Raw genomic sequence first — 123,943 nt, 5'->3', positions numbered from 1 at the left:
AAGAAGAATGGCAGTATTACAGATTAGGCATCTCCCTAGCGTAGTATCGCGATACTGCATGTTAAAGCAGTTATATACCCAGACCCAGACCCAGTCTGTTGCAGAGATCCCCGTCATCCAGGACGTTGCGACTACTGAATGCTGTCTACATCACTACCGATATATTTATATGTTCGTAGAGTGAATTCACAGTAGCGATATTGTGTAAACTATGTGTTTAATATTATAAACGTATTTTATTATATTTTTATTTAATGTTTCTCAATATCGTATTGGCATAGGCTGTAAGGATAATGTATGTATTTCTGTAATAAATAAGCATTTGTTGTTTTGTTAGCGGGGCAAGACCAATTAAAGCTGATTGTTTGTCGACACGTGAACATGCCACATACAATTGACCATAAAAATAATAAAATACTGCAATAATATGGTACAAAAATGTGTAACGTGGTATACAATAGCAAGTTCGCAAATTCTGCCACACACAATGGCGCGCAATTGTCTTTAAAGGAGTTTTACATTTGACATTATTAGTCATATGAATTGGTCAATTCTTATATTATTTGTATCGTACATATTATATCAAACGTTATTAAATCTATATCAACTACAGTGTCTCACGCAAATAATCATTTATTGAATGAGAAAAACAGACATTTTCTAGATATAGACCACAAACACTTAAGGATTGTCCATGTGACTTATTAATCGTCAAGGCGAATGCAAGACGGATCGGAAATTGAATTCGCTTGAACTCAAAGGGTAAATAAATCGGTTGAGATCATCGAAATCCTCGGAATGAGATCTTCCTCACCTTTGAATTTTTCTTTGAGTATCGACGCGTGTAACAGCCGGTCGATAGTGGTAGGTTTGTTTTATATACGTAGTTTTATCAACTGATGGCACCAAATGCGTATTTAATTAATTAATTGTTATAAGATCACACATCTGATATTTTGTTACTTATTATGCTATTCGGAGCGGAGAAAAATCCATCAAAAATGTGGTAACTAACACGACTTTTGTTTTATATATTTAGATATCCATTAGCAAATTAAGTTAGTTGTAAGTTACTTATTAGTCTTAAGTTAGGCTAGATCGTAATTTATATAAAAAATAGATTATCTTTATCACCACACTCCATTTTAATTTCGCAAAATTTTGTACGATTTATTGGCGCCAAAATGAGAAAACCCTAAACAATTATAAAAAAATGACAGATTCCAAATTCAAATGTAATGTTTTGTTACTTTTCAATTGTAACAGTATTTATGGCCAGACTAAGTATATTCTCGTCTCAACATAATTAAGATTACATTTAAGTTTAGAAATCCCGAGTTACATATAGTTTTAATTAACAAAACAATACATTTCAATTAACATGCTGACTCATCTGTGAATCCGCAATTTCTGATTACATAGTCGTTTCCGACGTAAATTATTTCCAAGTATATATATATATATATATATATATATAGCACGATCATTAGATTTTATTATACAGCCTTAAATTTTAGAAGGTGTGTTTAGTGTGCAAGATAAAAATATTATGGTGGTACAATCTGAACTTGCAATATTCTGCCACAATGGCGAGTAAATTCATCTAACATAATTAAAAGGTAGAATTTTACATAGCACAGCAATATTGACTTCAGCGGCTTCAGCGTGCAACTCTCATCCCTGACGTGGTTTCATCCCCGGTTGTGCACTAATGGACACATGTGCGCATTTAACATTAGCTTAAACGGTGAAAGAAAACATCGGGAGGAAACCGGCTCACCTTAGAGAATTAATATTAATCATAATATTTAACTTTTTTTTAATCCAGTGGGAAGATCTTTCAATGTTTTTGGTAAATTGTTATAAACTTTGATTGCCATACAAGAAGTTTCTTATGTAATTATTAGTAGGGAACTACTAGTTAATGATTCTCTAGACAAGTTGTCGCGCTTCAGATCCAACGATATATTCTCTACCCTGGCCTTCGAATACTCTTAGAGAACCCATGACAGAGGACTGAGAGCAAGCATAAAACTTACAATACGGCAACTATTTATGTGAAAAGTCTTTCTTTTCTACACTAGGAATCAAGTGTGGACCTGGATCCACACTCTTATTTCTGTCATAGGTTCGAGCTCTCGCTGCGCAACCAATGCACGTTTTAATTCATTAACACTTTTAATAGTCGCTCGTGAGGTGCGGCTAAAACATTATGAGTTACTTAAGTCGCCGGCGTAAAATTTACATTATAATCATATACATACATACTTATGGCGGAGAGTTTATTACCAGTTCTTCTCTACCGTTCTACGCCCTTGATTTGACAACAGGCAGTAAATGTAAAATTAGAAGCATTTAATGTATATTTATTTTTGTACGTCCATAAGTGTACTATGTGTTACCTTTATGAATAAATGGTTTTATAATTTGACTATGTATGTATGAGGATAATACTTAATATAGAAAAAATAAATACTTATTTAGAAGACTTTCATTACTCTCCCGCGACACCCTTCAGTCAGACACAGCAGGCTGATCACCTATTACCCAGAAAAAAAGTTTTTTTAGTGTTGAAACTCTAGACAAGTTAGTGCCCGAGGCATTCCTAGCAAGTTATCTTTTCCCATGGCTGGTGCGGTAATCGGTAAAATCCCCAAAATCTCTAGAAGCCATTGGCCAGATTCTTAGGTCTCATATATATAGTTATCTAGTGCAGCTTGCTAATACATAGGTACAGTACATACAAAGTGTTTTAAACGTAATGGCATTTATTTTTCTATTTAAAGGATATCAATGCCAATAAGCATATAGTAAAAGTACAAGGAAAATGTTGTTTTGAAATTGTATTTTTACGTTATTGTTTTAATTTTAATTTTGAAATTCGTTTAAGTTCGTTGAGCTCTTGTCCTTCATTACGGCAATTTGATTACCTACGAAACATTGTATATTATACAGACACTCCTGAAATTAATAAATATAAATTTTAAGACACATTTCTTAGGCCACTGGCTGGCCAGTGGTTTAATACCCAAAACTAACAAAGTAGGACACTTAAGCGTGTTAATTTTTGTATTCGCTCCACAGAGTATGAAATACATAAAGAAATCAGGCCCCCGACATATTTGGTTGTAGCATAGTGTATTTTAGTTATACTTTAAAACTTCGTTTATAGTCCGGTCAATTTAGACATAAAAATAGTGGTCAGTTAACAATAAGTCCCGGAAAGCTGAATTTTGGTGGAGAGCTGGGGTTTACCATAACAAATAAAGTTTTAAAAATCCCCATCGATCCTATGTGTGCTATAAAAGTTATTCGGGGTCAAAGGTCAAAGTTTGAGGTTTTTGGTTTTTTTCTCGAAAACTGTAAGTTTTATCAAAAGACGTTTCAAGCCAAACGACGTTTCAGCGGTTTTATTACCGTACCGTACCGTACTTGTAGGTTTCCACTATCATGAAATTTTTTGGATAATTTAAGGAAACCCGTCAAGTTCTAGATGTTACCTTATTAATATTGATATTGGGTTAACGATTGTTTTGATCTTTACATATTTTAATCAGATTCATACTCTTGAAACTCTACTTCAACAGTCATGTCTTCTTCGATTTCTTCTATTTCCTCTTGCAGGATGTTCATAAATTGTTCAAATGTGGCTGAGTCATTGGTCTCGTCATTAAAATCTTCCTCTATTGTACTCAACTGGACATTTCAGCAAGACTGACTTTGGCAATTGATACACGCTCAAGACCACGGCAACCCGACACAGCCACATTTGGCACTACAACCTTTTTTGAAAGTGCAAAAATTTCCAACCCCAGTCTTCCAGGTTCAGTTAGCCATGTTAGGTTTCAGTTAACCTAGCCATCTTTGAACTTGATACAAGTGTTGAATAGCAGATGTTGGAAGACATGACAGTTGTACTTGTAAGGTTTCGGTATTTATCAATGCAAGTAATTTTTTTGGTGCTCCATAAACCGCATGAAGAAAGCGAATTCCTTCCGTAAGTATTGTTTGAATTTGTGTTTGTAATTGGAATTGTTGTACAGATGACAGATGGTCTAGAACAGTAACAGAATGGACGGGTCCGAAAGGAAACAGGAAGAAAGGAAGACCAATGGAGCGATGGGCCGACGGGATCGAGAGGGTAGCTGGCAGATATTGGATGACGATGGCAAAAAATAAAGTAGGGTGGAAAAAGTTGGAGGAGGCCTTCTCCCGGACAGGGGCCGCATCTTAGTAAAACTATATTTTTTCTTTTTATTTCAATCAAATGTATGTCAAAGATGTGGAATAAAGGCTTATTATTATTATTTGGAATTAATGTTTGTACTTTAGCGCAGTCACTCAAATCTTTTTTTTTCTTCGAATAATTTAAATAATGACGTTTTACCACTTCTGTATTGCTGCATAATATAGTTTTGGCATTTGGGATAAGCAGATAAACTATGTGAAGAATATATTTCTGTATGCTGTTAAGCCCATCCAGGTTTTAGAAAATAAATAATTGTATCGATTAGTCCTTGCAGTAAATAGTACTAACAAATCAACATCTTCACCAACTACAATTGTTGTGTTTGTTGCATTAAGAAACACATTTTACACATTAAGAAAAACACTTTTTGAACGGATTAATGCTATGTATTATTATCAAAAACTTATAATTATTTACATAATTCTAATTTTTTTCCGACGTTTTGCGTGCTTTTCCACCACGCACGCTGAAAAGCACGCGAAACGTCGGAAAAAAATTAAAATTTAGAATTATGTAAAGATTTATTGTTAATGTTAGTGAATTTTTTTTGTTGATTCGCTGGAACTGTCATAAATTTCATCAAAGATAATCTCGGAACCCGAAGATGTTCTTGTACTTCGACGACGTTGTTCTACAGCTTCAATATTCTTTGTTGAGTCACTATAGCCGTCAATTACAACCGTCACTGTGAGCCTGTATGTCTGCGTAGGTACTGAACATTTTTTTCAAAAATATTTTTCTCGATCCCACACGTGATGTAGTAGGTATCCTCCATCAATTATGTAGCATTTGTACGAGTGACTTCTTCGTGAACTTTTACGATACTACTCGCAGCTAAAAGAGACCTTTTTAGGTCTGGACCTCATATTTCTTGTCAAACTTATAGGCAAGTAGCCAGCCTTCCCAAGATAGACTTTTGGGCAAGGCATGCCCTTGTTTCCTGATGCCGATATTTTTTTTTACTGGAGTGAATGTTAAATGTGCACAGCGACAGTCGAACGCTGAAGCCACTCGGCCACTGCTGTTATATATAATAACACTACTTACTGTATCTATTGAAGAGACGAAAGCCTCGTCTTCCTATTTAGGTATGAGAAATAAAAAAAAAAACTGTATATTTCTTAAACATTTATTTAAAAATCCATACTACATCCATCCCAAAACCAAGTGCATTTAATATTCATACAAAAGTGTAATTATTCACAAAAATTCGTTGAAAGTACATAAATGCCAAGGGAATTAATAATTGTGACACCGATAAGTGGTTTTTATATATTTATTTGTTTGACACATTCATTTAGAAAAAATTTTAATGTGAACTTAATTATCCTACAATTTTCTAATTTGAAATACATTGGACCAAATTTGTTCGTATATTAATCCTTAAAAAAATATTTAATCTTACATTAAACCGTTCTGGGTTAGACACGTGATTGGTATGAAGGTGTCAGCTGTCAGCTGTCAGGTGTCATCCGTCAAACAGTGACATTTGATAATAACTTCCTTACTTCAGCTGTTAATGACATCAAAATTATCAACTTTGGCCGTGTACTCGCCATTTGTGATATCATTATAATAGTAGAAATCACATAAATACCAATTCATGATAATTAAATACGTTTAAATTTACTTTGCGCTGTCAAAGATGTTCTCAATCTGACAGGAGTGACGTTGACAGGTCAGAGAGCGTGAGACACCAATCAGCTGTATTCACCCACACGATACATTCAAAACCGTATAAACATACAAACATACATGTCTAATGTACTTGAATACAACATAAACCCTTAAATTACCCACATTAAGAAATATTTTGGCGGAAAACGGTAAGAATTGAAATTTGTAAGGCATTTTAGCACACAAGGTCAACGCAAAAAGCATTAGAACCTAAAAACCCGTATTAGTGCATGAAAATGATAAGATTCTCTTGTGTGTGCTAAGCTTAGTGGACACTCAAAGTCTGCTACAATGGATTAATCTGTATTTATTCATACAAGAGCGTTGCGTAGCGTGTCGTGGCGAATAAAATAATGCAGTCAACTATTAATACAAACTTATATATATTTTATGTTTATGACTTGTCCCAGTCCCAAGAAAATAATTAAAAATGCACCAAGTATTTCCTAGTAATTGTGAAGTATCATTAATTAGGACACATGACAGTTTTATAACGTCAAAATGACGTTTCCAAAGTGACAATAATAGCAGACTCGAGCACAGTTTATTATGGTAGAACAGGTATAAACAAAATTAAATATACTGATGAATGATGTAGTCTTCGTTTACCTGTAAAATAAAAATAAATATTTTCTATAATCTCAAACGTACTATAAACTATTTTATATTAATTAGCTACTAAACGTTTTGTCCTCATTTCATAGATAAGTTTTATAAAAATACGGAAAAAATATTTAAACTTATGAAAACTCGCAACTTTCACATATTCTAACAAGCGTCAACAAAAGCTCTACATTTGACAAATGACATCTGTCAAACGAGGTTTTGCTGAGCAGGATTTCCACCCGTATCACTTTATCGTCCGTCCACCACGTGGAATCCAGCTGCCCACCGATGTATTTCTGAACCAATTAGACTTAGGGTACTTCAAGAGCGTACATATTCTGAAAAGGCCGGCAACGTACTTTCGAACCTTCTGGTAATGTAAGTAATGGGCGACAGTTGTATTACCTAACATTCCTCCTACTTTATATATAAAAAAAAACGCTGAGCGGTCTTATCAGTGTCAAACTTGAATAACGTTTGACACTCATTAGACATAGTATTGTCTTTGGTTAACATAGCTTTTACACACTGAAAGAAAACAATTTTTAACCGGATTAAAGCTAAGTATATAAATATATTGTTTTATAATAATACAAATAGCTTTAATCCGGTTAAAAAATTGTTTTCACTCTTAGACAGCTCAGCTTATGTCAAATACTTGTAGACTTTATTTATGTATACGACTTCTTCAATAATATTTCTAAATTACAGTCAATTTACATAAACCCGTAATTCCCGAACCTATCCTAAATTCCCTAGAATTCAGTACGATTCCCTAATATGTTCAGCAGTTTCTGAGATCATCGGGTTCATGCAGACTTGATGTCTTCTAGAGTTGAAAAATAGATTACCATACCTCACTCCTGAACTTCAACCCTAGGCGCCATCATACACACAACTCTGATAGCGGAGTGCAATCCAGACTTCAGTGGTGAAGGTAGACTTTCCTTGTTGGCCACCCTCTCGGCCACTGAACGTAACTCTCTGAATGTGTTACGGGTGTAAGGGTTTCGACGGGAGGCATACCTCCATAACACGAAGTAATAGTACATGAAGGGTGTTAGCAGACCGCTGTAACCGCTGTAAACCAAGAAAAGGATCTGCTGCTTAAAGGATTTAAATAAGTAAAAGTTTTTATTAAATTAGAAAAAAATATATAATAGGCTATTAGTAAAGAAAATCCTGGATGATTGTTCTAACTTTTAACAGCTGAAAATGCTCGATACACCATTAGCTCACAAGAATAATATTATGTATGTGTGAATAGGTGTAATTAGTATGTAAGGTAATGTTTTATAACAAATCAGATTGTATTGTCTTTGGTTAACATAGCTTTTACACATTGAAAGAAAACAATTTTTTAACCGGATTAAAACTATTTGTATTATTATAAACTTATATATACAGCGTGCATGGTCACCGTGACCATGCACACTGTAAAGCACGCGAAACGTCGGAAACATTTAAATAATAAAATAACTTTAATTCGGTAAAAAAAATTGTTTTCTTTCAATAAATCAGATTGTAATATTGCTCTGTTCCTTCGCTTCCTCTCCAAGTGAAGAGTCCTTCGAGCCCTTAATTTTTGTGGTGATGCCCGATGGCTTTGAGATAATCCCACCACCTTGAACCTCAGATCCTACTAGAGCTCCGTCTGTTACCTTAGGCCTCTTGGAGCAGACATCCTGTACTTATTAACCGTAGGGTTGTTAAGTTCTTAGATCTCACCTTCCCATATATTTAATTATCTAGTACAGCTTGCATACACTACATATACTATATACAGAAACTCTTGACATTTAATACACCTAAATATAACCAAACATTTTACTAGTAAGCTGTACAAGATTAAGATAAGAGTATAAAATTTGATTTCAAGATTCAAAACGTAATTCAAGATCCCGCCAAAACACTAAACAAGATGGCGTCGCACCAGTCATAGACGGCATAGGGAAACGTCAAGTTTTTATTGAGTTAATTATCATTTTGACAGTTACGTCATCGTCGATTTGATTAATCTGTGGCCTGTGGTAATATGATAATGTTATTATACTCCATAACGCTAGCCATTAATACAATAAAGCCTTTTATTTTGTTCATACAATCAAATAACCCAAAAGGAGCATCTTAAGAAAGCTATTGTAATCGGATTTGGATTTGAAGTTACAGAGTACCGACGCAGGTAAAACTACCCATTGACGCTATGTTTACATTTATAAATCTGTGCGTGTCTTTAATTAAACGACTGGACCGATTTTGATGAATTATTTGTGTGTCGGATTTAATTTGATTTTATAGTTCAGCACCGTCACCCTGCAACACCCGGATCGAACCCAACTTCAGTATTTACTTTTTGCAGCAGCAAATTTCAGAGTACATAGTACAAACTCTATTGTAATCGGAATAGGATTGGATTTACAGAGTACCGACACAGGTTAAGACACCACAACATACATTTATAAATCTTCGGTGCGTGTTTCTGATTAAACGACTGGACCGATTTTGATGATTTTTTTTTTGGTTGCATTGTATAAAAAAAATACTTACAAAAGTGCCATGATGGCCACCAGTGGGAATAGAGAGATTTCCGCCAAAGCAGCCGCACGTAAAATGTTACGCGATTGTAATTCCACTAAAGAAATGAGCAGCCGAGCCACCCACATGGAATTTTGGCCCAAAGTCTGAAATTAAAATATCATCTTAAGCAAATAAAAAAATATAGTTTTACGACCAAATACCCATTTACTTTAAAATTACACGGTAAGCTTGCTGTATAAAAAAATACGAATCAATGGCGCTACAACCTTTTTAGGTCTGGGCCTCAGATTTCTGTATCTGTTTCATGATCATTTGTCATTTTATAATATGTGATAAATCATAGTAGGTGATTAACTTCCTGTGCCTGACGCACGCCTTTTTGGGTCTAAGGCTCTCCTAACGATGTTTTCCTTCACCGTTCGAGCGAATGTTAAATGCGCTTAGACAGTACATTGGTGCACAGCCGGGAATCGAACCTATGACTTCAGGTATGAGAGTAGCACGCTGAAGCCGCAATAAACATACTTACATCCAATATAGTGAGTGAATACGAGGCGGCGTGCAGCATAGCGAACAAGAAAATTGGCGTCAAAATTACTGTATTATATTAAGAAATGTTTATTAATAAAAATAAATAAAATATATTTTTATATAATAGGGCGAGATTACTCTGACTTTGAAGAGTTATAATAATATCAACATTTAACCGAACTTAAATGAATATATAAGTTTTTGTACTCGTACATACTATGTGCTATGTCATAGAGAAACGCGAGGAAACCGGCTCAAGGCCCGCAAGCCTCAGTGGCACAGCGATGACGTCATACCCTGACGCGACATCGAAGTATTTTCCACTTTATACGACTCGACCTCATAAAGGTCATCAGAAATCTGGTCGAGGCTTCTTCCTTCTCGCTGGAGGAACAGCTATTACATTACAGTTCCAGCGAATACTAAATATATTCGTGATTTTAAGTTAATGTGACAAAATAAAGAAAACAATTCAAGATTTGCATCAAGGTTAACCGGTTTTAATAATTGTAGAATCGCTGTAGCAATAATAATAATTGATGGTCAGATATTGGATGGCGGAGCAATTTCGCTACTTGCGATGTAAGTAAAAATTTGTTTTTCTTTCGCTTCAAAACATTATATTTGTATTAAATATACGTGGTTACATAAAGAAACCTCTTTGAATATCAATCGTAGTCTGTGACTATGTTTTACCAGTAGCAATTGCGCTGTGCCAATCTGAATTCGAAATTCAAAAAACCAAAGGACTTTGCGACGAAAAATCTTTAAACGCCACTACAATGTATAGAACGTATAACAAATAAGATTTTTTTAAAATAAATTCATAAAGTGGCTTATAAAGAAACATTAAAACCTCTTTGAATATCAATCGTAGTCTGTAACTATGTTTTACCAATAGCAATGGCGCTGTGCCAATCTGAATTCGAAATTCAAAAAACCAAAGGACCTTCCGAAGAAAAATTTCTAAACGCCACTACAATGTATAGAACGTATAACAAATAAGATTTTTTTTTAATAAATTCTTAAAGTGGCTTATAAAGAAACATTAAAACCTCTTTGAATATTAATCGTAGTCTGTAACTATGTTTTACCAATAGCAATTGCGCTGTGCCAATCTGAATTCGAAATTCAAAAAACTAAAGCACTTTGCGAAGAAAAATCTAAACGCCACTACAATGTATAGAACATATAACAAATAAGATTTTTTTTTAATAAATTCATAAAGTGGCTTATAAAGAAACATTAAAACCTCTTTGAATATTAATCGTAGTCTGTGACTATGTTTTACCAATAGCAATGGCGCTGTGCCAATCTGAATACGAAATTCAGAAAACCAAAGGACCTTCCGAAGAAAAATCTCTAAACGCCACTATAATGTATAGAACATATAACAAATAAGATTTTTTTTTAATAAATTCATAAAGTGGCTTATAAAGAAACATTAAAACCTCTTTGAATATTAATCGTAGTCTGTGACTATGTTTTACCAATAGCAATGGCGCTGTGCCAATCTGAATACGAAATTCAGAAAACTTCTCTTTCACGGAAAAAATCTAGGCGTAACAATACAATGTTTATAGCGTAAATTAGATTTTCTCCATTTACCGATACGTAATATGATTACGAAACCGTAAATTGCTAATAATTGACAATAGTTTTATAACATTTTTGAACTCCTGTAACTATATTTCTTTTTTAATGAATGTACCAGACACTCGACTTTCAAGCCTAATGCCAATTTCCTCTTTTTCCTTTACAAGTCAAGTCAAAAATCATTTATTCATATAGGTATTGCCAGCTCTCAAATCATTGCAAATAACACCATTCAAGCAACTAGTTCATTAGGCTCAAATCTATTCTTTAATATCTTATAGACCGGCAACGCATTTGCGAGCCCTCTGGCCTTCAGTGTCTATGAGTATCACTAAATATCAAATGAGCCCTCTGACCGTCTAGCCCCTAAAAAAAGATTTATATCTTTGCAGGGAAGAAACTCAGACTTGTGCAAGCCTGATTTCCAGTACTTAAAAATTCTGCTGCGAAGCTGGACCAGCTCCAAATAAAAAGGATACATAAGTTCGGCGCAACGTTCATGAATATCAGCGAATAGAAGAGATAATGAGCGCTGTCTTCCAAGAAGAACCTGTTGAGGAACTCCTGCGAGAATCTTATCTCCGAAGGTGGAATCCGCTGGTGCAGTCTCAACGCTGACGTTGCTGCATTGGCTAATAACGCCTTGTAGAACGCTGATGTTGAGCTGTCAAAATGTTAAAACTTTATGTTAGAGCAGTGTTGGCCCTCTGGCTGTGCATTGTGCTTTTAACACACTCTAGTAATGTCAAAACATCGAGAGGAATATCATGTCTTAGAACAAAAACATCATGCCTTTTGTGCCTGGCATACGTCGACGGACACAGAAGACCTACCTATTTGACTATGAGAAAGAACAAATGATCACGAAACAGATACATCTGAGGCCCAGATCTAAAAAGGTTGTATCTGTGGTTTTTTGTTAGTCAGTGCGGAGACAGAACAAAATTGTATACTTATATTGAAATATCGAGATTATTGTCGACTGTACTGTAACATTGATGTCAATATAAACAGGTGATTTAGCACTGCAGAGACCTCAAATCTAATGAGATGTTTCTCTTTTCTCTTTGATAGACTCTATTACTGTTCGACAACTAGATCATCCTATGCATGGAGGGAGCTGAATAATAATTTCTAAGATATCTTTGTTTATTATAAAGAGCTGTATCACTCATTTGCATCTAAGCACTTTCTCGACAATGTAGCACATCCTATCCATCCTAAAACTCCTATATAAATATTTCCTATTTCCAATATTCACAGCCTTAACAAATACCAATCTAGCTATCTGCTAAAATATGATAACTAAAACACACTACCATTCATAACCTGGCAGATAGAGTGATTGCGAACAGTGTACATAATTTTACTGGAAAGCCAGAATATCCTACAACATCCTACAAGTATATTAAGATGGTTTCATTTTTGTACCTGTGTAAATTTAAATATTATTCGACCTTGAAGCCGCTTATGTTTAATTCAACTTTTTATTTATCAACCTAAGGTAACACAACCGAGATATAATATTATTGTTTTTTACCTTGTAATATGTTATGAATATATTAATTATCTTACATACTTAGATATATTAACAGCTTAAACAAAAATATACAATAAATGCATCCTTGTAACAACAAGTTTAGGAACACCTAAACTCGCTTCAGCTATTAATTTTAAGCAACTGATAACACCGAATGCCTCCTTGTATATTAAAAAATGTAACCTATTGCTTGTGAAAAAAAATGGCAATTTGCAATTACAAAACAACACTTGTCTGTTACTAAATATAAATAATAATATTCTATATAAAATGTAAACAACACAAGTTGTTCAGTTGTAAAAAAAATTGACATGTATTTTTAATATATACTTCAAAATACAGTAATTCTCAGATTATTGATAATATTCATTTAAAGGACACAGAAGGTATTGTGCACATATTTATATCTGTTCTAAAAGCGTTAGCTGTTAACAAACTACTCTAGGGGCTGTATTATGTGTATCAAAGCTACTTACTTTGTAAATATAGGAATGACATATCCAAATGTGAACAAAATTGTCAAAATACGCGTTCCCCATAGTGCCACATATATTTTATTTTCTATAACATGAGCTTTCAAAGCAGGTATTCCCTTTGGTGGGCCTGTGTCACCGGCTTGGGGGTTTGGGTCCGCCATTCTGTAAAGGAAAAAATTTAATAATAAATACAAATATGCAATAAAGCACATTAAGTTTCATGAACTATATCGGTTCCAACAATACTGGTTCCTGAAGTAAACAAACACTAATAATATCATCTGTTTTTTTTTTCAGCAAATATTTGATACTCAACAATTATCTAAATCAGATATCAGACACAGAAGATCAAAATAAAGTTATCAATAAAAATGTGCCATGTACTTATTTTAGTGTTATAAGTTTGTTTAATTATCAACTTTATTTTGGATGTTTATACCAAAAGGATCAAATAGTAAGTTTGTTGTTGGAAGGGTTGGCTAAATAATTCCAAATGTATTATCAAGAAATAACACTTAACAAAAAACACTAGTTAATTTTGAGGTACACTTTGTAATTCTAAAGGTAATGCTTACATTCAATTACACATAGTAATGTAAAGGTGTACTTAGAGAGTGCTTTATAGGTCTAAATTATAAAACCAAATTAAAGGTCATTCTCTAATAATCAAACTATAGTATTTGCTTAAGAGTAATAAAAAATTCAAGCAAAATAAATAATGCAGAGATGGAGTGAAAGTACAAACAACAACTGAAGTTACTTTCACTTAATTTTTATTTTAAAAATAGATATTTTCAAGAAACAAACGACAGATATTTGTCAAAAGTAATGTCGGGCTACTAATTATGTGGCAATCAGCATGTCTTCAACCCAAAATGTGTGGTGTTCCCCAGGCAAAGATGGCTGACAATTTGTTCCACCTCTAATTATTATTACTGCATAAATTCATATATGCAATTATGATATATATATATTTATAACATAATTTAGTTAATGTATGATTTTGCCTATATATACATACATATGTGTTTAAGTTCAGTACAAGAAATACACAAGGTTGAACAAGTTATAATAATGTTTAAAAGAAGTCATTGCCAAGGTCTTTCACTAATCACTAATGCTCGAATTTAGAATAGGAACAGTGTATTTATTAAAGACAAACACAGAAAAATATTATTTAACCTATATATACTAACTAGCAGCAGCTTAACATATCTTAACTTTTTTTTTAAATGTGGAAATAGATGTTGAATGTTTTTATAATGGAATATTTTAAGGATGAAAAATTCTAATTATTCATAGTCATCAGTAGTAAAACGTTAAAAAATCATCTTTATAACATTAACTGCATAGGCACAGATGTTCAGTGAAATTTAAGAACATTTGATCCAACAAGTAGGCCAAAGAAAGTTGTTTTCACTTTTCATTATACTCATGGTAAATTGATTTCATTATTTTGTATCCAGATATAACCAACAATTGCGATGATAGTCACGCAATTAGATGTATGTTTAAATAGTATTAAATAATATTTAAAAATACCTATATAAGATTTTAAAAAATAATTTGTCGCATAAATAAAATATTAATAATTATAAACTTGGGACAAATGAAGGTGTAATAAAAGATTATGTTATCAGTAAATTCCAGGTAAATATGATATGTCAGACTTCTGTAAATAATCTTTAAGGTTACTTATCATGTTTCAATTGGTATTAAATAGAAAATCTTTAAAAAATTAAAGCGGTCACATACGACATGTCCTTCCTTCCATAAATTTAATCAGAATAAAAGTCAAAGTAATCAACGATAAAGTAGGCCGCGACAAAAAAATCAGTGTAGATACAGACGTGACTATAGAACTTAATTACATAAAGTATAAATTATAATTTAATAGCCTCACGATGTAGAAAAACTCGTTTGGGGAAATTGCTTTTATATTTAAGAAAATGTATATTATGTTCCATGATAGGTTTTGGTTATAGAAAGTAATATTATATCAACTTACATTGTCGTAAAATAACTTATCTACTGGATACTACAGGGGCGATATAATTAAATTTTAGCACCCACAAGTCACAACGCAAACCTCGAAAGCACAATAAACGCACGATTAAGAATTACGAAAATGATGAATGTACTCTATTCACTATGAATACGTGACCATGATTTGCTAAAATGACATAAATTGATGTTTGACAATCTACACTCTGCCACTGAAACAGACTAAAACGACTTCATTCTCATAGACTTTAAGACTAAGTCTGCTGTAAAAACGATTCAACACAGAATACTCAGCACAGCTAACAATGATTATACACTGTACAAGGTCAAGTCAAGTGTCAGTTATCAGACAAGAAAATAAAATTCAAAATATAAACATTTAATTTTCCTCAAATTTAATATAACCATGTTTCGAAAGCATAAATTACTAACGTCCAAGGGTCTAAATTTAATTACACAATACTATAAAAAATATAGCGTAGTGGCATCATTACTAGAAAATCCAAATATTGGTAATGTAGCTGAAGTTAAGGTTAGCATTTGATAATGAATGAAATTTTAATTATATTATTACTGTACATTGTATAAATATTTATTTTTGTTATTCAGGGATGGGTAAAGAGCTTAAGAGTCCAGAAAGATCTCGTATTCGCAGATGTAAGCGATGGATCAACAGCTAACAAATTACAGATTTTGATTCCTAAAAACCTCAAAACCAATGATTTAACGTATGGTAGTGCGGTTCATATTACAGGAAAGCTTGAGAAAAGCCCTCGGGGTCAGCTTGAATTGCGAGCTGATTATGTAAAAGTTTATGGAACATGTGTAGTTCTCGACGGGTATCCATTCAATCCCCGAACAGCTCATCCGCCAGAATATATTCGCAATTACTTACATTTACGCTGTCGTACCAATTACATATCAGCTATGCTCAGAATCCGTCACTCTGTTACAAAACTCATTCATGATTTTTTTGACTCAAGGAATTATTTAAATGTAAACACACCTATAATAACTTCCAATGATTGTGAAGGGGCGGGAGAAACATTTAAAGTTTTACCTGATAGTCAGGAAACCATCAAAGCAATGTTTCAAGAAGGAAAAACTAATGATGATGTGTATTTTGGAAGGAAATCATTCTTAACAGTGTCTGCTCAGTTGCATTTAGAGGCTATTTGTAGAGGAATGGGTAATGTTTATACTTTAGGTCCAACTTTCAGAGCTGAAAACTCAAGATCACGTCTTCACTTATCAGAGTTTTATATGTTAGAAGCAGAACTTGCTTTTTGTGATGATATAGAACAATTACAGTTCATTTTAGAACATTTAATGAAATATATATTTAGTGAAATAAGGAATACAAATGAAGCTGATTTATATTTAATAGATAAGGACAATGTTGCCCCTACTTGGTTAAAAGATAGATTTATTACGCTAACTTATGATGAAGCAAGAAATATCTTAAATAAAAAGGGTTTAAGTACAAATGAAGATGGAATTAACAAAGAACAAGAACTAGTATTAGTGGAGCACTGTGGTAGAGTTCCAGTGTTTGTAGTACAATGGCCTAAACACCTAAAATCATTTTATATGAAGGAAAGTGATTTGGATAATAGTAAGGTAAGTTTGAAAGCAAAAAAAGTTGTAATTTTTTTATCTGTTTTTGTTGTTCACCACTCTCAATACAAATGCCACATAGCCTTTCACTTGAAGCCTTCTTACAGCTTGTCTATTGTTATTATGGCCACATTTAATTAAGTCTTCGATATTTCTTGATTCGTTTGAGTACACAATCTCAGAGGTTAACACCAAATGGTCCTTAGTAACTTGATTGTCGCACCATTTGGGGAAATTTCCAGAACCCATGAATGATTATTATAGATGTTAAGATTCCAGTGTACTTAAGATGAAATTCATCTGTCCACAATATAGATTTAAAAAGGCTGAAGCTCATCTGATGTTAAGTGATACCACCTCCCATGGACACTCAATGCCAGAAGGCTAGCGAGTGGAGATGACTAACTGAACATTGTTATTTCTTGTGGTGACTGGCGGATTGCATTCCACTCATTCCACGGCCTCCTGCCAAAATTATAAAGACAAGTTCACAGTGGCCAGTTTTCGAATTATGATTTAGGTACTCTTGTAACAGAATGATAGATAGCTAAATGCAATTAACGTTAACGTTAAGTGTTAAAGTTCAGTGTTTTTTTACCCATTCGGGTTCCTCTGAAAAATAAATAGAATATAAGATACAGGTATCATTTATTCCACGTCATCAAATTTGTATAGTAAACACCTCTACTCATTGGGCAAGAGGACAGGGTGTAGGCCGAGAGAAAAAGCCGGCGTAAAAAACTCTTGGTACTCTTTCCAAATATCAAATTATATAAAATGAGTATGACAAACATAGATAGGAGAAACTAAAAAGGAGCTTTACGGTCCGCTCTTTATTTGTATTAAATTACAAAACTGAACAGAAACCTCCTGTTTCCGGAAGTGGCATCTGTACACAGGCATGACGTGTGAGCCAGCTATCTCAACCATATTTGGGGAATTAAACGACCCGTCACAACGCCACCACCCCAGCCTAAGAGGGACATTCTGTATATGTACTCAGTAAAAAAAGGGGGGGAACGGACCGCAGAGGGTGTCACCCACCCGGTCTCTCAACTTTAAGAACAATGTACAATCAAAAAAAAAACAATCGCTAGCATAAAAATCTCTTTTTCACCAGCACTAGCTCAGCTCTGTAGAATTCGGGGATTCCCGCAAAGCCTGACGCTGTCGTGGGGGATTCCCCGTCCCATACTCGCGATCTTTGACGTCTCAGTCGCATTTGTGTTGTTTGGTTGGCGTGAATTCTTACGGTTACTGATTTTTTAAAGTTGTAGAATGGGATTTTACAGAATCTCTTCCGAATCTTATGATTGCACTGAAATTGCTCATGACGGTTTGCGTGTCCTTAGCTTCATGTGAGAAGAGTTTCAGTAAATTAAAATTCATAAAAAAACTGTTTGCGGGCAACAATGACCTAATCGCAGCTTAGCAATCTTGGTGTATTAGATTAGGCCATCGAACACGAGGCAATATAAAATATAATATGATGAAGTTATTGATGAGTTTGCAGCTGTCAAAGCTAGAAAGAAGAAATATTAATTGTATAATAATTCCTTTTCTGTCTTAGTTATTATTGTGGTTTGTTATTTCTTCAATATTATAAATAATAATAGATCCATGTCCTTTATCATTTAAAATTTGTGCCACCTGAGGTAACTACGCCACTGTATGTACTAGCAGCAAACAATCTATGACTGCATACATCAGAAGTTTTTCTTTTCTTCTTTGAGTGCCTCTCCATTACTGGAGGTTGGCCGTCTCATAAAACTTTGCGAAAGCCGTTTACCCTGGATTTTAACCATTATATCAAGTGTTTAGATGCAATTAATACAACAGTTGAATACTTTAAATTATACATATCATATTTTTACAGGTGGATGCACTGGATCTCATAGGACCAATTACAGGTGAAATAGCCGGTGGAAGTCTCAGAGAAGATAATTATGAAAAACTACAGTCTAAATTACCCTCAGAAGCTTTAAATTGGTATTTGGAGCTTCGGAAGTTTGGAAATGTTCCAACTGGAGGATTTGGATTAGGACTTGAGAGATTATTGCAAGTTGTATGCGGCATACCTAATATTAAAGACACTTTACCGTTTCCACGGTGGCCACATAATTGTAGTATGTAATGTTGAGAAATAAATTATATTTAAATTGTTTTGTTTTTTTTTATTTCGACAAAGTAATCTTTTTTAATCTGTATATAGTATAAAATTCAATCTGTACCTTTCTTGCTTCCGAGCGAACATTATTTTATATCTTTCTTGTTTTTAAATTCACATGAATTCGTTTGAACATGAAGCATTAATATTTAGCACTATTTCAATGTTTTGTCGTTTTCGACCTCCTTGAACATTTTAGTCTAAAAAGAAGATGAATATGTTTTAGATTAAATTGTAATTCTACCAAATTATTACAAAATTAATGCGACAGTTCAAATATAATTAAAGAGTGGTAATAATATCAGTAATGTCGTATATTACCGTAATACATTATTATATTCTAGACATTCGTAATGTCGTCTGTAATTATGTTTAAACAGTAATCGGTTTTAGAGAAAACATTGTTAGGTACATATCTCGAACCTATTTTTATTATATTTATATGTTTTAAATTCTTTTTTAAGTACTGTATGATGTAGTAAGCTTTAATAAATAAACAGTGAAACAATCGTAAAACGCTTTTCCTCTTCAGACTAATTAGGCATACTATTGTAATATAGACTTAGTTATTTATAACTCTAGATTGACCAATAGGCGAAAAAATAGCTTTCGTTTGATATATATACTTACTATCCTAGTAATAATTACATTACCTTTTTACTTTTCCTGAAAAAAAAAAAACAAATATTCTATATCTTTTTTAGGTGCTGAATGTATAGATGAAATAAAATAAAAATCAATATTTTACGACAATTTATTTACAACCAAAACATATAAAACAATACACATAAGTAATTCATTATCATTAACACTAGAGAAAACTAAACTTGTGCTGACCCAAAACCAAAATAATTACAATAAAATTCTTATTATAATATCACATTTTGATTTAATTATCCTAATGTAATGGCAGTGGATTTTGCCAGATTAAGCCTATGTGAAACGTATAATATAAATACTGGGTTCTAAATTAAAAATGATCTTAAATCATTTGACGATTTCTCAATAACACGTTTAATAATTAATAGTAGTACAGTGGATTTCATTCATTAGCAACCATTAGCTATAACAACGTTAATATGAATTTAAAGCATACTAAAGTATGTAAATTTTGTACTAAAGTACAAAATTCATGTGGCTATAGCAACTTTGGGTGTAATTCAATGAATCATTTGTAGCGAATCCTACAAATCCCATGAAGATTTTGTGACCGGAGTCGGCACTAAGGTTAATTTCTTATCTTTTGTTTAAATTCACACAGATGGTCAGTAAATGTGGAGACCTTTACCTTTTGTTTATAGATAGCAACTAAGTAGGTAAGCGTATATGTGTCAAAGTTAACAAGACATTCCAAGTTATTTTTTAAATACCAGTGAATACTTTCAAATGTGTGCAAATGTTTTCAATAATATATTAAATATTAATATAACCTACAGATGTAAGTGTCTTTATATCAACGATTGCCTGTAACGACTTCCGAGATTTCCACTGTACCTTACACATGAAAATTCCAAAAGAATATATTTTTTTGTTTTTATGAAACAAAGGTCAAGAAAGAATAGACAAAGATTTTTCTATAGAATATTGCCGAATATTCAAAGACTAAAAATATTAGAGTAAAAGTATTTTGAATTTAGAGCCCAAAGTGAGCTTCAATAGTTTTGAGCCATTTAGGCATAAAGGGGATTATATTTATCAATTGTAACAATAGATAGCGCAAAATACAATAAAGTACTAAAACTTATGTACAATGTAATACTTTTACAGTATTGGTAACTTATGAATATATGTTTATTCAATTCGCTTGGTAGTACTAGGTTCTATTAGGAAACAAGGTCTTCATATGAAAAATTGTCATTAAAACCGACATAAAAATGTGTCACACGAAACCAGACTTCATTTGGCAACAATTCATGTTAAAAAGTGGCTCGCACATCTAATTTTCATGTCTGATAGAACCTAAATTTTCTGAAAACAGAAACAACTCTGTCCGTCCAGTATGTTGCTAATTTTTAACTATATAAAACTTACATGTCTCAAACAAACACTAATGTGCCTCACTTTGTGATGCATCCCTTTACACAACACAGACACATTATAAATCACTAGTCACTTCACTTCACATAATCACAGACACATTTCTGTGTCTGCACATGCCACACACATCACATGATTGAGCAAAGTCCTGACAATTCGTTCCCACGCTGTAATGGAGGTTGTCTGCTAAACTGGACATTCTCCAACTCTGGCTTTAGCTTGTACTCGAGTTCGGGTTCTTCTCCCGGTGGTAAAGGTTCATCATCAGCGCTTATGTCTTCTAGCATTTTATCTTCTTGTGGGCTGATGAATGATGTTACCACCTGTAATATTATTAAAAAATATATATTGACTAATATAAATAAAACCAGTCACCTATTGACAGACAAAATGGTAGATCTGTCTTATTTTTTATTTATATTTATTAAAAGAAGGTAACTTTCATGATGGTGATGAAAAAGATGTTTGTCTAAATAGATGACAGAGACAATTACTATATTTTAAGGGTTAAAAGCTTATGAGATATTGAAAGTAGTGTTTCAATATCTTAGTTAGTTATATTTTATCAGAGGGTCTTTAGACTGTAGTAACATAAACACACCTTATTAATATTAATCCTAATTCCTCCTATAGGCAGCGCAGGCGCAGCGGTAGCGTCGTCCAATTGCACATTGCCATCGATCGAGGACGTAACGGTTGTGTGAGTGGTTTCTATGGTAACGGGAGGCGTCTCTAGATCCGCTGTTATAATTGGTTCATCATCTAGAAAAAATGAAATATAGTTCACCAGTTAAAAAAATGTGATTAATAGTTCATAAATATTTTAAATTAACTGTTTGTTCCACATAATATAAGAATTTAACGCTTTTAAGGATAATAATAATTATTTGTATTTGTTAGAAAGCTGAATAAAACCCAAACTAACTCAACTTTTATCCTTATAAAAAATACACAATGACTGTCACACACAAATACTTACACACATTGAATAAAACTTAATTTAACCAAAGTTATGTTATCTCTTAGCAAATGGAGATAAAAGCAAATTAAAAATTACCTGGATCAACAGGTTCCTGCTTAATCTTGATATTAGCAAAGTCAATGGCAGCCAACTCGTCCCTTTTCGTCCGTTCCACCTGGGTCTCCTCATCAGTGTCCGCATCATCCTCGACCACCACCTGCTCTACAGGTTCCACTTTTAGGAGAACGTCATCTTCATCGCCATCGTCTACTTCTTGGATCTGGGGAATAATTTGTTATTTAAATAAACATATAATATAAAATTATAGACCTCTCAATTTTTTTTTGGAATCAGTAAAAAATCACTAGAACCTCTGTTTAGCAAATATCTATGATATATCATCTAATAATAATCATGGTACATATTTACATCGTATACTTCTCCGTTCGATTTTTTTAAGTCGGTTAAAAAATATTGCATACATATATCGTATATATTTTTTTATAACAGCACGCAAGCGTGTAGGGGCCCAAGCTGATGTTAAGTGATACCGCGGCCCATGGACACTCAATGCCAGAGGACTCACGAGTGCGTTGTCGGCTTTTTAAAAAAGTCAATGCCCCTTTGGGTACACACCTCAACTGGCTCCGGTTCCTTAGCAGTTTCAACTACCTCAACCACAGACTCATTGTCTGATCCATCCCCATCTTCTTCACCAATCTCTATAGCATCCATCTCCTTGGTTTCCTCTGGTAGCTCCAATATAGATTCATCTTTGAGCTCTTCTTTTGTTAGCGAAGCCTGGAATTTTTATGTTATTTTTAAAAAATAATTTCATTTAGCCTACTAACACATCAAGAGAAAGATCCAGATTTAAAATCTGATGTTAAGTGATACCGCCACTCTTACACTGCCAGAAGGCTCGCAAGTGCGCTGCTGACTTTTAAAAAATTAGTACGCTCTTTTCTTGAAGAACCGGTTGAAGTCAAATCGGTTTGAAAATACTTCAGATTAATATACATAATTTTGCACATGTGTAGCCTAAGTCCACTGTACTCATATAACCAATTTTTAAAATATCACATACATACTGGTCAAATTGAGAACCCCTTTGTTTGGAGTTGGTTAAAAACAACTGCCATCAAAATAAAATGTCCTTACAAATACGAGTCGAGTTAGTACAAAGCTCAAAAGGCAATTAATTAATGAAAACTTATCCAACTCCCTGCTACCTGTTAACATCAACCAGTTTGTCACAATATTTTTAACAATTCTTTGGCTTTTGTCAGTAAAATATGGCGGAACCGGAACATGGGTCAAAGTCAAAAATCATTTATTCATATAGGTAACACAATGTACACTTATGAACGTCAAAAAAAGAAATGTACATTAAATGCTTCTAATTTTACATTTACTGCCAGTTCCCAAAGGGCGTAGACCGGAAGAGAAGAACTGGCAATAAACTCTCCGCCACTCTTTTTAATCGCCAAGTTTTTTTTTAATATTACACAACTTTTGTCAGGAGCTGGAACCATTACACCATGTTCCACATGACATGAGCAGGAGGCATGGTGAAATAGGAGCAGGCACTTACATTCTCGTGGGAACAACACGCAAATACAGTCGAAATAACTAACATCACCGCATACACGAATTCAAGTACGACCAGTCACCACAAGTAGCACCCGTTCACGAGTATCATGCATGGTCAGCCATCGGCCACCTCGTCACATTTTAGAGAGACAACCCGACGCATGGACGCCGCCACGAGCTGGTTAACACTATGTTAATAATATATTTTTAAAGTACCTTATAATCCTCAAAGCACATGGGATGATAATTCTTTTCATCATGCCGGACGGAATTTCTCAGATGCCACTCCTCTTTGTCTTCGTTGTAGAACTGGTCGAACTTATCCCCGCAGAGGGAACAACTGTGTTCAGCTGGAAGGCCGGCAGCCACACTCGGAGTCTCCTCGACAACCTCCATAGGGACCTCACCCTCTTCGGCCCCACCGGTTTCAAACCAGCTCTTTTCTGAAAAGTCAAAATATATTTATTGTTGGCCTAGTAGCTTCAGCGTGCAACTCTCATCCCTGAGATTGTAGGTTCGATGAATGTCTATTTAACATTCGCTCAAACAATGGAGGAAAACATGGTGAGAAAACCAGCTTGCCTTAGACCCAAACAGTCGATGGTGTGTAGGAACACAGGAGGCTGATAACCTACTTGCCCATTAGATGAGTGAAAAACAATGTGAGTGTCCATGGGCAGCGGTATCGCTTCACATCAGGTGAGCCTCTTGCCCGTTTGCCTGCTATTACATAAAAATAAATAAATAATTGACAAATGATCATGAAACTTATACAGACACTAAACTCACCGATAATTTATTATTATTATTATAATAGGAACTATGAACAAAAAATAAGCAGCAATTTTATACTATATATCAAGCTATACTATATATAAGCTTTCAAATATAATTGTCAATGAAGAATACGGTTTATTGTGCCACAAAGTATAGTTATTTTGCCAACCACAGTATGTTTAAAGGCACTTTGTTAAGCATTTTGAATTAGTGTGAGTGTATGTTGGTCTTAAGTGCTAGTGCGAATGTCTTCCATTTATAATACACTGTGAGTAGTGTTATTGGATACCTTCTTAGTACATTTTTTTTACTTAAATTTAAGCTAGACCGTAATGTTCCATGTCTTTACTAAGACATAGTACATAACATACATAGTATAAAAAAAATCCTGTAAATAGATTTCATGATAGTCACTATTGGATTTATGACTAGGTTTTAATATGATTTTCAAAGTATTTGTTCTAAAATAATAATTTTCCGGTTGCCAGATTGTACGATTTTGACTGGACTATCGTTCTATTTAATTTTCCAATTTAAGTTTCCACTGAGACCAAGTCTAGTAAAAACAAAAAATGAATAACTTCCATTTAGTTTCTGTAATTTTAATTATTTTGTTTCATATTTGTATGATCTCTTTGTGAATATCATGTTTGGCATACTTGTCACATACATATTGGATATTGTGGTTCATTTATCCATATATCAGTGGGCAAAGTGTTGTCAAGCTTTTATCAATAACAAAAAAAGATAGCTAGTGAATGCTGATAATGAAAGATATAGTTTACATACAATTTTTTTAGCTTATGTTTATAGGACAAGTGGCCTTGTTGGTTTAAAATGAGTGCATACAACCGCTAAATCATAACCATAATAAATTTTCTAAATCCCTGTAATTACAGTAGATTCTAAAATACTGTAGACTAAGATCATTACCTCTCTCCTCCAAATCTTCGATCTCCTCATACTGAACCCAATCAGACAGATCATAATGCCAATGCCGACTGTGAGCCCTTCTTGCCGAGTCTCTTTCTCTTCTATTCTGTCTGAAATGCCAGTCGAGATGCTGGGAGTATCGGACAGTGTGCTCTGGAGGAAATCTTGCACCACATCCACTGCACTGCATACCTCCGTATAGCTTGGCAACTATTCCTGGTTGTTTACTGAAATATGAATAAAATCTATTAAAATCACTTGTAAATAAATATCAACAATTTCATTCAGTACAATTGACTGTTTTGGATTTTTGAAGTGAAACTTCTTTATCGACGTTGGAAAACAATTTACCGTCACGTTTTTCGGTTACGCGTCACTATATTCCGTTACGTGCCATCTTTTTCTTGTCCCTACCACGGTTGATTCGAAGCCAATAAGAACAAAAATACATAATAACGATAAAAATTATAATAATAATTCTATTACAATAAATAAAATTCTGTAATAATATTACTAGTAATAAGGCAAAATGAAATATTTGTATTATTTGTATTCATGTCTATGATAATAAAAGCCTTCGGTTAAACTTTATCTAATTTAACTTTATTTAACCATTTTCTGTAAAGTTTTATATAGTAGATACTATTTCTAAAGATAAGGTCATCAAGAAGTTTCACTTCTTACGTGAGTACACTAGTAAACACACATTTTTTTTAATGTAAGAGGAGGCAAATGGCACTTAACATCAGTGATACATTAACTTTCCCATTTCCACAAGGCTCTCAAGTGCGTTGCCGGCCTTTTAAGAACCGCTACACTATTAAAAAAAATCTAATTTATAAATTTCGTAACCATACTTTTTTAAGAAAAAAAAACCCCCTTTACACTCTAATCTAACATTCTGTTTAATATTGCAATATAACTTACATCCTGAAACTCTGCGGTTTCAGAAGATCCACTCGGTGTATCACACTTTTGTCTTCCCTTTTGGGCTTATCATCTGCTTTCTTTTCCGGTTTCTGCTCATTGATAACCGATACAATACCGGTCGCCACCAACTTGGCGAACAGATCGTTAACATTAAGGTTCCCGAGGAGTGGTACTGGGTTTGGTTTCTCTTCTGGTTCTAGACCTGGTATTTTCTCTGGTTTCATAAATAGAGGTTCGGCTGAGCTGTATTCTGAGCTAGCGGCGGGTGCCATGCTAGTTGGCATGAGACTGGCTAGCATGTCCAGACCTGGAAATTCATATTTATTATTATTGACTATTTTTACTGTATTACCTAATTCTTTAGCTTAATTGTCCTAATCAATCTCTTATGTTTTTTGTTTGAATATTTGTGGTCTAGGAGCGTTCTAGTATTACGCGACGAATTAGGGGAGGGGGGGGGGCTTCCTCTTGTAAAGTTACGATGCGGGGCGGGGATTGAATTACGCGTTATTGTTAATATTTCCACTTTCCAGTACTTTACACCACATAATGGTAAGTTTTAGGTATAAAGTGTCACTGGGTGGTCACGAAACGTTACGGCGCGTTTCATGGGGGGGGGGGGGGGATCAAGAATCTCCAAAATTTCGAGAAGTAATAATTGAACGTACTTAAAGTAGTAATGTATTATACTAATTATTGTAAAAAACACGAGAATGTCTACTCTACGGAAATTATTTTGCGGCGTTAACTCGCTCTGAAGCGTTCCAATTAAGGCTTGAAGTGCGAGCGAGAGCGCGTAACGAGCGACAAAGAGGATTGACAATTGTATGCGTACAAATAAATGTAACTTGATCAATTATATTGCATTTACCTCCTCTATATCCATACAAAATATATATCAAACAATAAAAATTTCGTTTGAAAAATGCAAACAGCATTATCTAATGACGTTGTTACGTTCAACTCTCGTCAGTAAGACTTTACAGACAACCGATTTTTAAAGTTAAACACAAAATAACAATAATGTCAAAAATCCTTTACTACTACTATGATAGGATACTAATAATAATAACGTTATACTATGTTTTAAACCCGGGCAAGCCATATTATCATAGATCTATAACAGTTTAAATAAGCCTTACCTTTGTTTTCATTATCGGGACTGGGTGTCTTCTGAGGCCTCTCAACAGGCACCTCCTCCATTGGTGTAACATTATTCTCAATTGGTGCGGGTGTCGCCAGATATCCTTCCATATTCGCAATTTTCACCTGCCCAGGCTTTATGAATTTGGGCAACGCTGAGAACCTCACAAAATACTTTTCACCATTAATCAGTATCGGCTTCGGAAGATCACCGAATTCCACTTTGAACGGCTGTTCGTTAATGAGCACCGTACGTAGGGAATCAACGAAACGAATAGTAAAGAGCTTCCCGTTCACTTGGAACTTCTGAACCTTCGCATCCAAATACACCGGGCACACAGTCGTCGCGTTCACGATTAAATTTATCTTCCCCGCAACCAGGTCGACCCTCTTCTCCTTCCCTATATCCACTTGCGGGAGTGGCCCCTCCAGATGCACCAAGTGAGGCTTGCCGTCGATTATAACTCCCAACGGTTGCCCTCCAAAGAAGCACTCGTACCACCTGCCATTTATATACATCTCCCTTGTTGGCGCTCCAAATCGAATGTCGAACACCTGATCATCAATTTCCACCTGCTTATAACCTTCGTTGAAGGATAGCACCACGGAATCCTTATTGTCAAACGTGACCCTTCTAGACCCGGGTAGAAACTTAATTTCGCGAGGGTCGTCCCAGTCCAGCATAATTACAGCTACGTCATCATAGAATCTGATTTCACGCGGGATACCATCTATTTGGATGGTTTTCACCGGATCTTGGTCGATATATTCTATGACCTTAAAGTCGGTAGGGGGAACCTCGTACCCAGGCAAGCCTAGAGGAGGCGGTGAAGAGGTTCGCGTGTATGTCTGCAACGGGCACTCCCCTTGACACATCCCGAGTTTTGGAGTGGGTAAAGGCATTGGCATGCGCGGGTCAAAACGTGGTCCTCTCTTATCGAACTTTCCTCTAAAGTATGGTGGAACGGGGCCTCTAAAACGCCTGGGACCGAAATCTTCCATTCTAGGCCGGGCACCTCTCCAAGGGAATGGCATGTTAGGGTACATTGGCATCATTGGGGGTGCTGGTAACAATGCTGGCCTGTCATTTTCCTCTTCATGGATTCTCATATCGGAATCTTGGTGCATATTATCCGTAATATCGACAAAGGATGTGATCCTTTCATCGATGTCTCCGTATCGGTTTCTCTCAGATGGTGATGATTTCGGAGATGGCACCTTGTCTTCTTGAATATTAGCCGCATGGAGTTTTCTCTTGGATATCTCGAAAGATTCGCGTTGCTTCGCCTCTTTCAGTTTGAACTTTTCGTTCAGTTGGAGCACTTGATACATAAGAGTGTTGTACTGATTTTTGTCTAACTTTCCGTCGTTAAATTGCTCTTTGGCTTGACTCATGATGATGGAGATGGTCTTTTTATGATCCTCGGCGTCAAATTCCTCACCACTTTCTGGCCGCGGTTCGGGATCCTCAACACTAATGGTGCGACGTCTTTCTTTCTCAACACCTAAAAGAACATCATTATTATATTGCTGAAGCATCTATAATCAGGTTCCAATAGTGATTTGAGTAACTGAACCAAGACCGGGGTCCAGGTTTAGTCAGTACAAAAGGTTAATTATCATTTTACATACATCAGACATGATCATGACTAGGATAAAAAAGGGTGTTTATTCATTATGTGTAAGATTGGTTCGCCTCCTATTAGAAATACTATTACTATGTGTTGCTGCCTCTCATCTCCTATATTATCTATTCATTGTTTCTTTAACTATTCAATAAAAATTAATACATACTTGGTGATTTGCTGAACAACAACGGCCTTCCTAAGCGATCCTTGCTTCTCGTCGCTTCAGCCAATTTAGCTCTGACGAGATCTAACTTCGACGGCGTCTTTTTAGTAGCTTCCTTCTCTTTAACTTCATTCCAATCCTTCTTTGGAGAACCCAACGGTGATATATCTTTCATATCAACATCTTCGTCATCTTTATTGTCGCTTAGTTCCTTTACAGCGACCGCTGTTGGACCATTGCTTTCTTCAACTTGTGGTAGTTGCCGTAGGTCCACATCTTCGTTTCCAAAGAGCCTGAAGTAATAATATTGAGTTTATCGCATATAGTAGTACTATGTTAAATTCATATAACACTCCAGTAAACTATACGAAATCAATGGGAATATGAAGTGAAATTATTTGTCCATGAAGACTACACATTTATTTCACTGGTATTAGGGAGCGTTCAAACACTACGTAACTAATTTTGTGGGTTTCCTCGTGTAAAATGTTACGATGCGGGGCGGGAATTGAATTGCGCGTTATTGTTAATATTATTTTCCACTTTCCAGTACTTTACACCACATGATGGTAAGTTTGAGGTATGGTCACGAAACGTTTTACTATTGGATACAGAAATGTATCATGGAGGGGGGGGGGGTCAAGAATCCCAAAAAAATGCGTGACGTTATACTTGAACGCTCCCTAAAATGGAGATGTCTTCTCCTAATGCAGTACCATCACAATGTAGCGATTGTGAGTCGCCGGCTTCAATCTAAAATCAGCAGGATGTATATATAAAATATTATATTTGTAATGGCCTAAAGGGTAATGGCAAAGCGGTTCATTTAAAAAATCAAGCGCTAACGTCCCTTAGTCGTATTGGACTGGCAGCAGCTTTCACAAACGCGATGCGCGGCTAAAAATGCTCTAGAAGCTTTAGTACAACGCCAGGACTCGAGGTAATACGGTATAAAGTCAGTCAGCCTCGACGTCTAGTGGAATTCAGATTAAGTTCATTCAATCCCATAAAGAATACATGGAATAAAAAGTCCGTTATATACCATTGATGGTAAATTACTTAAGACAAGGAATGGTTAAATGAAGACGTAATAAAAAACAATACACGACAAATCACGAATAAAATACTCAAACTAAGGCAAATTAAAAAAACCATGTATCTACCAATACAAGATACTTACACATCAAACCTATCTAATTTATTCTTCTTAACTTTGCCTTCTAAAGCCTCTGTTGAAGGTCGTTTTTGAGTAATAGCTGCTGCTTCTATTACCGGATGCAAGACACGGAGGTCTACATCTTTACTTTCGGTAATGACCTCGGGTACATCTGAAAACATCACTATATTTAATGCAGAATTTTTAAAAGAACGCACCATTTTTTACCTCCATACCAGATCTGATCCTCCAACTGTACCTGTCTGGCAAGAAATCCTTTACAAACTACGTAAGCTAACAATGAAGTTTATTGTAATGCGAAAGTATACGTTAATACAATACAAATTTGTTTAGAAAAATTAGAGTTTTTATATTATTGTCCAGTGAACTGACATGTATAAGTATAAAAATATGAAAATTTAACTGTATCCATTATTACCAATCCACACGTCGAATACACGATGTCAAATCGAACTTTTTATGATTAAGAGGGTAGATGCAAAATTTTTGTCCAACACCGTCATCCTTGTGAAGTTATTAATATTACCTTCGTTTCGAGTTTTCGTTGATTTAACGCCAAAACTTTCTATTAGTTGACACCCTTATGATATACAATTTTATCTTAATTTTAACTAGTCAATAAGCTGGACATTGTTAAACCAACAGTAGAATAATTTTCAACATTATTTCCATAAATTGTATACATTCTACCTTTTAAGTTGCTACGTATAATTTGCAGCCCTCGAGCTCCTTCTCAGCATCTATTTATTTGAAGTTCGCGAAGATTTATGAAGATAAAACCCAATTGTCGACTGGGCATATTTGTACACAATTTTATTGGCTCAATTGTCAAACAATTTGACAAATCTATCGAAGTCAGCTCACTGGGTGGGTTAGTTATTACATAAATTAATTTGAGCCATTCATCGTGATTGGGCTTAAAAATAAGGGGTACGCCTAAACATATGAATACTCAGAGAGTTGAAAAATGTTTTATTTACACACAGACTTACAACCTAATATCACAGCTGGGACTAGATTTAGATCTAGATAACTCTAACCTCGCATTCTAAAGGAAATCTTACTTGTTGCTTCTAGAACTTCTGGAATCTCCGGGACTCTTTCTTGGCGCTCAGGACTCTCCGACTTCTCTTTGTTCCTTCTCATGTATCGCTCTTTGTGATAATTCTTCAATTCTTTGAAGGCTATAACCTCCTCGGAAGGCTTCTCTTCGTCAACTTTGAGTTTCAACTTCTTCTCTTTTCCCTTCACTCTCTTCTCTGGGGAACTGGAACTGTCTTTGGCGTCTTCTTTTCTCTTCTTCCTCTCCCGTGAGTTATCCTTTTTACGTTTAGAATCGTTTCTGCTGAGTTTGGGTATGGGGGGTAGTTTGCTGATTTTCTTTGGATCTGGGAGATGCCTCAGTGTTTGGTCGATGTCGACTTTGTTTTCGTGTCTGTCTGTTTTAGGCCGACCGTAATTTTCGCCTTTATCGTCCTGTCTGTCTGCTTTTGGCCGTCTCGCAAGGCGGGGGTCTCGTCTGCGATTTTCACGTGCTTCCGGGACGTCTATCGTGATGACGTTTTTCCGTTTTGTGACGCGTTCGAGGGGTTTAATGTCGAAGTGGTTGGCCGCGATGGCTGGTGGGGCGGGATTGGCGGGTGCGAGGCGTCGCGCTAACCTCGGGTCTCTTCGCGCAGCAGCGAGAGCACCGCTTACAGGTGCTATACGATTAGCGTTGGATTTCATCACCGGCTGTAAAGAAATTCTGGCTAGAGTATTGTCTTTGTAGATTTCGATATAATCAAGCTTTGGATTAGACCTAAATTTATTAAACTTTGTACTGTGAGGTCGAACGTTCGAACACGGCTGTCGAGGTAATTCTTTTTATGCTCAAAACAGAACTGTTAACTAGATTTATACCTATTAAAAAAGAATTAATTACCAATTAAAATTATTTTAACTAAAATTAACAACGTAAATATGAATAACCTCATAAATTAAATGTACGCCAACACTAGCTTGTGTGGTGAAAGAAAACATCGCTAGGAAACCGGTTTTCCTTACACCCAAAAACTCGACGTGTGTCAGGCACAGGAGTCCGATCACCTACTTGCCAATAACATTGACAAGTGATCAAGACACAGACTACTGCTTTTTTTCCTAGTCAATAACTGCTGGTGACTAATTGTTAACCTTTTTTATACGTCAGAAAACGTATAAAATTTTATTGAATAAAATTGCATAATTGCTTTAGTTCTGTAAGACACGTTTCTGTTTCATTGACAGACAAGGTAACTGTTTAATAATAATAATAATTGATTTGCAAGAATATGGTACAAAAATGTTTTGGTAGTACAATCGAAAGTTCGTTACACACATAATGGCGTGCAAATTTGTCTTAAAAGGAATTTTACATAGAAGTTACACACATGAGTAATATCAAATAGTAAATTCTTATATTATTTTTAGTGATAAAATATCACGTTATTAAAATATACTATTACGTTATCAAATTAATTATAAATTATATCTAGAAGATCTTTCCTTTAAGCATAAACAGTTACTTTAATGAATATTATTTTACGTTAGATTTGCGATAGCATCGAAACCAATGAGTTATTGATTCTACAAATGTTAAATCTGATAGACTGAAAAATATAACAAGCATTCTGATCCTATTATGTAAAATTCCTATTATATATCCTATTTCTATATTTTAAAGTAAAAAAATTCCATTTCTTTAATTATGTAGATTTTTTTTGGTAATATTGAAATAAACTTTATTTAACTAGATAATTCGTTATAATAAAACTTTCAATGTATTAAATACGTTTTTTCTATTGTTAGTGTCAATTTCTACAAACGAAATATTTCTCTTAAACCATTTTTTTCATAGCGATGGGGGTCCCACCCTGGACTGTCTTTATCAATGCTCTGTTTGAAATACATATAATATACACAATTATGATTTGGTTTTGATTTTAGTCCTTATAACCAAAAAATCAGTAACTCAATTCTCAATTTTTTTTTACGTTCCTGAGAAAAATGTATTGGGAAGTAAGCGGGATCAGAATTTAAATGGAAAGACGAGACAATTGTAATGAGTCAACGGCATAACTACTCCCATACGCAAGGCATCATGATGGATCCTGTCAACCAATCACATTAGAATGTTTAGTCTTAAACTAACTGAGCACACCGACCTAACTCACAAAATAAAATTTGAAAATTACTTTTATGTATATATTAATTATTATATACTATAATAGTTCATACTTTAAAAGGCAAATATGATGACAATAAAAACCTAGTATGGTGATTAACATACATATATATAATACAACATAATAAAGACTACTTATTTAGAACTTAGTAGTAGGTAGTGAGATAATATTTTTTTTAAAGCGTTGAGTATATAACCTACCTAAACAGCAGCAACAAATAAGTTATTATTTAGTCGAATCTATAATTAGATTTTTTTCTTACATTTCGTGTTTTTTTATTTTGCAAATTTTTTATTCACCGTAATTGTCTAACAATTTAAAATATCCCAGAAATTGTATTGTCTGTGATGGTTTACTTTAATAAATAAAAAAATTGTCTTTGGTTATTAAATCTCTAACTGTCAGATTCTAATCTGTACCTAGTCTGTGCAACTGACTGACCTGAACTGACAAAATATTAAAATCTATAAATGAAAAGTATGATACCTTGTGGAGTTATGTCATTATCTAATGATAACATAATAGGCTTAGTAATGAACCTTCAAGATTATTAAGTTAATTAACTTAAAATTTATTTTTGTTACTCGAGAAATTTTAAAGTATTTTAAAAACATATGTATGTAATTAATTGTAATCAAAAATCATAATGTAATTAAACTACTAAGCAGAATTAATGATAATGAGTTGCTTGAATTATGTTTATTACTTTCAAGGTAATTATAAAATTAAATATGTTTAATCATATTAAGTAATTACTTATTAATGAGTTCAATAATTAACCTAATCTATATAACTGACATCTAATTCTTTTTTGTTAATTAATGTTTTAATATGTGTATTATCACCTCAGAATCCAATCAAAAACCAAAATTTATAAATATCTTACCGGTCCCAAGCGCTGTTTAATGGAGACAGGTGGTGCCATTTCTGGCATAACAGCTTGTACTGGAGCGACCACAGGATTCACCAATGCTACTGGCATGGCACTGATCGCAGACGGTGTCTAGAAAAAATTATAAGAAAAATCTTTTACCTCCATAATCCTCAAGTATAATGTATATGAAGTCAATACTGAATGCTTTTGGAAGATTGAATTAATAATATCAAAACTTTTTGTAACATCATATAAACAATTCAATATTAGCACTATATCTTTTTATGCTATATTTCTATAGGTTAAACTCGGCTGTAACTTATAAGTTTGTTGCTAAATTTGAATAAAAACAACTGAATGTTGTACAAAAACATATTGAGCCAGACTGGATAGAAATTAATTTCTGCTTTTACTTAATTATAGTTATAGTAACTAATAAATGTGTTCGATTACTAGTGTACACACGTAAGTGAAACTTCTTTATTACCTTATTTTTCAAAAAATTATCTACTATATAAAACTTTACAGAAATTGGTTAAATAAAGTTAAATTAGATAAAGTTTAACCAAAGGCTTTTAATATCATAGACATGAATACAAATAATACAAAAATTTCATTTTACCTTATTACTATGAATATTATTTCAGATTTATTGTTATAGAATTATTACTATAATTTTTTTTTCCAAAGCCAATAAAGAAGTTTCACTTCAAAAAAATCCGCAGTTCATGGAATTACTGGGTTCTACCAAACAAACTACAGCTTTATGTGTTCACACAATACCCAATAAAAATTAAAAGAAATTAGCTCACCTTTTTAGCAGTTTTTTCGGCCATTTCCAATTGTCGTCTTGTTTGTTCTAATTCCATCTCCACTTTCTTTCTCTGAAGCATCAGCAGCTCTTGCTCCTTCTTTGCGAGTATATTGCGCATGCGCTCTTCTTCTTCTGTTAGAGTAGATGAACTTGCCACAGGACTAGGCTGTAAATTAAATAATATTAAAATAACATAATTTGCAAGTTCACGCTACTTAAATGGTATTAACTAAGCATTGATTATAAAAACAGAAATAGTAAAGGACTTATTTCATGAATGTATGATATTACGATAATTGCTAAATCATTAAAACACTAAGACGTTTATATCAAAAGAATAAATGCAAAACTACTTGTACTACTATAAAAATGGTATGCCATACATTCTATATAATATATATAGTTGATTACTTATGAACAGCAAAGGATATCACAAAATATGGAATCAGTGGATCAAGTGTAGTTACTGAAACAAGGTTATTTTAAAACTTCTAAGGATTTGACAATTCAAAATATCTGAATTTATCTGTAATAATTCATTTATATCATATTTTCAATTCATATTTTATTGTAAATGTACCATAAATTTTTATACTAATTTCTTCATATTAAATAATAAATACTGCAGTTTTCATTAAGATTCAATATGGTAGTTCCTTGATATATCTTTAAAATAACCTCATAATAGGATGTAATCAACTAAAAAAACACCTTTTTCAGAAAATTTGGATTTACATGGATGTTTGACTGGTGAGGCTGCGCCTGGATGGGCCAAGCAGGATCAATGAGGTTCACTTTCACATCCAGTTGGTATAACTTTGTAGACGGAAACACATCGTGCCAAGTCTCCCGAAGCTTGAACATCTGCGACCTGACTTTCTCATCTACCTACAATTTAAGAGTATTGTAAGTAAGATGAATCATAAACACAAAAATAAATTCCATGTTGTTTGATAATTACCTGTTTAAAGGTTTTTGTGAACATATTGACGATTATCTGCGAGAACTTCTGTGTGTAAGCCGCCCCAACATTCTTGATAATAGAATCAACTAAATACAGTAATGGCAGCTTGATGTCGGAGTGCACCTGTATAGAGGAAAAATACTGTCTAGTCCCTAAAAACCTGACCAAGTTTTCACTTGATCAGACTCAGTATCCCGTGGTGCAGGTAAGAATAAGACAAGTTTGTTTACAAAACCCATTTAATAACTCATGAAAATAAATTAGAAGCCAGTTTTAAAAACTCTTTATTGTATAACATCTTACAACTGAAAATGGAGTATAACAACCCATTATTATATTTATGATGTTATTGTAGGTATCCCCGATAGTATAATATCTGAGTTGTCGACTAAATTTATGAAAAAGTAAAATGATAAGGATAGCACAAATTACTTAGTACATTTGTATCAAATAAACTGTTGATGCATATTTTTGTTGGTATAGCTGATTTAAACTAATTTTGCTAAGGAATTTCACAATATTAGAACAAATTTTAACATCCGTTTTATGAAAAAAAATATTAGTGACAAGCCAATATTATGAATTTAATTATTAAGACATGCAGATGTTTCAGAACTAATTGGCTTATCTAATCATTAATACAATTGTGTTAAAATAACAACTCACGGGGATACCGATTTGCGACATTACAGGCTGGTACATTGAATGTCGTTTCACAAAATACAGCCAATATGCGTCATACTCAACCACTTTCACGGAATTACGTGATACAGTGGCTTTCGTGGCCCGCCGTACGCGTTATTAAAAATACAAATTCACCTTCTCCAAGTGCTTCTCCACCGTGTCAACGATAACCCCTGCATGCTCGACATTCTCTTCTGCGAGTATTGTGAGCATATTTATCAAAGGCTTGCTGTTCACCGTCAAATCCGCCAAACTCGACGCATATTCCTCCGCGATTTCCTTTTCTTTCGACATGTTGTAAAAGCTCCAAATTCACCATACCACTATCCACAGTAGAACATCACTGTAAATAATGTTACGTTTTATAACGTGGCTTGTCGTTTGAAGCGTACGAAAATGGCGATGAGATAAAACACGCATAAAACTTACCAATTAAAACGTGAGGTTTGTAGAATATAGATGATCACAATGAATAGCCCAATGGCACGTACAAGATAAACACTAACTCAGGTTCATAATAATCACTTTGAAATCTTTTTCCAAAAAACAGCACGGCGGTCAACGAGTGAACTATGAATGATCTTTTAAGCAAAATGGTTGCTTAGTAGACTCTAGAGTCAAGACTGTAGACATAAGACGCAAGCGGAAATTCCTTGTTGACTCTATGACCTGTCATTAGTCTATGGTTTAGATTGTTGACGGTGTGGCGTAAAATGTACATACTATATTCTGTAGTACTTTCTATAAGATTTTAATGTATGTGGCAACAAAGTGCTGGCTCGCTCGAGCCCTCTGGCAATGTGAGTGTCCATGGGCGGCGGTATCACCCAACATCAGATGAGCCTCCTGCGCGTTTGCCTCCTATTGCATAAAAAAATAAGATTTTTATTTAAACAGTTACCATATCATTAATTGCTATTTTTGAATGTAATTTAAAAATAACAAGTCAAATTGATAATCTTACATTTTTTATTAACAATCGTCATAAAACAATACAAATTAAATTGACAATTAAACATTTATATAAATACAAATTTAAGCATAGGAACATGTAAACTACCAAATTTAATAAAAGAAGAGAACCTGAATTGACCTGATGGGGATCACTCAACATTGTCTGGTACAAATATAAAACTTCTGACGACATGGTTTTCTATAATTCAGGGAACGAATAACATAAGGAACTGTTTGGCGTTAGAATTCTTATAACAAACGAAGTTTCAAAGATGGTGACAAATTTTATAAGCAAACTACGACGATAAAAATGAGCACCCAACATTGTAGTGTTAACATAATTCACATTTTTTCACAATATAACCGTAAATCTAATTATATCCAGAGATAGACACAATTGGAAACCATACAAATAAGCAATATTGTAAAATTTGCAAATATGAACGCCAAAGTTGGCTCAAAATTAGTCGATGGTATAGAGAACCACAATACTTAAATACCGAACCTTAATACAATTCTGACAAGAAAAATATATAATGATCATCAATACCACAATGTTTTCAGTTACCAAAACGCCGTCTATATAGATGGACATCTCCAATGTACACACCTATTACGATCACTCAAAATTAATTATGTAATGCGAATAAAAAGATTTAGAGAAAATATCAAGTTGTATCGCGCAAAGACCTGTCCGGGGACAAATATTGGGTCTGACCACCATATAGTGGTTATTCGCCTGCATTGAAAATCCAAAAGCAGTAAAGCAAGGGGTCAGAAATTAAAATTAAATCTAAAATGGTTTAACGATTGGAATACCGAACTGAAAGTGTCGAATGCTTTGAATGAATAGTTAAATAAACTATATGCTTCATCTTCAAGTCTTACAATATGGATGAACCTCTCATAAAAAAACATATTTGAATTAAGTTCATTAGACCACCGACAACAACAAAGAAGCAGGAATAAATTAGGGATTTAAATTTACAGTTTTTCTGAGATTTTTTAAGAATACAGATCCTCACCGCTATAAGGGTTCGATAATTTTATCCAGGTGAAAAATAAGAAATTCAAGAAAAATCACCCCTACTGCACTGCAAAAACATTATACCAATAAATAATTCGTCTGTGCATTTAACTGTCAGTGTCAGCTTTCTCTATATTTTATTGTATGTCATAATATTAAGAATTATCAATAAAATATGATAAATTTATGTGATTGATGTTTAAAATCAAATAATTTTAAAGACTATCATCCTTTTCTTATTCTTAAAAAGAAGAATTTTAAAATAAAAGTAGTTTAATTCGTATAGAGTGCTTATTGCCGCGATGTCGAACGTAAACACAGGCGAGCTATTAGACTTTCAAGATTACTCGCCTGAACACAATCGCACCGCTAGAATCGACGTGGAAGCTGTACACACGAATCAGTATAATAACTCCAACACCAGCTACGATTATGTGGAACCCAAACCCGTAGTGGAAGATGATCCGCCACCAAAGAGTGGTAAGATTCTCGAGAGGTTCCACCTCCAGTTTTACTTTAAAAAATAATATGTATAATAGTTTTAACGTTACTTTACTTATCTAAGTATACAAAAAAATGGAGCAATTCTACATGTAAATATAATATTAGTATAATTCATGTTATTTTAATAAATTTTTTAATTTAGGAAACCATAACTTCTGGACCATAGAATACTACCAGAAATATTTTGATGTACATACAGATGAAGTAGTGGAGAGAATTATATCATCAGTATTGCCTCAAAAAGTGTCTCGTAACTACTTTGATGAGAGAATCAAAGGTAAACCTGACCTTTATGGACCTATTTGGGTTTCTGTGACATTGGTAAGTAATAAACTATTTTTTATCCAAAAAACTGATGTCTAGTTGTAAAATTTTGATTTTATGGGTAGTGAATATATGTTTGTATAGCTTTATCTATAAACAATATACTTAACAATCCTATACAAGTTCTTAATTAAGAGTCACTTTGTAAATAATGGTCTTCATTTAGTATTTAAGTTATATAATGTTGATAAATTTCAAATATATATAAGCTTTGCTTATGCCATTTCATATTTGAGTATTGATTTGAACAATATTATTTATCAATCTTTCCATCATATGTAGTATGGCTGTTACTTATCAAGTAATTTATAAATTACAGATATTTACAATAGCAGTCAGTGGAAACATTGCCAGTTATCTCCAAAATGCAAACAAGGCAATACATTGGAAGTATGATTTTCACCTTATGTCTTATGCGGCTACTGCTATCTCTTGTTATGTGTGGTTGGTCCCTCTGGCTTTGTGGGCAGCCCTAAAGTGGACTATAACTCCTGATGAAGACCAAATTGAGACACAAGTATGTACTTGTTATCTAATTCTTAGTAGAATTTTGAAAAATAATCTTGTTAACTAGTTTATATACATTCTTAGAAGAATTTTGAAGTTAATAAGTTAAAGTAGTAATAATAGCAAATTATTTGCATAAAGTTCCTTAACACCATAAATTACCCAAGGAACTCCTTTTTTTATAAAAAAAGTTGAGCATATTTGTTGGTCTTCAAACACAATTATTGTTTTTCTGGGATGCAGGCAATGCAACCTAATACACACTGTATGACCATAAAAGTCTAGAAGTTTTACTAATTACATATACTTACATTTAGACATTAATTTTTATACACCTCTATCAAACTGTATATTTATTTTGCAAAATTTTGACTACGTATATAGATCTTTAGAGAAGTCATGATTGGCTATCCTTGCTTTTGAAATTAGCAAAATAAGTTTAGGACCAAATAATTTCTGGCATGTTCTCAGAACGCTGACCAATCATCATGTCTAGTGTATATTCTTGACATCTTGATGTGCATAATACAAAACTTCTTAAGACATTATTTGGTTTTTCCAGGCATCAGCATCACCGACTATGATGTCACTTTTTTGCCTGTATGGTTATTCCTTGTCAATATACATTCCTGTGGCAATTTTATGGACAATTCAAGTATCCTGGCTCCAGTGGCTCCTGGTTCTACTGGGCGCTTTTGTATCTGGAGCTGTTTTGATTTTCTGGCTTCTACCAGCATTGAAGAAATCAAAATATTTTTTTATTTTAGTAGGATGCATTTTAGCATTGCATTTTTTGCTAGCTGCCGGTTTTATGTTGTATTTCTTCCATGTACCGGAAACTGAGCCAGAGGCAGTTATTGCGACTACTATTAAACCATAGATTATGTATTTTTAATTATAATATGTATATGTAAGATTTTTTATTTATTAATTATATAAATTCAGTAGTAGACTTGCATTCCCATACTTTAAACGTTAAATTAGTTACATTTTTTTTTTAAATTTTATAAGGAAAAATATTATATTATATTATGGATCTATTTATTCAACAATAAAAGATGTAAAAGGGCGATCTTAAAGCTGAGAGTTGCATGCATTATAACTTCTTCGTGTAATTTTCGAATTGTAGGCGATGTGACTGACAGCTCGAACGCATGTCAAATCGACATTGACATTGACGTTTACGAAACGATATCTCTCTTATTATGGGGGCTTAGTCAAGAATCAAAATGCCTTAACAGTAGTGTATGTAGAAATGCGAAAGCAAAATTTGTCTATACGAACCAGTATTTTTTTGCTACGTATAAGGAAGGTAATCTTTAAACTATATATTTGATTTTAAGTATATTAAGCTCCCTTATAACACGGTATTCTTATAACGCATTTAAATATTACGCGATTTCAGCCCCTTATATAAGACGGGTTATTAAAGGGACTGAAATCGGAAAATAACATATGACGCGGTCATTGAACACGGGGACACACAAGAGCGTTATACAACGCGGACCTAATCTACAGTGTTACAAGATATAGTGATTAATGTATTGTGATATGCTTTAAGTGTATATTAATTTAATGAAAAAAAATTCACTCAACGATCATTACAGTTTACCAATGTATTGTTCCACTGTATGTATAAATTTGCATTAAAAATTGATAACAAAAAAGTTTTTGATGTCATACCTAATAAAAAGCTTTTTTTATATAGAACAGGTGGCAAACGGGCAGGAGGCTCATCTGATGTTAAGTGACACCGCCGCCCATGGACGCTGACATAGCCAGAAGGCTCCCAAGTGCGTTGCCGATCTTTCCAGAATTGGTACGCTCTTTTCTTGGAAGGACCGTAAGTCGAATTGGTTCGGAAATACTTCAGTGGACAGCTGGATCCACATAGCGGTGGTGCGTGGCAAAAAATGCCTTAGAAAATGCTCAGTTGTGGAACCACGGACGTCGAGGTGATACGGATGGTATTTTGTATTCTGCCTCGACGTCCGAAGATGAAACTCAGCTGCAGGTATTAATCCGAACAACTCCTCTGAACACTCTCAATGGTAAATGCGGTAGAAGATGCAGAGACCCCACATCTCTACGCAACGCCAAAGGATCGAGCCGCTCGGAGAGGGATTGGTCATCGACGATTCGAACCGCTCTTCGTTGAATACGGTCTAGTGGAAGGAGCTGGTACTGGGGAGCTCCCGCCCAGAGGTGAGAACAGTATTCCATGTGGGGCCGTATTTGCGCTTTATAGAGTTGCAAGCGGTGGCCCGGAGTGAAGTACCGTCTCGCCTTGCTGAGCACAGCAAGCTTTTTGGAGGCTAATTAAGCCTTTCCCTCGAAATGACCGCGAAACTGAACGTCGTTCGATATGTCAACGCCAAGTATTCCGATGCTGGCTGTGGCTTCAAGAGTGTTTTCGAAAAGAGGAGTAGCGACAAAGGGTGTTTTTTTTCGCGGAATAAATAATATTTGGGGGTATTTCAAAATAAATTATATTTAAGAATATTTACAACACAATGTATGCTTAATACGGTCATTGCCTAACCATTAGGAAATAAGCATTTATTAATCTATATAACAATCGGTGGTTTTGAATCAATACTAACTAGAAGTATTTTTGTTTGTAACAAATAAGATACTACACCAATTTCATATTGTTCCATTAGAGCAGTATATCCCTAACATATATATTATTTATAAAAACAAATTCCCAGTTAGCGAAGCCAGAATTTGGTATTAATCAGGCATTATAGGTATGAATGGGTGATAAGTACTTGTGATTAATCTGTTATGGAGAAAGTCTGAAAACTATTTATCCAGGGCTGTTTGGTGAATGCTGGGGTCTCATCTTCGGGTGATGCTTGGAATGTTGTAGATATCTCTGATAGCATAGAACCTGGAATGGATAAACCGATTAAGATAAGATTGAAAGAAAACACTATTTTACCAGATAGATGCTATGTGTTATTATAAAATTATTTAAATTATGTAAAATAATTATAAGTTTATAATAATACATAGCTTCAATCCAGTAAAAAAGTGTTCTTTTTCAATGTGTAAAAGCTATGTTAACAAAAGACAATACTATGTTTAAAGATGTTTAATCTTAATGGGAATCATTTTTTGTAGAATATAAACAATTCTACGAAAGAATAAAAATTCTGAAGGTGTCTCAGAATGATTTTAGTTTTTGTATTGACAAATCGCCTGGACGTCAAGCATGAACGAGCATGAACGTCGATCGCGTTCGAGAGTCTGTTATGGACTCCCCACAAGATTGTACAAGAAATGAACCCTGATGATCCTGATAAACAAGTCAAATTCTGCAGGACAGTATAAAACCTTTTCAGGAGTTTCGTAAAATCTGGTTCTCTGACGAATCTAATTTTAACATCAATGGTCATGTTGACAAAATTGCAGATGGGCTTTCGAGAATCCGTTAGAACTGTCGAAGCCCTTGCACTAACCCAAAAGTTATTTGGGCTGCCATATCAAGACAAGGAATTATCGGTCCATATTGTTTTGAGGATGACCGAGGTCGAACTCAGACCGTTCATTGTGACCAATATGACCATATGATTCAGACTTTTTGCTGCAGAAATGCAAAACCAGAAGAGCTACAACCGCAACACCTGTTCCCAGCGAGATAGAACCACTTCTCATTAGCTGGTCTTAACGTTTCCCTGGAAGAGTGACTAGTCGGCGAGGAGACACCAATTGGCCGCGTAGCAGCTCTGATTTAATGTCTGCTGATTTCGTTCTATGGGGCTACCTAAAAAGCAAAGTTTGCAATCCAATTGCCACCCAACCTGAATGTTTTGATGCAAAGAATCACTGAAGAAATCAACTCTTTTCCAAGAGCAATGCTCCAGCGAGTTATTGAAAATTTTAGCTCCAGGTAAATGTTACCAGGGAAATGAGTATGAACAAATGAATGGTGCGCATTTGCAAACGGTTGTTATTCATAATTAAACTTCTCTTTATATTAACATAAAATAAAATGAGATTTAACATCTAAAAACGAAAAACAGTCTGAGACACCCATTACTTCTAGAGATTTAGTAGAGTTGTTTGTTTCTTTATAGAATTGGCAGTTGCACTTCTTTAGTAGAATATTTATTTATTTTCACTTCGTTACCAACGGACTATCGCTAACAAGGTATTACTTCCAGGCGACCCTAGTATCGAGGGATAAAAAAGAAACACAAACCAACTCGTACTTTAACAAGGGCAAAAAGTTAACCGAAAAAGATTTCTTAGAAAAAGATTGTAACACCAGAAATTACACTAAAAAAAATATGTGTATTTATGTACAGATACCCGCAAACTTCTTGAGCATTAAACAAGGGAGTGGGGGAAAGTTTGCGCATCGTACACAGCGCGGGACACAAACGTCAACTGATTCACCAATCACGCGATCGATACGTCATTCTAATGCCAGTGATACGTAAAAATCGCTTCTGTAGGCAAGGCTATTTGTTCAGGATGTTTGCCGGTATCTATACACGCGTTAGGATTTATACTTTTTTGGCGTAACAAGATAAAAATCTTTCGACTTATTCTACGTTTGTAGACGACACTAACAATAGAAAAAAGGTTTTTAATACATTAACAGTTTTATTATAACGCGTTATCTAATTAAATAAAGTTTATTTCAATATTACCAAAAAAAATTCTACATAATTAAAGAAATTTACATTTTTTACTTTAAAATGTTGACTTCTGGCTTCAGGCTTTAGTATCGGTTAATGTATATCTGTAGCTATTTGAAATGGAATTAACATTTGTAGAATTAATAGCTCATTCGTTTCGATGCTTTCGTAAATGTAACGTAAAATAATATTCATTAAATGTAACTATTTATGCTTGAAGGAAAGATCTTCTAGATATAATTTGATAACGTAATAGTATATTTTAATAATGTGATATTTTATCACTAAAAATAATATTAGAATTTACTATTTGATATTACTCATGTGTGTAACGAACTTTCGATTGTACCACCATATCATTTTATGCCATTTTCTTGCAAATAAATTATTATTATTATTAATTAAGAGGCAAAAGAGGATGATCAAAAAGATTTTTAAACAAATTAAAAAAAAATATTTAAATGACGTAACCGGTACTAGTCGTTATAGATATAGTTATAAAAATCCTACTTTTACAAAGTCCCGGGTTAGAGTCCTGAAATTTATGACATTGGTCATTGATTTAGAAGTTCAACACACAGATTTCTACACAATCAGCCTACCAACACAGAATTTCTTTTTCGGAACTCAAACTTACCAAAAATCTCGCTGTGTTCATATTGTTTGATAATCTCACATAACTGTATTAAATGTCCTTCGTGATAATCCAGCTGGGATACGAACTCCACGTCCCTCGTCACGCAGTGATAAATCAATTCCAGACCACTGCGACACGTTGCCAGAACAGCCTGTGTTAATGTGCTGGCTAGAACAGTTTCGATCGACATCAAAAGGCGGTAACGATATTGAAATTACATATCTGGATGCATAATATGAAACTTACCTACATCCTTGATGGCGCGTGCGCATATCCACAGAGCATACACGATTACTTGCAATAGGACAAGTCTGCACTCGCATCTGAAATGCATTTGTCAAATCTGTGAATGACTGCACAGATTAAAAACTTTTCTGTAAATGTCATAAAAATAAAAAAAAACATCTTTCGTTTTCTGACATTTATGGTTTCGTAAATATAAAAAAAAGCTTTTCCTTACTAGTACTTTCAGCAAATTATTATTGGCACACAAATCGTTTTTAATTTGTGAAGCCAGTAATTGTAATTAGATTTAAAAAAAAAAACATTTTTCACATGAAAGGCTTAGAAACATTTTGTTTTCTGGCATTTATGGTTTCGTGGATATTTGTTTAAAAAATATATAATTCGGAGCTTTTCTTTAGTGGCCGTTCAAGTATTACGTAAGCATTATGGGGGGGAGGGGCATATAGCCAGATACACAACTGTATTTTATCTAAAAGGTGGACTTTAAAGACAACTACATGGAAAGGACCGAGGGGAAGAAGAGGGCTCCTCAAAAAAAGGTGGATCGAAGAAATAGAAGCGGTATCAGGAAGCAGCAGAGCCAGTTGGCGATCGATAGTACTAAAGGTAGCTAAGATATAGGATATATTATATTGTCTTTTGTTAACATAGCTATTACACATTATGAAAACTCTTTTTATACGGATTGAAGCTATGTATTATTATTATAAACTTATAATTATTTTACATAAATTTAATTTTGTCCGACGTTTCGCGTGCTTTACAGCGTGAGCGGTCACGGTGACAAAAGGTTTTGAATGTCAAAAGTATCACAGCTGCGGAGAAAGTTGTGTTATCTGTATTTATTTCCCCGGAGTTGATATCAACTAAAATTTAAAATTATGTAAATCATTATAAGTTTATAATAATAATACATAGCTTCAATCCGTTTAAAAAGTGTTTTCTTAAAGGATATATAGGTTAACAAGATAAATAAAATAATGTATAAAATCTAAGCTTTTTGTTATGATTCGAAATTAAACAGGCTTTATTATTATATATTATTTAGGGTGAGGGGGGGTCGTTGATTTTCTTATTTGGTGATTACGTCATCAGTAATTATTTACTTTTTTACACATTAGTCGTATACGTTTATGTACTATAATTTTTGAGAGCTTTGCATACTTTTAATATCATCTGATAAAGAAAGCCTTGCATTTTACATCTGACATTTATGGTTAAATCAATATTTTTTTAAAGGAACAAGGAACAGTCCTTACCTAGTATTATCTGTAATCGTCAAACTCGTATGTAACAGTTGCAAGTTCCGTGCGACTGCCAAAGCTTGAGACACCAATCGATCTGTCTCCATACATTTGAGTGCAGTCTCAACCTGCTTTAGTAGAACTTGGAGAAGGCACGAGTCTAAAGAGATTGTTTTTATCAAACTAAGCTAACAAATCTTAAATAATATATTATAGAGGAAATATTAGATTTTTTCTTACTTAAAAAAACCCTACGTTATCCCTGATGAACATAGGCTCTATAGAACATTTTCAAGAAAGTTTACCAATAAAAATCCGATTGAAAATAGAGCAGTCAATAAAAAAGTCCAGGATACCAGAAGTTAAAGTTTTTTTGTACTTAACAGAGAAAGGTTTAGACTGTCATCAGCGAATTAATGCTGGTGGAACATCAGTTCACAGCTTTTTGGTACAAAAAGAAAGCAATGCAACATCGCCCTCGTCATAGGGGCAACGATCTTAACAATTTTATCAAAACCATATTTTGTTTTTATTATAAAGGTAAAAAAAAATCTGTGTGCAAACGGTCAGGAAGCTCACCTGTTGCTAAGTGATACCGCTGCCCATAGACACGTTCAATGCCAGAGGGAGTTTGCCGGCCTTTTAAGAATTGGTTTTGATTCTTGAAGACCCTAAGTCGAATTGGTTCGGAAATACTTCAGTAGGCAACTGGTTCCACATGGTGTACACGGCAAAAATGCCTTAAAGACGCTCAGTTGAATGACGGACGTCGAGCTGATACGTATGGGTGGAATTTCATATTCTGCCTCTTCATCCGATGGCGAACCTCAGCTGCAAGTTATTCGGACAACTTCTCTAAACACTCTCCATCAATCGGAAAGGGATTAGTCGTCGACGAGACAATTCAAACCACTCTTCGTTAAATACGGTCAAGTGGAAGGAGCTGGTACTGGGGAGCTCCCGCCCAGAGGTGAGAACAGTACTCCCCACCTACTCCGAATTTGCGCTTTATACAGCTGCAAGCGGTGGCCCGGAGTGAAGTACCGTCTTGCCTTGCTGCGTACTCCAAGCTCTTTGGAAGCTAATTTAGCAGTTCCCTACAAATGACCGGGAAACTGTACGTCGTTCGATATCTCAATTTCGATACTGGCTGTGCCTTTAAGAAGAGTGCCTTCCAAAAGAGGAGTTGCGACAAAGAGTGTTTTTTCGTATATCGAGACCTAACTCGTTTATAGAAATAGATATATAGACATCTTAGACTAGACATTGAACTTTTTATAGCACATATTAAAATATAATTATGTATAATGTAAACTGAACTCGTGGAAGTAAGTTATTGTATTTAATTATGATAATTACTTTATATTCGTTTACTGTAAAGAGTAGGCCATTAAAATATCATGTAATTCTTCTCGTTATACGATGTATTTCTGAACCAATTCGACTTTCGGTCCTTAAAGAAAAAAGCGTACCAATTCTTAAAGGCCGGCAACGCACTTGCTAGCCCTTGGAATGTGGCCCGTTTGTTACATTAAAAAAAAAACGCCACTGACGTTTATGTGTACAAAAATATTTAAGTCATATTTAGATTTTATTGAATAATACACAAATTTATTCGATTGTTATGACATAACGTATATATATATATATGTACATAGTCGACATTTGTCAATCTGACAGGCAACCTCCTGTGCCTGATGCAGACTGTCGGCTTTTTGGGTCTAAGGCAAGTCGGTATCTGCAAGATGTTATCCTTCACCGTTCGAGCGAATGTTCTAACATTCAGCGAACACAATGAAAGTCCAGTGGTGCACGGGCGGGGCTCGAACCTACGACCTCGGGAATGAGAGCCGCATCCTGAATCCACTAGGCAATCACATACTCGTCATATATGCTATAAAAAAATACCGTCCTAGTAAAAATCAATCTCTTGTAATATTTCGTGGAATTTATCTTTGTAGTGTATCATAGCGACATTGAGGAGATAAAATATATAAGATTTCGGATTAAATAGTTTAAAATATAATATTCACAATTTTTTTTAATAACGCCTAGTTAAAATATATTCAATACAACATACAAAAACATAGTACTCACCTTTCCTATACAAAAGTACACCTTGATCGAAATCTACCCTCAAATTTCCCGAACTACCGTCACATAATAAATTTTTTCCGTTTTCTTTCGAATTTGTTTCTTCCCTGCAAAGTTTTACCAATAGCGGTAAAGCCGAACAAGATACCATCGGTCGTGGTCTAGATATTATAATGTTACGTATAATAACTCTAATTTGAGATATGTATATTGGTAAAAGAGTTAGTAACAAATGCATGAGGGATATGAAGAACCCACTGTATAGTAATCCCGAAGACTGAAAATCAAACATAAAAATAACGTTAGTAGTTAACTCACACACTCACCCCGTACTCGATCAAAACACAGCCGAATTAGGTATTAATTAAATAAATGTATATAATATTTTGTATAGAATGTTTCCTTTAGGAAATATTTGAATCTTTTTCTATATATTATGTATTCCATCTACAAAAAAGTATAAAAGTCTTTTTATTATATATAATTTATATTAGTGGTGGAGCTCGACGTTTCTTACATGACATAGGTGGTATGTTATGCATGATCGGATACAGGCCACCTTGTGTCTCAGGGACATCATCCTTATATTCAGGAGGAAATGGAGTTGAAAGAGGACAAAAAAAGGTCTTCTTGCTATAATATGTGGTTACGGAAGGACATGCTAGATATATTACGGGGTTTTGCCATAGGGCTCCATTGGCAGGAGCTTGGTGTGACTTTGGATTGTCTAGAAGTCACGCGCTTCTGTGTGCGTTACGTGTATGTGTCTTGGTTAAAGTGTGCTTATTGTTTACGCTTTCGCGTTACATTAAGCTTTAGTTAAATTGACTCTTAGTATTGTTAACGTGATGTCGGTAGTATTGGAATTACTTCAGTTGGGCACTTTTGTTGACACTTTTCTTCACTGATTCAATATTCACTTTAAAATTTTAGTAATTACGCCGCGTGTTTTTTTTTTCTTGAGGAATCTCGCTGTTGGCCTTAAGGGCCTTTACAGCTCAGCTCGGGCTGTTTTGGCGAGCGTAGCTCGGCCAGAATGGCTTGTTTTCCCGCGGGTAGCGCAAGGGCGTCTCCTGTGAGACTCGAACCTCGGCTTGGGCCGTCGCGGGGTGGTCAATCGCCTGAAGGGCAGGACGGAAGCTCACTGTAGTGAGCGAAGTGCGAAGTAAAGGTCCTCGCCTTCCCCGGTGAAGGCGGTTTTTTACCCTAATCTGTGATTGGCTATTTTTATTATTTTTGGCCGCACGGGCGGCTTTTAATTTATCGTTTGCTACGGTAATTGGATCATCCGGATCCGTTAGTATGTGTCGGGGCCACCTACGAGCCCTTTTTGTCGGGAAGAGGTGATAGTTGATGCTTTTACGCACCAGCGGATTGGGATGGTGTTTAGCCTTGTCAAAGTAGCGTGTGGACGCCAGCTTCTTCCATTGGGCTATGGTAGGGAGCTCCAGGTCGTGGTGGAGATCGACGTTTCTCACATAGAAGGGCGCACCGGTCGCGATTCTCATGAATCGCGACTGAAGCACCTGTAGTCGGTGTATATAGGAGGGGGCACAATGCGCAAAGACTACGCTAGCGTGTGTCATGCACGGTCGGATGCAAAGCCGGGTGCGCAAGTGCAGCTTGTTTTTATATCTTTTTCCCTACTTCGACACGATCCCCTCCGGGCTGACGTCAGTTCCGTTAAAGCACAGAGTAAGTAAACTGAACAACTGTGACACTTGCGCTCTTACCCTAATAGCAAGATTATATTTCTTTAACTAAAATTAGCCAGGTTTATATGATTAAAAAGCTAACAGTATGTACCTACGTACATTTTTCTTATATATAAAGTCATAATTGTAGGTTAAATATTCATCAAACATCTAAATAAACACCAATTAACGGTCTATTGTTAAATAAAAAACAATGTGTTCGTCTGGAGGTGACTGGGCAACAAAGGAGGCCTAATTATTTTCCAATAAAATACATTCTTTTCCAGTCGAGTCATTAGTTGTGAAACCAACAAGATTCTATTAGAATTTAATGTATCATATTTTATATTTATTTGAAAGAAAAGTTGTATACTAGACGGAATTTAAAAAATTTGCTTCGGAACGTGTGTACGCGTGTCTTGCGCAACCTAAATATTATTGCATGTGAGACGAATATATATAATTACACACAAGAATTAGATAGAGACAAGGAGAAGAAAACTTATTTATAAAAGTTTAATTTTTATATTAATAAGTTTTCTATTGTATTAGAAAACTTTAAACATAATTATTTAGCTAAATATCTTGACTATAGTACTATTTTGTTTGTTAAACACAAACTCTGTGGTGAAATGAGACACATTTTTTAAATCATATTATTATAAAATAAATCAATGGCACTACAACCTTTTTAGGTCTGGGCCTCAGATTTCTGTATCTGTTTCATGATCGTTTGTTAATCGAAAAGGCAAGTAGGTGATCAGCCTTCTGTTCCTGATGCACGCGTCGTCTTTTTGGGTCAAAGGCTCTCCTAACGAAGTTTTCCTTCATCGTTGGAGCTAATGTTAAATGCATTAGACCGGGGATCGAACCTACGACCTTAGGGATGAGAGTCGCACGCTGAAGCCACTAGGCCAACGCTGCTCATTTATTTTAATTCTCATTAAAATAAATTTAATTTCTTCAATCACTCATCAATTGAATACATATAGTCTGACAATATTAGAAGTTTTTAGCATTAAGACCGCGGTATCATACTTGTTATAATATTTGTATTGTAAATTAAACAATTATTTACTAGGTGACCCGGCAAACGCCGTTTTGCCATCTAAATATATATAGGGAACACATAAAAAAGGAAAAAAATTGTCTAAAAAATAAATTTGAGGTGGCCATCCCTTATCACTTAGGAGTTTGAAAGATATATAGCAGCCGACTTACTGAATATGCATTAAAAAATTCATAAGCGTCGGTCGAGCCGTTTCGGAGGAGTAGTTCCGTACTACCGACCGGGGTTAGTTCACTATAGGGGTAGGTTGACAAACTATCAAAGACTTGTCCGACGCAATAGCTTTAAGGCAGCCAGAGAGGCACGAGAGTCCGTCACCTTCCCTTGTTCAATCACCGTCGCATGCGCAAGTCGTTTGCGAGAAGGATCGTATTATTGAAAAACTATCTATTTATTTATAGCTATTGATTGACAAAACATTTCTTTCCGTTATGTATTATTGTATCTGATTTCGTTGCAGTTTTGAGGTTATGTAACGTAGACGAAAATTAAAAGATGTTTAGGGGCTAGTAGACTAATGTATAACGGGGCTAAAAAGGGCTAAAAGTTGTTAATTAATAACAAATAATAATTATATCTAACATTAGATATATTTTTTTAAACAAAAGTTTATAAAAAGTTTTATCGATTTCGCCTTATGTATAAAATAATTGTTTACTCTTATAATTTGAATTTTATTGTGTTTAATTGATGTGACGGAAGATTATAAATTAAGATAGAAGCCCTTAAGCTGAAACTTGGTCAACCAACCCCAGTCTCCTCTATGGGTACGTTGTGACACGATAATTCTATATATATATATATAGATTAGGTATTTCGTACTTAGAAGTTTTTATAGCACTTACCGTGGTATCCAGAAGAGTGGATATTTTACAAAATATATCCATAAATTCATTTAATTGATTGTCTTTCGATAAATTTTGTAATATCGAAAGTATTGCAAGGAGTCGTCTCGCTAAAACGGCTTGTTCCTCCTTATATAGGACCCTGAAATGCCAAATATCTCAATATTTTTGTAGTTGTGTGCACCACACGCTGTAATCCCAATTGCCAAGCGATCTCCCGACTGGACACCCCAAGGAAACGTGCCAAAACAGACCTGGCAACGACGCATTGCACAGGCATGACCTGGAGAAGTCAAAGAAGAGAGTTTCCAGTGGCGCTACAACCAACCCTCACATCTGTTTCATGATCATTTGTCAATTGGCAACTGACCAGCCTTCTGCCACACGCCATCGACTTTTTAGATCTAAGGCAAGCCGGTTTCCTCACGATGGTTTCCTTCACTGTTCCAGGGAATGTTAAATGCGCACGTAGAAAGTCCACTGTTTCAAAGCCGGGGATCGAAGCCACGACCTCAAAGATGAGAGAACACTGAAGCCAGTAGGACAACACTGCTCACAATTGTTGTGAACGTTTATTTAATGTATTATTATGGGTTTGATTCTCTATCTCTCTTCAAATCATTGCTTCTTTTTTTATTTCTATAAAGTGTACTATGGTGAATGTTCTGAAGCATTGTTTGGGTTGATACCTCCTGCTTTTTTCAACACCGTACGAGCCGTATCAATGCAAAATCATCATCAACATCACCATGGTGGCTGGAAGTCTTCCACAGTCCATTTAACAAGGCTTACTAGCGAACTGTGGAATAGACTCCCAGTCTTCTCTGAGATATTATTCTATCAACAATACAAACAATGTTCTCCTCCCTCAAAGGCCGGCAACGGATCCGCTAAAAATGATAAAACCCGCTGCGATAACTACCCTTTTTGGGCGCCCCTAGGCTAGTTTGCCCCCCATTATTTAAATAAATAAAACATTACCTGCCACTAATAAGATCCTCAAAGTCAACAGGAACAAATTCGTTCGTTGATTCAATGTACTTTTCGTCCATCTCTCTTTGATAGACCGTCGTTAACCGCTGAGCTATAGTGCTCACATCGCTATACACTTCGTTTAACACGCCCATCAATATTTTGAGGAACTAAAAAAATATATGATGTTTTGTTTTCAAGGCTCTCAAATACACATGTTAAAATGATGCCAATATTATGAGATATACACGTGTGAAAAAGACATGATAACTTAAGGCGCCAGACCAGATCCATGCAACGTCCTGACAATCGAGTAGATCGCAATGTCGCAGCACAACCCACGAGGGGACACTTTCTCATGAAGACGCATGGGTCCGCCAAGCATCCGCGAATATAATGTAAATACACAATTATGTAAGAATTTAAGATTTTTTATATAATTGTTATACGAATTCCTTACTTAAGTCATAAGATTTATAATATTTCAAAAATACCGAAAAAAGTTTCAAAAATAATTGGAGGCGCCGGGTATCGATCCCGGTACCTCTCGCATGCTAAGCGAGCGCTCTACCATCTGAGCTACGCCCCCCGATACAAGCTTAAATCAAAAGTGAATACGGAAGCAATCTTTACCCAAGATATTGCGTAAGACAATACGTGACACTTGCGGCCTTTCACTCGCGTTCGTATCAAAACCTATGTCATAGTGTAATGCCTTCTACCAGCGCCTAGTCGCAGCATCACACGGCTGGACTTATTTCGTATATTGAAAAAGTATGGTGGATAATGTCCCATCCTAAAGGCGGAAGAATTTTCGAAATGGGTCCAACAATTGTAACGTTACAAACATACAAATCTTTGCTCTTACGGGCCACTTCAGTCATTTCCCTTGACATAGGCTGTATATGCAAAAAGAACTAAATAAGTCCATTGTAAGTGGCCATATGGTTTGGTCTGTCTAATTTGAGACAATTTTGGGTCTCAACATCCCCAATGCGAGACAAACTGGGGCTAGAGAGGTGTCGAGGCAGCAAGTCGACGTAGCTGTTAGGGAATACTTCGAAGATGATGAAGAAGATAGCCTTCAAATTATCACCTTCCCAAAAGCACTGCTGCATAAAGCTTTCAAAAGTTGATCAGATTTTAAAGGCAGTGAATGAGAGAGATTTTTCTAAAACATATGTTAAACGTAGACGAAATATATTTACGAACGTGACATGATAACTTACGGATCAACATCACTAAGCAGTTTTCTAATAGTATTATTAATAAATACATTATTAGCTAATATGACATAGCTAATTGTGTTGTCGAAATTATACTCATTTAGCTGCGATGCGTGGATTACAATCCAGCCTATACAATAATTATGGCTGATAAGGAATATTATGTTGACTTAATTTCCTACAATACTAATGAATTAAACTAAGGTAAAATTCTTCAGTGCAGTTCTACAGAACACTATGTAACGTTTTAACACTATGTGTGTCGTGTATCCGAGATACCTCACTTTCACTTATCACTAAACTAGTTTTATTAACACAAAAGGTTTAGTACTCTTTTGGCGTCTTATTCCTGTTGTATCATGATGAATTGCCTCAGCATTCACATGGCTTTGTAGCCTGTTTAAGTGATCTAAGGCAAGCCGTTTCGCCGTATTTAGGACTGTATCCACATTAAGATCCTTGTGGATACTTTCATTTTTAATGTAGCATGGTGACAATGTCCATAAGAACCTTGTTCTGAAACCGTTGTATTCTTTCGAAATAGCTTTTCGCTGTACAACCCCAAAGCTGAAGCCAACGTGAAGCCAACAAGAAGTTATATGTTATATATTGACAGGGAAGATTGCCTTCCTATTAGCCAGTACATTTGTTTGCATCATATATCTAATTCATCTAGTTTCAATCAATTAACATAAGCTCAAGAATACCTAAACCTTACAGAACAATCTCACTTCCAATTAGTGAAAACTTACAATCCCGTTAATTTGAGTTTCCAATTGATACATCTTAATTAACACAAATAAAAAAAACACATTACTTTGCGTGTAAGAAAGTTTTTATTTCACCCAATAGTTGCGAACATAATTTTAAAAAAGCAAAAATAATTGGAGGCGCCGGGTATCGATCCCGGTACCTCTCACATGCTAAGCGAGCGCTCTACCATCTGAGCTACGCCCCCTGATACGTTTTACAGAGAAACTGTCCTTTGCTTTACCGAACGTAAAGCTAGAACATGTACCGCCCGCGGCAAGTAAATGTCCACGAAGTTTCAATCGACAACCTTGCAGTATCTCCCAAGGTAACTCAGTCGTTCATTATATAATCTTTAGTCTATAAAGCCTAATAATTAGATTGTGTTAATGTATTTTAGATTTTAGTCTATTTTTAAATAAATATTAAATTCTGAAGGCAGTGTTGGCCTATTGACTAGTGACTGTCATACCTGAGGTCGTAGGTTCGATGCCCGGCTGTGCACCAATGATTCTGTCTATGTGCGCATTTAACATTCGCTCGAACGGTGAAGGAAAATATCGCGAGGAAACCGGCTTGCCTTAGTTAGACCCAAACAGTCGACGTATGTCAGGCACAGTAGGCAGATCACCTACTTGCTTATTAGATTAATGCTTATGAAATAGATACATAAATTTGAGGCCCAGACCTAAAAAATGTTGTAGCGCCACTGATTTATTTATTTATTTACACTTCGTTACACTACAATATATAAATAAAAAACATGAACATAATTAAATCAAAAGGAGGGCAACTGGCGGCCTTATCGCTTACGAGCGATCTCTTCCAGGCAACCACTGTGAGTAAAGAAAAAATGTATTACATTACATAAGATAGGCAAGTAGTGCAAAAATACACGTTATACGCAATTATTAAAACAAAACTAAACAGGGACAAAAAAAACAAACTAATCTAAAAAGATGATACATTAAAAATAGAAAGTAAAAAGACACATAAATCACGATAATTTAAGATAAGTCTCACGTCAGTTAGTAAGAAAGCTATGATGTGGACAGGTAATGTTTGTACAGAAGAAATTTAAAGGAAGATAGAGAAGGAGCTAAGCGAATAGGAACGGGAAGTGAATTCCATAACTGCAGAGACCTTAAAGGAATCGTCAAGAAAGGAGGAGTTATGAGATGGGATTTCAAGGGTATAGTTGTCGGAAGAGCGTAAGCTGTAGTTATGGGCTCCCCAAAAATTGAAATCATTTTTGAGACAGGAAAGAGTTTTACAGTTACAGGAGTTGAACAGGATGGAATATAGGAGATGGAGAACATGGGCAACACTTCGCTCACGAAATATTTTTTTTTATTGGTCCACCATTTATTTGAGGCCAAATTTTAATTAAAAATATAATAAGACAATTATACACCTAGCTGCCCCCGTGAACTTCGTTTTGCCTTAATCTGATTTATTATCACACCTTTTTAATACATACTGTACAGCTTGCTAGCTGACAGCTGTGAAATGTGTGTTTAATCTTTATGTGTATTGTATGTCAGGAGTGTCTGTATTGTATATGTAATGTATGTATGAGCAAGCTGCACTATATAATGAAATATATGAGAGGGTGAGATGTAAGAAACTAACAACTCTACGGATCACTAAGCCCTACAGATGTACCCTAACACATAAATAGTGAATATATAAATAAGTACGGAATGTCTGCACCAAGAGACCTAAGGTAACAGACGGAGCCCTACGGGTAGGATCAAAGGTTCGAGGTGGTGGGATCATCTCAAAGCTATCAGGCAGGCTCACCACGATAATTATGAGCTTGAATTAGTCTTCGCCACTTTGAGAGGAAGCGAGAATATGACATAGCAATATTCAAATCTGATTTATTGTTCAAAGACAATATCTTAAATATTACTTAATACACACATACATAATATTATTTTAGTGAGCTGATGGTGTATTGCGCACCTTCAGCCATTACCATTTTGGACCACGTGAGTCGTGTCAGCATTTGGTCAATGTTCAGATGAAATCTGAACACATACCAACATATGTAACATTTTACCCCAGATACTGTTCTTTTCCGGAATAAAAACCTTTGTCAGAATAAATTTAAAAAAAAAATACGACTTGGACCATTCGAGTTTTCACATTAGCAACATATTTTCCTTGCTCAACGATATATCGCAATACAGGGAAATGCTGGAAAAGGTCACACAGACCAGGGTCGATAATTTTTGAAACCAAAAAAAATAATAAAATGAAAACCATTGGAAAAAGATGGAGAATGTTATAAAAATGAAAGGAAAAATTATTTACCCGCGATCTGATGTTGGTAAGGGGTAGGGGTTATTAAGGGTAAAAAATTGAAATGGAAAAGTTGTAGATAATTAATAGATCTAAAGGTATTTCATAGAGAAACCGGGGAATGGGATGACGGATCTGGGCCTTACTGCATACCTGATACTTGGTAGTAGATTTTCTGAGATTTACTATAATAATATATTTTTTTTTACCATCGGAAAGTAGAGATTCAACGAGCGGAAAGCACAAAAGCTTTTTATTATTTTTAAAGGCCTAACCTGGTAACAGGGAACTTTTTAAATTTCTTTTTATGCTATTTTTGTTATATATATGCATGTAAAGGTGATTTTATATAATTTTCATTCTCTGAGTATGTTTTTAAATCGCAATTTCCTCTTATAATGAACAAATAGGTCTCTATAGGTCCATATAATTTTTATCAAGACATTGTATAGTATTTTTTTCGCCAACAACCAATACTTTTTCATTTATTTAAACAAACAAAAGTTCCTTCACTCGAAAGCCTCACAAACTAATAGTACGATAGTTGACAAATTTATAAACGTGTCTTGAACTAAAATCATATTACCATAAAACTGGTTGCGACGTCAATGTGCCAACGAACGTTTCAGCCCACCGATTATTTACAAAAATACTTTGAAAAATAATTGGAGGCGCCGGGTATCGATCCCGGTACCTCTCACATGCTAAGCGAGCGCTCTACCATCTGAGCTACGCCCCCATACGAATTGTTTTTGAATTTATCACTACAGTTTAACTAATTGGATTAACTTGTAACTTTCACATTGAATTAACGATGTCAAAATTGTTGGATTTTGTCAAGTCAACCTTGTAACTGTGTAATATTTAAGAGTCCTTTGACGAACTAGTACAACACTTGCACGTTGAATAAATAGATAAAAAACAAAACATTTCGTCCACATGGAAAGGGAGCGTTCAGGTATTACGTAACGAATTTGGGGGGGGGGGGGATGTCCTCTTGTAAAGTTCCGACGCGGGGCGGGGATTGAATCACGCGTTATTGTTAATATTATTTTCCACTTTCCAATACTTTACACCACATAATAGTAAGTTTTAGGTATGAAGAGTACCTGGCTGTGGTCACGAAACGTTTTACTATTGGATACCGAAAACGTTACATGGGGGGGGGGGGGGGGGGTCAAGCATCTCCAAAAATTGCGTGACGTAATACTTGACCGCTCCCAAAGTGTAGGCACAGCTTGCCAGGCAGTGGATTGTGAAAAGTGTGTTTAAATTTATATGTATTAAAAGTCAGGAGTTTCTTTATATAGTATATGTAGTGTTTGCAAGCTGTACTAGATAATTAAATATATGGGAAGGTGATATCTAAGAACCTAACAACGGTACGGATAGTGTTAATAAGTCGCACAGGAACAAAAGTTGTCCTTTCGTGGTCGAATTTTATTTGCCGCGGGCGGTACATGTTTTAACTTTACGTTCGGTAAAGCAAAGGATAGTTTCACTGCGTTACGTATCAGGGGGCGTAGCTCAGATGGTAGAGCGCTCGCTTAGCATGTGAGAGGTACCGGGATCGATACCCGGCGCCTCCAATTATTTTTGCTTTTTTAAAATTATGTTCGCAACTATTGGGTGAAATAAAAACTTTCTTACACGCAAAGTAATGTGTTTTTTTTATTTGTGTTAATTAAGATGTATCAATTGGAAACTCAAATTAACGGGATTGTAAGTTTTCACTAATTGGAAGTGAGATTGTTCTGTAAGGTTTAGGTATTCTTGAGCTTATGTTAATTGATTGAAACTAGATGAATTAGATATATGATGCAAACAAATGTACTGGCTAATAGGAAGGCAATCTTCCCTGTCAATATATAACATATAACTTCTTGTTGGCTTCACGTTGGCTTCAGCTTTGGGGTTGTACAGCGAAAAGCTATTTCGAAAGAATACAACGGTTTCAGAACAAGGTTCTTATGGACATTGTCACCATGCTACATTAAAAATGAAAGTATCCACAAGGATCTTAATGTGGATACAGTCCTAAATACGGCGAAACGGCTTGCCTTGGCTCACTGAAACAGGCTACAAAGCCATGTGAATGCTGAGGCAATTCATCATGATACAACAGGAATAAGACGCCAAAAGAGTACTAAACCTTTTGTGTTAATAAACCTAGTTTAGTGATAAGTGAAAGTGAGGTATCTCGGATACACGACACACATAGTGTTAAAACGTTACATAGTGTTCTGTAGAACTGCACTGAAGAATTTTACCTTAGTTTAATTCATTAGTATTGTAGGAAATTAAGTCAACATAATATTACTTATCAGCCATAATTATTGTATAGGCTGGATTGTAATCCACGTAAAGTTGCATCGCAGCTAAATGAGTATAATTTCGACAACACAATTAGCTATGTCATATTAGCATTGAAATTAAATATCATTCAATAATGAATTTATTAATAATATTATTAGAAAACTGCTTAGTGATGTTGATCCGTAAGTTATCATGTCACGTTCGTAAATATATTTCGTCTACGTTTAACATATGTTTTAGAAAAATCTCTCTCATTCACTGCCTTTAAAATCTGATCAACTTTTGAAAGCTTTATGCAGCAGTGCTTTTGGGAAGGTGATAATTTGAAGGCTATCTTCTTCATCATCTTCGAAGTATTCCCTAACAGCTACGTCGACTTGCTGCCTCGACACCTCTCTAGCCCCAGTTTGTCTCGCATTGGGGATGTTGAGACCCAAAATTGTCTCAAATTAGACAGACCAAACCATATGGCCACTTACGATGGACTTATTTAGTTCTTTTTGCATATACAGCCTATGTCAAGGGAAATGACGGAAGTGGCTCGTAAGAGCAAAGATTTGTATGTTTGTAACGTTACAATTGTTGGACCCATTTCGAAAATTCTTCCGCCTTTAGGATGGGACATTATCCACCATACTTTTTCAATATACGAAATAAGTCCAGCCGTGTGATGCTGCGACTAGGCGCTGGTAGAAGGCATTACACTATGACATAGGTTTTGATACGAACGCGAGTGAAAGGCCGCAAGTGTCACGTATTGTCTTACGCAATATCTTGGGTAAAGATTGCTTCCGTATTCACTTTTGATTTAAGCTTGTATCGGGGGGCGTAGCTCAGATGGTAGAGCGCTCGCTTAGCATGTGAGAGGTACCGGGATCGATACCCGGCGCCTCCAAACTTTTTTAGATTTAGGATATTTTTCATTTTTTAATAAAAAAAAATCACTTAGAACCAACATAAAAACTGTTTTATTCCGTGGACTCAAAACTTATAAAAAAAAATAGATAAATAATACTCACATTATTATATCTCTCTATCCCGTTCCCGCTGGCTATACAAGTGAGATCTTCATACACATTTGTAATATTAAATCTTTTTTTCCGCCTACCCGCATTCGGTGTGGAGGGTAGTCGATGAAAAGTACTAAAAACCCGACACTTGTTAACTGATGCGTCCACTTTTCTTAATTTTTCATTATATTCCAGTATGGAATGTTGGTCCGTAGTACATTCCATTATTAAAGGAAGAAATTGTTTTAGATTTGATACTTCTGAAAATAACAAAAAAATCAATCCACCTTGAAAAACCTTAAACAGAGAGAAAAAAAATTATAGCTATGTGGTAACAATATGGACTCAAAGAGCTCAAATTTACATACTCAAGAAAATATCAAACACCCCATAGTTTTCCAAAACATCAGATGTCCATGAATTTCTTAATATGCCTATGGTAAAAGAGGAAATAACCGCTCATGATGAACTAGAAACTAAGACTTCAAAAGCACCCCAACCATCTAACTAGGACAGCAGGACAGCTAACTATACCAGAAACTACTCAACGATTAAAAGAGCAGACTGAGTTTAAATAATAATAGGCAGGCTCCACTGGGAGTAGCGCATGACACGTCAAGGAGCACTCAACGTATCTACTTATAGTCTCAAAGACTGATTGTAAGATTCATAAAAAAAAAAGTGGTAACAGTAAACAAATTCCACTTAGAATACTTCAAGAGATCAGTGTACCACCAAAGGACGTCAACGCACTCGCTCACTGTGTGAGTGAGAGGAAAAATGTGTAATTCGACAGTATCCATCCTTTGTGACTCACAACCAAAGTGGAGAAAATATTTTATTAGAATTTTCTGTTCGACCACAAATTTAACCCGAAATCTAGAAATATTTATTTATAAATCAGTGACATATGACAAACTAAGGAATCAAATTTAATATAATAAAGTTTTTTATTAATTCCATTTGCCTCGATGAACTTGTTGGCAGAGGGCGCTATGCCATGGTTCATGTCTTTCCTTTATAATAAAATATTAATTATAAGGAAAATATTTAGTTATTTTCCAATGCGATTTCTATATATAGTAGAAAAGAAATTACTTACCATTTCTTGTCATTTTATTGAACCTCAAAAATTGTGATTTATCTGTCTGCGCACTGCTCGTACTCTTTGTCCTTTTCACTTGTAGTGGTTCTCTTTCTATGTAACTGTTATGTTTATGACTGAAATAAACATACACAATAATAATATTAAAAGTCGAAACTAAACAAATTTATTATAATATATATTTTTTTATTATTAATATATATAAATTACCTGTAACATCTTGACAACTTTTTTATTTTGTAAAATCAAAATAACGTAAATATGAAAGAAACTATGCCTAAATTAAAATTTCTAATGAGATAATTCAAGATTATAATTAATAAACTATAATGATAAAATTTCAATAGTAAAATTTTGAACACAATTTCAATTCAAAATCAAAATAAGTTAATTTTATTATGTTCATAAGTGTACTTACACTTATGAATGTCAATAGAAAATATGTTAAATTGATTTTCAGTTTGCAAGTCAAGGGTGTAGAGAAGGCAAGAAGACTTGAAACATGCATGTTTTGAGTCATACTAATTGTTTGAACTAGAGCAAAGCAATCCCAGGGATTAGAATCATTTAGGTAATCGTCAAATTTGTCTTGAAGTATTAATTTTATTTTGCCTTCCACACCCCCTCAAACAATTACTTCCTCATCATGGCAGACATAATCCAAAGTTATTCACACTGTGCAATACCAGTTATTAAACTAAAGTAATTTTTAACCCTATCATAAAATTTTAATAAATATAATTACTGTTCCAATAAAAACATGAGTCTCTTAACCTATCTTAATAATTGTTGTACTTCAGTGTAAGAAAACACAGTTAAAACATCTATGCAATGAAATATTTACCTATATGATGTATCATTTGGTCCAACAGTAACTTGTGTCAGCTTAATTTTAGATGATTCCAACATCTTACACTTCTCTTTTATGCTAATTATTTCCAAATTCTGAAAAGCAATATTGATATAATTAATTAGAGTCAAAAGTAATAGCTTGAATGAGCAAAGGTACATATAAATTGAAATACCTTAAAATCAAGCTGTGTTCTTAAATCATGTATCTGCTTGTTGGCAGTTCCTAGTTTTTCCATCCATTCCATTTGAGCCTTTTCCTGAGTCTTAATCTTCTCAAGTCGAGCATTATCCACAGATATTTGACATGTTTTTAGCTGTGTTCGGAGTATTGATGCCTCACCTGTAATATAATTTCTTAGCAGTCATAAATAATAATTATTCATGGGTGCTTAAATCTTAAATCACTAGGCCAACATTGTTCACATGTATAGTAAAAAATAAGATGGTATTTTCTATTATATTATATATTTTCAATACATATTACAGCACATTTTCTTCTCATGTATAAGAGTAAAGTTTGAAATGTACTATTTTTTATGTACTGATATGTATATTATTAACACTAAGTTAATATGATATAAGCAAAAATGTAAAGAAGTTATTATTGGTTCTTGCAGATACTAAGGTTTGAATCCTAAGAAAGCAAGTTTATTGTCAAATATAAGAAATTTCACCTACTTGTTTATTAAAATAATGTTTAGTAAAATTAACACAATAATCTTTTCTAAACATAATAAAAATTATGTACCTTCTTTAGTTACACATTTTTCTAATAACTTCCCATTTTCAGATTTTAATTTAGCATTTTCTTCTTGTAATTGCAAAAGTTGTTTATAAAATTGGCCTGAGTCCTGGCCTTTAAATATCTTATCATTTATAATAAAGTCATCACTAACATTAACATGCTCTTTGTTAATTTTAGTTGTCAGTCCTGGCAATGGGGAGGATATTCGTTCACATTTATTCCTTAAATTAGTTGATATTGTACTGTATGGGCTTGTTGTTGGCTTTTTAAAGGAGAATGGAGCTTTAGAAGTACTTGGTTCGGGGTACTCAAATTGTGTGCTAGATGAACCAGGCTGCATACACAAAGTATAATCAGGTAAGGTACTATCATTCTGATCATTGTAGGCCTCCTCACATGCTTGGCTTGCCAAGAGAAGGAGATCATCATCATTATCGTCACCCCAAGCGTCGGACTGGATTGTCGCTGAAATTATATATTAAAAAAGTAACTTATTACAAGAAATGTTACTCTAAAAACAGAATTTTAAAAGTAGTAAATAAAGATAATAATTTCTAGAAGTAGCTTGTAAACAACGTGAAAATATTACCCTTATTCGAAGTCAAATTTTGACTGAGTGGAAAATTATGGTCAGACACAGTTATATCTAGTTTAGCTTTTTTTCTTTCACCATAATTCTGAGGGAAAAAACGTTTGGACATTGTTTAATGTTTTAATTTCACTAAAGTTTGAAATAAATTAATATTTTAATTTACTTTGCCGCTGTTCTGATTTGACATTGACATTTGTCACACACAACTGGAGTTAAGAGATTAATTAATAAATATGTTAGCTATCTGTGCATGCGCAACGATTAAAGACGACGACACTATTGTATAAATAAATACACTTTCTTCATTAAAATAAATAGACAATATTATAAAAAACTGTATAACGCCGTTATCAAACATTATGGGCCCTAGTCTCGAAAGTATGTTTCAGCATCGTAATCTAGGTCCCATTTAGAAACTATAGTTTTTCTTAATATTATAGCAATATTAAGTCAAAACTCTGACTTTGTGTACCTATAGTTTCAATGTTCTGAACTCTATCCCATCTCCATCTTTTAAGTAAATATGTAATTTCATCGCACTTTTTTAAAATAGTTTCTGTCTATCAAGCTATACCCTAGTTACATAATAATACAGAATGTTAAAATACTTTTTTTTGCAAAAAAAACATTTTGGAATTTATAAGTAATTTTGGAAAAGCTGTAATTTGCAATAACATTTTCTCATTAAATTTTTTACTACTAGTAACACTTTCATACCATAAACAAAAAAAAAATGACGCCAAGTGAATTGTTTTTCTTTTACAAGTCTCTATAAATTTTAGGTTGTCTCTGAATTAGTTCGTCGTGGAATCGTGTCGAAGCTGGACGTGTACAATGACTGAAGGATATAAACTTGGTGATTTAGTTTGGTATGTAGATAAAACCTACCTTTATATGTCGATAAATTTTTCCAACAATACACATTTAATATCTAAGATACTAAATTTTTTGTTTCAGGGCTAAGATGAAGGGTTTCAGCCCTTGGCCAGGCCGGGTGAGTCCTCTAGTTACGCTATTTTAAACGTATTTTTTCAAATTCAGCAGCTCTTCAAAAGTATATTGTTGTTAAAAATTGTTGTTCTTAATACTACGTTTTCAAATTGGAATGTAATCAATTTGATAATATGAGCGGGAATTTGTGTATAATAGCTGACGCCGCTGTCAGGTATTACGGTCATTGCCCAGAAAAAGGCCGTACAAATAATGCTTTACGCGTGTGTTGGGACCATAATCTAAACCATAATTGAATATATAATTATTTTGGTATTTATAAAATTTTATAAAGTAAATTCTATTTCTTTCACTCTCATCGTAAGTGTGTCAGAAAGAGAGAGTAACATGAAGAAAATATAACAATATATATTTTTTAATTTTCAGGTATCAATACCAACTCCTGAATTGAAGCATCCGAAAAAAGGAATGTCTGTTCAGTGCATTTATTTCTTTGGAACCAATAATTAGTAAGTATCTCAGATAATTACTTTACTTATACAAACATGAGCTTTTTTATTACTGTTTGTGTTTAGGAAGTTATGTTTTGAATTAAAAATCAGCAGATCGAAAAGGAGTTGAATGTAAACCGACCATACTAGGACTCATAAAGGTGTAAATGAATGATTTATGAATTAAAAGTAAGTTTTGTCTCATTTAAAACATAATTAGTTGTTTTAATGTCAATCATAAGCAAATGTAATCTTACCTTCTTACTTCAGGTTATGTAAATAAATTAGGGAAATGTGATGGATATGGATGAATGATGGTGATTGGAGAATGTCCACACTCAAAAGCACTTGTTTAAATATTTTTCTATTAGAATTTACTATTGATATCCTTTGACAAAATATAACAACAAAATTTTAGTATTATCTAAACAAAAGGAAGATACATCTCCGTGCTTATAAGAAAAATAAATGTCCTAATAGTTATAACTTATATTGGCTATATATTTATTATTAATAACTTTGCAGTGCATGGATAGAAGAGCATAATATTAAGCCTTACCAAGAACATAAGGAGCAATTGATGAAGTCAAGCAAGTCGGCTGCATTCAAAGAGGCCTGCAATCAGATCGAAGACTACATAGTTCATCCTGAGGTGAGATTAATAAAAATAAAATGTTTATTGTGGTATATAAGATGCTTATTTAAGTATCGCTTATTTACCAACATTAAATTTCTATTGGTAGATCATCGGCAAACCATATATTTTTTTCGAACTTTAACGATTTAACATGACAAAGTTATCATTTTTATATTTTATATCTTTGAAACTAAATATAGTTGTATTCATGTGTTATGAACATACACCCTGGAATCGAACTACCTAAAATATATATATCTTTATGATATTAGGCTATTATAAGGATTATAATACTCGGTGTTATTGTTATACACAGAATGTTTCTTTCATATATCAAATACTTTTATACCACACCTTGAATTCTCTAATGTATCGAAAATTTAAGACGATAAGTTAAAAAAATGTATGATGTTGTGTTATATTTATTGACAAAAGTAGGCTAAAATAGACAAACTCATTAACATTAAAAATATATGATTCTAAGAAATATTTACCTTCTGTAACCAACTCCTATTGCAAGTCTTCAAAATGACTTTATTGATAAAGGTAAACAAATACACCTATGAACGTCAGAAAAGAAGTTAAATTTATTCTAAATTTACATTTACTACCAGTTCGCAAGTCAAGGGCGTAGAGCGGGTAAGAAGAACTGGCAAGAAAGTTTTCGAAACATACATATTGTTTGAAATGGAGGCAATCATTCCCACTGATTAGGATTATTTCAATATTCGTCAAATGTATAAAAAACTTTATTGATTAATTTACATTTAACTAGAGTTTTGAGTTTATTTAGTGATAATTCTGTAATTACGATTTTTACTTACAACAATGCTTCTAGAATGTATTGACCAGATAGTGTCATAATATTTAATTCCTGGAACTTATTCCGTACCGACTCCCTTGGGGACAACAAATACCCCGAACAGCCCGCTTCTGCAGCACAAATATGGATTGAACCTATGCAGCCGTAGCCGTTGGCTGTGAAAGCAGCACAATTTTAGTTGTGATCTTATCAGTAAACTGTCGGAATTTCTTTACTGCATATGCTGCAGAGCTCAGCCTATTCGAAAGAGTCCATGTGTGGGCCCTACTGGTTTACTATCTATTGTTATGCCTATAAAAACAGTATTGTCAACAAAGTTTAGTTCAATATCCTCAACTTTCAGGTCACCAATATCTCGATTTACGCTAGTAGTTGTAAATCTAATAAATTTTGCTTTATTCTCATTAAGCAGTAAATTATTTATATTAAACCAGTTATCTATACAAACAATTGTTTACATCGTCCAATAATGCGTTTTTCCTATTCACTTTATATATATCAGAAATAAGAAAGGCCCGAGAATCGAGCCTTGAGAGACGCCATTGACAACTGCGAACCCGGAGAGGGGACTCCATTGACATGCACTCTTTGGATCTTTCCCTTTAAATATGAATTCATCAGGCTGGAGGTTTTGCCATCTACACCATAGCGTTGAAGCTTTCCAACCAGTATATCATGATGAACACAGTCGAATGCCTTTGACAGGTCACAAATGACGCCGACTCATTCACATGGTTCCAGGCGTTAAATATGTCCGAAATCAACTTCACACAGGCATCGATTGTGGAGCGACCTTCAGTAAAACCATACCAACCATTTATTAAATGTAAAGAAAGTTGGTATAGCATTATCTTATCAAAAACTTTGCTCAACGCGGGGAGCACTGAAATAGGTTTGTCACGCTTCAGACTCACTATCTGCCTTGAACTATAGTGTAATCTTACTTAATTCCATTTGGTCGGGAAAGACTCGACAATCGATAGATCTGTTAAAAATTACAGGCAATTCAGAACTTATTACATAAATAACGAAATTTATAAATGACTCTTGACATACCTCCTATTTGTTTTTTTGTAAATTAATAAGCTTTGATAATTTATTTATATGCGGGGTATGAAGATACTAGAGTTTATTTTTGGTTGTTCGTGTCAAAGGAATTCTTCTTAAGATTTTTTTTGTATATTTAAGTTCTAAAACTATGCATACAAGTAAAATATTACGCATTTTTTATTCATATAAGAATATATAGGTTACATAAAAAAAAATAGCTATGCTCTTCGGTTCTACCCGCATTTATTCGGTGGTAACACGAAGTTCTAAAGACTTCTCGTTAAGTAGTAAAAATAATATTTTTTTGTTAGACGTATCTACCTATTGTCAATTGTTTTGGCAGCGTACACTATATACCCAAAATATTCTATAGGCCTATGTTCATCAGGGATAACCTAGAATTCTAATGATGGAAGATATTTGAACTTGGTCGAGTAGCTAAAAGCAAACAATATAATATTTCGTTTTTATAAATATATAAAAAAGAAGAATTAAATTGGGTATAATGGAGATTTTGAGCAGTGTTGGCCTAGTGGCTTCAGCGGCTGCGGCTGTCATTCCTAAGGTCGTAGGTTCGATCCCCGGCTGTGCACCAATGTATTTTCTTTCTATGTGCGCATTTAACATTAGCTCGTACGGTGAAGGAAAACATTGCGAGGAAACCGGCTTGCCTTAGACCCCAAAAAGTCGAGCGTCAGGCACAGAAGGCTGATCACCTACTTGCCTATTAGACAAATAATCTAGAAATCTGAGGCCCAGACCTAAAAAGGTTGGGCGCCATTGATTTATTTTTATAATGGGGATTAAGATCCTCATAGATCCTCTTAAACGGCCGGCAACGCCCAGTGTATGCATGTAAACTACACGAAAAATGGATGAATGTCTAAAAGGGCCATTTTTTTTACGTAAATGTATAGCTGCAAGAGTGCTGTCATCAGCCATCATTTACGGCTAGATTTGCAATACTCGGAAGTATTTTTAGTATGGCCGGGATATATTGTCAATTTTTTTTTGTATGAATGTTTAGTTCCGCAGCCGTATGGCCGGAACGATCGCTTTGCAATAGAAAATACAATACTTCATCCATATTATTGTGATCGGTTTACGACCAAAGTGCGTCCCTTTTTAATGCTACGTGAAGTTTGTCACAATTCGTTACAGTAGAGCGATGTTTGTTTATTTGTTTCTGTTATAACTACTAGCCGAGCTATGTATGTAAAGACTAATAGTGAGCCATATACTGTTGCAGCAATATAGCCGAGTTATGTATTTTATAGTCATTTGTCAAAAATGTTTTTAGTATTTTCGGGATATAGTTGGCAATGATGTATATACATTTTATTAAAAGTGTAGACCGTGTAGAGGACTGAATAAAATCCTCCAGGCACCTCTAGTAAAGAAAATGAAAAACATAAGGGAAATGCTGTGCATAACTAAATGAAAAATTTAAATTACAGTTTATCTCTATGTATATAAAATTCTCCTGTCACAATGTTCGTTCCCATACTCCGAAACGGCTCGACCGATGCCTATGAGTTTTTGTAGTGAAACTTCTTTATCGGCGTTGGAAAAAAAAGTTTACCGTCACATTTTTCCGTAACGTGCCATTTTTTCTTTTCCCTACCACGGTTGATTCGAAGTGATTAGACGCCATTAATAACAAAAATATATAATAACGATAACTATGATAGTAATAATTGTATTACAATTAATGAAATTCTGTAATAATCTTAATAGTAATAAGGTAAAATGAAATAATTGTATTATTTGTATTCATGTCTATGATTATAAAAGCCTTTTGTTAAACTCTATCTAATTTAACTTTATTTAAGCAATTTCTGTAAAGTTGCATATAGTAGATCATTTTTCGAAAAATAAGGTCATAAATAAGTTTCACTTCTTACGTGTGTACACTAGTACACGCAACAATTTTTTTTAAATGCATATTCAGTAAGTCTCGGCTACTATCTATCTTTCAAACTTGTGATCCTTATCGGAGGAGTTGTCCAGCCCAAAAAAAAAAACACTTATTTTTTAGACATTTTAATTTTTTTATGATACAGCATACTAAATTACATACAACCCTTAATTGTAACCCTATCCCTATTTTTTATTATAGTAGATTGGTTATTTTTATTGAACTAAAAATATGTTTTCTGGAAATAATATACATGGCAAAACAACGTTTGCCGGGTCAGCTAGTATAATATAAATTTGTAATACAGTCAACGACTCGTAAAAAGGATGTTTGATATTGACTCACATTGCTTTATATATTATCAAGTCGTAAGGAGCGGCTGTGGATTAGCCACAGTAAAAGAATTGCAGGCCGCCTCCAATATTTTATTATAGTGCATAATTTGCTGTGTATAAAATATATTCAGAATTTGTCCAGATGATATAGATCTGTGATTCTCAACCTTTGAGTCATGACCCCCCCTTAGCCTTTCTTAATTCTATGACTCAAACTTGCTGATAAAAAAGAGGCACAAAGTTTCTTGCCAGTTCTTCTTACCCGCTCTACGCCCTTGACTTGCGAACTGGTAGTAAGTGTAAATTTAACTTACTCTCTGACGTTCATAGTTGTATTTGTTTTATCTATATGAATAAAGTTATTGTGTTTGATGCCAAATCCTACAGAATGTTCCTTCTAGAGGACCAACTTCATATACCCCCAAACTAAACTCGGTTTGAAAAGCACGCTCGAATATGGATCTAAAATACTTTCAATATATTCGTTCGATCTTAAAATATTATAGGTTTTCTACATTTCAGTTGGTTTTACGCTATAAATTGTATAGAATCGTGTGTTGTTAAAAATAAAATGTGTGCGTGTACACACGTAAGAAGTGAAACTTCTTTATGACCTTTTTTTTCGAAAAATGATCTACTATATCCAACTTTACAGAAATTGCTTAAATAAATTAAAGTTAAATTAGATAAAATTTAACAAAAGCCTTTTATTATCATAGACATGAATACAAATAATACAATTATTTCATTTTACCTTATTACTACTAAGATTGTTATCGTTATTATATATTTTTGTTATCAATGGCTTTAAATCTTTTCGAATCAACCGTGGTAGGGACAAGAAAAAGATGGCGCTTTACGGAAAAATGTGACTCGTAACCGAAAAATGTGACGTAATTTTTTTTCCAACGCTGATTCACTTTAAAAATATATCTTGTATCAAAATAAGCTTTTATTCAGAAATACTTTTACATTTAAAGAAGTCGATATCAATCTTCTTTAAGGTATCTATCTATCTGTGTGCCCTTGGCAAGTCTTCCAAATCCCGCTACTCTCTGCCTGCTGTTTTTTCTTTAATAAGTTCTATCCACCTTCTAAGTTGTGTCTCTTATTCGTTTGCTGTACTTTGGGCACCAGATTTGCTCCACTTTTCTGTTCCTCTTGTCATGTAAACAGCCCATTTTCGGTTCTTGTATAAAGTACTGCCTAAATAAATGTACCTAAAACATCTGTTTTTGACCTATAATATGTTTAACACCTATAAAGACGCGTTTGAATCATTTCAAAATTGATACTTTAGACTACTACTATATGACATCAACTCAAAAAATATTAATTGCGTTTCACTTATAGAAAAATTGCCTTTCCTTGTTCCTGCATATAGATACCGGCAAACATCTTGAACAAATGTCCTTGCCTGCGCAGAAGCAATTTTTGGGTATCACTGGGATTAGAGTGTTGTGTCGATCGCGTGATTGGTAATTCAGTTGACGTCTGAGTCCCGCGCTGTGTACGATGCGCAAACATTCCCCCACTCCCTTGTTTAATTCTCGAGAAGTTTGCCGGTACCTTGCTTTGTTTCGTGTTCCTCACATCAACACAGACTAGGCAAAAAACTTAGTTTACTATCGGACATACAATGATCAATATTTAAGCCTTGACTTGTTCAAGCTATCGCGGAATCTTCAAAGTATTAAGCATATCCATAGCGCTAAATCTCCTGCATCATGATCACACCCCACATTCACACCATCGCGTACATACCCTCAATTTTACACCACACATCACAAATTAGGTATTACTTAGTATGTATTCAATAATTTTTGTTATTTTGTATATATTATGTATTCCATCTTTGGCTATATTTTTAGTGTAATTGTTTGTTATATATAATGTCTCTTAGCTGCGGGATTACGAAATAAATAAATTAAAAAAAATTGTTTCGTAGAACTTTGGCGAGATTGACGAACATGTCCGTGACCCGGACGAAGAGTTTGACAAGTTGAAGGATGTCCTCCGAAAGGAGAGCACGGAGTCCGTACCCAAGGAGGAGGCCACGCCTGAAGTGAAGAAAGAGAAAAAGAGCTCTACGCCCAAGGTATTAAAGTTGCTTTTTTAATACAATTTTCTTAACGTGTCTCATCCGTCATCTCAATTTATTCAAATGTATTTTTATCCAGGTGCTCTAGTCAGCCATATTGAGTGTCGTCAATAAATATTAATTTGTAATATCGAAACAACTTAAATCTGATTATGAATAGGCAATTTAAAAGCCTTATAGAGTAGGAATAGTAGAAAGAAGCAAAGGAAAACTTTATTAAACATATAAACTGTACCTTTATTATATCTACATAACACGAATTTATATTCAAACTATTTTTGCACAATAAGAATATTTAACTTGTAAAAAAAAATTGTAATTAAAAATATTTCTTGTTTAAAATTCTTGTACCCTGGAGTTTTGTTTGTCGGTGACATTTCGAAACAATATATGTGTATTTGTGTGAGTTAAAAATGATTTTTATTATTAATTTGACAATTCGTGTAAAGGTACTCGTAACGTAACTCTCCCTAGGTCCGTTGTACGTAAATTCTTAGCTATTTAACCAGCCTAGGTCCTTCATAAATATATTTAAATTAATAGAAGCACTGTTTTGATGCAATTTTTCGACACAGACTAATAAAATCTACCAAGATACCAAAATGATGACGGTTACACAAGTTTATGTTTATAGTGTTGATTAATTAAAAAACAATTAAAACCTCCTTAGTAGCTTATCATTAAAAATAATCAAACATCACGCCATACTCCTCGAAATTGTTTGAAGAAGTCTATTAGGTATGAGAGTGTGAAATTATTTTACCAATTACCGTCTAAAATTCGTAATATTAGCGCTTTTAACCAATCCAAAAACGCATTAGCTTTTTGTTCTTTAAACATTAAATAGACAAGACTGTCTTCTTAATAGAGACTAAGTGTTATTAGACATATGTTAAATATCCTTTTTAGTAAATTAGGTTACTTATTAGTCTTAAGTTAGATCATAATGTTATCTATTTCTGAAGACACATATGTAAAAAATTTACACTCCAGTAATGACTCGACTATAATTCACTTCACTTGGCTTTACATAAACTGTATAACTTCAAACTTAAACAAAGACATTGCCCGTGCGCATGTGTATGTGTCACTGTTATAATCTATTGCCTACTGCGACTGGACCATCCCACTTCGGGGAGATGCTCAATTCAAAACAATTAATATACAACCGAACCAGTCAACATGCGTACTTGTAGCAAGATTATTAAGAATATGTTTCATAATTTTTTTTAGAATTTAATCTAATAAATATTAAAAGCTAACACGTTTTAAACTAAAATTTAAATATAAGGTGGGTAGTTCCCTGAACTTAGACCCAGTGTTAATAGATCGTTTAGGTGAACGTTAACAGTGCTGATGTTACACAAGATTGCCGGCGTATGTCAGGCTCCAACGCCAACATCAAGGATTATAATGCTGAGCCTAGGCCAGTTACAACCACAACACACACATAAAATGTTACTTTTCTTAGTATTGTCTTTGGTTAACCCGTCATCTTTTAGTCGATACCAACTCAGGGGAAATAAATACAGATAATACAACTTTCTCTACAACTGTGATACTTTTTGACATCCAACACCTTTTGTCTTCGGTCACCGTGACCACGAACGCTGTAAAGCACGCGAAACGTCGGAAAAATTTAATTTAAAATTATGTAAAATAATTACAAGTTTATAATAATACATATAGCTTTAATCCGGTTAAAAAATTGTTTTATTTCAACTGTTCTTTTTTGTGTGTTTCAAGTGTGATGCAGAAATTTGCAAGGTTTAATTATTTTTTTTCAAATATTATTTATTCCACATCCATATTCTACCATAACATTTACAATTAATTCGATAACCTCAAAATACCTACACCCATTATCCTACATAAAAAAAAACATTTAAAAAATATGCCTAAATCTTATAATTAACAATATATCAAATAACTCCTGTGAACTCAGCCAGTGTACAAACAAATAGGTTTACCTCAATAGAAATTTCGTTAATTATTTGTATTGCTCGCGTGAGTGACGCTTTGCAAACCAAGTTGGAATGTGCGCGCGGTACATCCAAAAGTTTTGACGGTAGCCTCAGGTTTCTACCTTAGTAAACTCAGTCTCTCCATAATATCTTGATAGATATCCAGGTATCTTAAATAAGTACTGACACAGCTAGCTCTCTTCTGAGGCGTAGCTGGTCGTAACCAACCATTTCCAGAACAAACATGGTTGGGTATAGTATTTATTATCTTTTGTTAAAATAGCTTTTACACATTAAGAAAAACACTTTTTGAACGGATTAAAGCTATGTTTTATTATTAAAACTTATAATTATTTACATAATTCTAAGTTTTAATTTTTTTACCGACGTTTCGCGTGCTTTTCAGCGTGCATGGTCACGGTGACTGAAGACAAAAGGTGTTGAATGTCAAAAGTATCACAGCTTCAGAGAAAGTTGTTTACCAGTATTTATTGCCCCGAAGTTGATATGGGATACAACGTATACATTCCATACAGTCTCTAGCCTCTCTTTATAAATTACTTTATATAGTTGAAGTTCAGTGAAATGTGTGATGATAAATGTGTTTTGTATTCCTTACACAGATATTTATATTCTGAAAATTTATAGATTCGTTTGGGTTCTAAGGTGAAGGCAGTTAAGCGTTCTTCGTCGACTGGTCTGAAGGCCACGCCCAGGAAAATGGCGAAGGCGTCCCGATCGTTTACGGACTCGGACTTGGCGAATGATAAGCCGTCCATGCTTAACCACTCGTTCTCGAAGAAGTCAAGTCTTCTGCAGCGGCCATCGAATATATTGAGACCTGTAAGTATGATTAGTTGTTTGTATTGATTTTTTATAAAGGACAAAAGAAAACAATTGCCGAGCTATGCAAAGCACGACAAACATAGTTGCATCTCTTTCTTACTCGTTAGAGTTTCGTTACAAAACGAGAGACGTTGGCGTATCAGTCAAAAACCAATTCCTATACAATATCTATAATTGTTTAGTTTATTGGTTGGGTTCTATGCTTTATGTAAATTGTATAAATCGTGTTTTTTTTTAAGAAAAATAAAGCCCTAAAAATGTATCTCCTATAAACCTCCCTAAGACATAATTCCTCCTAAATTAAGGGGGGAAACCCACAAGTTGGCATCACTGGCTTTCGTATTTTACTTATTTTTGATGGGGTTAATACAATCGGTATTTAAAATCATGCCAACCACTGAAGTATTACCGAACCAATTCGACCTAGGGTCTTTCAAGAAAAGAGCGTACCAATTCTTGAAAGGCCGGCAACGCACTTGCGAGCCTTCTGGCAATGGGCGGTCACTTAAAATAAGGTGAGCCGACGATTTTACGTAACTAAAAAGTCGTTAACAAGCTCGAAAGTGTTTTTTTGCAAGTTTGATGTTTTTTACAGTAACTTATTACTGTAATTAACTTCTAACCAACATATAGAATATCAATTTAATTTCAATTATTTCAATCATTTGTTGTTGCTTTCATTAAAATTAAAACAAATTACACATAGGCAATAAAAGCAAAGTGCATAATATTTACTTTGATATATGCAATGATCCCTGGACATACCGTTCATAGTGAACATTTCACCTTTGCTCCAAGTTTTTCCTACACTTATGAACGTCATAATTGTGACTGGCTTTAGCGCCATAATACAACAGACCGGAAGATACACACACATGAGTTACAGACCCAGAGGGAGACACCTACATGAATGAAGCTTGAAGAGTTAGTCCTCTAGTTAAAGTATCAGATTTTTTTATTTTTTGTGGACCAAAGTATAGTAGTATTTGAAGACAAATTTGGCAATTTAATGATTCCTAAATGAATCCTTGGGATTGATTTGCTAATTAAAAAGAGTGTCAGAGAGTGTCTTGCCAGTTCATCTTGCTCGCTCTACGCCCTTGACTTGCGAACTGGTAGTAAATGCAGATTTAGAATCAATTTAACATCTTTTCTGTTGACGGTCATAAGTGTACTATGTTACCTATATGAATAAAGTTAGTTTGAATTTGAAATGTCGTTACGGCAGCCAATGAGAATATATTCCAACCACTTCAACTTTATACTTTCATTTTATGTGTATGCAAGTGATAATTTTTATGTGGATATTTAAAAATGATGATCTAAAATCAACCAAATTTTTACAACAAATTTCTCCTTAACAAATATTACCCATACACATTTTTTTTTTATTTAAGAACAGTCCAAGCTCAATAGTTTCGATAGTTGTCATCCATGATTTTCTGTACATCTCTATGTATCGAAATGTGTTGCTATTCGTTGGCTAAAACATGCGAATGGCTGGACTGATTGATCAGGATTTGTGGAGTTATGTGGAAACTTTAACGATGTAAAAGTCATCGTTTATTTCAACTAGGCCTAATTACCACAGTTACATTGCATTAATTTGTTTCATAGCAATTAACTAAATCATGCGAGTTACTCGAGACTATAGCCAGACGTAAGGCGTTATATAGCATTAGACCTGTCCTGGAAGTCTGAACTCTTTGGCCTGTTTAGTGATAGGAAGTTCAGGATTATCTATTGTATAATATAGCAAGTTCAATTTGATCAATTCCTTTAATAGTACAGTAATCCTACCCTATAACGAGATTATCGTCCCCGACCCGGACATTTCTAGTTATATTCCTGTGTGACATTTATAAGAATTTGTCAAGTCCGTAATTAGTTTTTGCATACTTTTGCAGCCGCTTTAGTAGTAGTAGGGTGTTAGATTATATCCACTTGCAGAAACAATTTAACATAAATAATTTTACAGGAAACACCGCCCCTGGATCTCGAGAACGTATCTGAGACTCTGCTGGAGAAGAATATAAAGGCGAGCCAAATGAAATTCGGCTTCCTCGGCCTGGGAATTATGGGGAGTGGAATTGTCAAGAATTTACTCAACTCCGGCCATAAGGTCCTTGTGTGGAATCGTACTGCTGCCAAGGTAGGTCTAGATATAGATTACAGGTGTTTTTGGAATATAGAATTTGAGACCAGCTAGAAACATTAATTTAAAATATATACATACATACAATATATATACACGAAACAGAACTAATCTAAGCTCTAGTTAAACGTAAATTAATCACACTTTAATGTGAAAAAATTGAATGGAATTGTTTCTTATTAAGAAACCTAAATGAAAGGTTTTTGAAAGAAATTACTAGGGAATTGTTAACAAAGTTAGTCAATTTTAAAAATGAAAAAAATAACGCAATTTAAATTTCCAAATAAATTTTTGTATAACTTAAGAATCGAATTGCACGTGGAACATTGTCCCCGCGTAAGGGAACTGCTTTAATCACACTCTTCTTCTTCATTTGTTGTTCTATACGAAATACTGATATGGAAAATGCTGTATATGTTAGTTTTTCTGGAACATACCACTGTAGTACAGTGTACAGAGTACCTACAAAAACCAAGAAAAATATATGCTATTATGATGATGAATAATCGTTTTAAAACTGAGTGGTTTTAAGGCAGTTTTTGCCGTGCATTACCAATATGTGGAACTAGCCCACTGAAGTATTTCCGTACCAATTCTTCAAAGGCACGGTCTTGCCTAACTTGTAGCAATGCGAGTGTTCATAACCGCTTGCCTCTTGCTATATATATTCTGATTGGACTAAAGAAATTCCAAACCTCTTAGCTTAAGAGTGAGTTGACAAAGTAGAGTCAAATGTAAGATGTTATTGACAATAATTCAGGGTCATTCGGCTATGTATAAGTCTCAATCGCGTTTTCTGTCCAGAGACTTAGATAATGGTTGTGTATGGTATCGGGCATAATTGGAAGCCTAGTCAAGCAATTGGTTTAATAGTTTAAGATGTGTATCGCATATCACACAGTCACGTATACAGACGTCTTTTTTGGTCGATGTTTTTCTAGATAATTTTTGCCTATTCGTGGTATACCTATTTTTGGGTTATTATTATAATTCATGTATAGGCTTAAACGGGTTTAAATTCTTAATACGATTATAGGCTATTTCTTTCGTAAAATCAACTCCATAATTAAAATTTCGGTAAATTTGTCGAATCACCTTGAAACAGCTCCAAAAAATTTTCTACATATTTTCATCACTCGGCACTGGTGTATTGCATGAATAATGTGGTGGCGCATGCGCTTTAACCCCGTAGAAACTAATTAAAACATTATGATTTGTGAAGGTATACATTTTTGGCTTTAACCTAACCTAACCTGATCAAAAACGCCACTTAGAATTTTAAAAAAAATGTGTGTGCGTGTACTAATTAGTGTACACACGTAAGAAGTGAAACTTCTTTATGACTTTATTTTTCGAAAAATGATCTACTATATGCAACTTTACAGAAATTGCTTAAATAAATTTAAATTAGATAAAATTTAACAAAAGGCTTTTATTATCATAGACATGAATACAAATAATACAATTATTTCATTGTACCTTATTAGTACTAAGATTATTACAGAATTTCATTAATTGTAATACAATTATTACTATCATTATCGTTATTATATATTTTTGTTATTAATGGCTTCGAATCAACCGTGGTAGGGACAAGAAAAAGATGGCACGTAACGGGAAAATGTGACGGTTATTTTTTTCTTTATCGGCGAAGTTTCATTTCAAAAAACCTAACATAACGTAATTCACTGGGAACTGAGACAATATTATTTTGATCGCGCATGTATTATCAGTTTTTTTTATATTGTTTTAAGGGGTCCAAAGTCGTAGGCCTCCTTCGAATTACTTGGGGCTACTACAGTCGTAAACGAACCATAGAAATGTATTCGGAGCTGTTTGAAGATGGAGTCGAAATTCACCAAAACTTCCAAAAAAATTAAAATAAACCTTGAGATTATACTTATTATTTTTTATGGTACATAGGGCAAACACGATTAAATTAAGTCCTAACAATGGCAACTGACAAATGATAAAACTCGAATTATTGCATGAATATATTCGGAAGTCTTGTGTTGACATAGAGGCTCAGTTACGCCAGGCACACACAATTAATTCCAGGGAGGTGAATGTAAAATGTTGACGCATTTTCAATGATTAGTCAACAGTGTCACTAGACACTGTAATAATCAATAACACACCCATATCCTAACCTCTCCGAATAATTTTTTTTATTCCCTATAGATTACGGTACGAATTTTTACTTAAACCAATTTTGAGTTACTAATACACATTGACCATTATCTTGTGATAAAAATAAACAGTTATTACAAAGCGAGTGTTTTATTTCTAATTTTAATGTATAAAGATGTTATATTTGTACCAATTTCATTGCCCTGGTGTATAAAAAAACACATCAATTTACTTAATAATAATAATTAATCGTTTGGAAATATTTAGTTTGATTAATTTAAAAAAGGTTTCGGGCATGCAAATGTCTAAATAAAAACAGTTAATTTTTTATTGTTGTCAAAACTTATGGGTCTATATATCTAATAAATAAAACAAAGGGATGCATTGAAAAATAATTTATTCCGTGATTTGCTAATTAATCTTGTTTTTTATAATATTTAGAAAATCTTTCAACAATATTTGTATATATTAAGAAACGTACAATATCATTGCGGGTTAGTATTTGGCATATCACTATATGTCTCGTTTCGATACGGCACTGTCACAAAATATAATACAATATAGAAAAAGTATGTTCCGGTAAAACTGCATACAGATACAAAAATGAAATAGGAGTTCGAATGAGATGGACAGAAGTAAAGCCAAATACACCAATTTACAGCCTCGCAATTATACAACAATGCTGATAACAACTTCCTTAACTCGCTTACGTCCTTTAACTCGAATTAAAACAAAATGCAATAGTCCCCTATGTGTACATCCTAAACATCAAAAATGGAAATAAAAGGGCTCGAAACGATAGTTATTTACACGATTTCTAATCCACAGAACGCTTAAATAAATTTCGTCTCTACATCAACGAACAGATCTTAACCTAGCACTAGGAGAGATAATTTCGCTAATACATTAACTCGAAATGTAATCTATCACAGCTTACTTAGAAGTACAAGCGACGTCCCGACTTCCGTACGAGCTGTCGAATCATACGTAGGATGGCGATTCGCTGAAGTCACAGAGTCGGATGCCATCGAAACGGCGACCGGGCCGCCCGTTCAACGCGTAGATCTTGAATGTACGCGTCAGAAGCCTGTACTACAAGGGCGTGTTCTCGCAGAGGCCTATGCAGTCGCCGCACACCAGTTGCCCGGCCGGGTGCCGCACCTGGCACTCTGGCGTCGTCAACTCCACCGCCAACAAGACTTTCGCTTCTTTCGCGGCCGCTTCCCTCTGCGACTCCCTGTTCAGCTCCGGCGAACTCAAACTCGTCGGGAGGCGCCTGCAGTCTTCCCTGAAGGCGTCCCGTCCGCGACCCAACAGCGGCTCGCTGGAAGGTTTCGCCTCCTCTCTATATTTCGATCTGACGGGCGTGAGGGTTTTGGAAGTTGTTGGGCTGGATAGGTCCATTGGCGAGAGCGATGCCAGCGTCGGCGGTGGAGCTGGCTGCAGAGTTTTAAGCATCGCCAGGAGTCCTGGAGGGGGTTCTCTCTCTATTATGTTGATGTGAATGCCCTCGGGCAACAGGACGGGTGAGCTTCGGCGAGAGTTGACGGATCTCTCCGTCGGCGTGTAGTAGACGGACATCTTGCTCTCGTCATCCACCGGATTGGGTAGGCTGGAGAGCTTGTCTATTTTTGACTTGAGATACATGTCGATGACCTCGACGTCCGGATCGAAAGCCATGGAGTCGCTTCGACCGCACGAACCGCTACGACAGTTCTCGAAGTATAAAGTCGGTAGATTCTCCAACACTTTGTTCAGCATCTGCTGTTGATATTTGTACGACTCACGGAATCGTAATATTTGATGAGCGCTAAACTTTCGTATTTTATTCCTCTGGAAAACGTAATTTTCTTGAACCCAATTCAATTGAGACGTGGAATATTCCTTGACGCGCTTCACCTGTGTAAACAACGTTAAAAATATTGTTAGTTTGTGCAATGCTTTGCAATTTTAATGTATCATGACTTGATGTTTCATTTGCAAATTGAATAGAAATATACCTGATCATAATACTGGTCCTTCATGGCCGTTAAATGATTAGTACCGATATTTTTAAAGTTACGCAGGTGGCCGGCTTGCGACGAATAACTGCTTTGTATCCATTCCACTTGCTGAGTGCAATTCTCCTTTATCCGATGCACCTGGGAATAAAAACAATTGCATTAGTATAACGATAGGGTCGTTATGGTTGTACCAATGCAATTTATGCGTACTTGTACTGCATAGTTTTCTCGTAGTTTCTCCAATTGCAGCCGTTTATACTGTTCAATGTTGTCCAGCATGCCATAAATTTGTCGAGTCCGTGGCGCGTCTCTATTGACACACGAGCAGCAACTGCAGCAAGTCTCCAATAAACGGAATCTGGAATAAAAGATGAGAATTACATCTCTACTCGCAGGAAGATCGACCGTGTCCAATCAAAAGTTATTACCTGTAGAAGATGTAACGCAGAGCTTGAACCAACAGGGTGAGACCAAGAAAACCTGCTGCGCAAATGGCCCCACACAAAAGACTATACATCTTAATTTCAAACATTGTCATAGGATCTATGTTCAGGATGACTTCGGCTGTCATGTTCGCGGATGGATTAGTTGCGTAACATGTATAAGTGCCACTGTCCTCGCGATGAATATTCATAATAGTCAGAGCGCCGTTTTCTAGCACTCGAACTCTTGATGTCGTATAGTCTACCGGCCTATAATTTTGGTCGTGGGCCAGGCCGTGTTTGTAGTAAATGTCTGGAATGGATTGATCCGGGTTCCAGTGGTACACGTGCCGTGTTGGCGTTATCCATGTGATGGAAGGCGTCGGATTACCTTCGAATGTGCACTCTAATAGCGCGTTCGATTGTAAACGATAAAGAGTCAGTGGACTGCTGCTGATGAGTTGTGGTGCTTTACAATCGGTACTATTGAGAATTCTCAACATATCGTTTGGATATGTGAGACCACAGCTGAGATCCGATTTAATTATGTTTTTCCTCATATCAGCCCATGTTACGAACCACGCCATACGGCAGTCGCAAGCCCACGGGTTGCCTCCTATCCTCAACTCTTGTAACTTATCCAATATCTTCAATGTAAGTGGTAGAAATGTTAAGGAGTTGTTGCTAATATCCAAATGTGTTAACGACGGTGTGTCTTGGAATACGTACGATTCAATCTCACGTAAATATGGATTGTATCTGATGAAAAGTTGCTCTAATTTGTTCAACCCTTGAAAGTTTGTGTTCTGTATTTCCGTTATTTCTGTGTGTTCGAGGTAGATTATTTCTAAATTTCTATTATACTGGAAGAGCGTTGATGGCAGCAGTCTTAATTTATTCCCCCCCATGTTTATCATCCGTAACTTTTCGAGACATTTGAAAGCGTCCTGTGATATGTTTAAAAACTTATTGTAACTCAGATTTAACTCTCTAAGTTCCGGTAAGGCTTCGAATAATAGTTTTGGAAAATTATCTAGCTTGTTGCTAGAAATATCGAGAACCTCCAATTCCTTCAAATCGACTAGAGCTTTTGATGTAATTTTGACTAGGCTATTATTATTTAGGAACAGTGTTTTTAGTTTACGATTAGGTTTAAAATAGTAATCTAAGAAAGTGGCTATTTTATTAAATGATATATCTAGGTAGTGCAGTTTGGTCATCAGCCCGAAGACTTGGAATGGAATGACCTGAATTTGATTGTGAGATACATCTAGAACTTCTAAGTTTTGTAAATCTACAAACGGTTTACGAGGGATGTCCACTATTTGGTTTCTCGATATATTTAAATGTTTTAGTCGGTTCAGTCTCGCGAATAGCCCGTTTTCAGTCCTTTTTATTTCGTTTCTGCTTAAGTCGATGTACTCGAGATTGTGTAGCCCGTTGAATATATCAGGTTCTAACGTTTGGAGGTTTGAATCTGTCCATATGATTGCCTGTAGGGCTGTTCCATAGTTGGCTAAGATTGCCTGTGTAAGCGTGTTGTTGGGTAGGACAACTCCGGAGCAGGCCAGACGGGTTCTGGTGCAGTTGCAAGTGGAAGGACAGACCTCGCCTTCCGCTGCTGTGCAAATTATTGCCAGCGCCAATACTTTGTGCAGCCACCACATTATTTTACAACCCTCATAGTCAATTGACTGAAACAAATAGAGTTTTTTTTTAATTTTTGTATATTCACAACTGCTAGCTGGTCCCAATGGTCAGAAAAGTATAAGATATCTTATGTTAGGGTTTCAATTTATGAAAGGTCATGTCTTCTACCAAGATGCAAATTTAAATGCATTTCACTTTTGCTATTATTGTACTAAAATCCATCACATTCATGCGACACATTCAACTTTTCTCTTTGAAATTATATATATTCATAGCCATTACATTTAAAATCATATATTCAATATTACAGGCACCTACTTATTCAATAATGCTTGAGAATTAAAGCTTTTATCTAAGCAAAACAAAAAGCCAATTTGACAACATGAATTTATATATACTACACACTATTTATTTCTATACATAGCATCCAATCTACAAAATGTATATTTCCTGGTCTGCCCGGCTTTCTTTCCCGGCTGGTCTTAGTCAACAGATACTTAGATGTTTGTCTTTAATGGTGCAGTTGTATACCTACTTTAGTTTTAAATATGTTACAAATAAACTTATTATGGAACTATCAACACTTTAAACTTCAGAAGTGTTTTGATATTATAAGATCAAATCAGATATATTTATTAAATGTTAATTCAAGTTAAGTAGACTGTCAAACGAGTAAAACCTGTTGTAGGTCAAGGATTAAAAAAATATAGACCTTTACCATCACAATTATACTAAATATTCTAGAACTGTTCTACATTTGCGTACTATATATGATACTTGAATCTTTATGTTATTAAAAAGTTATTTAATACATTTAAAAGCTATACAATGCATTGCATGGAGATTAATATGAACACCTCAGTAAATATTTAGAGAATATCTTTCTAGAACACGTCTTATCTCACCCAATTAGCTATTACTCCGTTTTAACAAATAACGCTCGACTCATCAATATTCATTTTTAATAATGAAGGTATTTTAATTGCCTTTATGCATTGCTGTTATACAAAGGTATGAATGTGGACACGTTCAACTACGCTTACCTCTCAGACAGTGAATATACTCCTATTCATGTAACACACAAATACATCACAATACCACAAATCATCCAATAAAGTAGGAATCACTTGAGATTTACCTAATACATGTTCACATTTCACTCCAACTTGCATAATCCACGTATTTGTTGACAGACGTGGTAACGAGACATTTTAAATGAGTCGCATTTTCATTACTTTCACACACTTATTACTCATTGCAAATTGTTAAAAAGACACGCTCTACAAACACTAGGACATTTATTTAGGTTTAATACATAATTTTCACATACAAAAAATTATCATTTGCGATAAATATTGGACGTTGTCACTACGACCGTGCTGTACACTAGAGAGAATTAAATGGCGGCGGCAGCGTAGTGCGCGGTTCGCCGTCTTTCTTGCGCGTGTGCGGGTTGACGCGTCGCGTCTCGCTCTGACATTGGCCCAGTCAGCTGTCGGGCGCGAAGATAACCGACGAATGCCGAAGGTGGGCGAAAGTGGTTTGGGAAGCGCGTCGTGTCTGATGCTTCATTTTCATTGTGTAGCGTTTTTCTTTGCGGGAATGCTGAGAAATGTTAACTATTTATAGGCCGAGTTCACATGCACTGCGTCTTGGTGTTGGTAATTCGTTATCTTTTCAGTTTGGACTTTTTACAATTTTAAAAATAGAATGCGTTTGATATAAAATATCCATTTCGTGGATTTTTGGTTATTATAAGTTCTGGTATCGTTCAGAAGACGTGCGTAAATCTAAAGTTAAATACGTTACAATATATATAGTATATGTAGATATATAACCGAAAGTGCTAGCTGATAACCAATTATTGATCACGTTTCCTCACGACCTTGGCGTGAATATTAACATTTTTATCTAGTAATAACAGTTCTTTATTATATTATTCCGACTTGTAAATGAATTATGGATGTTGAAAGTATTGAATTGTATATAAGTTTCATGGATAGTTATGTAGCTAGAACATAAAAGTAGATGTGGTGAATTCAGAATAATTTGTATTTATTTTTATATAGGTAGCTTGAAGTATATTATGATTTTATGTTGAATGTTTGTCTCGCACGTTTGAATGATGGTTCAATTGTTTCAAGGGAACCATCAATTGTTTAATGTATCAGTTGAAGATAGACTTGATGGGTGTCATAAATACATATTAATGTTTAGGATACCCAAACCACAGAAATGACTGAATGTCTTATGAAATTTTGGTTTATGTTTTAATTTGTATAGCAATGTCAAATACATAGAAAAAATAGTTTGACTGCTGATGTAACTAGATTTATGTAGCGTGTTCTAGAATAAGGGCCTTAGACTCGGTTGAGTTAGATTTTAGATGACTTTTCTAGAAATTTGTGAACAATATTAATTCCAACAATACTGATATGTACACCTCTCATCATCCAGCCAGCACTGAATTGGATGGATTCTTACCTATTTCTGATACAAAAGGCCCCATTAAAAGAAAAATCTCGAGAATTCTCAAGAAATATTGACGCGAACGTAGCACTTGGCCGTTTTAAAAAATATCTATTTTCGTATTGACTAAGTTTAAATTGCGACTCTAGTACCTCTGGTTAAGGTGTATTTTAACGTGCCTTGGAGTCGTATTGAGGGTTGAGTCTAGACTGGGAATGGTTCAGGTGTATATGAATCAAGAAAGGTTATATAATTTGTCAACATTTAATAAAACAGTCTGCTGAACAGACAGCAGCATCTTCTACCTCACATACCATGGTGTTCAGAGGAGTTGTTCGGACTTGTATCACTTCGACGACTGTTCCACAATAGCGATTTTTTAAGGCATTTTTTGGCACGCCACCACTATGTGGAACCAGCTGCCCACTGAAGTATTTCCGAACCAATTCGACTTAGGGTCCAACCAATCGAATCTTAAAAGGCCGGCATCGCGCTTGCGAGTGTCGTCCATGGGTGGCGGTATACTTAACATCTGTTGAGCTGCTTGCCCGTTTGCCGGCTATAACTTAAAAAAGCTATAATCGTGTAACTTTGCTAGAGCTGTCGCGAATAAAATATATTTGTTTTGGAAGAATTCCAAGCAGACAGGTAAGGAAGTTTTATATTTGATTTTGGCTGCGGTTCCGTCATAGATTAATCGAACGAATTATCTATGACTTTCTCGTGTTCAAAGTACTACGTCGTGAAGTAACGTGTTTGTATCTAAAGATTGTCTTCATGTTAAAAGACCTAGACGCAGTAATATGTTGGCAAGCTTTCAGGCTTTACGAACGATATACTTAGACTACATAATTCGAAATTTGAATTTGAAAATGGAACTTACAATTAAACGAAATGGCTGTCTACATGATACAAGAACGATCTATGAATAAGATGCAGAAATATGTCGGCAATACACCCCTTTCAGGCTTTACGTACGAAATTTGAATTTAAAAATGGAATTTCCAATTCAACTGAAATAAAATTATTATTCTAAATTCAAATTCGGACTCGATTCGCATAACAATCGTGCTACTTTATTTAAAAATAGAAATTCTAATTTTAAATGTTTAAACTTTGAGTATATGTATTAAAGTGAGAATCGTTTAATTTTGATTGGTCAATCGTCTCTAATAAAACACGGATACCGAAACCATTATTATTAATTTAAAAATGGAACTTCTAATTTTAAAACACTTGAAGGGAGAACAGATGAGTGTGAATGGCATACGAAACATGAATCCTCAATTTTATTGGTCAACTGAATCGTGATTCTTAATTCAAAAGTTGAGGTTCCCATCACCTGATATAAATTTGTGCGTCAGATGTGACGCACTAACGAATTTGTACGGGAACTGTCACGTGATTAAATACGTCATGCCAAAGCCTAATCTATCTATATATCTATCTTGAGAATCGTTGGTACAAAGATATTCCATTTAAAGACAGGCAAAAGTTGGATTGAAAGGTTTAATGTATTACGTGGCAATAAACAATATAGAATGCCAATTAGATTATGCATTCATAGACTGCAAGGACGCGGTATTAATCAGTATTACAACATTGCTTTTAATTTTATTTCAAGAGACTTTTTGCACGGAGTCTTGATATTGAAAAAAAAAAATGTTTTTTGAAAATACGAAATGCTTGAATAATATGTATATCTAACTACCTATTTTGATGAAATCTGGACTGTTTGGAGAATCTCATTAAACTCAAAACTTCAACACTATAACACATCATAATTTTATCAATTATTTTTTGAAGTCGGTTAAAACGTTTAATGTAACGGAAACAGTTATCACTAAATGCTTATATGTGCACGCACAGGCTGAATTCTCGCTATCTGCTTATGTATTTAATATTCTATAAGTCAGTATTTAGAATGGTTAACATTTTGTACCTGATAAATTAAAACGTTTCTAGTCTAGTCTATCTAACTAGTCATTAATCGGGCTCAATCCACACACACACACACCGCCACACATTGAACATCACCACACACACCTCCGCACATTTCCCACGCACACGTCAACGAGTAAATTGTTCCTCTAGTATAATCTGTTTTGGTATATTTTTTTAAATTTCGTCCAAAACAATTAGTTATTATTGTCTTTACTATGAATATATTCTATTATAGTAAACGAATATGTAATGCTTGGTTTTATCATAGACACAGGTACACCAGGGTGTGTCATGACCATGCCTCTTGGCCTTCTGCCTTTTGGGTTTAAGAAAGTTATTGAAGATTTAGATAAAGTTTAACAAAAGGCTTTTATTTTCATAGACATTAATACGAATAATACAATTATTTCTTTTTACCTTATCACTACTAAGATTATTACAGAATTTAATTAATGGCTTCGAAGCAACCGTAGTAGGGACAAGTAAAGGTGGCACGTAACGGAATAATGTGTCGCGTAACCGAAACATGTGACGGTAATTTTTTTACAACGCCGATAAAGACGACCGGCCCTAGGGTGTGGGTGTGATGAACCCCAAAAGGCTTCTCCCTCTTGGGCCTGCTTGATGTTAATGGTGATACATTGTAGAGCTGCCTTCCGCGTAAATTCTAAAGTTTTTATATATCATCTTGTAGTTGACGTAAAAGAAAACCTTGAATGTGTTGTTTTGAATTTATTAAGCGTGAATTTAATTTATATGGAAATTGTTTGATAATGCGCCATGTTTGCGGTATGCATGCGGTGCTTCGTAATAGAACTTCTATACCCATAAAAAGAAAAAGAGAAAAAGATATTGAGGGTTGAAAAAATATACCGAAAAATCTCGTTACGTTATTGGAAGACAGATCGTGCTGGATCTGTGTTATTATCTAGAGGACCTTTCGCAGCTGGAAAATTAAATATGTCAGAAATATAGCTCAAAACGTAACACGGTTCCCACCTTGCAGCTCCTACTCGCCCATAAATATCACGAGGCTTAGCAAATAGGTCCCTTTTTAGGAAAGCGAAGACACTTCTGCCTAGCTTCTCGGCCACAGATCTACCTTATAGAGTGTCTGATGTGAGAGTGACCGCCCATCTTATTATCGTGTAGATGTGTTTGATTGTAAATTAAAAAGAACAGGGGCAAACGGGCAGGAGGCTCACCTGGACGGCCTCTATGTTAGAAGTCAGGCAGGCCCTTTTAAGAATTTGGTACGTTTCTTGAAGGTCCCTAAGTCGAATTGGTTCGGAAATACAGCTGGGCTGTTGGATCGTCTAGTATAAATATATGTTTGAGATAAGTAAGTCGAATTTGATTGAACATAAATTTTGCTCAAATATAAGCTGTATTGTAAAAGCAATTTGGCCGTTATCGCGTCCACGCCCATCGCTTTATTTGATTAGATAGATGAATTGTATATTTATATAGTGTTATATACAATTGTACTGTACATACAGTTATCCCTTTTACAACGCGTTGAGTATTCTCGCGTTACGAGCTTGTATGACTCCATATAACGCGTTATATATGAACGAAATAGTATATAGTAGTAGTAACGTATATTACGAGTTTTACGAGGCACTGAAATCGCGTGCAACCAATCCAATCCGACACACTATGTGTCATTGGGGTTTAAAAAAAATATAAATATATTTTGAAGCTTTTAATAATATTGACGAATACTTAAATGATCCTAATAGTTGGGATTGATTTGCTCCAAACAATTTGTATAACTCAAAAGTTGGCGATTAAAGAGTTTCTTGCCAGTTTTTCTTGCTCACACTACGCCCTTGACTTGCGAACTGGTAGTAAATACTGAGGAGTAGGCTTGCCTTAGACCCAATAGTCGATGGCTTGTGTCAGGATGATCACCAACTTGCCTATTAGATTGACAAAAGATTATGAAACAGATTCAAAAATCTGAGGATCAGACCTAAAAGGTTAGGTTAGGTTTACCTACTAAACATGTATACATTTTTTATTTGATGTTTTTACGTCTGGTGTTACGTTACAATATCAGATTCCACATTCGTCCTCGTCGATTTCATTACAAACAGAACGTATAATCGTTTTTTCGGCTTATTTTTAAACCATGGGAGTTGCCCATGGGTAATTCCCATACCTGTACGCCCACACGCGACTTGACGTCATGGTTTGTGCCGTGAAACGATTTCGTCTTTCGTTATACCACCCATCTTCGAGCTTTATTTGTGGGTTTGTACGATTTTTGGTGCTATATTTATGGCATTTGCCTTTTAATGATAAAGAGTAGGCCAGAACGAAGAAGCGACATCTAAGCCTGAAGAGAATTTATATCTATGATCAGGACACTGTCTTCTTTATAAACATCTCTTTGTCGTTGACGTGACAGACAGTCCCGCATGCAGAGGCTATTTCAGTCACTCACATAGTCCTGGAATGCGTGGCTGTGGTTTCCCAAGGAGCAGACATCCTCGGAGCAGTTAGGTCGCTTGAAGCCTGCGAAGTGCCCAAGAGACACTGAGCTTCTGGAAGGAGCTAGGCTGGCCAGGACTTAACGCACAACGGATTTAAGGGGTGTCTAAGTATAGCGCACACACTATCAGAAGATTTTCGACCCAAGTTAGCCAACCTTTAAAAAAAAATACTGTGGTACTGAAAATTATTTATGAACATTAATCTTGAAGAAGCCTTTGGAAGGAAGGACAAGTCAAACGTGTGCACGTGACTCGGGGCTTCCTGACGTGCAAAGTATGTTTCGTCTTGAAATTGTGTTCTATTACCTGGTATTAAGGTACATTTTTGATTGTGTGACAATTTTTTCGTACATATGTAGGTCAATGAAGGTGCTAAATTAATTTTGATTTGTTTTTACATTAGCCTATCGAGTCACAATTTAATCTTATATAAACCGTTAAATAATAATAAAGTCGTTTATTTACAATCATTACAAATGTTGAATATCTGGCTGCGCAAATCCGTCGAATCCTTTCCTCGAAGCTGTTCCACCTCTTATAGCGTCTTTGTGGATAAAACTAGAAGCCTGAATCTGATTCAATTTGAATCAGTAGTTTAGGAGTCATAACTATACTCCAATTTTTTATTCCGTAGAATTCTGACATTTCATAAGTGTTGCTATTAAACAACACACACACATTTGACCAAATTTAGGGCAATTTTCCAATACAATTCCAGATTCATTTATGTCACAGCGAATTTCCCCAATGTCTCCATCGTCTTCTTTATCGGAACCGTATCTTATTTTCAGTCCCAATTGGTCTTCCGTACTTTATGTATTCTATAATAGAAATTAATTTTGCAATCACGATACAGTCTGTGCTCACTGACACAGATACGTTATGATCTGTTTAAGGAAATATTTATCATTGCCGCCTTTTTTATAAGCGAAAACTATATATTCAGAACTAAATTAGAATGTTACAACCATATACATATGGTATAAAATCGCTTGCCGCCATATACAACAGATCAAATAGAATAAAGTTTATTCTACAATTGTTTGGTTATGATTATTCTTTTAGTAAGGTCCAGACGAAGGATTAGTTTGGGGACAGGCAGTTGGCATCCGTCAGGCCAAGGGCCGACCTACAAATCAAATTCGTGACTGCTGTATAAAAATTCAAAATTACTTTATTTGACTCAAAAAAACATTACATTTTGTACTTACATTCTAAAGGTTGTATACATACAATAGACAACGAAACGTTGAGATACAATATTCATTTTGGTTAACCTTATACATAATATACTTCTATAAGCACTAGCGTTTATACTAGCCCTAGCCTGTATCTTAAAAGCTAAGGAGTCAAATTTAACACCTCGAACCTTAAACCTATAAAAATTACCCTTTTTTTATGCTGGCTCTACACGGCTTTTTTATAGAACAGGGGTCAAACGGGCAGAGGCTCACCTGATATTAAGTAATACCACCGCCCATGGACACTCACATGGCCAGAGGACTCGCTGGCTAAGTGGTACGCTCTTTAAAGGACCATAAACCGAATTGGTTCGGAAATACTTCAGTGGGCAGCTGGTAGCAGTTCATATAGGGGTGGTGCACGGCAGAAACTGCCTTCACAAACTCAGTGGAACGACAGATGTCGTTACGACATAAGGATGGCATTACGACGACGGATGATGAAACTCAGCTGCAGGGAACTGAACTCTTAATAATAATAATAAATCGATTATTTGCCAATAAAGTGGTACAATTAGATTGATCAACTACAAATATCAGCCTTATATAAATGGCATGCAAATGTCATATCAATTTTTACAATGTCTTATTAGGAACATTAACATAATGTCAAAGTTTATCATTTACAATTGGTGTCAAACCTACGGTCCAGATACTCGCCTACGTCTGAACATTCCGTGGTAAAAGCGATAGTTTGTTTAAGTGACTGCAAGTTTGGTCATTTATGACTTTTGGGCGAAGATCAGAAGATGCAAATTTCGGTAGGCTCATTCCCAAATTATGCAGCTATGTTTCAATGCCAACAGGTCAATCATGCCGTCCTATATGTTTTCTTCTTCCGTGCAGGACCCCATGTTGTATGTTATTTAAAATATATTACAAATACACTTTGTAGTATAAACAACAGTCCGTTACTATATTTGTTTTAAAATAAGTGTTGTTTGATGATTTGATTTGAGTACCGAGAGTGTTTAACGCTTGCTTTTCCTCTCGGCCTACATCCTCTGTCTTCTTGCCCGATGAGTAGGGATATCTACTTATTTAAATTTAATGACGTGGAATAAGTGATTCTTGTCTTATGTTCCATAATAAACATTTTATTTTATTTATGATTCATTACTTCCAAGTAGGTGAGGAGGTCCAATGCTTTATTACCTACCAATAACTACGAATTACTAATGGTGGATTTCACAGTTAATATGAAATTAAAATTGACATTTTGTATAGATTTTTTTGAATGTAATATATTTAATCAAAGTATACTATTGCTATATATACACTTTTACCATGTGTTTACATAAAGAGCAAACCCACATAACCTATAAGGTAGTTGATGCCTAACTAAACATTTACAATTTTGAATTGAAAAATTAACTTAAAATTAGTTAGATTTTTTTTATTTTTATTAGTTAGAATACACATTAACATTTTGTAATAAATTTGTATGTCAAGTTTTGGTTTGTCCACCGTTGGACCCAGGCCTCCTCCTCCTTCTGATTATTCTTAGCTAACCTTTTTAGTACATACGAAGGCATGGAACATTTTGCTATGTTACTCCACTAAATTTCAGTTTTTTCTCCTAAAACCTTGCAAATTCAAGAAATGAATAATAAAATGCTCGAATTGGTCCTACCGTCTTCGAGTTTGCGTTTACCAGCATATTTTACGATTCATTTTAATTAATATAAACTTCACTTTATTATTTATAATAATTAACACAGAAATTAATTCTAATTGCTTTAATTAAAATACTGGCTGGTTCGGTGTGATGAAAAAAAGATGTGTTACAAAGTTACCTACCTATTTCTACTACTACCCCTTAAGCAACTTAAAGGCTTTAGCTGTAACTGCTTGCACTTTTAATGTTTCGTACCAAACGATTCTTCTACGCTTACGAGTGACAAAATTGTCACACTCAGCGTCGTTCGTTTGCATTTGCGATCCTCGACTTTGATGCACGCAAAATGGCATCATATACACAAAATGGTGAATATACGAGAACACGATATTGATAATGACATCATTATTGCAGAAGTGGAAAAGAGACCAGAAAATAAAATAAAAATTAAAGACTACTCTAACATTCATATGAAAATTAGTGCACGGGAAGAGAACATGGTGAAGAACTTTCCAGTAGCCTGTGATTCCAAAGGGGGTGTATGTACCCAGTATTCTCTTAGGTTGTTTTTTTTGAAGTGAAACTTTATCGGAAATTTACCGTCACATTTTTCGGTTACGCACCATCTTTTTCTTGTCCCTACCACGATTGATTCGAAGAGATTTGAAGTCATTAATAACAAAAATATATAATAACGATAACAATGATAGTAATAATTCTGTTACAATTAATGAAATTCTGTAATATTCTTAGTAGTAATAAGGTAAAATGAAATAATTGTATTATTTGTATTCATGTCTATGATAATAAAAGCCTTTTCTTAAACTTTATCTCATTTAACCAATTTCTGTAAAGTTGCATATAGTAGATAATTTTCGAAAAAATAAGGTCATAAAGAAGTTTCACTTATGTGTGTACACTAGTACATGCACACATTTTTCTTCTGAGTCTGATGAGTTCACAAACAACGAATCTTCGAAATCTATATCGGCAAATTACACTTCGATTAAAAAATAAAATTGTCACAATCACCCTTCGTGAGCGCACTCCACTTTAGAAACATGACGTGACAATGACTTAAAACTTTAATATATATAAATATATAGATAAAAGTAACCTGTAAGCGATTAGCCTTACAGAGCCCTGTTTCTTGGCATATTTAACAGAGCACACGGCAAAGTAGGTTATAAGCGGTAACGCAATTCGCGTGTGAGACCTACTTACGACACTGTATGTAATGTGTAATTAGTAGAATTCTGTGCTGTCCAGTATTAATAGACAAGACACTGTTTTTATTTTAATAGAGAGGTTATGCAAGGTTCTGTATTAGTACCGTGTTTTTTCCTAGTCTACATTTTTTTTTACAATATTTTGAAGTAATTATACACATTTAGTTCAAAATATTATATAGTTGGGCCATTCTCGTGAAGGTGTGTGCTCCTATTTCACCATGCCTCCTGCTGATGTCATGTGGAACATGGTGTTATGGTTGCAGCTCCTTACTAATGTAATAAAAAATAAACTTGGCGATTAAAAAGAGTGGCGGAGAGTTTATTGCCAGTTCTTCTCTTACGTTCTACGCCCTTGATTTGGAAACTGGCAGTGAATGTAAAATTAGAAGCATTTAATGTATATTTCTGTTTTTGACGTTCATAAGTGCACATTGTGTTACCTATATGAATAAATGATTTTTGACTTAGACTTTGGCTTCAGTGTGCAACTCTCATCTCTGAGGTCGTAGTCGATCCAACCAACGTACAAGAGGAAACCGGCTTAGCTTAGACCTAAAAAAGTCGACGGAACAGGCATAGGAGACTGATAACCTACTTGTATATTAGATTGATAATTGATCATGAAACAGATGCAGAAATCCAGGTCCAGACCTAAAAAATATTGTAGCGCAACTGATTAATTTTTCACTTCATATATATTTCTTTCTTCTTGGCTTGGTTGACTTGTGAGCGTGTTCTTTCCATAGTAAGTGCATGCTGTTTAACCGTGCCTTTGCTCGTCTAAAATCGTATGGTTTAACATGTGATGAGGAGCATGAATGGCTTCAGGTCTACTTCTTGTATAGAAGCTTTCAAGAGTGGGAGAGTATTGACGGTTATTCTCGTTCTACGCTGCAGCCATTAGACCATGTTCCACATGACATCCTAAGCAATTAGTAATAATAAAATAATGCTCTCTATCAGCAGGAGGCTCGTGGTAACAACACACAAGCAGTTGGTGTAATCAAGGAAAAACACAAAATTTACGCTAAATGTAAACAGAATTCTCGTTCCGATGATTAATTATGTTTATTTATTTCATAACACACAATTATTTATAATACTTGCGAATACGTATCGTACATAGAAATGCCAGCATTAAAGGTTCACTGTCGCGGGGACCTTTTGAAATTTATTTTAGCTGTTTGTTGATCCATTATTAATTCTACTATGAACGTTGTAGATATGTAGGTTACGATGTAGGAAGACTGTTTTAACATATCATTAATGTTAGCAACTATTAAGAGTAATCATACTTGTAGCAATGAAAATTGGCGACATGAGCGAAGACTAAGCGAATCTCCTTATATATTTTCTCTCCGTCAGGCTGGTGACGTACCAGAGCACCAGTGGCCGATTTAAAAGCAGACTTAGTAAGCTGGAGCCTAGGGCAGCACATTTTTAGGGCGGAACATTTTGGAAGCGTTGATACGAAATCGAAAGGACCAGTAATCAACTTTTGCGCCCTCAGCTCACAGCAGCGAAGTTGCAGAAAGTGCATTTCCCTTTGGCCTATCAACTTATACATGGTCAGACATACTGGTTAGTTTTGTGCTTTAAAATCAAACCCTTATATTATGTTCAAGAAAATTTAATTCTCAAATATTGATTACATTTAACTGCGAGACAGCGAAAACTCGTGTATTGAATATAATGTAATTTTATTTTAGAACTAAATATGTCAGCTATCAATAAAGACAGAAAAAGGCCTATTATTTGCATCGTTTATTGTTTTTGGTATCAAGAACAATTGATTGACGTCACATACATCTTTGGAGTGCCTCTATTATATAGTGAGGCCGTTTGTGTCTTGTATATTTTATTGAGTTACCTGATGTATGGGGATATCGCGCTCCTGAGTTCCTCAGGTAGCCTCATAGGTTGTTGGTGCATACACGAAAGTTTCTGAAATCAAATTTACTGCCAGTTCTTAAATCAAGAACGTAGAACGGATCAGAACTGGCAATAAAGTCTCTAAACTAATAAATAAATAAAAATTACTTTAATCGACATATTTTTTTTTTACAAAATGTTTGTGAAAATCAAATAGTGGGAAGAATAAAGGAAATCTTATCTTAAAGCACTTTATAAAAGTTTATGAGGTTTACACATTTAAAGAGGACACTTTTTAACGGATTGAAAGCACGCGAAACGTCGTCGTTAAAATTACGTATATGTTTATAATAATACATAGCTTGAATCGGTTAAAAAACTTTTTTCTTTAAAATTTTTGTTAGTGAGATGTTTGTAAGGTGTTGTTTGGCATAATTATAAAAATTCTAGCCATTTAAAAGTCATTTACATAGACATATTTATAGAAATGTATTAAAATTTCATTTTATTAATTTTTGTATGACGATTCAAGAAGGAAAACAACAGAAAAACGTTACTCATTCGTTGACGTCAATGCGTTAACGGGTAAACTGCGAAATTATTTTGAGAATTGTATATATAGACATAGACATAATATTTTGTATTACTAAATAATACTAAAAACGCAAAAAAAAAAAAAAACATTTTTTAATAAAATAAATTTTAAGTGTGTAATGTGTGTACGTTGTGGTTGTAACTGGCCATGGCTCAGCATTATGCTGAGGAGCAGACGTCTTCTACGGCGCTGGTCATTATGACAGAGACCTCAACAGTTTTATTGCGCCTCAGACGGAAAAAAAGAAAAATAATATCTTCTGTAAAAGTATATTGTAAATAAAAAAATATAAATTATATATTAGTAGTGAGATACGTGAGCTGTGTGGGTTAATACAGGATATAGGAAAGATAATATATATAATAATGTAACAATAACGCTAAAACAGGTTTATAAGTTTGCGTGTTTGCCGCACTATTTCCTATGTCGGAGATTATTCGACCCGGCCAAGTTCTTACGCAAATGTACTGCAATCTAGCTGCATTATGCGATTTCTTAATGCGTTTATTTCATTCTCACATAATTGTTATATATTTTACGATAGAACTTCACAATAATACCTTTAACTATAATTCTACAGTTAAAATAAACTACTAAAAACTGACGTGAAACTAATCTAAAATTATCGTGATTCATGTGAACTTTTTTAATATTATCCTGTTCAATGTTTGCATATGTTTTAGTTACTTTGTTTCGTTCCATTCGCGTTGTATATATGTCTTATTTATTTATTTTCACATTCATATAACAATGTCAAATGTTATATATTTTTGTATGCAACGAAGAGTTAATAAATATATAATCTTATAACTAATTACATAAGCGGCTCTCGTGAACTCAGCCAGTGTTTACAGTTGTATACAAATATGTTTACCTCGATAGAATTACATAACCCATTGCTAATCAAGTTGTGACATCCGCCTTTTTATATCCACATAATGCAACCCAACCGTAAGTATCCTAAATCAGCTGTTCTGACAAAGCAAGCTCTTCTGACGCGTAGCTGGTCATAACCCACCAAACCCAGGACAAATAGGGTCGAGGACATAAGCACTCCATACAGTCTCTTGAGTGAATTTGTTTTGTACTCGCTCTGACATAATATTGAATGAATCATAAAAAACTTATATGAAAAGAACGTGTTATATATAGCAACGCTGTCAAATGCTTAGTATAAATCCGTAGGGATGGGAGACGTCAAAACAAATGATTTTTTTCAAATTCTTCAACTCAAGATATACCTTATCGTTCAATGGATGGAAAATTTAGGAGGAAAACATTTAATTAATTATAATCCTATTATCAGTGATAAAGAATTCCAAATATATATTTAGTTTTGATCGCATATGGGACAGTTTTTTAACTAATTCAAAATAACTTTAACTTCATATAGGTAACAAAGTACACTTATGAACGTCAACAGAAAAGATGTTAAATTGATTCTAAATCTACATTTACTACCAGGCGTTAGAGCGGGCAAGAGAACTGGCTCCGCCTCTTTTTAATCGCCAAGTTTTGAGTCATACGATTTTTTTTGAAATGGAGCTAATCAATCCCAAGGTTTAGGATCATTTAAATTTTAAGTAATCGCCAAAATACATGATACAAACAAATACATTGACGTACATACTAATTATGTTCGGAGCCGTCCCTACAACATGCAGACACGATCAGCGAAATTAAGTACATAGGTAGAAAAAACAGTGATAATACTGTTACGAAGACGGGTCGACTGCCATGTTTCTAGATTTTTCCACTACTTAGAGAACTTTTCAACAGGCTGTAATATGATTTCTGACCGTTTCAGGAGAGGGTCAATCACATATTAGAAAATTGTAATTTTCATAATGTTACCCTAGTTTTCAGGAACCTGAAACCTTTTTTCAGTCGGTTTCAGAACATGTGTAGTCGAGTGGTGAAGTTTTCAGGAGACCCGTTTTCAGGCGTTTTCAGGCCTAGTTATACCCCTTTGATGAAGGAATATTCTAGACCGAACTTTCTAGGTGTGAGACAAGGACGAAATGATACGAGAGAGAGAGAGAGAAGATCAGAACTTTCTCGAAACTAGACGAGCACTCTAGAACGCCGTACGACAAGGACGGAGCAACGTGCGAAAGAGACAAAGAGTGCGAACGTTCTAGAATTGTGCAATCGCTACTCAGTAGCAGCAAGCCCGCCTAGAAAGTTCTCGAATATTGTTTAGAATTATTCCCAGGGATATATAAGCGAGCCGAAACGCGACTAGCCTTTAGTTTGGAATGCGATAACAAGAGAGAAACACTGAAGCGATAAAGTGCGAACAAAGTGAATACAAGTGATAAATTACAGTGTAAAGTGTGCATAAGTGAAGTAATTAGTGATTGGTTTGTGTGTGTAATTAGTGCATCTCTGCGGTTAATGTGGTGCGGTGCCCATAAATTCCTCATTGATTTACCAAGAAATAAACCCTTGATTAAATCTACGGCATTTTCTATCCGATCCCCTAGATCGTAACAATACAATTAAAAAAACTATTAATAAAAAGAATTGAACTTTAAAATTAAACAATTTTATATTGTATGTATTTTTAATTCGACCAATGAAACGCGATATCTATTTTCGACTTGACATGGGCCAGAATAGCTATATGTACTCAGGTACACAATTCCACTGGTCTTTGGGCAAAACGTGGGCAAAACGAATGCACCAAGGCTGGCATCGCAATTGCCTTCTGACAATGTGTGTGCCCACGGGCGGTGATATCATTTTACAGAAGTCGAGCCTCCTGTTGTTTGCATGCATATAAAACAAAATGATCGTATAGAAATCGAAGTAATAAAATTTAAGTTAGTAATTCTTTTCTTGGAAAAGGGATTCTCTTCTTTAATAAAATCTCAGGGGCTCTTTTATCTCTGCCTTTTAATAAATTTAAGAAGTGTATTAAAGAAAAGCTGTGTAAAAAGGCTCACTACAAAGTTAACGATTATCTAGTTGATAAAAGGGCCTGGGACTAGTGCTAGATAGGCTGCTTCTAATTAATTTGCGATATTTGTTTTAAAATAAGTGTTGTTTGATGATTTGCTATTTTAAAAGAGTACCGAAAGTTTTTTACGCCGGTTTTTTCTCTCGGCCTACATTCTCTGTCTTCCTTGCCGATGAGTAGGTATGTCTAAATTTATGTATCTATGTTTAAATTTAACATATTTTATTTTGCATTTTTTTAAACAATTCGGTCACAGTACGTAGCCAACGACAGTTTAAAAGCCGCTCGCGCGACAATGCAAAAACAAAACTTAAAAAAACCGCCTTTACCGGGTTAGGCGTAGACCTTTGCTTCGTACTTCGCTCACTTCAGTGAGATTCTGTCATGCCATTCCGGCGATTGACCACCTCGCTACGGCCCAAGCCGAGGGAGGAATCTCGTTCGACTGGTCTTCAAATAGTCAGCCTGACATCGATGTGGCGTATTTGTATACAGTCGCACATACTTTTCTTGGCCGGTAAGAACGGCGCTGTCATGGATATTAGTATTGCCAGTAAATAAAAATGAACCATATAAGGGTAATAATTTGAAGACATGCAGCCTAACTCAATAATTTATTGAGACTTCTTACAATAACAGTCCATAATATCTATAAGATACAGTTCTAGGCTTAATTAAATGTAACATTACGTTAGGAACAGTTATGGTTAGGGTTTATTACCTGTACTATTAATATATCTTTTAATGTACTTAGTAATCAGAAACATTCTATATAAAACTTTGCCAATGTAATTAATAATGCAAGGAATAAAAATAAATACATTTTAGTTGGATTTTTGATTTGATGTTGGTAGATAGGATTATTATTATTAGGCGACGGTAGGTACTACCCACCAATTTCAGCCGAATTTTCAAGAAAACTATGTGGCACTGTAGCAACGGATGTGACATATAATTGTTTTTTAATGCAGAACTGGACAGACGTTTGGCTGTAATTCCATCTGATGGTAGTCAGATGTGGCTTATTGGAGAGCACGCCTGTATTAGACAAGCCTCTTTAACCGCCGCTTATATGAACTCATATCATACTGGGAAAGATGGTCGTCCTGCTTTAACATCAAAATTACGCGCCATTCGTCTTCCTACATTACACATAGTTATCTAATCTTGTAATGATTAATACTAATCTTAATTCTGGCAAACAGACTGGAAGATTAAAATTCCGCATTCACCTAAAGCGCAATAGCTAATAGCAGAATTTAGATACCTAGAAATCCTTTATAGTAGTGGTAGGTAGGTACTTAAGGTGTCACAGAAACATATATATCATTTAACAATTTTTTAGTAGATCTATATAAAGTCAATGTAAAACGTGTTTTTTTCGATCATTGTTTAGCTTCCGACTCTTACGCTTGGTCTTGGTCACTCTCGTACGGTGAAGACATCTTGAGCAATGTCATGTCAAAAAATCGACAGTAGTCAAGCACATACTGATCACCTACTACTAGAAGCTACTGCCTATAAGAATTAACAAATGATCACGAAACAGATCAGAAACCTACTGGGGGATGCGACCTTCATTTGTTTAAAAATAATGCATACTCGTACCGCAAAGGCCGGCAGCGTAACCACTAAAATGGGTGACCTTTTCTATAAGACAATTTGTTGACTTCAGATTTATAAATAATCAAAGTAAAAGTATTATATATTAAGATGTATAGTTTTGTTTGCGTGATCTGAGTCGTTTTAATGCTGAGCAATATAGGTTCTTAAACTCAAACTCAAAATAACTTTATTCATATAGGTAAACTAGTATACTGAAATAACAGAAAAGATGTTCAATTGTCACCACGTGACCACGCACGCTGTAAAGCACGCGAAACGTCGGAAAAATTAAAATTATGTAAATAATTATAAGTTTATAAAAATAATACATAGCTTCAATCCGTTTAAAAAGTGTTTTCTTAATGTTAAATTCTTTCTAAATTTAAATTTAGAAAACATTACCAAACAAACATTACCTGTCCACATTGTATCCCTAACTTTCTTACTAACTACTAATTGACCTGAGACTTATCTTAAATTATCGTGATTTATGTGTCTTTTTACTCTTTAATGTATCTTTAATATTTTATTCCTGTTTAGTTTTTGTTTTAATAACTGTGTATTACATGTATTTTGCACTACTTGCCTATCTTATGTAATGTAATACATTTTTTCTTTACTCACAGTGGTTGCCTGGAAGAGATCGCTCGTAAGCGATAAGGCCGCCAGTTGCCCTCCTTTTGATTTAATTATGTTAATTTTTATTTATATTTTGTAGTGTAAATAAATAAATTTACCAGTTCGCAAGTCAAGGTCGTGGCGCGAGCAGGAAGAACTGGCAAGAACCTGTCTTTTTAATCGCATTAATAATTCAAGTTTTGAGTCATACAAATTGGTTGAACTGGACAATACAATCCTAAGGATTAGGGTCATTTAAATAATCGTCAAATTTATAAAAAAGCTTTATTGATTAATTTACGTTTAACGACAGCTTTGAATTTATTCAGCGAGTTTGCTGTAAAAACGAATACAATTTCTATATTAGGATCGGTTTATCTTGTGGAATCTGGTCAATTTTACAAATGCATATTACTGATTCAACATTATATGTAATATCAGCGTCATAATCCGAAACAGATCCTCTTAAGCATGAGTACTAGTTGTAATCTTGTAAAGTCTATGAATAGATGCAGCGCTATACAGTCTACATTCATTGACTGATACCAGCAGCTGAGTTTTATCATTCAACGTCAAGGCAGAATACAACATCTGTGTCACGTCGACGTCCGTCCTTCCAGAACTGAGCGTATCTGAAGGCAGATTGTGCCGCGCATCACCCTTATGTGGAACCAGCTACCAATTCGACTTAGGACCCTTTAAGTTGCCAGTTGCTAAAAGGCAGACAACGAACTTGCATGCCTTCTGGCAATGTGTATTGATCCAATATACCACGGAGTTTACACGTCTAGATCCAAAAGTTAAATAAATGAACCATCACCAATTTTCATCAAACAGGTATGCTCTGCTGAGAGAAATAGAAGAGTTCTAATCTAGGCTTTGACTTGTTTGCCTACATATGTAATTGAACTAATAAAAACCACAGAGTTTTTAATGTCTGTCATTTTTTTTTTAATTTAGCAAAATGTAATAAAACCTTTTTAGTTGTTGAAGGACTTAAGAGTCCTTCAACGCGTACCGATTCGTAAAAGGCCGGCAATGCACTCGCAAGTCCGCTGCTTGTGTAAGTGTCTATGGGTGGTAACTTTATTAAATTCATAGACAAATCAAATTTATCTTCTTTACGTACTGTTACGCGGAAATTGCTTGGGATCTTTTTAGAAAAAGATTATAATGATTTACATATAAGTATATGAACTTAGATTATTATTGACAAAGAAAATGGAATAAAATAAGAGCATGTCTGCTCGGATTAGAGTTAGGAGAACCATTGGTTTGATGGGAATGTAAGGTTGTAGAGGCATAGAAAGAAATGATGACGAGGATATGTCAGCAATAAAGGATGCATCGAGGAGTTGTAACAGTACCATGTAAATATAAAATCAGTGATTGAAGCAAATTGTTCTTCGTTCATTGGGGTTTGCTAAGAATGCTGAGTGATATGTCAATATTAGAGAAAGTATCCATTGTATTAATTGTTATTTTATCTCTGACTGCTCTGCAGGAGGTTACATTGTTCTAACGCGGTGAAAGGCACCTATATCTCCGGTTCCTATAAAAACATTTAACTTTCCCTTGTTAATACGAGTAGTATATGCGTTTGTTAAGCAAGCGTGGATCTAGGATTGAGGTCAGGAATCAGAGAAGGACCATGACAGTCGGTTATATAGACAGCTAGACATAACATATATTACTAACAAAATATTATGAAAAAAATAAGAATAAGGTACATTGCAAATGTGTGTGGTAGTAACTGGCTCAGCATCATGTGGAGCAGACGTGTTCTACAGCGCTGGTAATTCTGCCAGATACCAACAGTTAGTTTGTATAATGTCTGCTCTGGTGGCCACGTCACTTCTTTATTGTAGAACCTCACGCAAAGATGGTACAATTTGTATAGGCTTTATAATCACTAATAAATCGAAAATTATTTTTTAAATCTTGTCAAATTGTTATAAAAGCGCTCGAAACGTCGTGTTGTAATACATTCTGTATTCGCTAAATGACTCATTTTGCCATTATTGTATCATAACTAGTATAGATATATTATGTAACAAAGATATGTTGTAATCGTTCGCTATGAAAGCCGCACATTATATATGTAAATATCTTTAATATACAATAACTTGTACAGTTATTTCTTTACGGTTACTGGGTCAACGGCAGAAAAATAAATCAATGGTGTTACATCATCTTTAGGTCTTAGATTATGTGTTTCATGATAATTTGTCGATCAAATAGGCAAGTAGGTCATCAGCCTCCTGCTAACGTGCCTAACACATGTCGACTTTTTGGGTCCAAAGGTCAAGTTACATCAGACGAGCGAACGCTTAATCTATGCCGACTATATCATATTATTTTAGTGTAAAAAGGCGTAAAGCATTATTTTATTGTTCATAGTGCGTTCACAAAGATTCTATGAAATATTCTAGGAATGCTTGCTCCATGTTAACGGCGTTAGAGCGCGCAAACAGTTGCTTCGAGCGTTCTTGTGTGTTCGGACGTGCTCGCTGTCCGAGCGGTCTTTTCATAGCGTTTTTGTGTTCAACCGATTGTATACATATCTTATCGATAAAATTATGGATCGATCTAAAGAAGTTCTTTTCTGTCATTTCACCAGCGTTATTCAGTGGTCTTCGTTGCATTAAATTTGTCAAAGTCCATTTTATTTTTGAGTTTTCACGACGAAATAATAAATGCAGCACTTGCTATTGTGATATCGCTCGAGTCAGACATATCACTACGAATGACAACCACAGAATTGACACGAATGAGCAAGGAACAGTCGTTCCGATGATCTAGATTACGTTTAGACTCGTGAAGATTACGAAAGAATGCTCTTGTCTGTAACTCTAGCTCTGTTCGTTTGATGTAAATCTACCTTAAGGCAAGCCGGTTTGCTCACGATGATTCCACCGTTCGAGCGAGTGTAAAAAGCGCACGTTGCAAGTCTATCGGTGCACAGCATGCAACACTGCTTAGGGGGTCAATACAAATAATATGATACTACGTCTGGCTAACGAACGAACTACTATATTTATACCTATACTTTTGCGTAACTAAACTAAAACTAAGAGAGCATGAGGAGGAACTTACTGAAGGCAAGATAAAGTCTTGTGGAGAGTATTTGGATCTTACGTTTTGACAACAATTAATAGTTGTATATATTACAAAAACTGTTCTTTTTATTATGACATTATGATTATTTAAAGATTTGTAATTAATCAATCTCAATGTACCACTTTCTTTGCAAAGTATTATGTAAGCAGTATGCTTCCTTTGATTTTCTTATTTAGTGATTACGTCAACAGTAATTATTTCCCATTTTTTACATATTACTCACACATTGTCTATGCTTGAAAACGGAATGCATTTTCGAGGGTACAAAGAATTAATACGTTTATTATTTTTGAGAGCTTGCTTACATTTTCTTTCGGGTTGAGGGGGGGGATAAATATCAGTAAATCTGAATAGAGATATTGTATATGCTAGTATGACGTAATTTGTCTACTAAGTCGTTTTGAACAACTTAATATCACAGTTTATAGTGAAAGTGTTTATCTAGTCTGTCGTAATGGGTGGCCTTCAATCGCTCCTACGGTTATATGGATCTGTTGCCTTAGATTTTTGTATATATTGCTTCTGCCAAATCTTCAGAAACATTGACTTCCAATAAACCCTGAAGGTCGATGTTCCGCTGGAGCACGCGTTTGGGGTATCGTTTATAGATAGTTTTTTTTAATATCACATTTAAAAAAGGAATTGAATTGAAATCTTATACCTGGTAAGTTACCTAGGTATATAGTGTGAACTCCATGTATCATCCCTCGACTTAACGACGAACTCCCTAAAGCGAAGAAATCAATTGGCTTTGGTTGGTTTAGCTTGTGTTACATAAATACACTATGTAGTAATACAACTACTCTCAATAACGACAACAATTGCGTTATAAAGTACTTTTTAAGTTTCTAAAAAGTAAAAACTGCGCAGCTGTGTACCATCTTTTGTCACTTTATTATCCTGGCCCGCAATAAACTCTACATGCATACAAACTTCTAAGAACTTCGTTCTTTTGTTTACAAATTGGGATTGCTTGCATGTGTAGACTCTTATTGACTAAGACTAATAAGTAGGAGTCTTGGATTATCAATACGAATTTTTTCTCTCCATTTAATGACATAAATGAGGGACCTTCAGGGTCGTTATATAGAGTTTACATTGTATATCCAAAAAGATACTTAGATATTATCTAAAGTCTTCCAAACAAACGGAAATTCTCTCCTTTGGATTAAGCATGTCTGGAATGTATATTTATCGGCTTATCAGTATTCCTACAGCTGATTATTATACAGTATCTTAACAATTACATTATACACAAGCGAAAACAGAATACACATTAGGAGAAACATAATACACGTTAACAATTATTACCTACTAATACAATAAGTTAACGTGTATTATGTTTGTCCGACTGCGCTGGTATTTTGTGTCAAAGTCAAACTCAAAATAACTTTATTTATTTAGGTAAACAAAATACACCTATGAACGTCAGAAAAGAAGTTAAATTAATTGTAAATTTACACTTACTACCAGTTCGCAAGTCAAGGGCGTAGAGCGGGTAAGAAGAACTGGCAAGAAAGTTTTCGAAACATACATATTGTTTGAAATGGAGGCAATCATTCCCACTGATTAGGATCATTTCAATATTCGTCAAATAAAAAACTTTATTGATTAATTTACATTTAACCAGTTTTGCATTTATTTAGTGATAATTCTGTAATTACGATTTTTACTTACAACAATGCTTCTAGAATGTATTGACCAGATAGTGTCATAATATTTAATTCCTGAAACTTATTCCGTACCGACTCCCTTGGGGACAACAAATGCCCCGAACAGCCCGCTTCTGCAGCACAAATATGGATTGAACCTATGCAGCCGTAGCCGTAGGCTGTGAAAGCAGCACAATTTTAGCTGTGTCCTTATCAGTAAACTGTCGGAATTTCTTTACTGCATATGCTGCAGAGCTCAGCCTATTCGAAAGAGTCTATGTGTGGGCCCTACTGGTTTACTATCTATTGTTATGCCTATAAAAACAGTATTGTCAACAAAGTTAGTTCAATATCCTCAACTTTCAGGTCACCAATATCTCACTTTACGCTAGTAGTTGTAAATCTAATAAATTTTGCTCTATTCTCATTAAGGAGTAAATTATAAATTATGGCTGATTTACATTTGCTACTTTTTAATACGTTTTTAGCATTATTTTTCTAAGAAATCTAAAAAACACGCATTTCGCATATATGAATGTGCTATGCTATAAAGCACGCTAAAAAATCTGACGTCTCTGAAATCGTTATCTGTGGTTTTAAAAAGTGCGGTTATTAAAATGGCGTCGCAAGTGAAGTGGACACGGGATCTGACAACTAAATTGTTATCAGAATCCGAAAAAACTGCTTATGGGTTTCTTGCAGTGAAACTTATAAAAACAAAATTCTTAAAGATAATACATATGCAGACATTGAAAAAACTTTAAACATAAATATAAATGATGTGAAACCAACTAAACTAAACTAATTAGAGATTCCATATTTTCTACTTGCGATGCGAGTGCTTTCGTCGCTTTTGAGACAACTTGTGATGAAAATAGCATAGCAAATGTATATCGGCATCTTAATTAGCACCCCTTTAGTTTAGCATGCTAAAAAACCATGCTTATTAGCACGGAATTTATAGCAAATGTAAACCAGCCTTTAAGCCAGTAACGATATATAGAATTGTTTACATCGTATCGTGTGTCTGAAGGTATACATGACTGTATTACGTAAATAGTTTGTATTATACCGTGGAATTTGAAATACATAGTTATGGTGTACCTGGTGTGCCTGGAATACACCTGTATTGCGTGAAGATGGGGTGTGAAATAGTAAAGGCCACAAGTCAGGGAAGTCAATTAAATCGCTGCAAATAGCGTATAAACATCAGGTCGGTCTACATTCCACATGTTCTGAAAAGACGAGTAGCTCCACAGAATATCACGAAGAAAAAGTAATTGCGGAAGAGTGCATTCAAAACATTGGAGACCACGCCCAGAAGCAATCGAGCTGTGGTTTTGCCAAGAGGAAATTCACATTCGTTATTAGATATTAAAGTTTTAAAAAACATATCAGATTCACTTAACACGTATTAATTTAAAATTGATACAGACTACTTGAGACATTTAAATTTAATTAACTAAAATCGAGCTGAAAGAAAGAAAAAAAAATCTTTATTATACACAATATACACGATATTTAGGTAAAGTGCATTGGCCCCCACACTAGGATTCCCTGTGTTGTGGACAGCCAGTTTCTTCCTTTTAACATATAATCTGTATTTACCTTTATGATATCTGCATAACACAAATTTATATTTAAACTATTTTTTGCACGATAAGAATATTTTCTGTATCAGCATAGGACAAGGTCAAGTGGTTAAAAATAAAAATATGTATATAGGAATTTAACATTCATATTTAATTGTCTTGTTTTGGATTATCTCTATTATAAGCAATAGATACGTCTTCATTGTTTACATAGACATTGTAACCTTTTGTTTGATTATAATTGTCCATACAACTTGTATGTATAAATGTTTTATACATTGCCTGTAAACGTAATTCAATATCGTCATTCTGTAACAACTTAATTAGTCAATTGTTTGATGAAAATCTTTACTAAATTTTATTGTAGTCATTCCGAAGTGTTTTATAGATTTATCTAAATGAAATTGTTAATATTTTGTACACGTCTAAGTGTCTTATATAAGTAATTATCCAATTTCATATACTTACTAGATTTTTATTTGCTTACTCGGCATATTCGATGGTTATTCACATTTGTTTTATGTCTCATGTCCAAACGTTGGTTACTCCATCGCTACCACGTTCGGAACAAATAATTCTCTGTCAAACGATGTGTAGACTATTGTATTAATCTTTATTGGCCTTGAGAGTGGGACGGAGATAAAAAATTCGAATGCGCACATCGCAATTTGAATGTTAAATTAGCACGCAATGTGATGTTAAAATATTGGTTAATCATAACGATTGCAGCCAGTAAAAATGTGTGTCGTACGATTAATACATGAGATTTTGTAAACGTACAAATCGAGCAGATGTGTGCCTTGTGTTCACTTGAGCATGACGCCGTGTGTGGCGGGAACCGCCGTTATCAAAATGGCGTCGCGGTCGTTGACGCGTTGTTTGCGTGGCGCGTCGCGCTATTGATTCGTCTAGTCTTGGAAACGCGTAACGACATCTAGTGGTCATTTGTAGAAGCTTAACTCTGTAGTTTGTTGATAGATGGCGCTGTAAACGGATCTCGATTACGTAATCGACTTTATTGATTTTAAAGCCGCCAATCTTTATTGTCATTGCTTGATTTATATTTTAAACACTTAAGTATATGATTTGTTCGTATTTCGCAATGATAGCAATTAAAGTTCGGACTAATAGGAATTTTTTTAAAGAAATTTGTACGTTGCAGCGTTTTTTTGCTACAGGGGTTTAAATCTGTAAAAAATATCGATACTAAATCATTTGCTGTTTGCCTTTGGGGTTGGGGCAGACATCTAGATATCTGCATTACCACAGGAGGTAACCGTTATTGGTAGTATGGCTGTTTTTGTTGTTGTTTTGAAATTTCTATTAACCACAAATGAATTCCGATTTAAAAGAACGTGACAACGTAAAAAAACAATCCTCGTTTATGGTTTGTTGTATAAGCAATATAAACAACAATTAAAAAAGTGACGAGCACACTTTGTTGTGGACACTTGGAAACGCAGCACGGTCGTAATCAGGGGTTTTAATCGAACACTGCAGGTCTGCCAAGCATGCATTTCATATATATTATTTATTAAGTATAAAAAAATCTTAAATAGATAACTTTAAAAGTCAATCCTATGTAACCTTTTTGATTTTTACAAGGTTTCTAAAAATCAGCGTTAAAGGCATAGCTAATGATATAGTATACATGTTTTTCTTTTATTGTTTAAGGGGCGTCATTTGACAAAGCAGCCCTACAATGGTGGCTCATCGAGCATAGACATTTTTCTCGCCAGCTCCCTAGCCTATGGGTCTAACTACGCTGGTTTCCTTACTATACCGTATAAACTTATCACAGAAATTAAACATTTTTCAAAAATATTTGTAATATTACTTTTACCAGGGATAATCTTTTTTACAATTTATCTTTGGCCATATATTTATATGGTTTTATAATTTATGTTAGATTTCGAAATAAATAAATAATACACAATTAAATTGACTAAGATTTCTATATGAGGTGGAGATTGATTTTAATTACTTTATTGTTGCAGTGCAAAGACTTCGAGAAAGTTGGTGCGACAATAGCGGTGACGCCCTGCGATGTCGTCGAAGAAGCTGACATCACGTTCTCGTGTGTAGCAGATCCACAGGCAGCTAAAGAGGTAAGGTTGAACGAAATTCTACCCTCACAGGTTACATAACTTTGATTGATTTGACACTCCCATGCTGTATAGCTTCTCAGCCTCATATCTGATTAATGGCGTGCCTATGCCTATGTAGGGCTCCTATGTATAAAAAAAGGATTTAACAAATCTATTCTTAATGTTCTTCTGACTGTAGTTCATCGATGGACTACTGGACTGGTGTTATTGAAACGTTCGAGTCCTTGACGATCAGGAAAACTAAAACCATACTATTTTATGTCTTATTGTTTACCACGCTTGAGTGACCCAAGGATCCACCAAAGCCAGACCTCTATCTTTCACAAAAATTTCCATCTAAGAAGAGAAGACAGACAAGTCCTACCTATTATGATGGTTCTGAGACTTGGTACTTCAAGCGTGGTACACAAGTGCATTGGTGTTTCTCTACGCGAATTAGAAATGAAGAGATCCAGAGCTGAAGTCATTAATGTAGCCAAAAGTTAGCTTAAATGGAAATGGATGGGCACCGATGGTCGGCGGTGCGGCGGTGCGGCAAAAAAAGGCCTTGAATGGAGGCCGAAGACCAGTTAGCGGAGCGTTAGATGGAGTACCGCTAGTAGCACAGATGACTTGGTGAGGAAGGAGATGTGCAGCAATGGACGTCAACTGAGGCTGAAACTGGATTTCTATCGAATTTTCACTTTCGGTGGTATCCTGAAGTGGAATGGACTGACGTGGTACACGGGGACCTGATCAAATCAACCATTCTCTCCATAAATGCGCAAGCTGTCCATGATGAATGTAGGTACTGTAAAGTGACCTCCACTCCTGACAGGAGCCCAAAGATTGGAGACAAACGTATTGACCACCGTACAGAATAATACAATCTAAATTATCAAATAGTAATTTTTAAAACCTCACTGATGATGATAAAAATGATTCTTCATCTTATTTTTTTATGTTGGTTAACGGTTTTCCTTCCACGGTCCACTTCACAAGACATTTTGCGATCTAGCGAACTGGGGAATCTTCTCTCGGTCTTCTACTCTGGGAGACACGATTGCAGATTGTTTAAAAATGAGCGTACTCCTCAATGCCCGGCTCCTGCTAAAACGGGGGACCATGGGCTGTCGTGTCTGCCCCTTTTGGGTTTTCCATCGGCTCGTTTGTCTGCATCGGCCACATCGCACCTAACATCAGGTTGCATTGTGGCCAAACGTCTGACCAGAGGCCGTACCAGTGTTACGTAATACCTAAACGACCCCTCGGCTGTGATAAAAAAAAAATCGTCTGGTAGTCTACATGGCTATGACTGCAGCCGGAGATGGGTCATAAGTTGGATATGTCAGAAGTTGGAACCATGAGAACTTTATCGTTATCGTATGAGCGATATTAGAATTGATTACGACTTTTAATGTCAGGTAACGAAACCTTTTAAGGGAATTAAAAATAATTTATTACATGTCAGTATTTCAGCCGACTGTAAATAACTAGACGCGCAATCCACATTATCGCATACTTGAAGCCAAAATTAACCCTTTTTTTACCGTACTCATACATTGTAATACAGTCCAACCTGAGAACTCTGAGAGAACTGAGAAAGAAAAAGATTTAATTGTTTAATCCGTGTGTGCTGTGGTTGTAATTGGCCCTGGCTCAGCATTATGCTGAGGAGCAGAGTTGTTCCACAGCGCTGGTCATTCTGCCAGCGACTACAGCAGCTAGTTTGTGAGAAAAGTCTATTAATTTTAGAGAGTATTTGCTAGGTCACATCATTTTGCTCTTCAAAAACCTCTTATGTGTGACAAATATAAACCCTGTATAAGTGACAGTCAGTAGTCAGTGTTATTGCATTTTAGTTGCTTTATATAATAATTAAAAAATAATTCCAGATGGTATTCGGAAACTGTGGTGTGCTCCACTGCCCCACATTGGAGGGTAAGGGGTACGTGGAGATGACGTCAATTGACTCGGACACATCACACGATATCGTTGAAGCCATCAGCGGGAAGGGTGGACGCTATCTCGAAGCTCAGGTAAATTCTTCATATTAAAACGGTCGGCAACGCACTTGCGAGCCCTTTGACATGCTGTCTATGAGTGGGTGTCACTTAAATCCTGTAATCCGTTTGCTCCATATGATTTTTTTGTGCTTCCTAACGTGCTTAAACTCGTCTCCGGATTATGTGTTATCAGGGCATGGACTGAGACGCTCGGAAGCCCAGGTTGATTTCCTGAGATATGTGAAAAATGTATACTCAGAGTCGTTCATTAAAAGCTGATGTAAAGTTATTTTTTGTATGTTATCATTATAAAATTTAATGCTCGTGTGGGGTCCTATAAAACAATACCTTGTGGTATATATGTCGCAGTAAAGTAGTTAAATCAGAGTTAATTGTATCTCTAGACAGTTAATTTTATTAATTTATTATTTATTTTATTTTAAACTATTTCCCGATCCACTAATATCTAATCATCCTATGTGTTAGTAAATATTTGTAACAGTTAGTATGAATCAGGAATCCTCTCCGGCAAAGGCCTCCTCCAAGGCTTGCCATCTTTCTCTATCTCGAGCTATTTGCAGACAGTTAATGAAAGATCGATATTCAATCAACTCGCTAAAGTTCCGTCAGACAAATGAGTCAACGAAACCTGTTCCTAGGCAACAAGACTACCCTAACCTAACCATTTACAATAAAGCAAAACACGGAACTTCCCAGCTCTCAGTTCTTCACCATCACACCGAAATAACAATCACAAATGAAACAATCATGGCGAAGTCTTGTCTTACATTGTTAATCAACACGCTGGCTTTCGGTCAGACAGATAGTTAAACTTTTTCGACGCTGCTTTATTTAAATCAAAATGCGATATCGATCTTTAATTAACTGTCTAGAGATTCAATTAACTTTCTAATTTATCTACTTAACTGCTAAAATATAATCTCACATATATATATATATGAGATTATCCATAAATTGGTTTAAATAGTAAACATTGCTGTCCTGTCCTGATATTTTTCAAATTTAAACTCAGAGTCAGTTACAGCACAAATACTATACCGTCTAACAGCTTTGTGCGATCTTCATCCCGTAGTAGGTTCGAACTCTGGCTGGACTCGTACTGTGAAGGAAAACTTCGTCAGGCACAGATGGCTGGACCTACTTGTCTATTAAGAGAAAATAATCACTAAACAGACACAAAACCAGCTGCCCACTGAAGTATTTCCGAACCAACTCTACTTAGGGCCCTTTAAGAAAAGAGGATACACTTGCGAGCTTTCTGGCAAGCCTCCTGCCTAGACCTAAACTTTCTGTACTTTATTGAATGTGTTTTTTTTTTTCAGATCCAAGGGTCGAAAACGCAGGCGGAAGAGGGGACCCTGATAATCCTGGCAGCGGGAGACCGCTCCCTCTTCGACGACTGCCAATCCTGCTTCAAGGCCATGAGCAAGAATTCCTTTTACCTTGGTAGTTAGTAGTCCGCTTTTTGTTTATTTATCCTTTGCTTCAGATATTTTGATGTTCGAATGGTGGCGCTGATGAGTTTGAAAAAATTTGGACCTGGAAGGTCCAGAGAACTCGAATCTTGTTTCGAGAGCTGTCAAACAATATTTTCTGTTTGACGTTTGACGTATTTGACAGCTCTCATCATTGGTTGTCATTTGTCATACGACTTAGAAAATGGACCTACGGGTGGGAAGTCTTTGTATGATGATTTGATATTTTAAAAGAGGACGGAGAGTGTTTTCTGCGATGCAAATTGAATGACGTGGAATAAGTGATACATGTATCTTATGTTCCATAATAAACATGAATTTTTATGGAATTTTTTTATTATGACGCACTTTACATACAATATCAGAATTAATATGTATCTCGCAGTAAAGTAGTTAAATCAGAGAGTTAAATGAATCTCTAGACAGTTAATTAAAGATCGATATTCAATCAAGTCGCTAGCATTTTTATTTAAATAAAGCAGCGTCGAAAAAGTTTAACTATCTGTCTGACCGAAAGCCAGCGTGTTGATTAACAATGTAAGACAAGACTTCGCCATGATTGTTTCATTTGTGATTGTTATTTCGGTGTGATGGTGAAGAACTGAGACCTTGGGAGATTCCGTGTTTTGCTATATTGTAAATGGTTAGGTTAGGGTAGTCTTGTTGCCTGGGAACAGGTTTCGTTGACTCATTTGACTGACGGAACTTTAGCGAGTTGATTGAATATCGATCTTTCATTAACTGTCTGCAAATAGCTCGAGATAGAGAAAGATGGCAATACTTGGAGGAGGCCTTTGCCGGAGAGGATTCCTGATTCATACTAACTGTTACAAATATTTACTTAACACATAGGATGATTAGATATTAGTGGTTCGGGAAATACTTTAAAAAAAAAAAAAATTAATAAAATTAACTGTCTAGAGATACAATTAACTCTCTGATTTAACTGCTTTACTGCGACATATATAATGATTGAAACTCAAATGCGTTGGTGAAATATATATTTTATTGAATAACATTTAGAGTTTATTACTTTACTTGAAAACAATCACATTTATCCTAATGTTATGATAAAAAAATGTTTTATAACAAAAAAATCGTCAAATTAAAAATTTAACGACAGGCTAAAACTAGCGTCTTTTCCACAGACTAACAAACTAATTTTATTTATTTCGTAACCCAACAGCTATCACACATTATATATATCAAACAATTACACTAAAAATATAGCCAAAGATGGAATATATAATATATAAAAAAATACAAAATAACAAAAATTATTGAATACATACTAAGTAATACCTAATTTGTTTTGTGTGGTGTAAAATTGAGGGTATGTACGCGATGGTGTGAATGTGGGGTGTGATCATGATGCAGGAGATTTAGCGCTATGGATATGCTTAATACTTTGAAGATTCCGCGATAGCTTGAACAAGTCAAGGCTTAAATATTGATCATTGTATGTCCGATAGTAAACTAAGTTTTTTGCCTAGTTTGTGTTGATGTGAGGAACACGAAACAAAGCAAGGTACCGGCAAACTTCTCGAGAATTAAACAAGGGAGTGGGGGAATGTTTGCGCATCGTACACAGCGCGGGACACAAACGTCAACTGATTTACCAAACACGCGATCGACACAACACTCTAATCCCAGTGATATCTAAAAATTGCTTCTGCGCAGGCGGCATTTGTTCAAGATGTTTGCCGGTACCTATAGGCAGGAACAAGGAAAGGCTTAAACATTTGCCGTTGTATATTAAAACATGACGATGAAAATATCAATAATAATGTCTGTTTTTTTCCAATTGCTACAAAAAATTACAATATACAGATTTGTATCTTGTTTATCCTATATATTTTAGCTACCTTCACTATCATCGATTTTAGTCGCTTTTTCCAACTGACTTTGTCCATGGCTTTCTATCTCCATTCGCTTCTCTTCACCGTTTTTTGGGGCGCCTTGTTCTTTTCCAAGGATAAGAAAGAGATCAAATTGTTTCCTCCACGAAATTATAAAAGATATTAGGAAATTGTCTACAGCGCCATCTGTTTTCTTAATTTACACCTAATTTTATTTGTAGCTTAAAAAAACCATTTAATTGTCTGTGTGTAATCGTGAAATGTTGTATAGGTTCTGTGTCTTATGACTCCATCTCATAACTCCTACTTTCTTGGCGTATCCTTTAAGGACTGCAGTTAGGCTTTGGAATTCACTTCCCGTCCCTATTCGCTTAGCTCCTTCTCTATCTTCCTTTAAATATCTTCTGTACAAACATTACCTGTCCACATCGTATCCCTAACTTTCTTACTAACTACTAACTGACGTGAGACTTATCTTAAATTATCGTGATTTATGTGTCTTTTTACTCTTTAATGTATCTTTAATATTTTATTCCTGTTTAGTTTTTGTTTTAATAATTGCGTATAACATGTATTTTTGCACTACTTGCCTATCTTATGTAATGTAATACATTTTTTCTATACTCACAGTGGTTGCCTGGAAGAGATCGCTCGTAAGCGATAAGACAGCCAGTTGCCCTTTTGATTTAATTATGTTAATTTTTATTTTGTAGTGTAACGAAGTGTAAATAAATAAATAATAAAAAAAACTAGGCTAGCCTTCAGCGTGCGACTCTCATCCCTGAGGTCGTAGGTTCGATCCGGCTGTGCACCAATGGACTGGCTATGTGCGCATTTAACATTCGCTCTAATGAAGGAAAACATCGTTAGGAGAGCCTTAGACCAAAAAAAGGCGTGCGTCAGGCACAGAAGGCTGATCACCTACTTGCCTATTAGATTGACAAATGAAACAGATACAGAAATCTGAGGCCCAGACCTCAAAGGTTGTAGTGCCACGGCTTTTTTATTGGTTCTAATCTAGTTTTATTTTGGTTTCTTCTTGAGTGGCACAAGAGCGGTGTTGCTGAGTGCGTGTGCGCCTCAACGTTGTCGTTTGTTCGAATCACGGCTCCACCAATGTACTTCTCTTTCTATGCTCAGTTAACTAAGCTTTATAGGCCCATGTTAACCCACAGTCGGCTTATCTTCTTGGAAAATGATCACAAAACTGATAGAAGTCTTCGGTTGTAGCGCCAGTGGTTATTTATTTATACTTTGTTACCATAATATACATAATTATACTAAAAAAACAAAAAGTACGGTTACATAAGTTATTAGGCAACAGGCGGCCTTATCGCTAACAAGCGATTTCTTCCAGGCTTATAACTAAAATAAAATCGAAAGAAAAAATATAAATAATAATATATATGTCGCAGATTCAACCCGATTAATAATTGCAAAATTGGTGTTACTACCGTCGTCCTACATTATAACTTAATATTTAAACACAGTCAGTGCGCACGTCCGGCGCAGGCGACGTTCGAAACTCAAGTGACTAAAGAATTCACTTACTGCCACGAAACAGTCGCGCCACTGACATTTGGTAGATCACACAGACTAGGTATTGTCAATTGTCAACGTTGACAGTCTACCTTACCATACCACACCGCATTCTACGACTAACTTCATAGTGGCGGGAATTTTAAAATATTCATTCTCCGACATAAATAAATAGATATATAAAAGCTCTGCCAAAGGTTAATTGACCCACAATTAATATATATAAGTAGTAGATTACGAGGCAGAAGAAAAATGATCAAAAAGATTTTTAAATAAATTTAGAGACTGAGAATTGATATCGACAATTGGTAAGGAAATCCAAAGTAGGATACTTCGCACAGTTAGTACCAACAATGAATGAACAATTGCTAAAATCTGAAAAAAAAAAATTAATACATTACATTACATTATGACTGAGATAACTTTATTGAAGAGTTCGTTAATCTAAGTGACCCTTATGTTATTGGACATTATCGGAAGCGAGAGTTATATTACGATTTAAGAGTGTGGGAATAACTAAAGGGCTCATTTTGGCTTCTAGTATCGATTGCTTATATTTGAATTACCCTTCTAATTATTAACTAAAATGTGTATAACTTAACTAATGTTAGATTACATAGCTCGCTTACTCGATATTTATTATCGTGGATGTTCCCGACAAAGACGGGAGGTTGTGTGGGCCTACCCCTAAGCAATGAAACACAGGGCGACATGTCTTAGTTTAACCCACAATTTATAATAAAATTAAATAATAACACAGACAATAATAAAATTATACAAATTCTCCTATAATTATTTACAAAAAAATTATATAAATTTTCCGTATTTTCATCACGATTATTTAATTTCCTACAATATATCTCGGACGAATAATTTGAAAATAACTTTTTTACAGTTTTTCTAACCAAAACACAGATTTTTGTTTTGCGTTCCAATAGACAGGAAGGTTTTCATCATGTTTTAACGTTGACTTACTTGGCTTGATGTCCTATAACCCGCAAATGATGCAAAGGACGTCCAGGGTGAGTCTCCATCGCGTTTGGGCTCGTATTTCACCTCGCTCCAAGTATTTCCAGCTCTCTTTGCCTCATCTGCAACTGTACGACGCCAGGTTTGCCTGGGAGAGGCTTCCGCTTTAATGTTACAACGTGGTATATAGAAAAATCTGCATTGCCGTGGTTAAAACATACGAGCCTAGGGTTGAGGTCTCGGCCCAGGTCAATACTGCTGAACCATTCCTAAACTAAATATTATTGTTCTAGGCGATATAGGAAATGCGTCAAAAATGAATTCCGTACTGCAAGTGGTGGGTGGAGTCTCCTTAGCCGCGTTGGCTGAAGGCCTGGCTCTGGCGGACAGGGCGGGGCTGAACCAGGCCGATTTGTTGGATGTTCTGGCGCTCACACCGCTGGCTTCCCCTCATTTGATACTCAAGGGACGAGGTAAAAATTCTTTAAGACCAATTCCGAAATTTAATTAATTTGTGAAATTGGATAATTTTGTATATGATAAAGAAATATTTCAATTCAACTGTCAAATTTTCATTGAAAATTGGTTCAGTAGTTTTAGTGAAATGGTATATTATGTTTAAATAAAAAATAATATTTTTTAATATTTCCTAAGTATATATTTGATTGCTTGGAAAATTATTTATTAAGTGAATAAAAGCCGACGAAACTTATTTTCAGCAATGATTGAGTCGTCGTACTCCACGCACCAGCCCCTGAGCCACATGCAGAAAGACCTGAAGTTGGCGCTGGGTCTGGGAGATGCCTTGGAACAATCGCTGCCCCTCACCGCGACCACGAATGAGATATTCAAACACGCGAAGAGACTCGGTTACGCCAACCACGACGTGGCAGCTGTGTACATTCGTGCTAGGTTCTAATCCCGGTTAAAAGGAAGGGGTTGTAGGCGGAATACCGTTTGAGGTATTATGCTGGTGGCTTTTGGAATTACTAGTTTATTACTTTCGACGAGTTGGCCTTTTGACTATAGATGGAATGGCCTTTTGACTTTCGACGCGTTGGCCTTTAATAATGATATAACCGCTGGGCATTTACGAAATGTATCATTACTTTTAATTATCATACGTCCAGTGTTATAGTAACTAGTTTTTCCGTCATCAGCATATATATGTCTTGTCTTGTGAGAAAGGGACAAAGCCTCGATTGCCTAAGCTCCCTTCCTATATCCATCTCAGTTATTGGTTGGGCTTGACAAAGTAAAATTATGATTATTATTTCGTATTTGGCTGATACACGGAAATGAGCCTTATTACCGATTACGTAGATATACAATTTCTTTAAAGTAGAACGTCACTATAATGTACTTTAAGAGCCTTAAAATCATTTATGTTAAGACATTAAGGACTTTTGTTGGTTATTATTGATTGATGTTTGTATGGCAGGGGCCTGACGGTCCATGAATATAACGAGAGTTCTATGGAGTAAGAATTGTTTCATAATAATGGACGATAAAAGGCCTGTGTTGCCATAATACAGGCCATATCTTAAAAGAATAAATTTGCGAAATGAAAAACACAAAAATACTGTACGTGTGTTTATTTTGTATGAACAGTGATCCAACATCTGACTCTGTTACAAATCAACACGCACACACACACACACACACAGTCAATAAATATTGACAGATATTGATGGATAACATAAAATCTAGATTTTATGTGAATATGCTATTGACCGTCTGACCCTTGTCTATGATTTTACGATAAGTATTTAAATGACTTCAATCAAGCCCGCTGACCAAAAATTTAGTTATAGCTAACAGAACGCAATTAAAATTACACGTGTTAGTAACAAATATAAGTTTTTATTCTCAAAGTTAAGCAGGCTTTATAAGTAGCGTTATAAATGTTGCGTTCTGTTGGGTGTTGGATTTGACGATCGATTTTTGAAAATAAAAGAAGGTAGTCTCAAAATTCACAATGAGGGTAGTTATAAAATCGGTCGTAATTAATTGTAAGCTAGTTATAATAGATAAATAAGTTCGACGTTTTATTCATTTGCATTTAAAGTACAATAAAATATGTAAATACAAATTTTTGTATCAATTATTTAAGTTAAATATTTGAAGAAAAACCCCCCCCCCCCCCCCTTTGACGTTATAATTCTGATCTAACAAATGCACTATATTTGTGCCAGAAAAATCTTACTCTAGAAAAATGGCGGCAAATGACGTTACAGTTATCAAAAGTGTTGATATACAGTTAATTTTGTATTAATTTTTACGATCAAATCATTCATATGTATCTTTAAAGGCAGGCAACGCACTTGCGAGTCTTTTGGCAATGTCATAAATGTCTGTGTCTATGGGCAGTATCACCTAATGTCAGATTATATATAAAGACCTGAGTAATGGAACCATACCGAAAATCCATCCCAATAGTTTTGACTCCGTTTACTGTTCGTTTTTGAGGCCAAAAGGCCACAAACAAGCCTTTAAAATTATAGCATTTATAAAGAAAAATACTTTTCTTCAGAACTATAAGCCTTAAATAAAAACGATTAGTACCTATTACGACTGGTTATGAAACCATCGATTACTATTTTTTGAGATCCATGTCCATTTATTAATGTAAAAAGTCGAATATGTTTAATAAATTAATTTTAATATTATTTGTTTTATTTATCATTGAAGAGTTTCATCAGTGTTGTGCTTGACTTAACATTATTTCATGGAATTTGAACTGGACCAAAGATGTATGTCGCAACGAGCTCAATACGCCGTTCAATTAACAGCCTAGCCTTTTAACTAAACAGCGCCGTTTAACTAGCGGCCTGAAAGATATTTAGCCTTAGCGTTTGTTACAACATTTAACTAACTGGCTGGCTAATGCTAAGGTTATAAGTACGATAGAGACGTTGCAGTAAAGTAGTTAAATCAGAGAGTTAATTGAATCTCTAGACAGTTAATTAAATCTCGATATTCAATCAAGTCGCTAGCATTTTGATTTAAATAAAGCAGCGTCGAAAACGTTTAACTATCTGTCTGACCGAAAGCCAGCGTGTTGATTAACAATGTAAGACAAGACTCCGCCATGATTATTGCATTTGTGATTGTTATTTCGGTGTGATGGTGAAGAACTGAGAGCTTGGAAATTCCGTGTTTTGCTATATTGTCAATGGTTAGGTTAGGGTAGTCTTGTGCCTGGGAATGTTTAGGAAACTCGTTAATCGTTTCGTTCACTCACATGTCTGACGGAACTTGATTGAATATCGATCTTTAATTAACTGTCTAGAGATTCAATTACCTCTGAGTTAATTACGTTACTGCGACAGAGATAATATTTGAAATAAAAAAGGTAAAACATCCTGGCATAAACAATATTTCTTTTAAAATTAAATTGCTTGAGTCACAGCTAAATCCACATTATAATTACACTCTTTCATTGTATCTTCTTGTTGCTTTTTATTGAACTTCGGAAAACACCATCAAAGTTGTGGTTTTCTGACGACATTTTGAAAGTTTCAAGAGTTTCGACGGTCACCGCTAGATGGCAGAAAGTTCAACTAAATATAAATTAGCAGCCAACAGGCTAGACATGTAATGAAACGTCATCGATCCAAGACATTTGCTTAGCTGTTTCATCAACTGGCTGTATATCAGGAAACTAGTTAAACAGCGCTGTTTAGTTAAGAGGCTAGCCTTTGGATTGAACGGCTGATTTAAGCTAGTTGGCTGCGATATATCCATGAGTTAACATAACAAGTTTTGATATAAAAACTAACTGTCCCGCAAGTTCAAATTTGCGTTTTTATAATGAACATTTAGCTATGCTATCCAATAAATAATATTCCGGAATGAATTTTTTTTTTAATTGAAAATTTTCCCTGCCTTCTTAGAGTTCTAGTCAATCAAAAATACTGGTAAAAGTTCTTAAAAATATTTTGCGATAATTTATATTTATAAAAAAAATATTTGTTTGTCCTCCGACCACTGCCTGGTGCATACCGTAGTGTCAATAAATGTAGATCCCACCCGCAGTTTTAACAGATCGGCAAACTGGGCATAACTTGCACCATTAATTAGCAGCATACCCAAAGCTACAAGTCTGCTACGTAGTAATACTGATGGCAGCGCTGAGCAATTGAACTCTATATGTCATACTCTGTGGTTCCCATTCGTGGTAAATCTCAGCTAGGGTTTGCTTATCCTTGCAAAGAGCCTTGCTGTCTTAGGGTCGAGCTATATAAGTCAAAGTCAGTCAAAAATCATTTATTCATATAGGTACACAATGTACACTTATGAACGTCAGAAAAATAAATATACATTAAATGCTTCTAATGTTACATTTATTGCCAGTTCTCAAATCAAGGGCGTAGAATGGAAGAGAAGAACTGGCAATAAGTTTTTTTGTATTACACAACGTTTGTAAGGAGCTGCACCTTTCACACCATGTTTCACATGACATCAGCAGGAGGCATGGTGAAATAGGAGCACGCACTTACATTCGCGTGGGAACAACACGCAAATACATAGTCGAAATAACTAACATCACCGCATACACGAATTCAGTCACCACAAGTAGCACCCGTTCAGTATCACGCATGGCCATCGGCTCACGGCCATACAACCTGGGCTCACACAAAAGCTGTAATGGATTCCGACGTAACACTCCATTGATTTTTCTTTGCATCTAACTCCATGGGCAATGATTCAGGCACAATATAGCCTGCTATTCTACATTGCGGGTTTTCAATACGAGAAGTTAGATTCCAACAAACTGGTGGGAGGCAGGCCATCTGTCGAATCTACCAGGTTGGCCGATGGCTGGCTTTCTTGTAGGACGTACCATTATAGTGATGGATCCAATCCTAGACCCGTTGAACATCCAGCGATACAGACGACAGCACCATCGACGCATAATATTTCGGCCTCGATCTCA

At 34.9% G+C, this 123,943-nt stretch overlaps 7 protein-coding genes and 5 non-coding genes across 19 annotated transcripts; 5 read left to right on the top strand and 7 right to left on the bottom strand.

Moving 5' to 3' along the window:
* Window positions 1-5,362: 5,362 nt before the first annotated feature.
* LOC123717778 (Krueppel homolog 2) lies at window positions 5,363-15,381 on the bottom strand. Of its 2 annotated transcripts, XM_045673959.1 has the most exons (7): window positions 15,222-15,380; window positions 13,214-13,375; window positions 11,677-11,861; window positions 9,600-9,667; window positions 9,080-9,213; window positions 7,389-7,612; window positions 5,363-6,535 (listed from the first exon to the last, which is right to left on the bottom strand). In XM_045673959.1, the coding sequence occupies exons 2-6, from the start codon at window positions 13,372-13,374 to the stop codon at window positions 7,390-7,392; spliced, it is 771 nt and encodes a 256-aa protein (XP_045529915.1). In that variant the 5' UTR covers window position 13,375; window positions 15,222-15,380; the 3' UTR covers window positions 5,363-6,535; window position 7,389. The 2 variants fall into 2 exon arrangements, with proteins under 2 accessions (XP_045529915.1, XP_045529916.1); XM_045673960.1 differs by lacking the exon at window positions 5,363-6,535 and having other exon boundaries at window positions 7,386-7,612; window positions 15,222-15,381.
* Window positions 15,382-15,553: 172 nt separating this feature from the next.
* LOC123717896 (probable asparagine--tRNA ligase, mitochondrial) lies at window positions 15,554-18,997 on the top strand. The gene is made up of 3 exons (XM_045674147.1): window positions 15,554-15,749; window positions 15,827-16,837; window positions 18,711-18,997. Exons 1-3 carry the CDS (start codon window positions 15,624-15,626, stop codon window positions 18,966-18,968), a joined length of 1,395 nt encoding a protein of 464 aa, XP_045530103.1. The 5' UTR covers window positions 15,554-15,623; the 3' UTR covers window positions 18,969-18,997.
* Window positions 18,998-19,756: 759 nt separating this feature from the next.
* On the bottom strand, window positions 19,757-37,495 carry LOC123717648 (pre-mRNA cleavage complex 2 protein Pcf11). Of its 2 annotated transcripts, none has more exons than XM_045673733.1 (17): window positions 37,315-37,495; window positions 37,021-37,228; window positions 36,199-36,324; window positions 35,949-36,125; window positions 35,236-35,403; window positions 34,436-34,552; window positions 31,408-32,077; window positions 30,347-30,494; window positions 29,170-29,459; window positions 27,375-28,880; window positions 26,230-26,539; window positions 25,303-25,529; window positions 23,809-24,035; window positions 22,636-22,800; window positions 22,096-22,279; window positions 21,640-21,800; window positions 19,757-21,361 (listed from the first exon to the last, which is right to left on the bottom strand). In XM_045673733.1, the coding sequence occupies exons 2-17, from the start codon at window positions 37,177-37,179 to the stop codon at window positions 21,167-21,169; spliced, it is 4,830 nt and encodes a 1,609-aa protein (XP_045529689.1). In that variant the 5' UTR covers window positions 37,180-37,228; window positions 37,315-37,495; the 3' UTR covers window positions 19,757-21,166. The 2 variants fall into 2 exon arrangements, with proteins under 2 accessions (XP_045529689.1, XP_045529690.1); XM_045673734.1 differs by having other exon boundaries at window positions 35,973-36,125.
* Window positions 37,496-39,021: 1,526 nt separating this feature from the next.
* On the top strand, window positions 39,022-41,115 carry LOC123717854 (protein YIPF2). Its single transcript, XM_045674105.1, has 4 exons — window positions 39,022-39,346; window positions 39,513-39,691; window positions 40,014-40,211; window positions 40,764-41,115. Exons 1-4 carry the CDS (start codon window positions 39,169-39,171, stop codon window positions 41,079-41,081), a joined length of 873 nt encoding a protein of 290 aa, XP_045530061.1. The 5' UTR covers window positions 39,022-39,168; the 3' UTR covers window positions 41,082-41,115.
* Window positions 41,116-42,716: 1,601 nt separating this feature from the next.
* LOC123717856 lies at window positions 42,717-64,708 on the bottom strand. The gene is made up of 13 exons (XM_045674106.1): window positions 64,552-64,708; window positions 63,966-64,427; window positions 63,391-63,557; window positions 63,210-63,310; window positions 62,363-62,481; window positions 61,270-61,520; window positions 53,661-53,821; window positions 52,680-52,821; window positions 49,075-49,348; window positions 46,993-47,137; window positions 45,734-45,810; window positions 45,488-45,655; window positions 42,717-43,094 (listed from the first exon to the last, which is right to left on the bottom strand). Exons 1-13 carry the CDS (start codon window positions 64,661-64,663, stop codon window positions 42,979-42,981), a joined length of 2,295 nt encoding a protein of 764 aa, XP_045530062.1. The 5' UTR covers window positions 64,664-64,708; the 3' UTR covers window positions 42,717-42,978.
* Trnaa-agc lies at window positions 54,168-54,240 on the bottom strand. Its single transcript has one exon. It is a non-coding gene; the product is annotated as a tRNA-Ala (tRNA).
* Trnaa-agc lies at window positions 55,763-55,835 on the bottom strand. The gene has a single exon. It is a non-coding gene; the product is annotated as a tRNA-Ala (tRNA).
* On the bottom strand, window positions 58,601-58,673 carry Trnaa-agc. Its single transcript has one exon. It is a non-coding gene; the product is annotated as a tRNA-Ala (tRNA).
* Trnaa-agc lies at window positions 59,451-59,523 on the top strand. The gene has a single exon. It is a non-coding gene; the product is annotated as a tRNA-Ala (tRNA).
* Trnaa-agc lies at window positions 61,073-61,145 on the top strand. Its single transcript has one exon. It is a non-coding gene; the product is annotated as a tRNA-Ala (tRNA).
* A 633-nt stretch (window positions 64,709-65,341) lies between the features above and the next one.
* Window positions 65,342-121,096, top strand: LOC123717826 (putative oxidoreductase GLYR1 homolog). 3 transcript variants are annotated; one of them, XM_045674050.1, is made up of 12 exons: window positions 65,342-65,423; window positions 65,512-65,548; window positions 65,932-66,014; window positions 66,522-66,648; window positions 72,708-72,857; window positions 75,491-75,667; window positions 77,649-77,822; window positions 111,046-111,156; window positions 113,031-113,174; window positions 114,485-114,611; window positions 119,298-119,477; window positions 119,724-121,096. In XM_045674050.1, the coding sequence occupies exons 1-12, from the start codon at window positions 65,389-65,391 to the stop codon at window positions 119,921-119,923; spliced, it is 1,545 nt and encodes a 514-aa protein (XP_045530006.1). In that variant the 5' UTR covers window positions 65,342-65,388; the 3' UTR covers window positions 119,924-121,096. The 3 variants fall into 3 exon arrangements, with proteins under 3 accessions (XP_045530006.1, XP_045530005.1, XP_045530004.1); XM_045674049.1 differs by having other exon boundaries at window positions 75,473-75,667; window positions 114,485-114,608; XM_045674048.1 differs by having other exon boundaries at window positions 75,473-75,667.
* On the bottom strand, window positions 80,338-85,552 carry LOC123717825 (immunoglobulin domain and leucine-rich repeat-containing protein 2). 4 transcript variants are annotated; one of them, XM_045674046.1, is made up of 6 exons: window positions 85,074-85,552; window positions 83,296-84,074; window positions 82,387-83,085; window positions 82,169-82,316; window positions 81,956-82,096; window positions 80,338-81,854 (listed from the first exon to the last, which is right to left on the bottom strand). In XM_045674046.1, exons 2-6 carry the CDS (start codon window positions 84,045-84,047, stop codon window positions 81,048-81,050), a joined length of 2,547 nt encoding a protein of 848 aa, XP_045530002.1. In that variant the 5' UTR covers window positions 84,048-84,074; window positions 85,074-85,552; the 3' UTR covers window positions 80,338-81,047. The 4 variants fall into 4 exon arrangements, with proteins under 4 accessions (XP_045530002.1, XP_045530001.1, XP_045529999.1 ...); XM_045674045.1 differs by having other exon boundaries at window positions 82,387-84,074; window positions 85,361-85,550; XM_045674043.1 differs by having other exon boundaries at window positions 82,387-84,074; window positions 85,074-85,549.
* Window positions 121,097-123,943: the final 2,847 nt, after the last annotated feature.

This window comes from Pieris brassicae, chromosome 13 (genome assembly GCF_905147105.1).
Source record: "Pieris brassicae chromosome 13, ilPieBrab1.1, whole genome shotgun sequence".
Lineage (NCBI taxonomy): Eukaryota > Metazoa > Arthropoda > Insecta > Lepidoptera > Pieridae > Pieris > Pieris brassicae.
Note: the sequence above shows the minus strand (reverse complement) of the source record. Positions and strands in the feature narration are given on the sequence as shown.

Coding starts and splice junctions, on each gene's coding strand:
- LOC123717826 (XM_045674048.1), top strand. CDS start 65,389: ATGACTGAAGGATATAAACTTGGTGATTTAGTTTG. Junction 66,015..66,521: donor TTCTTTGGAACCAATAATTA/GTAAGTATCTCA, acceptor ATAACTTTGCAG/TGCATGGATAGAAGAGCATA. Junction 77,823..111,045: donor GGAATCGTACTGCTGCCAAG/GTAGGTCTAGAT, acceptor TTATTGTTGCAG/TGCAAAGACTTCGAGAAAGT.
- LOC123717854 (XM_045674105.1), top strand. CDS start 39,169: ATGTCGAACGTAAACACAGGCGAGCTATTAGACTTTCAAGATTACTCG. Junction 39,347..39,512: donor TGATCCGCCACCAAAGAGTG/GTAAGATTCTCG, acceptor TTTTTAATTTAG/GAAACCATAACTTCTGGACC. Junction 40,212..40,763: donor AAGACCAAATTGAGACACAA/GTATGTACTTGT, acceptor TGGTTTTTCCAG/GCATCAGCATCACCGACTAT.
- LOC123717825 (XM_045674045.1), bottom strand. CDS start 84,047: ATGTGGTGGCTGCACAAAGTATTGGCGCTGGCAATAATTTGCACAGCA. Junction 82,097..82,168: donor GAGAAAACTATGCAGTACAA/GTACGCATAAAT, acceptor TTTTATTCCCAG/GTGCATCGGATAAAGGAGAA. Junction 81,855..81,955: donor AGGACCAGTATTATGATCAG/GTATATTTCTAT, acceptor TTGTTTACACAG/GTGAAGCGCGTCAAGGAATA.
- LOC123717856 (XM_045674106.1), bottom strand. CDS start 64,663: ATGTCCAAACGTTTTTTCCCTCAGAATTATGGTGAAAGAAAAAAAGCT. Junction 45,656..45,733: donor ACGCGCCATCAAGGATGTAG/GTAAGTTTCATA, acceptor AAACTGTTCTAG/CCAGCACATTAACACAGGCT. Junction 43,095..45,487: donor TGAACACAGCGAGATTTTTG/GTAAGTTTGAGT, acceptor TATCCATTCCAG/GTTCTATGCTATCAGAGATA.
- LOC123717648 (XM_045673733.1), bottom strand. CDS start 37,179: ATGTCGAAAGAAAAGGAAATCGCGGAGGAATATGCGTCGAGTTTGGCG. Junction 34,553..35,235: donor CCGAAAAAACTGCTAAAAAG/GTGAGCTAATTT, acceptor AATTTTTTCTAG/ACACCGTCTGCGATCAGTGC. Junction 21,362..21,639: donor TTAGGATTAATATTAATAAG/GTGTGTTTATGT, acceptor ATAATATTACAG/GTGGTAACATCATTCATCAG.
- LOC123717778 (XM_045673960.1), bottom strand. CDS start 13,374: ATGGCGGACCCAAACCCCCAAGCCGGTGACACAGGCCCACCAAAGGGA. Junction 9,668..11,676: donor GAACGTTGCGCCGAACTTAT/GTATCCTTTTTA, acceptor AATATAATACAG/TAATTTTGACGCCAATTTTC. Junction 7,613..9,079: donor GTGGCCATCATGGCACTTTT/GTAAGTATTTTT, acceptor CTTGGTTTACAG/CGGTTACAGCGGTCTGCTAA.
- LOC123717896 (XM_045674147.1), top strand. CDS start 15,624: ATGTTTCGAAAGCATAAATTACTAACGTCCAAGGGTCTAAATTTAATT. Junction 15,750..15,826: donor GTAATGTAGCTGAAGTTAAG/GTTAGCATTTGA, acceptor TTTGTTATTCAG/GGATGGGTAAAGAGCTTAAG. Junction 16,838..18,710: donor GTGATTTGGATAATAGTAAG/GTAAGTTTGAAA, acceptor ATATTTTTACAG/GTGGATGCACTGGATCTCAT.